The sequence below is a fragment of the Sarcophilus harrisii genome, chromosome 2 (genome assembly GCF_902635505.1).
Source record: "Sarcophilus harrisii chromosome 2, mSarHar1.11, whole genome shotgun sequence".
NCBI classification, from domain to species: Eukaryota; Metazoa; Chordata; class Mammalia; order Dasyuromorphia; family Dasyuridae; genus Sarcophilus; species Sarcophilus harrisii.
In genome coordinates, this window is record NC_045427.1 from 356828955 (window position 1) to 356973133 (window position 144179).

Below are 144179 nucleotides of genomic sequence, written 5' to 3' on the forward strand. Positions count from 1 at the left end.
GACATTTCTACCTCCACAATACTGTATTTGTCTCCTATATAGTTCAAGCCATATTACCTACACTTTTGCAACAACATCCTAATTGCTCTCAATGCTTTTCCAATATAACCTTCACACAACTGTTAAAATAATTTTCCTATAATTAAGATGTGACCAATGAAGTCCTCTGGTCAGTAAATTCTAATGATCTTTATTGCTTCTAGGATTGTTTTAACTCTTCTGCTCAGTTTATAAAGCCAATCAGAATCTGATTCTAAACTACTAGTTCTTTTCCTCTCCATAATGGATATGGTCCAGCCAAAGTGGCCTTAATATCTAGCATTTATATAGGACCTTAAATGCTTTACAAATATTAACTCATTTTATCCTCACAACCACTTTGGGAGCCAGGAACTATTATTCTCAGTGTACTGATAAGAAACTGTGAATAGTATAAGAAGCTATGTGACTTCTTCAAGGTCACAGTCTCTTGAAGACAAATATGGACCCAGGCCTTCCTTACTGCAGCTTCAGCACTCTATCCACTATACCACCTTGGTATTCTTACTGCCTCTTTATCTTCATAGTGATGTTTGGAATGCATTCCAACCTCACCTCTGCCTCTCAGGGAAACATTTCCTTCCTTCAAAATATTGCTTGATGGTTAAAAGATATGAACAGACTATTTTCAGATGAAGAAATTAAAACAATTTCTAATCATATGAGAAGGTATTCTCACTATTGATCAGAGAAATGCAAGATTGACTAAGATGACAGGAAAATAATAATGTTGAAGGGGATGTGGGGAAACTGACACTAATATATTGTTGGTGAAGTTGTGAACTGATCCAGCCATTGTGGAGAGCGATTTGGAACTATGTTCAAAAAGTTATCAAATTGTGTATACTCTTTGATCCAGCAGTGTTACTACTGGGCTTATATCCCAAAGAGTTATTAAAGGAAGGAAAGGGACACACATGTGCAAAAATGTTTGTAGCAGCCCTTTTTGTAGTGGCCAGAAACTGGAAACTGAGTGGATGCTCATCAGCTGGGAAATGACTGAATAAACTATGGTATATGAATGTTATGGAATATTATTGTTCTTTAAGAAACGACCAGGAGGATTTCAGAGAGGCCTGCAGAGACTTACATGAACTGATCCTGAGTGAAATGAGCAGAACCAAGAGATTATACACGGCAACATCAATATTATACCACTATCAATTCTGATGAATGTAACTCTTTCCAACAATGAGATGATTGATGCCAATTCCAATGATCTTGTGATGAAGAGAGCCATCTACACCCACAGAGGGGACACATATCATCCAGAGTGGAAACTGAATGAGGATCATAACATTCTCACTCTTTTTGTTGTTTGCTTGCATTTTGTTTTCTTACTCGTTTATTTTTTTTTTTTGATCCAATTTTTCTTGTGCATCAAGAGAATTATATGATTGGATTTAACATATATTTTAACATGTTTAACATATAATGGATTGCTTGCCACCTAGGGGAGGGGATGGGAGAAAAGAAGAGAAAATCTAAAACACAAGATTATGCAAGGGTCAATGTTGTCAAATTATCCATGTATATGTCAATTCTTCTATAAATGTAACTTGTATTTGTGCATGCATGTACATGTTGTATAGGTTGCATCTCATGGCTAAACACAGTATATGGCTTTAGTAATCAGTATTTGTTGATATTTGTTATAGCAGTTTACAGAATTGCTTGCATTATTCTCACTTAGCAAATGAGGAAACTGTTTAATATCTTCTTATTCAGAGTTCTATCATACCATACTGAAGGAATACAGAGTTTTGCAGGCATTCGGGGAAAGAGGGGCTTAATATGGTTTGCATTATATTTCCTCTAGGGCTACTCTCCCAACTTTCTCTCATATGGTACTTGTAATTTGGGGTAGTCCTTGGAGAGAAACTGCTACTTCAGGTTCTAGGAGTAATCCTATGGTGGCTATTACTACTATTATAGCTCTCTATATATGCTATTCAATAACAATCAACTAGGAGGCTTAATTCCTAAAAAGACATTTACTAGGACGATATTATTAGGACAGCTGGCAGAAAGCCCCTTCTTTCCCCAAATCCCTTTTATAAACACACAGAATATCTGTTGTTTAAAATGTGTTGGACTCAACCTGAAAGTCCTAAGATCCTCGCAAGAGAACAATTTTCTCTCTCTTGTATTGACTAAAAGCCAATAAATCAGGAAGCAAGGTTGGAAGACAAAAAGTTTAATTACTATCAGTTGATGGACAGTGGCTGCCAGAGGGTAATGGTGCCTAAACAAAGGAAGACATACATACATAAGGTTCTCTGAAGCCTTAGGATCCTATTACAACAGCAAAAGGAACCTCTCAAGTAAAGCTGCTCAATTACTTTCCTTTCTTGAGAGATTGAGTATATCCAGTGATGGGGGGGAAATGTTGATTTGGGGATTATGTTAACTATATGAATTTGTAATTTCCAATGGGATGATGAGATTAATTCTGAGGTTAGTTTTAGAATATCCTGGTGGTGAGGGAAATATCTAAAATAATGGAGGCCTCCTTCAAGAAAGACTCGATAAGGCCCAGTCTGTGGGCTTCCGTTTCCTTGATTTTTAAGGTTAAGACGTTTCCCTGAAACTCCTATTTCACCTCAAGACATACATAGTAAAAGTGGGCTCAAACTTGAGTAAAATGGTAGAAACACAGTGGTAGAATACATAAGTTGAAATAAATTTCAACTCCTGATTGTGAAACTCCTGGTATTGGAAGTTCTTTCTTCAGACAATCCTTGTATGGTACATCTTCTGGTAAAACTCTATGCTAGGTGGCCACTCACTTGAGGTTCTCAAAAGTCCCTAAACTTCTTGGGTCCGTACTTGGCACTTACTCTGCAGCTACTTTCTTCAGATGACGGTTTCTTTACATCTGTGTCTATTCTTGGCTTCTGCCCCAAGATAGATTAATTATTTTTCAATATTTGCCATCTTTCTCCTAAGACATTGTAATAACCTCTAAATTAGCCTCCCAGTTTCCAGATTTTCTTTTCTTCAACCTATCCTCCATTAACGTCAGATTTAATATTTCTAAAGCACAAATCTGATCATTCTCAAGCATCTTCTCTGGCTCCCTATGGTCTTTAAGATAAAACACAAAGTTCTCCACTTGGCATTTAAAATTTCTTAAGAGCACAGCTCGAGCTTATCTCCCCAAACATTTCCCACCACTTTTCTTCATTCATTCTTTATTCTAACCAAACTGGCTGCTATACCCCAAACTCAGCATTCCATCTCTCACTCTAGTATATTAGCACAGCCTGTTCTCCCATGGATGGAATGCAATTTTTCATCTGTGCCTTTTAAAGTCCTTCATTTTTTCTTCAAGAAGTTTCATGTACTTCCTCCCAACAGAAGCCATTTCTGATCCCCCATAGTGTTTGTTCCCTCCTCAAATTACCCCGTATTCACATAATGCAAATAAGGTAAGCTCTTACATTTGTTTTTATATTCCTATACCTAGCACAATGACTGTCACAAAATTGATATTGGAACTGAACTGAAGAAGGGTTCAGTTTGTTTGTTTTTGGTGGAGGAAGAGAAGAGAGGAATTGTAAGAAATGGATGGGCATTTTGTTTCTACAGTTATGAAAATTAAATTGGAGAAATGAAAATGAAAATTAGAAAACAAACTCTACAAGGGACATCAAAGAATAATCAGGGGTGAAGGTTTTAGATTTGGACAGGAACTCCCTGGACTTTGCCCTTCTCTTCCTCTGGTTATCTTCCCTCAAAAGAATGGGGGCAGGGACTATGTGATAAAGCAGGGGAGTTTCCTTCTTGGACTGGGAAGAATTGAGAGAGTAAAGATGTAACCAACAGCAAAAGCACAAAGAACCAAAGAAAGAACTGCTCTAATTTCATTTTGCTTAAAATTGGGTATGTTACATACCTTATAAGGGAGAATAAAAACATGAAAAGGATTCTGAAGAAATAGAGCTAACTAAACCACATATAAAGGCTTGACCAGGGGCTCTATAAGTGTGTTCCCATTCTACAGAATTGGAATATATCCATTCTTGCAAGAATGAATTCATTCAAAAGGCCAGAAAGAAATACAGACAGGGAATCTAATATATACTTAAGAGGAAAAGCATACTAAGATTTGCAGCTTCATGCTCAATCCCTTTTTTCAACTGTCAACTATATGGAAGTGCTCATTTTATGTGGTGTTTAGGTTTAGGATTTAAAAAAATTTTTTTTTTTTTTTTTTTAAATAGCAACCTGACAGAGAAGAGAGGATCTGGAAACAAGTATGAGTAAAAAGAAAAGATGAGAAAAATTAAAGTGATCTAATTGACAGTAATGTGTGTAATGTAAACACTAAGTGATGCAGGCAACAAAAGTTGGAGTTCAGTCATGTAAAGAATTCACAATGGCCATTCTCTCTGGCAAAAGGTAGATTTCTTTAGAGAAGTTTCAGACAAAATGAAGGGATACAATAGACACCAGGAATGGAGTCTATTGAGTGGGAAAGCATAGAAAAGGGTTTTACCAGGAGAAAGGAAAATACCCCGTGACATTGGGGTATGCCCTTATTTGGCCGGCTAAATTTTGAAAGGGACTCGGCACCCCAGAAGAGTTAGTTATCTGTAAGGAGAAGTGGGGTTAGGAAGCTTAGTAGAGTTAGGAGAGATACCAAGTGGCAAGGAGGAAAGGAAAAGACACAATGAGGCAGAGTGCTCTGGTAAACTGACTCAAAGGCAGGCAGCAGCCATGGGATGATCCATTAAGTAGATTTTAATAGGGAAAATTTAACTTCAGGGACATGACTGGGAATTCTGACAGGGCATGGCAAGGTGAGATAGCTCAAGACCTCTAGAGGGTAAATCTCAGAGGTTTGACAAGATTAGAATTTCCAACTGTATGGCCTCCCCAGAGGGTAGGATCATTGGCGCTAAACTGATCTTTCTCCCAGCTTAATTCAGGGATCAGTTCTATAGTTTCAGTCCAACATACCATTCAGGACTTCATCAACAGGACTGGGTGGGGATGAGACAGAAAACCAAAGATTATTTCTTAGCTTTTGCATATGGATTCTGGGTGTTGATGCTATTCACTTGGACAAAGATGTATAGAATTCTCACAGATTTTGGTCTTTTTTTTTTTTTTTTTTTTTTTTTTACTCTTGGCTGATGACCTGATCCCGATTCCTCTTTGCTGCCTTGCATGTTTTAGTAGGGGAAGGAAAAAGAGAAATAGAAAAAGGGGAAAGAGAAAAGGGATGGGTTTTGAATCATTTGAGCTCAATTTCCGGTTATCTAACTGTATCTTGACTCCTTATCCAAAAGGTTATATATAATGAAAGATTGTAGTCACCTCTGCCTCATTTTTCTTCCAATCTGTCAGCCATAGTTTCTGTGGTTTCTGTCATTGACCACTAAAGTAGTAATTATTAAAACTTTTAAGTGATTTTGAAGAACTAATTAAAGCCATGCACTTTGCAAGTGGAAAAAGTGAGCTCCAGAGATGTCCAGAGAGCTCAAGAGAGCTCCATTGTTCATAGGGAAAGTAATATTGGAAACCAAAGTGTCTTAACTCAGTCCAGTTAATATCTTTTACATCATACTATGCTGCTTCATAGCTCTCTGTAATCTGTTAGTATATATTACGAGGAAAAACTATATGTAACTTTTAGCAAATAAAATAATCTCACAGTTGCCTGAGAAAGATTAGGTTACTTTATACTCCCTCACACAACTGGCATAAGGTCCAAATTAGAACTTGTGGGAGAAGATAGTTCGGGAGATGAAGGGGAGGCCTGCAAGAAATGTAGTAATAGGGCAGAGAACACTTTAAAGTTTCCAAGAGATGTAAATATTTATCATGACTGTTAAGAAGGGAGACTTCATCATCCCTCTTTAAAAAATCGTGGGGGAAAAAAGTAGGAATTTTTTAGGAGTCAAGCATGGACAAACCATGATACACTAATTTCATGTTCATTTCTGAAAAGATTACTCAATAGCCAGCTTTGGGAAATGCCAGCGACACAGTATTGCCAAATTTCAGCAAGTTATTTGAAAAGAGTTTCTCATGATATCCTGGAGGATATAGATGAAAAAATTATAAATCCAAATATCCACATAAAAATTTCTTGACAGAGTTGTCCAAAATGTAATGGGATATCATAAAAGTTTAAGTTTGTCACTGGAAATGTTCAAAACCCCTCAAAACAAATCAAAACCCAAAATACCTGAATGATTTCTTGATTAAGGATATTTTAGAAAGTGAAAGGCTAACGTTGGCCCTCCCCAGTAGAATAAGGCAACAGTTCAGGCTCCTCCCTTCTAATCATGTGTTTTTTGAACAACAGTATTAACGTTTAAATATGTTGTAATATTAGCATTTATTGTTTTTATTAAAGGCCAGGCAACGTGCTAAGCATGAGAGGTATAAAATAAAAAATATGACCAAGGAACTCACAGCTTAAGGGTAAAGTCCATTAATCAAAGGAAAAATAATGGTAATTAACTTCAATATCTTCAAGATAAAAGGAAATTAAGAGTCAGGTCTCACTATTAGCCATAAAACCCCCAAATTACTCAGATTTAATTCAACATTAATCCCCACTTCATCTCCCATTTCATATATATTACTGGTCTTATACCTCAATGAGATCAAAGGTATACAAAAAGGCTCTGTACATGAATATTTGTTGTACTTTTTGTGGAAACAAAATTCAGTAAATGACCATTCATTGGAAAACAGCTAACCACATTGTGGTGCATGAATACAGGAATAAAAAACAATGACTGACCTAAACACAAGCAGAGTTATATCAACTGATACACAGCAAATAAAGCAGATTAAGAATCATATCATGTTAGGTCCAAGTTGCAAACGTTTTTGTCATAAGGCAGAGTTAAATGTGATAGAAAAGGAAAGGAAATGTACATAAGGCATCAATAAAATATTTAAACTGCTGCTGCTGTCGTGATCTTCAAGCATGACAAAGTTCTAAGCTTGCCTCCAGAAAGCTAAGTCAGGATTAGATTCATAACACCAATGCCTAGTTAAGAAATGAACTTTGTTCAGAGTGATATATTCTACATTTGTCTTCTATCTTGTATGCTATCCATTTCCATATTCTCTTCTTGACATACATAAAATCTTTAACATAAAAACAATGCTTATTAAGCTTTATCAGTTTCAGAAAAAAATTTAATTTTTTAAATTTAAGTTTTTCTTAATGTTATTTAGTTTTTAATTTTAACCTATTCATCATGTTTGAATTTCTGGATGAAAGTTTCTCAGGACCAATGATTTGGAAACTGAAAGTTGTCTTGTTTGGTCACCTTATCTTCATTATACTTTTTCTTGTGGAGTCATGTGAAAACTGTTACATATACATCAAAAACTTGTTCTTGAGACTTTCTTAAGTCTAGGATCATAGAGGCCTTTTTGTCATTAAGCAAAATTTAATGAAAGTTTTTATAAAGCTGGATATTCCAACAGAATTTTAATAAGAAACATTAGTATTGCAAAAACAAATAATTAACTTTCCCAATTTTCTATGAATTTGTGGCATTTTATTTCTTAAGTATTAAAGCTTAAACTACACTAAAAGTTTTGGGACATCCTGTATGTGTGTGACTATTTACCATATGTATGCATCTGATTAGAGTTGCATTTCTTATTTTATTATAACATTTTCAAATACATTGCTACCACAGCACTAATAAAGCCTTCTGATTCACATTTGAATTTACCTGGTTGCCTAGAGCACAAATGGGAAGGTATCCACATCTCATTAGCCCAGTGATCATAACATTATAATGGGGACCTTTGGTGGTTGACCACCAATGCAAGAAATGATTTGGGCTGACATTATCTTTATAGATACTGCTTCCTCTGATGAGATTGTAAAAAAGTCAGAAAAACAAAGGCAGATCACTGTAACTCTAAACCTTATTTATTCTTTCTTGCTGTTATTAAACACTTCCACCTGTAGTAAATCTGATTGTTTTTTCTTTTTCTAACCCTGGAAAAAAGAAAAACAGATACCTAGACTAATACACATTTCTTTAAACAGCCACAACCTAACTCATATCAGCATGTGGGTCGCCCAAGGAAATTGATTAATTTCAAAATGCTACAATAGATCTTTCTTATCCATCTGAAATATGGGACTATTATAGACAAATCCAAAGCAAATGACCATGTCCAAACCCACATTTCACAGTATTATTAATATTTTGACTGAAAAGCTAAAAAAAAAAAAAAAAAAAAGTGAAGTCCCTTATGAACAATCTTAATACCATTTTAAGAGTTATGACATTTGTTGACTGTTCAATTAGCTCTTCATGAAATTGAATGTAAGGGAAACATGGTTGAGTCTGAAAAGGGCAATGGATAAAGAGAGATTCTCTCTTTCTGCTCAAGTAAATTTGCACTAAAGAAACTTCAGAAATAAAATGTGTATAGAGATAGAGCCCAAACATATTTGATTTCTTTATCTCAGGAAGGGATTAAGAATGAAGAAAAGAGGATTCAATAAAAGGTTTGTTAACTATTGAGGTAAAAAAAAAAAAGGGGGAGGAAGAGAAGGGATGAGGAAGGAGAGACACTGCTAATTTCCAGAGATGACATTTTTGAAAAACTAGCTTCCTGTGAATACTAACTCCAAATCTAGAAACAGAAAACACCAGTTTAGAACATTTCACTGTGGAGGGGAAAGGTGTTTTTACTCCATGTTTTATTACATCCATGGCTTGAAAAGGTTTTATTTGATATCAGCAAACATTGCAAATCATAGAAAAAACGGAATTATGCAGAATTTCACATGAATCTTCCAATCTCCACAATAATTTCATTTACAATAAAATGATAATCAGAAAAACAAGTTACCTTTTACCTTTCAATGGCTTAGCAAGTTTATAATGCTATGAACATTCACCACAATAAATGTGCTGAATAATAATTAAAAAAAAAATAAAACAGGCCCAAGAGACATTAAAATATTACTTACAACAGCATTATTACAACATACTTTCTTTAAAATTCCAACATGTAATTTATCACTTCAAAAGCTATACAGCATTTCCATTATATTTGCAAACTTAACCTTATACATCTTTTAAAATCTTGAAAAACTTTTTAAGCTGTCTAAAAGCACTTAACAAAATTGATAAAATCTACATAATGGAATAATACTATACAATCCAGTATAAATTTTCATCTTCAGAGAATATGACTGTAAACACTCATTATTATACAACATGCATAGACTATACTGACCTTCCTTCTTCTGAACTGTTACTGCAATTGTGCTTCACGATCAACAGAAAAAGCTCCACAAATCCAGGGAGTGGCTGAAAGATTGTAGGCAATTAGGCCCCTGCATTAGATCATCAGCATCAGACTAGCTAAAAACTACCTCAAGTCAATAAACAGGGATTAATTTTGTTTTAAAAGCTTGAATCCTAGGTCATTTGTCAATAGACTTAACAAGGGGAAACTGAGAGGCTCTTACTTCTGGTGGGCGCCATATGTAGGGCCTTGGCTCAACTGAGGAGTCCATGGCTGCTCTGGGCTTATCTAGCAATGGCCCAGTGAGCTGTAATGCACTGTTTGGCTCATATTTGGTGTGCAATTATACCAACAGTATATCAGATATTTAGAAAGACAAATAAAGGGCACAGTTTAAATTTAAAGTGACAATGAGTATATTTAAGTGGTATAGGTATGTTTAAGAGAACTTTTTAAAGGACATTTTAAAAACTAGTTTGAACACCATGGTAAAACTTTTAAAACCCAATGACTTTCTGTAGATTAGAGGCTTATGTGACCATTAAGGGATCCTCTGTGTTGAAAACTTTTACAAATAACTTATCACGAAATCAATATCTTTATTGGTATGAACTTATTGAGACACAACACAGTGGTTGTGCTACATATACTACCTATGGCTCCTGTGGACCAGAGCATATACTGTAAATGTCCATAACTGCTCAACTATTAAGCACAACTGAGGCATAGTCATTTCCTTGGTTAAGAGAGCTATATTACAAAATTGATCACTGTGTTTCAGAAACAGTTAACACAATATTCAAGTAACGAGGTGTTTAAATGGTTAAGTGGAAAAAAAATTTACCTAGTACTTTACATACCTATGAAAAATTAAATAAAACAAAACGTAATTTTCTTATGCATATGTAATACACTTTATATCTCTGAGGGATTCTAAACTAAAAGTTAAACTATTATTTGCTTTAATGATACTATATTTTGCACAATAACTTATAATTAAGAGAAATAAATTCCCATTTCCACAAAAATTTATAATTATGACATTCACATTGATAATTTTTAAGAAAACAAAATTTAAGTGAACATTACATCTTCTGCAGTTATCATTGCAGACTTTCACATGTCTGAATGCCACCATTTGATGCATATAATTCTTGATCCATTAAAATGGGTCTTAATATAAATAAGACCGAACTGCTTAGCTTTTAAAGCTAAGTGATTTCTTACATTTAAAACATCATTGCAAAGACAGTGTAATGAAAATCAAAGGTAAAAATACAGTGCTATCTTATGTATATGGCTACAATGGCAGCAGTCAAGCAAAGATGGGTCACTTATTTTTTCCTTTTTTTCTATCAAATGAAAATTATATGCTATTTATTATACTTTAGGGAGTGTGCCAAAACATACCTGCTAGGAAACATGAATGGTAGCTTGATGGGACTGGAGCCTAATTCACTAAAGGTAAGACCTGGTGGTATTAACCTGTTTGCCATTCTAAATTAACAGGCAATAGCAGCTGGCTTCCAAAGCACTGCCATAAAGGACTATTTTTTATTCAGAGTATCTGTGATAGGAAAAATGAGCTTTTTGGCAAAGCCAAGGGGACTCCTGCAGCAATAGTTGCTGATGTGCTGCCATTAGCATAGAGAAAGCATGTATGGTTGCTTTGGAAAGACGTGCAAAATTGTCCCTTAATTCTTCTTCCCTACACTATCCCTTGCCAATTCCCCAAGTCAGCAGCAGGCTATTTTTTAAAAAAGATGATTATTCTATGGTTGATGATTCCCACTGTCATCATGCAAGAGCAACCCAATTGCTGCCCTCTAATCTTTCCTCCTCTGATTTCCTCAATAGCTTCCACTAAGTAACACAGACCTTGTTTAGGTGCAAAAAGGAAAAGAAAACATTCTCTTCCAACTTCTGTACTTGAGTAAACTTTCTCGAAAAGCATTTTCTAAGAAATTTACAGTTCCCAAATGACCCTCTTCTTAAGCAGAGGATCAACTAGCTTAAAAAGCAAGGTACACAGAGGGACTTAAAACACATGACCAATTTTAATTGCATATTTTAGGTTCTTAAAAGAATATTGTACCTTAAAGCATCTGGCAAGCATTTTTTGTTTTTGGTATTGAAAACAAAAACTAGAAATCAAAATTGATGATACTAGGAAAAAGTTAATTATATATAGTTTGAATTTAACAAGGATCTGAATCTGTGGCTTGCTAAGTTTGCTCTTCCTTCACCTTTCCATACACAAGGTCTGGTTAAAAGATAATCTCTTCTCCAAAGTTTTGGTAAGAAAATGTTTTAGCAGTCCAGCCAAAAGGCATTATCCTACTACCTTGGAATATCTTTCTTATTAGTCTTCTTTGATCAAAAAAGTGACCAACCATTTCTACACCCTACTCTCTGACCCATGTATATTTTATCTCATGTTGGTGCATAGGTACACAAAAGGGGGTCTGATTGAGAAGCAAGTTATACAAAGAAGAAAGGGAAGTGCAGTGAGCTTTCACCAAGTAATCACCAGTCATTCAACTACTCATAAATAAGGAAAAGTTCTAAACCTATGCTCCTGTCAGGATCTATGGCAAGCACACTCATACTTGCCACCCCTCATATAAATATAAATCATCTTTGGCAAGCAGCAAGCTTTAAGGAAAAGAAGATGACATTGAAGCATAATGGTGATATGGATGCCAAATGTAAAAGGCACCAATTCCAAATGGATGAGCACCAGATAAAAGTTGTTTGGATTCAATCTCTAGGGAGTGCTGAGTAGAATGTAGGGAAAGGTGTGCCTGACCAGGATTACAATGCAAAATGATGAGTGTGGTGGCACGTGACTTAACCAAACTTTGAAACTACAGTAATACAAGTTAGTGAGTTTTCCACCGAGACAGATTATTAGGGGTTGGCTTAAAGAGACACCTGCCATTAAACCATTATGGTCTAATAATTACAAACCATCATTACGACCTAAGTTGAGGAGACCATGAATGGCATTAGAATGCCAAGCACTAAAAAGTCACGATGCAGTTTACAAACATAGACTATGTTTTCAGAGAAAGCATGATGTCTCAGGGGGTGGTCAGTCAACTCAAAAAATGAATAGGAGGCTCTTCCTGGAAAGCTAAGAGTGTCACTATTATAATTACAATACGCACAAAGCAAAGATTACAGGCAATACAAAGACCTTCTGAGCTGACTCTTTTCCCCCATCCACTCCCTGCCGATTACTGTGAGACTATTGAGAGAGTAGCTCCTACTTATGGAGACAGTTCAAAAATAAGCCCATAAGCTATGTGGGATGTGGTGATTCTCCCCAGCATTCAGGCAGGTACCGATGAAATGAAAAGCATACTGGGAAGTGGAGGCAATGCAGAGGAATGAGCAAAGAATTAAGGCAGTTGCAGCACAGGACTGGAAGTGTTTGCCTTTTTTGGTAATAGCTGCTTGTCCACATAGGTATGATGCAGATGGCTGTCTGAGGTTCGGTAATACCTGATATCTTGAATAACAGTAGTTAACGCAAATTATTCTAAGCTACTCAAGTCTTTCATGAAGCGGATGCATATCTGACATCAAGAACAGAAGTAGCCTGTAGAGGAAGAGAAAAATTACATATTAGACAAAATAACTACAAGTGGGCATCAACGGAAGAGAAACAGTACAGCAGAAAGAGTGGTAGACTAAGGCAGGAAATCAAGGTGTCCAGCTCACTATGTGAGCTTTGACACTAGCAATAAAGCTAATAAGAGCTAAAACATACAGCACGACTTTAAGACTTACAAAGTACTTTACATACATTTACTTGATTTTATTATAACAACTTTGTGAAATAGGTGCTACATTACTGATAACAAAACTGGGGCTAAAAGAGTTTTAGCAATTTGTTCATGGGTCATACAATTAGTAATATCTGAATAATATGGGAAAGATACTTTAAAGAAACCATTGGCTTATAAATTCTGATCTACTTCAAATTACAACTTAAAGTAATGAACTTTTTCTAGTTAAGTTAAATTGATTATTATAAAAAAGTTACAGAATCTGCACTGCATATTATTTACACAAAAGTGACCAGAAATTGATTGGAGGGTGCATATGTGAGAATATTTTTCTATAGTATGAACAAGATATAAAATTACTGATACATCTAATTCACAAGGTAAGGAGTAAAGTACTTTCCAATTCTTAAAATACCACAAAAATGCAAGATGCTTTTAGTTTCATTGTAACCGAAGGATAAAAATATTTCTATTTTCAAATTCACAAAGAAATTAGAAATTGACTTGAACAGGTTACCAAAGAAAAGAGCCAGATTTTAGTCTGTAGACTTACTTCTTCCTCTTCTTCAGGTATTTTAATGGGATTATCTGGGGACTTTATGGGTTTCTGTGTACTGGTTCCATTGGTTTCTTCTTTGCCATGTTCTGCTTCCCATTCCTGTAAGACTTCATCTATGTTGAAGCGGCGTCGGTAATTTACAAAAAAGTTTTTCACTTGTACCACTGATTTGTTTCCAATAACATCTGAGATCGCCTGAAAATCTCGGCCATATTTCCTGATTGCTAAAGAATTACAGAAGTCCCTTTAGTGCCAAAGAAAAATAATATTCCATCTCCTACTCACTCCCAACAGAGAATGTGTAATACTAAAAGAAAACCCTTACAAAAAAATGGAGAAAATTGTTTCCTCCATTTTATTTACTTTGCATATAATTGTATAGGACCGACTAAAATGTGCCACTTGGAGTCTTTAAGACTAGACTATGGCAAGTTCTAAGAATTGGAAATAACTTTGAATATGGAGCTGGATTATTGTCACTCAAGAATAATTCGAAATAAGTTCAGACAGGATCATAAACAGAGAATTGGTAACCAAGTGACAATTTCTTCTACAACAACCAACAGAAGAAAGATTATGACTTGATTCAATGTAATGAGCGCCCACATTGATGAAAGCACAAATTCCTTTGGTGCTAAAACATCATTAGATGAAAATTTGAAAGATAATGGGGCTACCAAATACTCTACACTGGTTACAAAAATCAGAAAGTGCCAGATTTATAAATTAGAGCACAATATGGAATTATATCAACTAGGAGAATGACTTTCATACTATCTAATCATAAGATAACTGAAGTCTAACAGAAGACTATCAGAAGGGCTTAAATTTGGCAAATCTTTATTAATTAAGCACTTACAAAAAATATGAGGTGTACGGGGGAAAAACACCCAAAATAGCTTGTGTCCACAAGAAGCTTATTAAAATTACTAAGTATGAGTTGTGGTAAAACACAAAATATGTACAGATAAATAGAAACAATTTTGGAGGAGTATAGGGATTGTCAAAAACATGGTTATAAAAACCTGAGAAATGAAAAAATGGTAATTAAATGGAGACAATGAACAGATTTCCCCAGAAGTTTAGCAATTAAAGAGCTAATTGCCTGAGGGGATGTCAGGGTGAGGGGAGAAAGGGAGAAATTCCCAGAAAGACTCACAGACGGGAATAAGGATGGGCTTTTGCAAGGAAAAGAGCTACTTTTCCTTCAATGAAAGAACTACAATTTTCTTAATAAAGTAGGAAGTTCTAAGCTGAAAGGGCTTAAGAAAAGAGGAAGTAGGACACATTATAGAATCAATATCAAAACAAAATATTAATGGCAAAAGGACAAGAAAGAGTATACAGTTGAACTGATCAACTCATAAAAAATACAGTGCCCAGACTACTAGTAGATTATAGCAATTAAAAAAAAAACATGCCTGGTATAGAAATAATGAAACTTCAAAGAAAAGAACAGCGAATGTTGATGGCAGAAAGAGGGCTATCAGGTGGCATCAAAGAAAAGAGACTATTTTAAAGCTTTGCTACTTACTATCCCTGTGAACTTAAGCAAAATAACTGCTTTGGGCATTAGTTTCCTGATTTGTAAATTGAAGTAGTTGCCTTGAGGGTTTAGATCCATTCTAGGGGCAGCTAGGTGGCAGTGGATAGAGCACCTGCCCTGAAGTCAGGAGGACCTGAGTTCAAATTTGACCACAAGACACTTACTTAACACTTCCTAACTGTGTGACCCTGGGCAAGTCACTTAACCCCAATTGCCTCAGCAAAAAAAGTTAAAAAGAAAATTTAATAATAATAATAATAATAAAAAAAGATCCATTTCAGTTCTGTAGTTATGATTATATGATATTATCAACTCAGCATATTGGAGAGTTGGGCAGGGGGGAGGGGAGAGAGAAGAGTGTGTCTGTTGGAAGGACTCATGAAAAGCCCACACTGTACTAAAGAGGCCTGTCAGGGATGGAGTATATTCTGGAGAGAGACACAATTCTATGAATTAAGCTAAAGACAGGTAGGAAGATACTTACTCAACATACAAGAATCTCAAATTTAATCTCAATTCAATAGATTCAGGAAATCAGTCATGATGTAGGATCTATTTTCTTTTTGGATTTCATCACCAAAAACCCACAAGGAAACAAAAAGTTCTAATACCCATACAGTCAGACTAATGTTATTAAAGTCAACTTTTTATACATTGCAAAGCAAAAGGAAGAAATGTAACTTCCTTCATACCTTGTACAGCAAGAAGCTGTTCTTCTGTGGTCCAACGTGCATTAAACTTCTGAATAACCTAAATTTCATCAGAATAAACTATTATTAGCCCATTTATACTTGGAACTTTGTAAGAGAGGAACTGTTTTCATTTTCCTATTAATGAATAGAAAAGACAAAAATCCTAAAATATTGAAATTTTACTTATCCCTCCCTTACCCCCAAAAAGCTGATGGCCAGGAATAATAGATTAAATACTTTACACATTAAGAATCACAAGGTTATTGAGAAAAAGGGGACTGTAATGATGGTTTTACCTCTGGAAGTCTATATTGTTCTATTCCACCATCAAGTTTTTCTTTGAGAGCGCTGTTTGTCTGTTTAATATTCTGAATCTGAAAGTAGAGGAAAAAACTTTTTTTTAAATGAATAAAAATCCTATGATAGTTCACATTTGTATCAACACTAGATACTTAGATACTAGTACTAGATGCTTAGTGTTTCCTCATAATATTACAAATTAGAAAATGTATATAGCATAGATAAACTGAAGCTTGGCATTATTAAATAACTTGATCCAATTCTTCTAACTCTGGTACTCTTCCTTTTATACATTATTTTTAAAATAAAGGCTAATAAAAAAGCTATCTGCACATAGGTATAACATTTTAATCAATTTGCATGTATAAAGACATAGACGAAATCTATGAAAATTGCAGATGACATGAAATTAGATTCTGTAAGCTGACAATGAAAAATAGTCAATATTCAAAAAGATCTTAACTGATTAGCAGTTTGACAAATAAGTTTCTGAAAGACTTTCATTTAAGCTTGATTTAAGGAAAAATCTTCCTAAGAACAAATCAAAGATTAAATGGTCTTTCTAAAAGGTGGTAGAGTCATTATTGTGTTATAAGAAATTATAAGCAGGATGATTTCAGAAAAATTTGGAAAGACTTATCCAAACTCATACAAAGTGAAGTGAACCAAATCAGAAGAACTTTAGTCACAGTAATAGCAATATGGACAATGAAGAACTCTACATGATTTAACTATTCTCAACAAAACAATAAAATTTTAAATAAAAATCTTAAAAGGTAGTGGATTCCTACTCTTTGGCAACCTTCAAGCAAAAATATTTCTGAGTAGTTTCCTTGTCAGATTTGTATCAGATTAAATGGCCATTACAGAGATCATTTTCATTGCTAAGTATCTATGCAAGATACTTTCAATAAAAGAGCCAAATACTGATTGATGGACTGTTGTGCTATGAAGGCCAGCTGTTTCAAATTTAAATTTGGAGTTACAGAAGAAAATTGTGCTGTTCATATCCTTTCAACACAAAATTCTCCTGCTAAGCACAAGCAAGTCAAAGAAAGAGCAAAGGCTCTTTAGAGTAGTGGAAATAGAATCAAGAAAACTTCCTGAATTCAAATCTGGTGATAGGTGATAAGAGGGAAGAAGGGAAGGAGAGAGAGAGAGAGAGAAACTTACTAGTTATATGACCCCAGGCAAGTCACTTAATCTGTTTGCCTCAATTTCCTCCTCTGTTAAAATAACTGGAGAAGAAAATGGCAAACCACTCCAATAATTTTCCAAGAAAACCCAAATGGAGTCACAAAGAGTTGGACACAACTGAAAATGATTGAACAACAAATTATGATATCACAAAGCAATGCTGAATATCATGATACAATAAGAAAGTATATACAGAATTTTAAAAACATGGGAAAATTTGTATGGCAAGATGTAGAAAAATAGCAGAGCCAAGAAAAAAAAAAATGCATGGCTACAAAGTAAATGAAAACCACTAAAAGTTCAATTCTGAGTAACTGAAAGATTAATGGAAGTTCTAGGAACAAGATATTTTTCCATTCTCATAGTGGATTGAGGGTCTATTAGGATAGAATATTGTATAGATTTCTAGACAAGGTTATCATAAATTATAGGAGTTCAATCTAGGTAGAGGGGAAATGATAAGGAAACAAAATTTGAAAGGGACACAAAAATGTCAATTTTGTTACTACAAGGTTAAATTTAATGTTTTTAGAAAATGATATGAATAAAAATTTATTTTTTCACATGTAATTAGCCTTTGTTCTTCCAGTCATAATCTTAACACCTTATTACATACAGCAAGGTGCCCCAGCCTTTTCCTAAGGAATACCTTGTTACCTCCTGGAAAGGTTTTCATAATAATTACATAATAATACTAGCCATACTTCCTGCTGGATAAAGCAAAAAAGAGCATCTGTGACCAGCTGGGGAGGTTTCATACAGTATGGCAGTATGTTAGTCACATGACATTTATATACAATTAAAAAAATATATTGTTATGGCATAACTATTTCATCCTTTGGAGATGGAATACACATCCTTTAAATGAAAACTATTTAACTATGTACTTTACATCTATTCAACAAATATGTATTATTGTGTAAAATGCACCCTAGGTCCTACATATATAAAAATTTAAAAAATGAAACAGCCTTTCATGAAGAAATTTAGGACATGAAAGAGAAAATACAAAAAGACAAGAGGAGAGGAACCATTTGAAGGCCAAGAAATTGATGATGACATATAATGAAACATATGCCAACTTAAGAGAAGCAGGAAAGATGAATAGAATGTTATATACATTGTCAGTTGTGATCACTGTACTGGATATATATTGCTTAATTAAATTATTTTATTAGAAGGAAGCATTTCAAGGGGTGTGGATAATGGAACTATTTTGTGAATGTAATAAGAAAAAACATTAATAAAACTTATTTTTAGAACAGCAGTCAAAAGTTTAGGAAAATAAAGGTTTCTGTCTTTTCAAGAAAAAGTGTTGGTCAACAGTGTCAAAAACATCAAAAGTCAAAGATGATGAGAACTTTAAAAAAAAGTAAGCATCACTATATTTAGTAGTTGGATTATTAACTTTTTATAGAACAGCTTCAAAAGGATACTAAAATGTGAAGTCAGAATGCAAAGATTCAAGAAGTAAATAGGAATTAAGTGAGTTTTATTATTGTGAAACATTCTAATACAAGAGTTCTTAAATTGAGGTCATGAACTTGGTTTTTTAAAAAATATGAATATAGTATTTCAATCCAATTGAAATATTTCCTTTATAATCCTAAATATTTTATTTTATGCACTTAAAATAGAAGGCGGTCCAAAGACTTCACCAGATGATCCATGATATAAAAAGGGTAAAAATCTCTTTTTGAAAGATAATTCAATGTTCAAATGGGACTGTACAAGGGTGAGGCATATTTGGAGTAAACGAGGCTTTACTTATCTTTTATGCTTTAAACAGACCAAGGATAGGTCAAAAAAGATTTCCTTTACTTAATCTCAGTATAAAGAATTGGCCTACTCTGAAATAACAAATTTTCCCTCCTATTTTTGTGAAACAGCATGATTTCAATGTTAAGATAGTCAGCCTTTTTTTTTTTTTTTTTTTTAAAACATTTAGGTAAAATAGCACCTTGCTCTTAGGAAAGGGAAAAGAAAGTCTTCCCAAGAATGATTACTTTTCAGAGCCTTGACAATGGAAAATCCCTTCTGAAACCTATTAATATTACCTAACCCTCAATTTCCTGCTTTATAAAGTAGGGATAATATTTTTATAACCAATCTCAAAGGTTTGTTATAAAGATCGAATAATATGGTATATAATGCTTTGTAATAACAAAGTATTGTTACATACAAATAAAAGTTGACATAATTGGCATAAGAGAAAGTGATTGGTAAAACATAAATTGATATGGTTAATTTTATTATATTCGACTAAGATTTTATCTTGGAGTACAAAATACTGTCACAGTTTCCCCTTCAATTATCCTCACAAAACCTTGAAGATAGGAAGCATTCCCTAATCCCAATTCTTTAGGTGGTGCAGTGGATAGAGCACTAGCCCTGAAATCAGGAGGACCTGAGTTGAAGTCTGACCTCAGACACTTAACATTTCGTGTGTGTGTGTGTGTGTGTGACAGAGTAAGACAGAGAGAGAGACAAAGAGACAGACAGACAGAGAAAGAAACAGAAATCCCCTTCCCTTCAGGCAACTGGAGTTAAGTGACTTGCCCATTTGAACTCAGGTCCTTCTGACTTCAGGGTTGGTGCTCTATCAATCAATGGCCTTTAATATTCCTGATCATCCTCTGCTACTTTTTCTGCTATCCACCACGACTCCTCAGTCTCTAACAGTATCCTGAGTCATCTTCCCCACCCCCATTATTTCAGTTGTTGATCCTATCAGTTCCCATAGTTTCAATTATCTCTATACAGATGATTCTCAGAGATTTACTTGTCCAACTCTAAACTTTCTTCCAAACTCCATTGTCACATCTCAATCTTTTCCATAAACACATTACACTTAACATGTCCAAAACATTTCTCCCCAAACCTTTACTTCTTCCTAACTTCCTTTTACTGTTGAGGATACTATTATCCTCCCAAGCCATTCACACTCGTAAATTGGGTAGAATGTTTGTATCCTTAACCCTCAATCAGTGGTCAAGTTCCATTATTTCTACCTTCATAAAATCTCATGTATGCCATTTCTCCTGACATTACAATCACCCTAGTACAGGTCCAGATCACCTTTTGCCTGGTCTACTGGAATAGTCTTCTAGGTAGTCTCCTTGCCTTAAGTCTTGGCCCACTCTATCTTTTACTTAGCTGTCAAATTAAGGTCACATGCGGGTCTGACCATATCATATCTCTATGCAATAAACTCATTTTGGTTTATTATTTCCAGTATATTTTTAAAATCCTGATTTTAAAGCCTTTCATTTAACCTGGCCCCTTCCTATACCTTTCCAATCTTCTTATATCTCACACCCATCTTCATGTACCTGCAATCCAGTGACACTAGCATTCTTACTGTTTCTCACACATGGCATTTCATTTTCCTGTTCCTTACATTTCATGAACTATTCTACATATGTGGAATGTTCTTTCTCCACATCCCTACCCTCCTAGCTTTCTTGGTTTTCTCTACCTATCTTTTGCAAGAAGCCTTTTCCAGGCCTCCTCAATCTGAGTGCTTTCTTTTGAAAATTATTCTCAATTTATACTGTCTATATCTTGTTTATACATCACTGTTTGATGTTTTCCCCAAAAAACTGAATTCAATAATGATAAATGTTGAAGGGGAAAAGTAGGACACTAATGCATTGTTAGCTGAATTGTGAAGTGATCCAAATATTCTGAAGAGCAATTTGGAACCATGCCCAAAAGGCTATAAAACTGTACACACCCTTTGATCCAGCAGTGTCTTTATTGGGTCTGTATCTCAAAGAGATCATAGAAGTGGGAAAGGACCCAAATATGCAAAAATTTTTGCACTGGCAAGGAAGTAGAAATTAAGTGGATGCGCATTAGTTGGGGAATGGCTAAATAAGCTATGGTACATAAATCTAATGGAATATTATTGTTCTATAAGAAATGATTTCACCAGAAAAGCCTGGAAAGACATACATAAACTGATGCTAGGTGAAGTGAGCAGGACCAAAAGAACATTGTACACAGTAATAATATTATGTGATGAGCAACTGTGATGGACAAAGGCTCTTTTCAACAATGAGGTTGATCCAAGACAATTCCAATTGACTTGTGAAGGAAAGTGCCAGCCACATCCTGAGAAACAACTATGGAATCTGAATGTGGATCAAACCCCAGTATTTTGACCTTTTTTGTATTGTTGTTTGCTTGTTTTTTCCCCCTTTTGATCTGTATTTTCTTGTGTAGCATGATGAATATGGAAATATGCTTAAAGGAATTACACATGTTTAACTTATATTGGAGTGCTTGCTGTCTTGGGGAGGGAGGGAGAGAAGGAGTTCTGCAAAGGTGATTACAAAGAGTGCTTAGCACAGTGCCTGGAACAAACCAGGCACTTAAATACTGGTTGATGGATTAGGAGTTTCTTATGCCACTGAAATCATAGGTCTGATTAAAAACCAAAAGTCCTAGGTGTTTCTTCAGTACTACAGGGGAGGTACCTGTCGTTTGATTGAAACCAATTCCATGTCCAGTTGTCTTAGCACTGTGGTAGCAGCAGTAGCATTGGCAGAAACTGCCTCCACATCTTCTTGAGAAAGAAACATTCCCTTAGGAGGTTTCCTCTTGGCCCTATTTTTAGCTTGTGTACTATGCTTTTCTTTTTTGATTTGAGGAATTGTCTCTGTTGGTGGTACCTGCAAAATAAATATTTGATAAATGACTCATGCTTAGAGAAATTTTTGCTTTTAAAACAAAACTGAAAGAAATCATTGTTCTAACAAAATAACAAACAGCTCTCTTTCATATATAGTGCTAAATATACTATCAAATACATGCTACATAATAATTTTATCAACAGATTTTAACATTAACTGGTTCAAAGTAATAGTCACCAAATGACTAAATATTTCAAAGTTGATTCCTGTTTTTTTTTTAAAAAACAGAAGATTCATTACTTCAGTTTGATTACTGCATCAACTAGGATGTTAAGACTCTTGAATAATTCCAGCAAATATGGGGGAAACCTCAGCATACTTCTAATGAGCTTTGCTACTCTATGATGTCTTTTTGTCCCCCCTTTAAAGAACATGGACCCATTTTATGCAGAAAGCTTTGTGGTCAAAGACAAACATAATGGCCACACATAGTGAACATTGACAAATGTTTTGATTTCTTTTTGATATATTCTTATACATTTCATAGAATAAGAATATATCAAAAAGAAGTCAAAAATTTTTTATCAACTTATGTTCACAATAATTTATCTGAAAATTACATTTAATTTCAGATACAACTGGTATTATTTTTTCATAATTTAATTTTAACCCACTAAAATGCATTTTCAATGGTTGTTATAAAATAAAATTTCAAAGTAAACCAATAATAATGCTTAGTTCTCAATATATTGTGATTTGATATCCTAGCAAGAAAAAGCAGAATTTGGCTAATAAAAAGATTTAATGAGTTTTTAATTCATTATATGTCTCACTTTTCAAGTTCTTTTTATTATTGTTAAGTCTATTATATTAACATTTAAGGGCATATATAAAATATTAGTAAAACATAACATTCATTATAATTAAGATTTAGGACTTTGTTAATAAAATAATTTTTAGATGTTTAAAAATTATCACTTGAAATTAAAACAAAAATCAAATAGCTAGAAAAAAACAATAGTGGGGATCACTTCTGAAACAAAGATTCTTAGAAACACTTCATAGAATTATTTGGTTCCTTGAAGGAAATTAATAATTAATAATATAATAATTAATAACTTAGCGTCCAGTAGAACATCTGGCACTACTTATATTTATAAGACATGGGGAATTTTTTTTTTTTTAAGGGAAAGGGTAGCACCTAATTTTCATGTAAAAATAATGCTATTTATCAAGCCAAACCCTTTTCATGTTCCCCTTTTCTCCTCAAGAGTGCTAGTTAAGAATGAGAATGTGACAGAGAAGAAATTGCTCCAAAAAGAAATCAAATGAGGAATCTTATCTTTATTGGCACCAGTTAAGTCAAATGGTTTAAAGATGTGGATTTATAACATGATGCTACTAGAGAAAAATCTTTAATTACCTTTAACTATGCAATATGAAAGAAAAAAAAAATGTCCACATTTATCTTTTCTTCCTTGAACAAAACTGGAAATACTATTGCTGTATCTAAACAATAACAATTTTCTGTGACAGGTGTGCTTTTACTAGTAAAAACCTTCCAACAAATTAGGGAAAAGATACCTCCTTTTTGCTTTCCTTGTTTTGATCAACCTCAATGTCAATTGGGTTATTTCCATTTGTTTCTTCCAGTTCATCCTCACTGGAAGACAAAAGTAAGTTACTGAAAAATTACTTTGTGGTGATTCTACATATACACACATATAAGTTAACTTGGGTTTGGTATACATTTTAAACTTCTAAGAAAGAAATGACATTTAAACCCCATACTATTTCTGGACTGCATTATTTCATCTATTACAAAAACAAGTGTGATTTATTTGATACCTCTCACCAAAACAGCAACTGAATAAACCATCAGTTAAGTATTTATATATTAAACGTCTATTCTGTATCCACCTCAGTGCTGAGTGCTAGGAATATAAGTACACAGAATGAAATTATTCCTACTTACAGAGTGCTTACATTCTAACAGAAGAGAACAAGTACATAAATTAATGTAAAGAGGGGAGTGAATCCCAGGCACATAGGATGATTGGGACAAAGGTTATGAGCAAGGATCTGGAGCTTTATGTCTTGAGGCCACTTGGTTAAGTCAAAGGCTGTGAGATGAGGAATAATGCCCAATGAAGCTAGAAAGATAAGTTGGGGCCATATTGTGTATGGTTTTAAAGGCAAAGTAAGTTGAAATTTGATGTCTGAGGGAACAGGAAGTCACAAAAATTGACTGGATAGCAATCTCCTTACGTTAGAGATGTACTAAAGGAATTAATTCAGCAGTAGTATGTAGGTTGGGCTGGACTGGAAAGGAATTGAAAGCAGGAAAATCAATCAGGATGCTGCTACAACAATATGGGAAAGAGATGATAAGGACCTGAACTAAGGTGGAAGTTGTGTAAGTGGAGAGAAGGGGTTAAAAGCTTTAGAAGCTAGCAGTGACAAATGATGGAGCAAATGGTTGGATGTGGGGTAAGGATGAGTAAGGATTAATATGAATATTGGGAACCCAGGTGACTAGAAAAATGGTGGCACCTTCAACAGAAATGGGAAATAACAACTCAATTTACTTCTCGGTTGTGAGGGGTTTTTTTGCTGGAAAGAAAGAATAAGACAAAAATGAAAACCATAATAAGGAGTTGATACCCAAAATAAATAACAGCATATAATTACCCTTTATGAGCTTAAGTTACCAATTCAGTACCCAAATTAAGATACTGGAAGATGTGATTTTTTTGGTATTTCAAATGTAGAAAGCTGGAAAGGTAGAACTGGAGTAGAAAAATATCCTGATTATCCAAAAAAAAAAAAAAAAAAAAAAAAGGGGGGGGGGGGGGGGAAGAGGAAAAACTCTCTCTGGAAGAAAATGAAAATCTACTAGTGGGTCTTAGATTCCTGGCAAAATTTTAGTTTATTATTACAGAAATGGTTAATGAAACAAGATTATGTGATGATGAACTGTGATGAACTTGACTTTTTTCAACAACAAGGTGATCCAAAATAATTGTAGCAGACTTGTGAAAGTATCAGCCACATGCAGAGAGAGAACTTATGGAGACTGAATGTGGATCAAAGCATAGTATTTGCACCTTTCTGTTTTACTTGCTGCTTGTTTTTCTTTTTCATTTGTTTCCCTCTTTTTATCTGATTTTTCTTGTGCAGCATGATGAATATGGAAATATGTTTAGAAGAATTGCACATATTTAAGCCATATCAGATTGAATGTTTTTTTTTTTTTTTTATATTGTTTTCCATGATTTTTTTTTGGGGGGGGGGGGTAGGGAAAAAATCTGGCACACAAGGTTTTGTCAAGGTGAGTGTTGAAAACTATCTTTGTATAGAAAATGAACACAGAGAACAGTGTGGGCTTATTGAAGAACAGGAAGTGCCAGACTATTTCCTTTTTTGAGAAGGTTAAAAAATTGAATTATTAGGAAAATATTGTAGATAACAATTACCTAGACTTTAGCAAGCCATTTGATAAAGAAAGGTTGGACAGAACATAGTATAATAGATGGATTTGGAACTGGTTGCATAGCCTGAGCCAAAGTAGTTATTACTAGTTCCATATTTATGTGAAAAGAAATCATAATAAGAGTTCCCTTGGGAACTGCACTTAGCCTTGTTCTGTTTAATATTGTTTTCCATGATTTTAATAAAGGGAAGGATGGAACTTTAAAGATGACACAAAACAAAGAGGGACAGATAACATGCTAAAAAGACCAGGATTTCAATATATCATACTTTCCTAGATGTAGAGCTAAAAGGAATTTCTCCTTCTAATTTAATTTTGCAGATGAAGAAACTGAAAACAAGAAAGGTTAAATGATTTGTCCAAGGGAGAGATTTGAATTCATGATGTCTTCCAACTCCCCAGAAAGCATTTTTTCCCCTTTCTTTACAAAAAAAACTGGTTTAAAATGAAATTTAATAGGAATAAAGGCAAAATCTTATGTTCTGGTCGAAAAACCTGATTTCACAAGTAAAAGAGAAATCATGGTTAGCCAGACAAAATTAAACAAATCAGCAGTTTTATCTGAAAAAATTTTGTGGATCATAACTTCTATGAATCTATAATGTGAAATGACATTCAAAATACAAATGAGATGTCTTGTAGTGTATCAAAGGAAGAAATAAGGAAGCAACTGATCCACCATCCCCTGCTTGTTCCAGTCATACTACATCTAGAATACTGCATTAAGCTGACTGAAAAGGTGAAAAGCACCAGGAAAATAAAAGACCCCAAAAGCCCAAGCCACATTATCATCAAATGAAAGAACTGGGAATATCTGGTTTGAAGAGAACATGGATTGGAAGAGTTTGAAAAGTTCAAGGTGGATAACTCTCTTTAAGAACTTTAAAGGCATAAAATTGAAGGGCAATCAGACTATACTTTTGAATCTAAAGAGAGAACTAGAAGTAACAGATCTGAAAAATAACAAACGCTACTCAAGTAGAATAAGCTGCACTGATCTATTTTTAATATTTTGACAACTGATTCCATATGGGTCATTTAAGCTTATGAAACCATCCCATTTCAACCTAAAAATTATATTATTATTTTAATTATTCACTAAATTAAAAAAGAGGAATATATTGGCAAAATGAAGAAAACATCTACTTATTAATTGCAATGTTTCTGTTTAACTACTATTCTAGCAGGAAATAACTGGGGAAACTACAAGCAATTTTCGCATTTTTACCTCTACATGCTCTCATTAATTCTAGTGACTAATCAAAATTGCCCAAGTTAGTGAAAAGAAAAATGTAATAATGCATTATTACCTTTCCTCCCGTTCTCTCTTCTGTTTCCGAGCATGACGATCCATCACACTGGTTTTGGTTCTTGTCTTCTTCCAAGAATAGTAAAATTTCACTAGACTTGCTATAGACTTATCAGGAAGCTTAAAAAAAAAAAAAAGAAGAAAGAAAAAATGTATTCTAATAAAACTTTATTGTATAAACTACAATTTGAATTTAAATAATGTAAGTTATTATCCAAATTCAAATACAAAGTAAGTGGAGCTTTTTTTCTTAGTGCAAATAAAATTTTAACAGCCTACTCCATAACCAAAATTACCATAAATTCTGATTCTACAGGGCATAGTTCTAGTGAGCTAAGTGGCAAAAGTCATCAGAAATAATAGAACTATTATATGTTTAAGCAATATAACAAAGTTTTTTGTTTTTTTTAATTGTTGATACCTTGTTTTGACCAGTAATATCTGAAGATAACTCTCCCTACCATCAGAACTGAACTTTCCTCACAACAAACAGTTCAGCAGAAGCACATGTAACAGTAACTTCATCTAAAGATAATATGCACATCTATTGTAAAACTCATATATTCCCTATGTTCCTACCATAGTCCTTCATTTATTTTTAAGCCTTATATTTAAAAAAAAAATCTTCAAAAATTTCTTAAGACAAGATTTCAATTAACCATCTTTGTATAAGTGACTAAAAAAATTATAAATACCCTTTTCTGAATACTATACACAATCAAACCAGCATACCTGTACCAAGACAATGTACTGGATAACGTCCTTCCATATTTTTTTAATCTACTTACCATTTGTTGAATTCTATGAAATGTTTTCCCATGAAAACTAAAGGCCTGTTCAAATAGAACTTTATCTTCCACAGTCCACTCATCTGGAAATGGGGTAAAGTTGGGTAGATCAGCCAAGGATTTTTCAATATTGTGCTTATGCCAAAAAAGCATCCCAAGAGCCTAAAATATACATATAATACACATAAAAACTTTTATATGCAACACTATAATCTTAGATCAAACAACCTCAAAAACGTATGTAATGTTATGAATAGAGGTAAAGAGCAAATACAATGCTACTGGACTCTAAAAGGTTTTTTGGTTATGACTGTTAAGAATATTACAGATGAAAATCCTTGAAAAGATAAGGGTCCTCAGACTCCCTTTCAACTTTTCAATTCTATAATCCCACAAAAAAAAAAAATTATGTATAAGTGATAAGATATAGATTAAAATGAAAAGCTGAGAACACTTGACTTTTTTCCCTTGCAAAATGAATATCAACTGGGGAAAAAAAGGGAATCAGTCTGATTTAATCAGAAATATTTGTTGTAAGGGAAGGATGCAAGAGAGTGGTGTTGATCCAGATCACCCAAATACAACACAGGGAGTCTATCAAATTGAAAATGGGGAGGGCTAAGCCATCCAAACATAATAGATATTTATGGGCCAGGTGAATGAGAATCCATTAAAAATTTCTGATTTTATAACTAGATAAATTTGATTTTTTTCTTCAACTTGTATATTTTTAATTCTTTCTCTTTGACTTTAATAAATGACATAAAAACCCATCCCATCCTCTTCCTTGAACTGCTTCAGATAAAGAAATGGTGATTAGGATCCACACCAGAAATGCTATCTTTCCCCCTCTTTCCTAATCCTAGCAATAAGAATGTTGTACCTCTTCCTACCCACCTGATAAGTACCCTTGGGATTTACTGAACTATTCACAAATGAAAAGAACTTCTTGGTAAGGAAGTAATTTATCCTCATCAATGTCAATTTTTAAGTTAAGAATAGATGAATAATTCTTATAATTTGTAGAAATATTTACAGATGAAGAAAGAGGCTACATTAGTTACTAGTTCACATTTCTACAATATTTTAAAAATATTTATAAACCATTTTTCTCCCTATATTCACCAGGTGGGGTAGGTAATCTCATTTTATAGGAAGGTGATTTCTAAGATCCCTTCAGAACTTAAGGACAAGGCAGTAAAAGGGGAGAAAGGAGCAAGGAGGGAGAGACTAACTTATATGAGCAATGGTGTTAAGTAAAAAAGCATTTTCAGTAAGATAATTATATTATACTACTAAAAGAAAACCCTTTTTAACAGTTTACAGAACCCCACTTAATGACAAAAAAAAAAAAAAAAAAAATCACTTTAATACCTGCTCCATATTGTATCCATGCTTCTCTTTGGCAATGGCAATATATTCATCTACTGAAAAACACACACACACACACACAAAAAAAAGATTATTATTTTGTTCAAGAGTTCTGTAGTGTCCCTTGATGCATTGTTGCTAGAGTTGTGAACGGATCCAACCATTCTGGAGAACGGTTTGGAACTATGCTCAGAAAGTTATCAAACTGTGCATACCCTTTGATCCAGCAGTGTTTCTACTGGGCTTATATCCCAAAGAAATCCTAAAGAAGGAAAAGGGACCTGTTATGTGCAAGAATGTTTGTGGCAAGTCTCTTTGCAGTGGCCAGAAACTGGAAACTGAGTGGATGCCCATCAATTGGAGAATGGCTGAATAAATTGTGGTATATGAATGTTATGGAATATTATTGTTCTGTAAGAAATGACCAGCAGGATGATTTCAGAAAGCCTGGGGAGACTTACATGAACTGATGCTAAGTGAAATAAGCAGAACCAGGAGATCATTATACACTTCAACAACAATACTGTATGAAGATGTATTCCGATGGAAGTGGATATCTTCAACAGTGAGAAGATCTTATTCAGTTCCAATTGATCAACAAGGAACAGAACCAGCTGCACCCAGCGAAAGAACACTGGGAAATGAATGTGGACTACTTGCATTTTTGTTTTTCTTCCCAGGTTATTTTTACCTTCTGAATCCATTTTTTCTTGTGCAACAAGAAAACTGTATGGATGTGTACACATATATTGTATTTAAGATATACTTAGCATGTTTGAGGCAGCCTGCCATCTAGGGGAGGGGGTGGAGGGAAGGAAGGGAAAAGTTGGAACAGAAGTGATTGCAAGGGACAATGTTGAAAAATTACCTATGCATATGTTCTGTCAATAAAAAGTTATTTAAAAAAAAGGGGGGTGGGGTGGGAGGGAGTGCTGTAGTGTCCCTAGGGAAAAACTTCTTAATTTGGCATTTAAAGGGAGAATAAACATTTATTAAGTACATATTCTGTGTAAATAAGAACTATGCTAAATGCTTTACAATCATTCAATCATTTGGCTACTGCTTACCTTATCTGACTTATACCTCTACCTAAATGATATTTCCCAAACTCAGCATATAAATCTATTGCCTTTCATAGGCAAGCTTCCTTCAGAGTTTATTGGGTACCACCTCTTCAGAAAAGCCTTTTCTGATTCTCCTCACTCCTTCCTCAAATTTTCTTGTGTTTATTTATCTTAAATCAGTCAACAAAGTCTTCTACCTTGGAGTAAGTTCATTGGGGACAAGGTCTCTTTTTTTTTTTTTTTTTTTTTTTTTAAATTTCCCCTACTGGCTTTGTATCCCTAGCACCTAACAGAGTTCTTGTTCATAGAAAGTACTGAATGTTTGTGAAGTTGAATTAAATACAATGCCCCTGATAATGAAATGTAATAAAAGAATTAGACATCATTCAATAAAATATTTTTGTGAGCATCTATGTTTAAGACCCAAATTTAGTGATATGTAGAATGAGGACAGAGTATTGATTAGGGCAAATAGCTATTCTGAACAATAAAAAATGGATTGGGAAAGATTCAAAGTATTCAATAATAGAACTTCATAAATTATATTGAAAGGTTTTCTATTGCTAGAAACAGTAGAGACTATATTCTCTCCAAGTATTTTTTAGCCCTCTACTAAAGTCTTACTCTGATGCCTCACTATAGCATGCAGACAACCCTAGATTATTTTTTTAAGCTTTCTATTTTCAAAATATATGCAAGATAATTTTTGAATACTGACCCTTGCATAGCCTTGTGTTTCAGATTTTCCCCTCTTTCCCCTCACCTCCTTCCCTAGATGGCAAGCAATCCAATATATGTTATATGTGTTAAAATGTATGTTAAATCAAATATGTGTAAACATATTTATACAATTCTCTCATTGCACAAGAAAAATCAGATCAAAAAGGAAAGAAAATGAATAAGAAAACAAAATGCAAGCAAATAACAACAAAAAGAAAGAGAATGTTATGTTATGATCCACACTCAGTTCTCACAGTCCTCTCTCTGGGTGGCTCTCTTCATCACAAGATCACTGTAATGAGGAGAACCCCTGAAACTTTCTCTCTGACTTTGGGGGGGAACGCTTGAGTCCTTTAGAAGCTCTCCCCGAGAGACCCACCCCAGGGAATCAATATAAAGTAGTTTCATTCAGTTATTTGGGTGGGACTAGTTGAATCTAGGACCACTCCTACTTAACCCAACCTGGAGATTTTTATCCAACTCTATTGAGTCGGAGATTAGTTCAGGGACACTCACTCAAATAGAAAATTTCTATTCAATTCCAAAAATAACTCCCCCTCTTCCCCCCCACCCCCACCCCCCAGCCTCTAGCCAAAATTTCAATTATAAAAAGAGGCAACTCGGGGCTCATTCTTTGCAGAGAGGGCAAAAATAGGAATCATGCCAGGCCAAGAGACCTCCCCTTGGTCCCTAGCTCCCTATGATGGACTCTCTGCCCGCTGAAAAAACATTCAGCGTTAACCTCTGTCTCTCTCACACATTTCCCTAACACGACCTTACTTCTTTTACCTCTCTATCAGGATTTCTCTGCTAGATTTTTACTTCTCTGTTGGGACCTGGCCACTAAGCAAGTCAGCCTGCAAAAGCTGAGTTCCTAATGCAAATAAACTTCTTGGGTTTGTAAATTCATTTATGAAGAACCTACACTGACCAGAAAGGGGTTCCCACAACTCCCTGCCCTGTGCCTGAACTTCATCATTTGGAACTGGCATCAATCATTTCATTGTGGGAAAGAGTCACAACCATCAGAATTGACTGATGTATAATATTGCAGGAGATTCAATGATCTCCTGGTTCTGCTCATTTCACTTAGCATTAGTTCATGTAAGTCTCTCCAGGGCTCTTTGAAATCAGCCTGCTGGTCGTTTCTTATAGAACAATAGTATCCCATAACATTCATGTACCACAATTTATTCAGCCATTCTCCAACTAATGGGCATCTTTTCAGTTTCCAGTTCCTTGCTATTACAAAAAAGGGCTGCCACAAACATTCTTGCACATATAGGTCCCTTTCCCTCCTCTTTGGGATATAATCCCAATAGAAACACTGCTGAATCAAAGGGTATGCACAGTTTGATAACTTTTTGAGCATAGTTCCAAACTGATCTACAAAATGCCTGGATCCATTCAGTTCCACCAACAAGATATTAGCTTTCCCAGATCCCCCCAACATTCATCATTATCTTTTCCTGTCATCTTAGCCAATCTGAGAGATGTCTAGTGGTGTTTCAGAGTTGTCTTAATTTGCATTTCTCTGATCAGTAGTGATTTGGAGCACCTTTTCATATGACTAGAAATGGACAATCCCAGATTTTAAAAGGATATGCCATAAAAGCCCAAGTTCTGGCATATTCCACCAAACTGTAAAGGTTTTGAGATTAGTACCAGTGACAGACTGCATATGTTGCTCAAGGACTATCCTTCCTATAATTCTGAAAGAAAAGTAACCAAAACATTGGCAATTAGGTGATCAATTTTTCAGAAACTCACAAAGATTTTCTAGACTAAGGTAAGAAGAGACAGAAATCTACATTTGTTGGAAAATATACCCACATTTGGATATATTGAAATTACTTCACAGGGATAGTATATCAACAAAGACTTAAGTATTAATGTATACTGTTATCATACAGAAAAAATCGAGGGAAGAAAAAGAAACAAGTATAAGTCTTGAAATAAACATTAGTTTCTATTTAGAACAGTCAATTCTATATCTTTAATATCTCCAAATGAACTATGGTCACTTAATCTAGAACAGAAAACAGCATTAAGTCAAATGTTCAGAACTCACTTAATTATCCTGAAATTAGTTATTTAAGTGAACCAATCTGTTGTAATAAAGATTTTTAATGACCAGAGATGAAATACAAATGATCCAGGACAAGTCTTAGTCAAGTAAGAAAAATGTAAATTAGAAAACACTATGCAATCTGGTTATTTAATACATAATGGTTGTGTTCTACAAATTCCTATTCTTCTATACTAAGAAGGGAGGTCACAGTGGGTAGCAACTATGTCATTTAGCATAATAACCCTCACAGCTGTAAGCAATACTTTATATGTAGCTCTAGTATTTAAGTGTTTGGGGCCTTATTGTGTTTTAATTTATCTGTAAATTGGTTATTCAGAAGTCAGAACGCATTTTCCATAAAATAAGGTTAATTCAGTATAGTAGCTAAAATAAAGGACTAAAGTAATTTCTATAGGCCTTAGCTATATGGATGAATCTGTAATCTCAAGGTAAGTAATCCTTCCAAATGATGAAAACCTTATATAATCTTTATTCCTTTTCACTTTGTACAGTTCTTGCTCAAATGATCATATATACGTGAAATACTATGTAGAACATGTGGAATACTTCCACAGAGGTATTCAATGTCCTGAAGGTTTCTTCTAGATCTCTGGGCATTATATGCCAACCAATGACGCAGAAATAGCATTCACAAAATATCTTCTTTTCTAATTATCTCTTTCCTCTGATACTATGATGAGTAAAAGCCTTTTTATCATTCTGGTACATCTCACCTCAGGATTATATTACTGAAATAGTTTGTGAGTGGATCTGACTACCTTGAATCTCACCCCATTCCAATCCACCCTCCAACTCTGCCATTTAAATGATATGATCATGTGAGATGCCTTCTATGCAAACCAAAGTGGCTTCCTATTGCCTCTGGGGACTAAATGCAAAATCCTCTATAGGGAATTCAAAATCCTTCATAATGTAGCCTCTTCCTACCTTTGCAGTCTTCTCATATCATATTCCCCATACTGTTAGGTAAAGTATTTCCTTTTGTTCTCCGTTATAATTTAAATTGTTTAAACTTCTTTAGGAAATGAAAATTGTCTGTTTCAATCTGTTCCTTTACAGGGCAGTAAAGTAGCTCAGATTGAAATTATCTTAATTATAAACAAAAACGAAGCTCTGCTCTGCTCTAAGAACTTTGATGGTTGGATTAGTCACTGATAGCCAATCTAGCAAAAAGTCTCACATCAGCAGTTACTTACTTCCCAGCTTTTAAAATATAATAATAAATTTGATATTCAGGTGATGTTATTTATTTATTTTTAAACTACTCCCCCATTCAGTTACATGTCAAGAAAAATTTTAGCACTCATATTTATAAGATTTTGAGTTCCAAATTTTTCTCCCTTCCTGAAGATGGTAAGCAGTTTGATATAGTTTACATATGTACTTTAATTTAATTTAAGCATATTTCCATATTAGTCACAGTTGTGAAAGAAGAAATATATCAAAAGAAAAAAAAAACAAGAAAGATTAATGGGAGAAAAATTTGTTTCAATTTGCAATCAAGAATCCATCAGTTAGGGGGAGCTAGATGGGGCAGTAGATAGAGCACCAATCCTGAAGTCAGGAGAACCTGAGCTCAAATCTGGCCTCAGTCACTTAACACTTCCTCGCTATGTGTCCCTGGGCAAGTCACTTAACCCCATTGTCTCAGAAAAAAAAAAAAAAGAAAAGAAAAAGAATCCTTTAGTTAAAATTATCTGGTTACAGCATTTTCCTTTGTGAGTCCCTCACATGCCTGTCTTGAATCATTATGTTGCTGAGAAGAACTTGGTCAATCACAATTGATCATGATACAATGTTGCTGATATACGATATTTTCCTGATTCTGGTGATTTTACTTTCATCAGTTCATACAATTCTTTTCAGGTTTTTCTGATATCTGCCTATTCATTATTTCTTATTGTACAACAGTATTCCATTACATTCATATGCCACAGCTTGTTTAGTCATTCTCCAAGTACATCCCATCAATTTCCAATATTTGCCACCATAAAAAGAAGTGCTATAAATATTTTTGCACATGTAGATCCTTTTCTCTTTTTTATGATCTCTTTGAGATACATACTAAATAGTATTATTGCTGAATCAAAAGGTATGCATAATTTGTTTACCTGTTGAGTATCATTCCAAATTGCTCTCCAGAGAGGTTGGATCAGTTCACAACCTCACCAACAATGCATTAGTGTCCCAATTTTCCCACATCCTTTCCAACATTTATATCACTTTCCTTTTTTTGTCATATTGGCCAATATGGTAGGTACAGAGTTGGCTTATATTCTTATAAATTTGACTAAGTTATCGATTTGAGATATGAGGCCTTTCTCAGAGATTCTTGAAAAGATTTGTTTCTCAGGTTTTTTGCTTTTCTTCTAATGTCGGTTGTATTGGTTTGGTTTGTTCAAAAGCTTTTTAAATTTGATAATCAAAATTATCTATTTTGCATTTTATAGTATTCTCTATCTTTTGTTTGACCATTCCTTGCTCTTCTAATTTGATTATGGCATCACACTTTATATCTAAATTATGTGCCCATTTTGATCTAATTTTGGTATTCAGTGTGAGATGTTGATTTATACCCAGTTTGTGCTCTATAGTTTTCTATTTTCCCAGCAATTTTTATCAAATAGTGAGTTCTTATGCCAAAAACTGGAGTTTGTGATGTTACTTATATCAGACTTTTCTCCTCTTCCAAAAACTTTTTTATATTCAAGTTTACAAAAATAAAGTATGAACATTTCTGTAAACAATGACCAGAAAACAGTGGACCTTGGGGCAGAGTTAAACTTTTAAAAATTAGCAAATAATAAAAATAAAAAGAGCCTTGACCATAGAAAGCTAATATGGGGGAAGGGAAGATCAGAACACAAATGCCCAAGAGGACAGCAATGACAAAATGCCTACATGTTAAGCCTCAAAGAGGAATATGAATTGGTCTCTAGCTCAAAAGGTTCTCTTGGAAGAACTCAAAAAGGATTTTAAAAATCAAGTTAGAAGAGGAGGAAAATTGGGAAAAGAAATGAGAGCTAAGCAGGAGAATTATTAAAAAAAATCAAGAGTTTGGAAAAGGCAGCACAAAAATTGACTGATTATAAAAAGATTAAAAATTAATTTACAGATTATAAAAGATTTGGAGCAATGGGAGAGGAGAAATGAACTAAAGAAAACAATTTCTTTAAAAGTAGAACTGACCAAATGGAAAAGGAAGTTAACAAGTTAACTGAAGAAAATAACTCACTAAAAATTAGAAGTGATCAGGAATGATAATGAAACATTAAGAATTAATTACACTTTTTTTTTAAATGAAAAAAATAGAAGAAAATATAAAATACCTCAATGGAAAAACAACCAACCTAGAAAAGAGATCCAGTAGAGAATTTAAAAATTATTAGACTACCTAAAAGTCATCAAAAAAAGAACTTGGACAACATCTTTCAAGAAATCTTCAAGGAAAACTATTCTGATGTTCTAGAACCAGAAGATAAAATAGTCATTCAAAGAATTCACCAATCATCTCCTGAAAGAGACTTGAAAATGAAAACTCCAAGAACACTGTACCTAAATTCCAGAATTATCAGGTCAAGGAGAAAATAGGTGCAAGCAGCCAAAAACTGTTAAAATATAGAGGAGCCACAATCAGGTTTATGCCAGGGCTTAGCAGCTTCCCCAGTAGCACCTAGAATATAATGGCAAAGGAGCTTGACCAAAAATCAACTACCCAGCAAAAGTGAACATATTCTTTCAGAAGATGCACATTCAAGGAAATTGGAGATTTTCAATAATTTCTGATCAAAAGACTGGAACTGAATAGAAAATGTGATTTTCAAATACAAGATTCAAGAAAAGCATAAAAAGTAAACCGGGGGAAAAAAAAAAAAAGCTCAAAGAGGGAATGATATCCATACTTTGGTGTATATAGAAATTTATCTTACCCTATAGGGAAATAGGAAAGCTCATTAATACATAAAAGAACCATCTCCCATATCTTCTATCTAATTAGAATCCATCCTACCCTGGATGGTAGAGGTTAAACAAGGGCCTGCAATGTGTCAGACTCTATGCTAAATAGTAAGAACATAAAGGCAAAAGACATTCCTGTCTTTAGGAAATTCAGGATTATTGGGCAGATAACATGCAAACAAATGTGTACAAACAACTTATATACAGAACTGAAAATAATTAACATATGAAAAACACTTGAACAAAGAGATATAAGTGAAAGCTTCCAAAAGAAGGTTGAATTTTAGTTGAGATTTAAAAGAAAGCCAATTATACAAAGAAGTGGAGATAAGGAGGGAGAACATTCCAAGACCAGAAGGGACACATAGTGTTATTTTCCCCATATCAGTATATAAACAATCCATTCATTAGTTCTTTATGATAGCTAGCTTATGTTTATCTTTTTATGTTTTTTATTTCAAAGTTTCTATCTGACTCTGATCTTTTAATTGAGAGTGTCTAAAAATCCTCTACTTCAATAAAAGTCCAGAGTTTTCATGAGATAATACTTAAGTTTTTCTTGGATGTAACCTTTATCTTCTGACTTCTTGAATACCGTACTCTTTAATTAAACTTTAAATGATAGAACTGCAAGCTCCACAACTTTGGTCAGGGATTCCTGTACAAGTTATTAGTCTGCAGGCTTTTGAACAGTTTAGAAGTTGGAACCAAGACCCATTCCCTCCTACGGTTAGCACCACACAGTTACCACTTGCTTGTAAACTTGTTCAGTACCCAGCCAATTTCTCAAAAAAAGAGTGTAGAGAAAGGAATGTTTAATTCTTTATCATAAGGAATGGCTCCCTGCCTGAGGAGGAATATAAGTATATTCAGTTGTAATATGAAGAACTGAATCACATTACCTGTAAGGTAGTTTGCAACTTAAAATTTGTGGGGGGGTTTAACTCTTTGATTTGACTGCCCAAGGAAAAACTGAATGTCATTTTTTCCCACTTAAATAAAACTTTTGTGTGTCTTATGATTTCATTAGTAGAAAAAAAAGTTACAAATTAATATAATGTTCCATTCATCATGTCAATGTGAAGAAGGGACCCCCAAAACTCTAAAAAGTACTTGAAGGAGAAAATCTCCTTCAACTCTGCCTCAGTGAGGGACCCCACTTGAGGGAAAGCAAACAAGACAGTTTCATTCTCTTATCTAGCAAAAAGAATTCCAATCCTTTGGAATTGAAGAAACTCATTGAATTCCAGCTCAAGCTGAAACCCAGCTAGGAGATGAACCAACTTGGGACTCCACCCACAAGTTCCCTTCAGCTTGTAGCCAAAGCTCCTGTCATAAAAGAGGCAAACTAAAAACCCTCTCTTTGCAGAGGTTCCAAACATGCCATGCTAGGCTATGCCAAAGGCCTCTGCCCACTGGATAATATTTTTTTTCAGTGACACCCTCTCTTTATTCTCACCTATTTCCCTAACGAAACTTTATGTCTCTCTGTCAGGATTTCTAACTTTACTTTCTCAATCTAGGTTTTTCAGGTCTGTAAATTCCTTTACAGAGAATCCCTGCCCTTGCACGGGAGTCAAATCACTCCATTTGATTCCCTGAACCCCGAACCTGCCACTAGACCTTATCTCATTTAACTCCCTGACCACCAGAAACCCAAATCTCATTTTGGTTCCCTAAATCTAGACCTCATCATTTGGTTCCCTACTAAAGGGAACCCCAAAACCTAAACCTCATCAAATGGACAAACAAGGTTCTCACATTTCTAGTATCTAACATCTAAGTGAATGTTTATAGAAGATCTAAAAACCATGATTCTTTAAGAGCTTTTGTTTCTTTTTATGCCACTATCACTGTAAGAAATAAAAAGTTTTCAAAGACTAACACAGTGGTTCTCAATCCAGGGCATCCTGAGGAATCTCTGAAATCCTTCCAGAGAGTCTACAAATTCATAATTGGTTTTTATTTTTAATGTGATTAATATCTATAACTATAACCCACATAAACAAAAACTCTTTGGACAGATCCTCAATCATTTTTAATAGGATAAAGCTATTGAGAACAAAAGTTTGAGGACCACTGGACTAACATTTCATGGTGGTGTTTTTTTCCCTCCCATGAGTTTCCAGTCAAAGAATTTTTCATCAAGATGATAGCCTTCTGGTAATGAGCTTCTCTATACTTAAGCTGTTTCTTAGAAAGTAGTTTGTTAAATGGACCATCTTAGAAGTTCTATTAAAACGGGGTTAAATGTCTTTTGTGATCTGACCTGGCAAACTAACCAACAAAGAAAAATGCCTCATAAGCAAACAAATAGGGAGCAACTATTATCTACCCCATTCTATCATATTCCTAGTAGTAGCAACCAGAAGGATAGTGAGAAAGTAACACCATTAAATGGGATCTTCTCTATATCTCATTCCCACCATACCAGCCATCAAACACATGAAGTAAAAAATGGCAAGATAAGAAACAAGGTAATTGACATGGTTCTTTATCCCCCCTCCCCCCCAAGGATGTAATATGCAAGGTGACTATACATATATTTAGAATATTTCTAAGTTAAAGGACCTATTTTTTTTCTTTATCTTAATCTCTTACCTCACACCATAGGTAGTTCTTCAGTATACAAAGAACTTTATTTATAAGAGCTCTATAAAGTAGCTATTACAAATAGTGTTATCGCCATTTTAGCAAAAATGAAGCTATGGTTAGGTTTTGTGTTTTATTCATGGTTAATATAGCTAATAATAAAGACCAGAAAGAGTGAGGTCTTGACTTCAGGTATTCTGACATTTAGTTCAGTGATCTTTAAATTACTCAATAACATCTGCAAAGCAGTTTACTGTTCTATGAAAATGTATTTTAACTATATTATGGCTAATTCTGTTAAACTCTTAATAAAGCAAAACCCTAATAAAGCTAGTAGATTAAAATGACCTCAAGAAAAAAACACTGCTATCCTCCAAAAAATTAGTAATAAAGGCTCTTCTAACTAGCGGGAACCAACCACATGGGATAACCTGTCTCTATTATTTTACTTAATAATGGTAGTATTATCATATTAAAAATTCTGAAATGGAAGGAATCTTAGTCTAATCCATATTTCTTTAAATGGAATCGTTTTTTGTATGTGCCATGGGAGTGTTTGGCAGTCTATGAAGCCTGTGGATTACTTCCCCAAATAATGTTTTTTAAATGCATAAAACTGAAAATAAAGATGCAACTTTCCTATGCAAGTTGTTGGACCCCAAGTAAAGAGCTTTCACTCTATAAAATTACTGGCAAGTTAGAGAAATTTCTGTCTCTACAAATAACAGGAAATGAGAAATCACTACTCCCTGAGGCAGCCTATTCATTTTTCTACTTTAACAACACCAGAGACAGCTAGATGGCTAAGGAGCACAGGCCCTTGAAGTCGGGAAGACTTCAGTTCAAATCCAGCCTCAGACACTTACTGTGTGACCCTAGTTATGTCATTTAACCCTAATTGCCTCAAAAACAAGAACCCCCCCCAAACCCAATAGCACTAACATGGCATTTACTATGTGCCAGACATTGTGCGAAGTACTTTACAAATATAATCTCATTTAGAAGACACTAAAAATAAAACTACAATACAAGATCAGTTAATTGATTATAATTCAGAATTTCATCTATCCAATCACTAAGGATTTTGAATGTCCATTATGTAACTTGTGAATTTAGGATATAAAAGAAATAATTATTTGCCAGCAAAAGAACTTTAAAAAGATTATTTATTGTTAATGGAAAGGCAAAACATATCAAATTTGAGGATCATAAAAAAGTAAAAATGTCAGATCTCAGTTTCTTCACCTGTATAATGAACTGGGCTACATTCTATATGCCTTTCTGCATTTGCACTGGCTGTACTCCTTCCTCACTATTATTCGCAGGAATTCTTAATTTTCTTAAAAGTCTTCAAGCACCACCTCTTGAATGAAGCTTTGTCCAGTTCCACTAATTGCTACTCTTCCAAGGTCACCTTTTCCTCTATTTTGTATTATACTACATATACCCAAGTATGTGCATCTTATTAATCTGTTAAATGCTACATCTTTGAGGGCAATGTTAAACTAATTGCTTTTTGTCTGTGTCCTTCCAGAGCACAGTAGGGGCTTAATAAAAGTTTATGAATTGAACATCTAAGGTCAAATATTTAATGAGTTACAAAATTAAATTAAAACCCAAATCATCTGGATTTTTTTATGGCTCTCTTTCTCCTAAAACAATATCTTAAGTTCTAGAACAAGTCTTCACTAGCAGAAAAATTAGAAGAATGACAGACTGGCTTGGATGGGATGAAGAGACTATTGAAAAATAAAGCTGATATGCTATTTTGAAGGTAGAGTCTTCTAAGATTATCTTGTTTGCTAAATTAACTTTTGTATCTGATAGAACAAATCAGCACTAAAAAGCTTATGGTAATACTGCCATTATTAAGTAGAATAATAAAGACAGTTGGTAATTGAAATGAGAAAAAAGGAAGAAATCCCCCCCCCCCCCCAAAACCTTAACTCACCCTCTTGCCTATTTGCTCCAGGCATTCAAAAACATTGTGATTCCGCATATTCTATGTGGTGCAACAAGAAGACACAATAGGGTGAGTTAAGGACACAGCTACCCTTTTAATGAAGCCTATTTAATGTATGGGCCATTTGCAGTAGCATTAGGTACTGCAAGGAAATCTGGCACAGATTTCTTTTCAAAATGAAATCTTGAGCATACCCAACACAAATAAACAATCAAATAAATAAACTCACGGATAAATTAATAAATGAATGAATGAATAAAAATCTAGACTGTGATTGCAAATGAATACATGGCTGACATTTTTATGATTAAAGTAAGCAAAGAGGTATTGCAGCAAGCGAAAGGATAATTAGCAAAGCTATTTTAGTAAAGCAACACTGCCATCTGGTGACTACAAAGCATTAATACAAGCAACATTTCTACCCAATGAGAAAACCTTAAGGGGAAGTTTGAAGGGTAATAGTAATAATAAAAACTGAAATTTAGCGATATAAGATTTGAAAAATATTTTATATACATTATCCTATGTGGGCCTTATAACAAGCCTATTAAGTAAGACTACAATCATTATTATGCCTGTTTTGTGATATTATACAAGAAGACCAAATTAAGTCAGTCATCCAAAGGCAACATTAAAAAAAAAAGAGCATTTAAAAATTTTTATTTATATATTATAACATATATGCATATAAATATATTTTTATGTAAAAAATATATTTTTTTTATCATTAAAGATTCAGATGAAAATTTACAAGGTTCTTTTGATTTTTGAGTTCTTAAAAGTGAGGCTTTCCCTTTATATTCTTCAGAAGTCCAAGATTAAAAAAGAGCTCAAAATTTAAATATAAGCAGTTTGATCCAAGCAAATCTGTCCTTTTATTTCAAGTTATTTGAAACAGTCACAAGTTCTCTTAACTCCTCTAGAGCCAAGTTTCTCTTCATCTACAACGTTGGGAAGGAGGCAGGAATGACAGAAACACTTTATAACTAATGCCCCCATTTTCTGCCAATATTCATTCTGTAGAGCCACTCTACATTGACATGTGTTTGGATGACTTGGCAGATATCATTTTGGGAATGATAGAAAAATGTGGGATCCTGAGGCAGGTCAAGGAAAAAGAGATACATTCACTATCTGACATCATGAGAAGACAATGATATTTCTGTCATATGATTTGAGATCAGGTCTCTTCTAAGCCTAAATCTATAATGTGTTTATTAACTTCATGAGTAAAAACTAGAATTCAGAACAAAAACTTTTTCTTTGCAAAGCAGAATTTAAGTTCTATTGTAACACATTTTATTTTTTAGATAGCTAGTGGAATAGTTTTTAGACTGAACACATATGTGTTGGTATGACAAATCAAAGGGCATATGATCAAATTATGGTTATTTAGTGATTGCTCTAAGGGCAGGAATGGAATCCTGTAGATTATTCTGATTTATTTCCTTCTAGAAAAGCTTGTTTTGAGGATTGAATAAGAAAGTATGAAATAATTTCTTGAGTTCGTATTGTGCGTCATAGCCAATGGATTCTCATAAGGGTTTTGAACAAGAAAGGGACATAAAGATCCTTTTGCATTAGGAGGATAATTCTGGCTGAAATGTACTAGATAGGTGGAGGTAATAGGACTTTGGACTAGAGTAAAGTGTTTAGGAAGAAAATAGTTTAAGTTATTAAGAAAATTTAAAGGGGGAGGGGGGGGGGGGGCGAGAGGGTTTGGAGTTGAGAAGAACAAGAGAATGATTTTAATCTTTCCTAGGGAGTAGAACCCAGATGGGGAAAGAAAGGAAGGAGCTGACCAAAGCTCTCCCAAATTCTCCTTTAAAAAATTTGTGGTTTTTGTGTCTCAACATGAATTCTGAAACGGCAGAACCCAAAAAAGGTCAGGGTGAAGCAATTTTCTAATCAAACACAAATTAGAAGGTCAGTAGCTAATATCTGCTGCACCAGGATGAGATAGAATTGAATGCAGTCTAGCCCACAGGCTAAGCCCCAATAACCAGAAGCAGACCTTGGGGTCGGTCAACTGAATAAGCAGTGGTGGCAGCAGCTACTGGAGCTCTTCATCTGCACTGAGCAGAAATAAGGGACCCTTTGCTGGAATCCGCTGTACTGTCCATAAACAGATCTGGGTAGCACTTTTGGGTGTCCAACCTCAGGGCAAGATGAAATATTAGCACACCAAAACTTGTAGCTGCAGGGATCTTGGAAACAGTTCCAGGGTGGAAAAGTTTGTGGTTGCTGAAACACTACAGTACAGGCCATGAGAGTAGTAAACACATCTTTCCTTAGATCATACCACAATGAAAGAACTAAAACTTGTAGTTGTTTAGAACTAGCTCTGACAGGAGCAGCAAAAAAGGCCTGAAGCTTAGGGCAGTGCCCCTTCCACCTCTGGAGCAAAACCTTATTTTAACAAGAAATAGGATGGAAAAATGAACAAACAATAACAGTAACAATAACAAAGAAGAACCACTCTAACAGTAAAGATCAAAAGACATACTCAGAAAACAACAAAGTCAAAATGTTACACGTAAAGGCATAAAGAAAAATGTGAATTGCCCCCCCCCCCCCAAAAAAATTTCTGGAAGAGCTCAAGAAGAATGGTAAGGGAAAAAAAATCAAAGAGGTAGAGGAAAATTTGAGGAAAAAAATGAGACCCCAGAATTATGGGGAGAAAAAAGTCAAAAGAGGCACACAAAAATACTGAAGAAAATAATTCTTTAAAAATTGAATAGGCCAAATAGTAAAAGAGGCACAAAAATCCATTTAAAAGATGAACTCCTTAAAAAGCAGAATTGGTCAAATGGAAAAGGAGGTACAAAAGCACACTGAAGAAAATTTCCTAAAAATGAGAATTGAGTAAGTGGAAGCTAATGATCTCAAAAGAACTCAACAATACAAGTATCATGGAGCCATAGTTAGCAGATTCTACATGAAAGGATTTCATGGATTGGATTTGAAACTTCAGAGGGCAAAGAAGTTGGAATTAGAATCACCAAAAAAAAAAACAAAAAACTGAATAACATGTTCAGGAGAAATAAATGGACATTCTTACACCTGATACCAAAATAAGGTCCAAATGGTTCATGATTTAGACCTAAGGAGTGATACTATAAACAAATTAGGAGAGTAAGGGATAATTTGCCTGTCATTGTTTGGGGAAAGGGGGAATTTATAACCAAACAAAAAATAGAGAACATTATGAAATACAAAATAAATAATTTTGATTACATTAAATTAAAAGGTCTTGTACAAACAACCAACGCACCGAAGATTAGAAGGACAACAGAAAGTTTATTTTTATAGCAAGTGGTTTTTTTGACAAAGATCTTATTTCTTAAATATATAGAGAACTAAGTCAAATTTCTAAGAATACATTCCCCAATTGATAGTCAAAGAATATGAATAATTTTCAGATAAAGAAATTAAAGCCAAATATTACCATATGAAAAAATGCTCTAAATCACTATTTAATAGATTAGATACAAATCAGAGAGATACAAAGTAAGACAACTGAGGTACTAATTTATACTACTCAAATTAGCCAAGTTGACAGGGATAGATGATAAATGCTGGAAAGAATGTGGGGAAAACTGGAGCACTAATATTATCTTTCCATGTAGAAATGTAAAAAGTTTAACCTTATTGAATTTTATGCATTCTCTTTCTTGTTTACCCTTTTTTGTGCTTCTCTTGAGTCTTGTATTTGATATTCATCAGGAATGCTTTCAAGCCTTTCATTTCACTGAATGTCTATTTTTAAAAATTTAGTTTCTCCTCCCCCCCATTTAATAGTATTGATTTTTTCCCAATAACACGTAACAATAGTTTTCAATGTTCATTTCTGTAAGATTTTGGATTCCAATTTTTTGGGTGTGGGTGTGAGTTGAATTTAATGAAATGCTACCAAAAAAAAAAAAAATTAAGAATAAACTGGGAGAAGTAGAATGTAGTAAAAATTATCTCACATAAAAAGTGCGAATGAGGAGCAGCTAGGTAGCTCAGTGGATAAAGCACCAGCCCTGAAGTCTAGAGGACCCGAGTTCAAATCTGGTCTCAGCTGTGTGACCCTGGGCAAGTGACTTATAACCTCAATTGCCTGAAGAAAAGAAAAAGAAAAAGAAAAGAAAAGAAAAAAAGCAAATGAGCTTTTATAGTGGAGGGAAAGATGAGAGGTATGGGGGAGGGGAAGGAGAAGAACTACTTGAATTTTAATCATACGAGAATTGGCTCAAAGAGGGAGTAACACATTCAGTTGGGTATAAAAATGTATAGTACACACAAGACAGTAGGAGAAGAAGGGGAGACAGTAGTCAGAAGTAAAATATTTTTGAGGATGGAAAGATTGAAAGGAGAGAGAAAATAGCATAAATAGGAGGAAACCTGTAGGGAAATACACAATAATCAGAACTGATTGATTTCAGGGATAAAAGGCCTCATCTCTCAAATTTATAAAAATAAGAGCTATTTCCCAACCGACAAATGACCAAAGACTAAGAATAGGCAGTTTTCAGATGAAGTTATCAAAGCAATATATAGTCATATGAAAAAACATTCTCTAAATAACTACTGATTAGAGAATGCAAATTAAAACAATTCTGAGCTACTACTACACCCATCAAATTGGCCAATGTGACAGAAAAGGAAAATGACAAATATTGGAGGCAATGTGGAAAAATTGAGACACTAATGTATTACTGGAATTCTAAACTGATTCAACCATTCTGGAGAGCAATTTGGAACTACACCCAAAGGGCTATAAAATCATACATACCCTTTGATCCAGCAATACCATTATTAGGTCTGTATCCCCAAAAGGAAAAGGGCCTATATGTACAGAAATATTTATAATAAGTCTTTTTGTGGAGGCAAAGAATTGGAAATTAAAGGGATGATGTCCATCAATTACAGAATGGCTGACCAAATTATGGCATATGATTATGATGGAATGTTATTATTGTATAAGAAATGATGAGCAGAATAGTCTCAGAAAAACCTGGAAAGACTGACATGAGCTAATGAAAACTGTAATGAGTAGAAACAAAAGAAAACTGTACAAAGTAACAATAATATTGTATGATGATCAACTGAATGATTTAGCTGTTCTTGAAAATACAATGATCCAAGATAATTTCAAAAGACTCATGATGGAAAATGTTATCCATCTCCAGAGAAAGAACTGGTGGAATCTGACTACAGATAAAAGCATTTTAAAAAACTTTCTTTTTGGGGGGAGGGAGGGAACAGGTCCTATGTTTTCTTTCACTACCTAATATGGAAATATGTTTTGCATGACTGGACATATATAATCCATATGAAATTGCTTGCCTTCTCAATAAGAAGGGAAATTTGGAAAAGAGTGTGAATTTAGAACTTAAGGGTTAGATAATTAGTTCATTTGTAGGCAGTAATAAGTTTGTGATAAAATAAGACATCCAGATGAAAATACAAAATGGAAATTCATGGGACAGCTAGTTAGTGTAGTGAATAGAGCACCAACCCTTAAGTTAGGAGGACCTGAATTCAAATGTGACCTCAGATACTTAACACTTCCTGGTTGTATGACCCTGGGCAAGTCATTTAACCCCAATTGCCTCAGGGAAAAAAAAAGGTAATTCATTTGAGCAACTTGAAGGGACTATATAATGAGATGTTTAAATTCTAGAAGTTTATATTCTTCTCTGGAGAGAAGTAAAGGCAGAATGGGGAAATAAAGTCCTGACTAAATCAACAAATATTTCTTAAGTGTCTATTACAAACTATATACATACATATTGCTAAGGACACAAGTACAAACTGTTAATAATCTCAACACATTTAATGTACATTCTTTGAGGGCAAAGAACAAGATTCAGTAGGCATGAAGGGTAAGGTTAAGAATTTATATCAGTTTTGGCAAATCAAAACTATACCAACTTTTCAACTTATCATATGGACTAAAAATTAAACACATTAAGTTTACAAGAAGAATTGGGACATACCCTTCCACAGATATCTCAACCACCAAAATGCCAGAATTTGACACAGTACCTTTTTAGCTAGGAACATACTACTCATAACTGCAACAAGGCAGAGTTTCAGACACCTCCCAGGACACAGGAGCATAGCATTGAGGATAGTTCCAAAATCTTTTAGAGTCCACTTTCAACCTTCTTATCACTGCCTTATACTTAGAATGCAATTCCTCTGCCTTAATTCATTCCCCATGGGGAATACCCTTACTCCCACTCACCAGCCCTATCCCTATGAAACTAAATTAAAATTGATTTAAAAAAAAAAATCCTCCTCTCCAAATCTAGCTATCTATCTCCCTTCATTCTCAAAGAGCTCAACCCTTCCTTATATAATACAACAACACTGTGTCTTCTAGAATATCTGCTCTAAAACTAATATATTTCATCTCTTCTTCCAGTCTCTGGCATTCAGTGAAACATGATGCCCTTTTAATAACATTTATCCCTGTCCACTCTTTCTATTACTGGCTATTCATTACCAGCTTCCCACTCAAGGTGGGAAGGTGGAATATCCCTTGATCTCTCCATTGCCAATCACAGGCATTAGTGCTAAGCAATTTCTTCCTTTGAGTTTCATGCAATCAAAATTCTAGCTACTTTTTTTCACTTCTTTCTGTTCTCTTTAAATAACTACTCAACAGTATGTAGTATGCCTTACCTATCTCCCCTCCCCACTTTCCAGTTCTGGAACCATGAAGCAAAATAAAATAAACACTATCATTGTTCTTAAATAGACTGTATCAATCCACTTTCCTAGTATTGCCCAAAGTTATTCCTTGGTGTCCCACCTAATCTGAATATAAATTCATTGAGTGTAGGGACTAACTTTTTTTTTTTTTTTTTTTAATTTAAATCTCATGTGCTACGTATGGGGAGTGCCTAGATCTCAATAAGCACTTAATAGGTAGTGGCAGGGTTAAAGTTTTAGAATCAAGAACACCCAAATTTGAATTCTGACTCAGACACTGTTCTGCATTTCAGTTTCCTCATCTGTAAAATGGAGAGCCTATCTTCCAGAGTTCTTCTGGAGATCAAAGAGGATTACACATAAAGCACTTTGAAAATCTTAAGGGGCTATTATAAATGCCAGTTATTAATATCATAAATAACTGCTGACTGCTACAGTGCCTGGTACATTATCAACTTATTCCATATACCCAATCATTTATAATGTGTCTTTCTCTAAATCTTTGGCACCAAACCCTTTTTTCTCTACTAATCTAGCCTCTACCTTCCTTCATGCCCTTTCCTTCTCTCCCATTCCAATTCATGTTTCACATACCTGCTGAAATGATTTTCTTAAAGCAAAATATGACCATGTCACTCCCTGTATTTGATAAACTCAAATTTTTACCTCTAGAATCAAATATAAGCAACAATGTCATTTAAAAACCCTTCACAATTTGCTATCTTTCCAGTCTTACTACAGTACTTCTTTTTACCATGTCCACTTTCACACAAACCCATATTTTGTGTACTCAGTAATCTTACAGTGACTATACCCTGTAACTTGAGTTTCTATTCTAACTTCTGACTTCTGGCTTTAATTCAGATACAGCTCAACAATTTGGAACTATGCTCAAAGGGCTATAAAACTGTGCATACTCTTTGACAGGGGTTCTCAAACTTTTTAAATAGGGGGCCAGTTCACTGTCCCTCAGACTATTGGAGGGCCAGACTATAGTAAAAACAAAAACTTTGTTTTGTGGGCCTTTAAATAAAAAAATTTCATAGTCCTGGGGGAGGGGAATAAATGTCCTCAGCTGCTGCATCTGGCCCGCTGGCCGTAGTCTGAGGACCCTTGCTCTTTGATCTAGCAGTGTTTTTACTGAGTCTGTATCCCAAAGATATTTTAATAGAGGGAAAAGGATCCACATGTGTAAAAATTTTTGTAGCACCCCTTTTTGTAATGCAAGGGACTGGAAATTGAGTGGCTTTCCATCAGTTATGGTATATGAATGTAATGAAATATTACTGTTCTACAAGAAACGATGAGCAGACTGATTTCAGAAAAACCTGGAAAGACTCACATGAAGTGATGCTGAGTGAAGTGAGCAGAACCAAAACAACATTTTACTTAGTAATAATAAGATTATATGATAATCAATGATCAACTGTGATAGTCTCTCAGCAATTCAATAATCAAAGGCAATTCCAATAGACTTTTGAAGCAAAGTGCCAACTACATCCAGAGAGAAAACTATGGAGACTGAATATGAACTAAAAAGCATAGTATTTTTATCTTTTTGTTTGTTTTTCTTTGTGTGGATTTTCCCCTCTTTTGATCTGATTTTCTTGTACAATGTAACAAATGTGGAAATATATTTAGAAGAATTGCACACACTTAAACTGTATCAGATTGCCTGTTGTTTTGGAAAGGGAGAAAAATTTGGAACACAAGATTTTGCAGAGGTAAATGTTGAAAACTGTGCATTTATTTGGAAAAAAAAAAAAAAAAAGATTCAGTTTAAGCACTGCCTCATGGAGAAGGCCTTTTTAAATTCCTCTCCACGCTAGCAGCTTCCCCTCTAAGGCTACATACTACTTTCTTTCTACTCTGCATTTTGTACATAATTATGTAGATTTATGTTGTCTGTTGCCTCATCCCCTTTAAAATATAAGTTATTTGACAGCAATGATTATTTTTGCTTTCTTTTAAAATTTCTATTCTTTGTCTGGCACATAATAAGTGATAAATAAATGTATGTTGCTAAGAGTATCATGCCACACATCTTCTATACTAGAATATGCTAGTATGGCCCACCTTGGACTATTTTTTTTCAGTCAACAAAAATTCTCCCTCATCCCAACTAAGAAAGAAAAACAAAATCTGTTATAAATACACATAATCTAGAATTCTCTTATTGCCTCACATTGGTTATGGCCAAAAAAACAAACAAACAAAAAAATCTTGCTACTAAATATAGGTGACCTAATATCTCTGGGCCTTTTTCTTCATAAAGAACCATGAGGGAGTAATACTACTTGAATCTATGACTAAATGATAAATCATTTCCATAGTACTTGACAACTTTCCTATAGTATTTTCTCTACAGAATTAAGAAGACATATTATAAATAAAAGTTACCCTCATTTTTTCAGATGAGAAAACAAGGCTTCATAAAGGTGAAATAACATGTATAAGGGTAACATCACGATTTGATCAAGATGTAATAAGACCAACTCACTAAGTTTAGGACTCTTTCCATCTTTAATATATTAATATTCTATTGAGGAAAAATATCAATACAAAAAAATTACAAAGTAGATGCAAAGTAATTTCTGGATGAAAGAAAAGGGGAATCAAGAAAATATTCATGTAGGATAAGATAGCACTGAATTGAGTTGTAAAGAAAGCCATGGTTTCTTTGAGGAATTAATGAGGAGAGAATGCACCCCAGGTACTTTGGGACATTTTGTGTAAAGTTAAAGACAAAAAATGAAATGACATGGGTCATGTCATTTCATGACATGGGAAATGACAAGTGGCTGAAAGGAAGAACTTGAGAAAAATTGCCTGAAGCCAGACTATGAAGAACTTTTGAAAAACAGAGGAGTTTGTATTTTACCCTAGAGGCAAAAGAGAGCCTTTGGAATTTTTAAAGCAGGAAGTATGATGGGAATATGGAGAACAGTCTGTTCCAATGGTGTTAACTTCCCCATATTTTATAACCAATGGCAAATAATTTAATGACTGCTGCTTTACACTATACTTTGAGATTGGGAAATGGTATTCTTCCTTCATCCTCACCTTTTCATCATTTCCCATTATATTCTAGATTTCTTATTTATCCAAATGAATTGTGTTCTACAATGCATCCTTTATTAATTTGATTAAATTTACGTATATTCCCTTTCTCTGGAGGTGAATAGCATATTTCATTTGCAAATACTTTTGTATTTGTGATTTACTACTATGTTGATCAGAGAGTTCCAAAGTCTTTCAAAGTTCTTTATCATGTTATCATTGTTAAAAAAAAAACAAAAAACAAAAAAAAAACCCTATTTCTAGCTCTATTCACTTTGTTCATTCTCCATCTGAACAATCATAAAGATCCTCCTCTGAAACTATTTCCTTTTTTCTTATGGCACATTACTGCATTACATTCATATAACATGATTTGTTTAGCCATTCATTTCCCAGTAAGAAAACACTTGCCCTTAATTTTCAATTTTTGACTAACACACAAAAAAGAGCGGCTATAAACATTTCTGTACACATACATCCTTTACCTCTCCTATTCTTTTGTGGGCATGAGAGTACTGATGGTATAGGTGGATCCAAGGCAACTTTCTGGGCATAGTTCCAAATTGCTCTCCATAATACCTAGACCAATTAATCTACAACTCTACCACACTTCACCAATAGTACACTCATCTATTTTCCCAATTTTACCACATTTGCCAGTCTGACAAGAAGCAGTGGAACCTCACAATTAACTTCAATTTGTATTTCTTTAATTATTAATGATTTAGAACATTTTTTTCATATGATTATTGTTAGCTTGGATTTCTATCTTTGAAAAGTGCCTGTTCACATCCTTTGACCATTTATATATTCAGAAATTGCTGTTGAGTATTTTAAATTTGAATCCATTTCTTATATCTTGAATATATAAACTTTATCAGAAATATTTGTTGTTATAAAGATTGTTCCTATTTATTTCCTTTCTAAATTTAACTACATTAGATTTGTTTGTACAAAAACTTCTTAAATTTTAGATCTATCCTTGGTTAAATTATGAACTCAACTATCCACAGTTCCAAGAGATAATTTGCTTAATGCTCTAATTTGCTTGTGACAGGACTTTTTACCAAAATTTCATTACTCCATATTGTAATGTGTTCTATAGCTCCATAAAATATTCTTTGGATGGTTTGATAAGCACAGAATAAATTTGGGTGATAATGATTTTTATTGTATTTGCTCAAGAATACCCAATAATGATTAATGCTTCAAAAAGAGGTATTTTTAAATTTTTTTATACAGTTAGAACAAAGGCAATTGATTTTGATTTCCTTCTCTCAAAAGTCATCTGCATTTAAAACAAAACTTTCAGCAATCTTTAATACAAAGCTTTTACTCTAATGTATATTTACAGTTTTTAAGTGGTCATTCTACAAAGGGTCATTTGCAGAATACAGGTTTAAAAGAACTATAATTCATGTGTTGCTAAATCTACTTATTACTAATGAAAATTACAAAACCACAACCAACTTTGCTAACATCAAAGACCCACTCATCAAAGAATATTGGTGCTAGCAGGGTGAATCATCTAGTTCAAACTCTCATATTTGAAAAATATGGCCTCCCTGGAGGCCAGGAAGGTAACATAGCAAGTCAGTGAAAATCCAGGATTACAACCCAGACTCAATGACTTCTGCTCAGTAAAACATACTTCACATTTCTTCAAATCCGCTTTGGATAGCACTGATGTGTGTATTTTTTAATATGTCCTTTCATAGGTTACTATCTTAAAATAATTTTTAATCCAAGTAGTTAATCCCAAAGTTGTTAGGTGAGCTTTATTTGTATATTTCCCAATAATCCAATATTGTATTTAGCTGTTGCATGTTATCCTGTGCAATTTTTATTCAATTTTCTAGGTAAAATTTTCAGGATGCCAATGTCCTCAGGCTCAGTCTCCTCTTAGAAGATTTCTTGTCCAGTCAGATATCTTCATAATTTCTTCTTCTTCATTTCATTTCTTTTACTTTTAACACCAAGTCTTCAAAAGTATATTGAAACTTTCTCACTGTCCTTTTTATTATCTATAATTTTGATTCTTTTGAGTTCAACTAAAGTTCAGGTAAAAGAAACTATCTTCCTGTCTTCCAATCTATTTAAACTACATCAACAGTATTAAACTCTACTCTAAATATCACAATTCATAAAGGACACTGACAAATTGGAACACATCCATCGGAAGGATCGAAGATGAAAAATAGAACTACATCATCTAATTAACAGTTATCTTCAAGAAACTTCAAATATTATCAAGAGCGAATTAATTTGGGCTGCTAGGGAAAAATTAAATGCATAAGTACATATCATAAAGAGAAAATTTTCAAGTCACTCTTAGAAAGTTCTTTTGTATATTACAACTACTCACAATATTTACTGAGTAATCTTGTGAAATAGTGAGGTAGCTATCACAAAAGTATTCAAGAGAAGGCAAAACCACTGATTCTAGGAATTGGGTAGGAAATTAGACTAGCTTGATTTCTAAGTTCCCTTTCCAAAATAATTCCATATTTCTACATGGTCATTATATTCATATTTCTTTTTTTGGTCCACATTGTGATTTCATTGTAGTAGGGAATATCTGGTGATGAACAGCCTATCAAAGCAGCAACTATTTTTTCTTAAGAGTTAATCAGGATGTATCTGAAGGACTTGAACCCAGGTGTTTCTGAATATGAAAAAGCTCATCACCACCCTATTTCTCAAATTTGTAGTAATAATAATAATAATAATATAGTGAGAGCAAAGGGTAAAATACTCTTAAAAGATGAGAACAGTTGAAAGGCTGAGCTTAAGATGACTGCTTAAATTGGATTTGATACAGATTCCATCTTTCTGACATATCCACTCTTAATGATGGTTTAGAGAATTGTATTTTTTTATTACAAATAAAACCAAACATGGAAGGAACAAAGAAAATGCGAAGAAAAATATTTATAGATAGTTTCACAGATAAAGGTCTCAGATCTTAAACATATATAGAACTTTCTTAAATTTATAAGAATACGAGCCATTCTTCAATTGATAAATGATCAAAGAACATGAACATGCAGTTTCTAGATGAAGAAATGATTTCTTCAAAGCTAGTCACATAAAAAATGCTTTACAGCATTATTTATTGGAGAAATTCAAATTAAAATAACTTTGAAATATCATGTCACACCTAGCAGGTTGACTAGAAGGGGGAAATGACAAGTGTTGGAGGAGGTTATGGAAAAATTGAGATGCTAATACATTGTTGGTAAAACCAAAAAACTAGTCTAATCATACTGGAAAATAATCTGAAATTATGCCCAATTATCACAAGAGGATCTGTTTCCTAAAGTGATCAAGAGAAAAGGACCTATATGTTCTCAAAAATTTACAGCAGCTTTCTTTTATGAAAATTGAGCAGATGCTCATAAATTGGAAAAAAATTAAATAAACTGTGGTATATGGTTATAATACTACTCTGCTATTAAGAAATGACACTGGTTTTAGAAAAACATGGAAAGACTTGCATGAAATAATGGAAATTTAAATGAGAAGAACCAAGAAAATATTGTATATACAGCAATATGGTTCAAAGAGTGTAAAAAATGTAATTTAAAAGATTAATTTAGAAAGAGAGGATTATATTTTTGCAAATAATTATTCAAAGGAAAAAGGCTTATTTTTTACTTGGGAGAAAACAAAGATTTTGAGAATGACAAAATTCATCTTTAAGATTAGTTCATGGTATGTATGTGCACACATGTTTAGAGGGATGTGTTTGGGGGGAAAGAAGGGAAAGGAGAAGAGCATCAGGGTGGAAAGAGATCAGAAATGCTAAAAAGCTACATAAGCATTAAAAATTATTAACAGCTGGAGTACCAAAAGAGGAAAAAACAACAAAGTATCTAAAGATACAAATACAATTTTAAAACCAGACATAAATAAATTATAATTTTTTTTAAGAGTTCATTGTAATTAAATAGTCTTGCCTTTCTGGTTTTGAATTCTTAGCAACAGAAAACTCATTTTCTACAACATGCATTTGCCATTGTAATTCTTCCTATTACATTCCAAGGTTTTTCAAATTTTGGCACCTTAAAAATATCCTTAAAGTTCCAGCTGGATTAGTTACTGTATTGCAGTGCTCCCTCCCTGCCCGAGCCTCTAATCCTGCCTCAGCAATGTTATTTTTGTGTCAGCTGCTACAGCACTTTTGGGGAAAAAATGGATGATTATGAAAGCTCATGGTACAAAATTTTCAAAGGTTTGTGCTTAGATCACTAAAGACCTTTTTTGTGATGGCTGGCTGCCTAGCAGTATAAAAATTCTACACACAAATCCATGTATTCATTAGATTTGCATACATATAAAGAAAAATAAAACTAAAATAAGCACTTTTGGTTGAAAAAGGGCAAAAAAAAAAAAAAAAAAAGGTAGAAAATTTAATTGTTTTTAAAACTTACATTTTGCCTCTGATAGATTCTGATTAGGTGACCATACCAGCATGCCAAGATTTTCTCTTTCCTGAGAGCGTCTTGAAATTTTTGCTTGGGGGGGAAAAAACAAACCAGAAACAGTAAGTTACACATTTTCTTGTTTTAAGAGATACAAAAAACAAAACCAAATACTGTTTGTGTGTGTAAATCATAGCATGTTATGACAAGATTATTCATCCTTATCTCAACTTTACTTTGATACTATGTGACAAAGAAAATTCATCCATCAGCATGCAAACCAAATGCTTTTTAAAATATGGAAATACTTCTACTGGTGTATTTTTAAAATTGATTTTTTTTATTTATCTTTCCTTAAGAAAGTCACAAAAGGTAAGGAAACCATTATTTCAAGTCAGAACAACTTACAGCTTTACGATCATGGGAATCTTTGAGAAAAAAAGTGCCCAAACAAAAATTAATGTCCATGTCAATTATCTAGCTATACTCTTCACTAATATATTAAAGAACTAATTTTTTTTAAAGTAGTGACCAGAACACTTTGAATAATACAATGATTTTACCACTGTTCTCAAATTATTGTACCATTATCTAAGAATTGGAAGCCCCGAGTAAGATGAGTGAAAATAGCAAGCTGAGTTTGCACATACAGGTTGACAAATTGCTGACAAAGACAATGATATATAGCCCATAGAACCCTGAATACTATACTAACCCTATACTACCTAAGGTATAACACTACTTCCCACCCCCAAAAACCATTTAGAAAATAGATTTTTATAAAGTTGTATTAGCATTTAGATTTTTAAGAATCAATCAAGAAGCAGATACAGTAAGAGAACACTAGATTCAGAATTACTATATGGGGAATTCTGCTATAACACAACATTATCTGTTCATAAAAAATCACTGGGCTATGCAAAATTGAGTAATCAAAACCACAGGGCTTATGGGGGAAATGAAATGGGAACATAATATTCAAAATTCACTGCCAGGGGAGCAGCTGTAGAATTTTGGGGTCACAAACACTAGTCTCTGCCCTATGAAGGACATTAAAGTTATCAGACTGGATGGGATCAGCTTCAAACCTGGAAACTGGAGATTATCTTCCGTGAGGTGGACCAGCAGACCATCCCCCTCCTCCATCACCACATGAAGTTCTAAGCCCATTTCCACTAGAGTACTACATTGCAACTATGGATGGAGACATCTGGGCTTTAACTTGGCAGATGACTGGGGTCAAAGAGCCTAAGTAAAAATCAGTCTGTTCTGGGAGAGGCATGTTGGGGGTCTCCCCGTCTTGTCTTCCCTTATGGTTCTACCTCTCAAAGCCCCCACCTCTCACTCTTCCTAGTACTTCCCTAATAACTCTCACCTCATTATAGGTGAAAGAGGATGACTATTTGCACTTGTCCCCAAATAGGAGTCAGATATTTCCTCTTCCCAAAGGCCCCACTCCACTATGGTGTGATGACGAAATCCAAAAAAGCAAGGCAAAATTCACATTATTCTCAAGGAAATAAAAGTTCTGGGGGAAAGATAAGTAACTTAGAAGATAAAGTGATAAAAGTAACACATTCTCTGAAAATTAGACTAAACTGAACAGAAATCAGTCTTCCAATGAGAAAATAAGAAATATTAGAAAAAAATTGAGAAATCTGATTTTTAAAAAAAATTAGAAGGAAATCTACCTAATATTTAAAACAAAACAAAACAACAACCAAAAAAAAAAAAAAAAAAAAAAAAAAACCTGACCTGGAAGAAGAAATATCATTAGACTCCCTGAAAACTATAAAAGAGGAAAAGGCCTAGACACAATATTTTAAGAATTCATATGACAACTACTCAGATCTAGTAAAATGAAAAGGAACACTAAAAAGAGAAATAAAACTACCTCAAAAGGAACCCCTTTCCCCCACAAAGGTTCAAGAATAGTATAGCCAAAATCCAGAGCATATATTTTCAAAGAGAAAAATACTATAAGCACCTGGAAAGAAACAATTCAAGTCCCGAGAAATTATATTTATAATCACACAAGACCCAATAGTTATAACTATAAAAGAGATTTGGAATACAATATTCCAAAAGGCAAAAGAATTAGACTTGTAACCAGGGATAACTTATTTTACAAAAGTGAGTACAATCCCTGAAAGGGGGAAATACTTTAAAAATATTTCTGAATGGGAACTTTGAAAAATAAGCATAAGAAACTCTAGAAATTTATTTCAGCAATTATTAGAAACCATATGATTTCTCATAATTGGAATGTCTGAAAAGATTATACAAAGAATGAAAGCAGTAGATATTATGAAAAGGATTCAATACAAGATCAAGTTAAAGCCAGGATTGGAAAATCGATTTCTTGACTCCTAAACCAAAAAATTAAAATGTGTTCCTGAGCAAAGTTGCTTTTTTGGTAAGATTTCTTAAGAGTTGAATTAGATTGCTAAATTCTCTTGAGGACTTAAGCCCATTATGAGATAGTCTCTTTCTCTCCCACATTGTACCTTCCTTCTAATGGGACCATTATCTTTATTCTAGCTAACTCTGGCCAGTCTAACCTTCCAGACAATGGCTCTCTCCCACCTCATGGAGTATTTTCTTTCTCCTGGTTAATTCTGAGTTCCCCTGGGGGAACTTGTCTTTTTCCTTAATCTAACCATATGCTCTCCCAATTCTATTTCATATTTGCCATTCCTGGGGTCTATTGTATCCTTCATTTTGTCTATAATCCTTCTTTTAAAAATAAATCTGCTTTTTGTCAAAAAAAAAAAATGTATAACTACATTAAAGTTAAAAAAAAAAAAAAAAAAAAAAAAAAAAAAAGCTTTTTTCCCCCTAGCAGGCTTCTTAACAGCTATTATCCCTTTTTAAATAAGTGATGATGATTAACAGTATGACTTAGTCTTAAGGGAAGACAAACAAAGGCAAAGATAAATCTGCAGTTCATTAATATATCGTAGTTATGTTAAGTCTTTCTTCCAATTGCAGAAGTTATGGACCCTGGCAGGTCACTTTCAGGAAAAGATTAATACAAAAGAACCACTTGCTATTTGAAAGGAAGGAAAATAGGAACAGAGAGCAGCAGGAAAAGCAGTCAAATCTATCTTCTTCAAGCCTTGTCCAGGCTTCTTCCTTATATCTTACTCTCCAAAGCTTATAGAGCTTTTGGAGTCAGTTCACCTCTAACCTTGTAGAGATTGAGTATGATAGAAGCTTCTTTATTTTCCCTCCTCATTTAAGCCAAAACCTCTTTTCCTTTTAAAGAAAAACAAAAACAAAACAAATTTCCATCATATTCAAATCATCTCCCTATATAATAAGATCATAGGTTTAGAGCTGAAAGAAGGTAGAGGTAATCTAGTCAACAGACCCAGACCTCTTGGAAAAGATCTCTAATCCCTAAAGGGACACTATTAGATGAAGAGAGAAAAGTCTTGGTGAAATAAAGGACAACTTTTAAAGTATTCTAATTAACATGGCATGATTTTTTAATAAATGGACAGTAAGTCTGATAAAATAATGAACTATACCAAAACAGACCGGGACTTAAATGATCATATTATCTTATCATTCCCATTCTTTCTCTCCTAACTTTTCCCCTCCCCCAGTGAATTTACTAGGATTGGAGAAAAAGTATGAGTATAGTTATTGCCACTTTCTTCATTCTATAATACAGGTTTCTGGCATTATATGATAATGCAGTGCTCTCAAAATGTGATCTAAGAACTGACCCCACCAAGATCTGTTCAAAGAAGCCTATGTGGCAAAAATGGCTACACTATTTCCATAATGATACTAATACATCTTAATATCTAATATAATAAACATTTTAATATCTAATACAGTAAATTTCTATAGTAAGATAAGTTGAGAACTTATTTTTAATGTCTTAAAATTTTTCCATGATTACTAAGAAATTTTTGATTTTAAAATATTGCAAAAAGAGGAAAGGTGAGACGTTATTACATTAAGTATTCTCCCTCTCTAGATTTTTGTGACACTATTGTCTCCTGATTCTTCTCATACTGGTTTGGACTCTCAGTCTTCATTGCTAAATAATCATCCTTGTCCCACCTCTTTACTCACAGCTATAGGGTACTCTTTTTTTTTATACAAACTATCATTGCTCTCATCAGCTCCCATAAGTTCAGCTACAACCTCTATGCAGACAGCCACCAGATCTATAAATTTAGTCTGTCCCACCATCACCAAATGCATTTTGGACATTTCCAATTGGATGTTCCAAAAACAAAACTTATTTTTCAACCACTCAGATTTGCATTTAAAATCCCCTATCTCTATGAAGGAAACTACCATTCATCCTTTCATGACACAAATTTAAAATCTCATAGATCCCCTCTACTAGATATTTAATCAAAATAGAACAATTTATACGGTAACAACAATATTGTAAAAGACAATTTTGATAGACTGATCATCTTTGAAACTCATCACAAAAGATTCATGATGAAGCAAGCTATCTGGGAGTGATGAAGCCAAAAATCTAAGTTGAGAGTTGTCAATTTGGGAATTAATTTTGACATTAATGTTTATAACCCAAATTTTGTTTTTCTTGCTTTTCTAATTGGGAATGAAGAAAGTAGAAGGGAAAGAAGATTATATATATTCATTTGGGGGGAGTGGGGAGTGGGGAGAAAATTTTTTAAAATAACCCTGGAAAGCAAAACTAGAAGAACAATTTGCTAAGTGACAACATGATAGAAAAGAATTTTGTGCCACCTTCAGAACTTCAAAAGACTGATGATAAAGTTTATCTTCTACCCATTTGCAGAGATGAAGTGGACTAGAAGTAACAGAACTAGATTTGAATTCAGACATGACCAATGTATTGATTTAACTCCCTTTACTCTGCTCCTCTCATATAAAGAGGGCTTTTATGAAGATAGGGATAGGAGGTGGGTTAGTTAGTATAAATGAACATTTTAAAAAATTCAATATAATATTTAAATGCACAAAAGAAAAAAGTGAAAATACTACAAATACAATTTTGTTACTCCTTTATTTTTTATCTGTATTTCTTTAAATAAAAATGTCTAAGAAACAAGTTCAATTTTCCTCCCTGTTCTTTGTGTTAACATTTTTAAAAACAATCTAGGTTTTCACACAGAAAGAAAATAAGTATAAGAAGGTCTATTGACTCCCAGTTGCCTCTAGTTTCAAATACAAGCTTTCTAGTTTAGCTTTAGAGTATCTTTCACAATCTAGTTCAGAACTATATCTACAGGTTTATTTTATGTTACTTTTCCACCCAAAGTGGTCTGCTTACTGTTCTCCAAAAAGCAACATCCCATGTCCCATATCTCTAGGCCTTCATAGAAAGTTATTCCTACAGTCTTAAAATGCAATCCTTGAACTATGCCTCAGACTTCCTTGCTTACTTTAAATGCCACAGGAAGCCTATCTGGATTCCTCCTGCTAGGGGCCTCCATAGGAAATTACATTGTAGATATTTTATACTTAAATTTTCCACGCACAAATTGTTCCCCCAATTTGAATGTAACTTTCTTGAGAGTTTATATTAGTTTCACAATATTTATTACTATGCCTGGCAAGTATTAGAAGCTTCAAATGCTTGTTGAATGAAAATTACTGGAAAATTTCAGACTTCTATAGTGGAGCTCATAGCTACTTCTCAGTGGAAAGGATCAAGAATGAGTAGCTTTAAAAATTAATTCCAACTTAAGATCCAAATCTTATGTTACCTCATGTTGAAAAGGAGGTTAAAATTCTAAAGATAACCTTTATAAATGATACCAAAAACCATAGATTTTTTTTTCTTTTTGCTGAGGTAATTGGGGTTAAGTAACTTGCCCAGGGTCACACAGTTGCACCCCTAGAAAGTGTTAAGTGTCTTAGGCCAGATTTGAACTCGGGTCCTCCTGACTTCAGGGCTGGTGTTCCACCTAGCTGCCCCCCAAAACCACAGATTTTTAAGAGAAAAGTATTTCTGCTTTGGCTTTAGAAAATGCTCTACTGAATCTGATCATAGATTGGATATATTTAACATATATTGGATTGCTTGCCATCTAGGGGAGGGAGTGTGAAAAAGGGAAGGAAAAATTTTGAACACAAGATTTTCTAAGAGGGAATGTTGAAAATTATCCATGTATACATTTTGAAAATAAAAAACTTCAATTTGAAAAAAAAATGCTCTAGCATCTACGTTTGTAAATTATCTTGATGCAAATTATTTGTCTCACTTTCCAAGTTATTAATAAAATTTTTGCAAAAGAAAAAAGTAATTAGGATTGATGAAAAACCAGACCTGTCATGATCTAGGCATAAAGAATGAGATCACAAATAAATTAGAAGAACATAGGATAGTTTACCTCTCAGATCTGTGGAAGAGGAAGGAATTTATGACCAAAGAAGAACTAGAGAGCACTATTGACTACAAAATTGAAAATTTTGATTATATCAAATTGAAAAGTTTTTGTACAAATAAAACTAACACAGGCAAGATTAGAAGGGAAACAATAAACTGGAAAAACATTTTTACACTCAAAGGTTCTGATAAAGGACTCATTTCCAAAATATATAGAGAATTGACTCTAATTTATAAGAAATCAAGCCATTCTCCAATTGATAAATGGTCAAAGGATATGAACAGACAATTTTCAGATGATGAAATTAAAACTATTACTACTCATATGAAAGAGTGTTCCAAATCACTATTGATCAGAGAAATGCAAATTAAGACAACTCTGAGATACCACCTGTCAGATTGGCCAGACTGACAGAGAAAGACAATGCAGAATGTTGGAGGGGATGTGGGAAAACAGGGACACTGATACATTGTTGGTGGAATTGTGAATACATCCAGCCATTCTGGAGAGCAATTTGGAACTATGCCCAAAAAGTTATCAAACTGTGCATACCCTTTGATGCAGCAGTGTCTCTACTGGGCTTATATCCCAAAGAGATACTAAAAAAGGGAAAGAGATCTGTATGTGCCAAAATGTTTGTGGCAGCCCTGTTTGTAGTGGCCAGAAGTTGGAAAATGAATGGATGCCCATCAATTGGAGAATGGTTGAGTAAATTGTGGTATATGAATGTTATGGAATATTATTGTTCTGTAAGAAATGACCAGCAGGACGAATACAGAGAGGATTGGCAAGACCTACATGAACTGATGCTGAGTGAAATGAGCAGAACCAGGAAATCATTATATACCTCAACAACGATACTGTATGAGGATGTATTCTGATGGAAGTGGATTTCTTCAACAAAGACAAGATCTAACTTAGTTTCAATTGATCAAGGATGGACAGAAGCAGCTACACCCAAAGAAAGAACTAGGAAATGAATGTAAACTGCTTGCATTTTTGTTCTTCTTCCCGGGTTATTTATACCTTCTAAATCCAATTCTCCCTGAGCAACAAGAGAACTGTTTGGTTCTGCACACATATATTGTATCCAAGATCTACTGTAATCTATTTAACATGTATAGGACTGCTTGCCATCTGGGGGAGAGGGTGGAGGGAGGGAGGGGAAAAATCGGAACAGAAGTGAGTGCAAGGGATAATGTTGTAAAAAATTACCCTGGCATGGGTTCTGTCAATAAAAAGTTATTAAAAAAAAAAAAAAAAACCAGACCTGACTCCCTCTATGCCCTCTCACCAAAAACAAAAACAAAACTCCTACACATATTCTTTTGATATACACTGAAAACTTCTGAAACAAGACACAGACCAAAAGTACTAAAATCTATCTCTGGATTAAGACAACCCAAATATATATACTCTTAACAGTTTTGTACAAAGAAAAATATTTATTTATACTCACTATAAAATGATGTGTTGGCATCTCTTAAATTTGACATTTTTTACCTTTTTATTTTATCATAAATGTCTACAACACCCCCCCCCCCCAAGTGAGTTTCAAACTAAATTCTGGCTGCAGTGTGAATTTAGTGGGGGGGAGGGGGGTTGTTTGTTTTTTGAAGACTTGATGTACATATGGGAAAGAGATTTCATTTGACATTACAATAAAAGAGCCTGGTGACTCCTCTCTCCCCAGAAAATACCCTGTCACATTTGACATGAAGAGTCCTAGAAATGGGGGGAAAAAATCAATCATTTATAATTGTGACTAGAAATAACAGTGTTGCTCACAATTTTTAAAAGATATATAAGGATGACAATCTAGGAGATAAGTTTTATTTTTTTTTTTTTTTTTTATTTAATAGCCTTTAATTTACAGGATATATACATGGGTAACTTTACAGCATTAACAATTGCCAAACCTCTTGTTCCAATTTTTCACCTCTTACCCCCCCCACCCCCTCCCCTAAATGGCAGGATGACCAGTAGATGTTAAATATATTAAAATATAACTTAGATACACAATAAGTATACATGACCAAAACATTATTTTGCTGTACAAAAAGAATCAGACTCTGAATTATTGTACAATTAGCTTGTGAAGGAAATCAAAGATGCAGGTGTGCATAAATATAGGGACTGGGAATTCAATGTAATGGTTTTTAGTCATCTCCCAGAGTTCTTTTTCTGGGTATAGTTAGTTCAGTTCATTACTGCTCCATTAGAAATGATTTGGTTGATCTTGTTGCTGAGGATGGCCTGATCCATCAGGACTAGTCATCATCTAGTATTGTTGTTGAAGTATATAATGATCGGAGATAAGTTTTATAATCATTCAAAGGTTCTAACTTGGTTCACAAAACAAACAAAAATCCATGTTTGTAGGAAATGGGCTCAAATTTAGTCCATATAGTGTTTCTATCAAGTACATATCCTATTTATGGTCTCAATCTGTAAATGTAAAAAATCTGGGAGAACTAGAAATAGACTAAACTTTCCTGATAACATCCCAAAAGGATAAAAATGAAAAAGTATTGTTTCAGTACCCTCAACATAATTATTCAAAAGGCTTATCAACTAGGTAATAAATTTTAGTTATATAAAGTCTTTCATCTTTAACAGCACTTTGTAACATTAACTAATTAATATACAATATCTGTGTCAAATGCATTACGGTGCTCTCATTCTTAGATGGAAAAAAGCTCCTTTACAAAATTTGAAAATTTTGCTCTAATCCTAAATGATTCAATCATAAACAAAGGTCGGAAGTCGGAATAAAGGATTTCATTAACATGAAACAATGTGAAATCTAGCCAGAAGAGTAAAAACAGAACAGAAAACAGTCTTAAGACTAGATAAAATCTCATATTTCTATGCCACTTGACTCATTTCTACTTAGTGTGATAAAGAATAGTTCTTAATAATATATCTTTTTTTTTTATTAAAATTTTTTATTTTCAAAACATATGTATGGATAATTTTGCAACATTGGCCCTTACAAATCCTTGTGTTCCAAATTTTCCCTCCTTCTCTCTCCAGATGGCAAATAATCCAATATATGTTATATATCATTTAAATTTCTGGAACCTCAGTTTCCTTTTCTGTTAAATGAGAAGTTATCAGCTATATGTGTATGACCCATGATCACTAAGGTCAAACTCCCTAAAATTTAACCAGAGTAGGATTCTTTGTCATCTAAGATAACCAGGTCTATATAATTTGATAAATTCTGCAAAAGCTTAGACTTCATTGCCATTGCCTTTTAAAACCCAAGATTTTTTGACATCACACAGGGCCATCTATTTTTGTAAAAAGATCACAAAATACTGTGTGTATATATAGGATCAAAATGTTTATTTACAAAAATCCCTCGAAATTATCACTATGCAAAAAAAAAAGACTAAGTCAATAAGCATACTGATAAATACTGACATATGAGACTTGAGTGCCTAACACACTTCAGGCAAATAATTCAGGTAAAAATTATTTGCTCATTCAACATAAATTTAACTAACAAAAAGGAAGACATTTTAAAAACTGAAATTGTAGGATTAGACTGAACAATGTATATATTTGCAATGTTAATTTTCTTTAATTATAAAAAAAAATCTTTTTTCTCAAATGCGAACAGGTATCATCAACCCCACTGGTGCCTTCCCCTCTTTCTTAAAGTAGCTATTTAGAAAAAGACTTTTCCAAGAATGATAATAAATAAAAAATTGTCCCCATTCTGATACTTGTCTATATAGCAGGTGAGTCTTAGATATATATTAGCTCAGTTGGTTAGAATTTGGTACTAATGAGGCTGGGGTCACCCGAGTGACCCATGTGAATTCCTATGTGAATTAGCTTAATTTTGGTCCTCTGGCCAAACACTCATTCAGTACAGATCCAACACCAGCACTAGAAAAATAATTCAAATAATTCAAAACTCACAAAAAAGTGGCAGAGAGTATCTGGGAACCCAATATATTTGTATTAAACACACAAGAAAGATAGTGTAGTGCAGAGGAGCAGCCTGAGTCAGAAAAGTCACTTCATTTTTCAATTACATAATTATCAATATGCATTGGTTTAAGGAACTTATTTTTCTCTGAAAGTTCTTGCCAAAAGTTTCCTGTGCCAATGAAATCAAACAGCCATTTAATTTTTTTTTTTTTTTTTTTTTTTTTTTTATTTAATAGCCTTTAACTTACAGGATATATACATGGGTAACTTCACAGCATCAACAATTGCCAAACCCCTCGCTCCAATTTTTCACCTCTTACCCCCCCCCACCCCCTCCCCCAAATGGCAGGATGACCAGCAGATGTCAAACATATCAAAATATAACTCAGATACACAATAAGTATACATGACCAAAACATTATTTTGCTGTACAAAAAGAATCAGACTCTGAATTATTGTACAATTAGCTTGTGAAGGAAATCAAAGATGCAGGTGTGCATAAATATAGGGACTGGGAATTCAATGTAATGGTTTTTAGTCATCTCCCAGAGTTCTTTTTCTGGGTATAGTTAGTTCAGTTCATTACTGCTCCATTAGAAATGATTTGGTTGATCTTGTTGCTGAGGATGGCCTGATCCATCAGGACTAGTCATCATCTAGTATTGTTGTTGAAGTATATAATGATCTCCTGGTCCTGCTCATTTCACTCAGCATCAGTTCGTGTAAGTCTCTCCAGGCCTTTCTGAAATCATCCTGTTGGTCATTTCTTACAGAACAGTAATATTCCATAATTTTCATATACCACAATTTATTCAGCCATTCTCCAACTGATGGACATCCATTCAGTTTCCACAAACAGCCATTTAAAAAAAAAAACTTTTTTTTCTAAAAAATACTTTTAGAAGAGAATCAGTCTTTTCAGAGTGACCTCAAAAGCCATCTAATTCAACTTGAACCTGAACAAATGGTCACAAAATCTTTGCTTGAAAAAAAAAATCATTCCACCTGCCATTTCTAAATCCTTGGTGTTGGGGTTCAACAAGGGAGACCCCAAAAATGTTGGGAGTTCCAGACCAGCATAATGAAGTATCTCAAAAAAATTTGCAGAATTGGACCCATTTCCACGTCAAGGGACAAAGTTTATTATAATTGTAACATCAATTTAAGCTGATTACCCAAAAAAATTTTATGGCTAATTTTATGGCTTATTAGAGAGGGAATCAAAGAATGGTCTGGTTCTGACTCTGGATGCAGGTGCAGTATCCATAATTCTCTGGGCAGAGTTGGGAAGTGGGCAGAAGAGGAGAGAGGGAGCCTTTTGGAAGTATATTTTTAAGCCTGAAATGCCAATTTTGTTCTATGTCTGTGTCAACTTTAAGCATCTCATTATTCTTGCTCATTAGTCTCAGGAACTTTGTTATCACTGACCAACAGGCAACTGTTACTTGACAGCCATCAATATTTGCAGCATTAGTATCCTGGTCATATAGAGCAAACTGGGGCCAGATAGTTGAAGGGAATAGAAATATGGCATTTCCAACTACATCACTCCCAAGGCCAGGTGGTCTCAGGGTTATTGCCATACCTTCCATAGGAGCTGAGCCACTTCACTGGTATCTGCACTTGAACCACCGTCCTCATTTTCCTGGAGGATCTTTGTCAGAACCTTTGATTCTCCTCCAGAAAACATGCAAGGTTCTAATAGGTGAACAAGTCTCTGCCTCATTTGAGGGACAGTATCCAAATTCTCTTTTATGTTCTGGTTTCCCCAATTAAAATTTAAGCTCCTTGAGAGCAGGGCATCTGCCTTTTTTCAGTTTGTAATCCCTTGACTTAGCACAGTACCTGACACATAACTATCCCTCCACTCTATCAGTTGGTTCCTTCTCTTAGAATCTTCAAAGGATCCATATCTCCCCAATTATTTTAAACATAATAAAACTTTTATTAGACCTTATTTTATCTCTCCTATAACAACTGTAGTATATTTTTTTCGTCCTTTTCACAACCAAACTCCTTGGGGGAAAAAATGTATTTACACTCACTGCCTCCAACTTATTCTTTTATCAACTTTTTGTACTCTTAATTCTCTGCATCACTCAAATGAAACCACTTTCTTGAAAATTATCCATACATTTACACATTGCTGGTGGAATTGTGAACTGATCCAATCATTCTGGAAAGCAATTTGACACTATGAAAACTGTGCATATCTTTGGTCCAGCAATAGCACTATAAGCATCCCAAAGAGATCAATGAAAAAGAAAAAGAACTTATGTGCACAAAAATATTTATAGCAGCTCTTTTTGTGGTGACAAAGTGGAAATAGAGAAGATCACCTATAAATTGGTGAATGGTTGAACAAAGTTTGCTATATTATTGTGATGAATAATTTGTGATATAAGAAATAATACGCAAGATGTTTTTAGAAAAACTTAAGACTTATATGAACTGACGCAAAATGAAGTGAGTAGGACCAGATCATTGTACACAGTACAGAAATATAAAATATTTCAACTGTGGATTGACTTAGCTACTACTCTGATCAGTACAACCATCCAAAACAATTCTGAAGCACTTATAATGAAAAAATGCTGTCCTATAGAATATTATTGTTCTCTAGGAAATGAACAAAGTGAAATATACTTTATAAAGTAATAGTAATGTTCTGGAATTAACAGCTGTAAATGACTTTCCCCCCTTCTGGAGCATCAAATGCCTTCAGATTTAGACCCATAGTCTATTTTACAAATGGTCCTCAAAGCATCAATTCCTACAAAAAGGTCTTTTGGATTCAAGGGAAGAAAATCTCTTTCTCAGTTCATATGTCATTGTTTTCCATGCTGGGGAATTCATAATTACATCTCCTTTTCCTGCTTCCTAGAATGTATGCTTCCTATTCATATAAGCCCTTCCTTACCAAGACTTTGGAGAGTCAAAAAGACAGTCTTATTCTCTTTACACCTTTTCTATGGACAAGTAGGTTCATGCAAATTGCACTGAGATGTCTCTTAAGTTTTCCTTTTTAAAATATTTTTGTTTTAATATTGTTATTTTCCCAGTTATATGTAAAGATAATTTTCAACATTCATTTTTGTAAGATTTTGAGTTCCAAACCTAAGGGTTTTAGGTAATCACCAGCCAGCTCTATTTGAGTCCACAAGGTGTTGCAGCTGCCAAAAAAGCTAATAGAATCTCCAAGTGCAATAAGAGAGATACTGTATCCAGAAGGTAGAATATAATGGTCTCACTGTATTTGTTCTGGCTGGGTCACATTTGACATTGTGTTTCCTGTAGGGAACTACATTTTAAAAGGGATTTTGACAAGTTGGATCATGTGTCCAGACAGATAAATGATGAACAATCTGCAAATGATGTTACCCAAGTTGAAGGCATCAGAAAGGCTTATCTTGGGATATAAAGGAAAATGTGGAGATTGGGGGTCATCACCTGGCATTTTAAAAGCATTTTATGGTTTTCAAAGTGCCAGTCTTCACAGCAGAAACAGCTATTGCCATTTTACAGATGAGGAAACTAAGTCTCAAAAAGGTTAAGTGACATGCTGCAAAGTTTCAGAGACAGAATGGAAACCTAGATCATTCTGACTACACCATACTTTGGACAACTATGTGAAAGGCTATCATGTGGAAGATCAATTCTGAGTAGCTTTAGATAGATGAGCAGAAAAGCCAAAGCTCAGGAATGCTGGGGCTACCTCAAACCAGCCAATTGATAAATGCTGTGTGAGACCAATTACACCCCAGGAATCAATAAATGTTATCAACCAGGACGACTTCCTATTGTTTTATTGTCTTGCCTGACAAGAAAGTGATGGAGAAAATGTGAATGTTCATTTCCCTGAAAATTGAGGCCTGCATACATTTTTAAAAAGAATAGACTGTTAAACATTTCTAATTGCACCACTGAGTAAAGGGTCCATCTAATATGGAGGACAGCTGGATTCATATAAGAACGATTATTTTATCTCTTAAAGCTTTATAAAAATGAAATGGACTCTAGGCAGCGATTTCCCCATTTCTGATAATATTCAACTAGATGACTGATGTCAGGGATATCATAGATTGAATCGCATATTGGATAAGCTGCTGAAAGAATTCTTCTGAGTCTTCTTGAATGTTTTTTCCTTCAATATATTTCTTAATTTTCTTCATTTAACATTTTTACCTGTTCATTCTGAACAGTCAATCAATATTCAATTTACCATGTACTGGCAACATGGTTAAGATCATTCCACCATAATTATGATTCTGAAACAAATGTCCTGTTCAATCTCCCCCCTCACCCCCAAGAAAAGATTGAGTTCCTAATTTTTTTCCCTCCCTTCATCCTTCACCTAAGACAGCAAGCTATGTAATATAGGTTATTCATGTTTCTGTATGAGACATGTTGGGAAAGAAAAATATAGAAAAGGGACAGCTAGGTGGCACAGTGGATAGAGCACCAGCCTCGAAGTCAGAAGGACTCAAAGTTCAAATCTGGCTTCAGACACAACACCTCCTAGCTGTGTGACCTGAGCAAGTCACTGCACCCCAATTGCCTTAGCAAAAACAAAACAAAACCTAGGGGGAAAAGGTGGGGGGAATCAGGAGAAAGAAAAAAAAATAACAAAGCAAAACAAAACAAAAAGGTGAAAATAATATGCCTCAATCCATATTTTTTCATCTGGATGCACATGGCATTTTCCATTCAAGTCTATTGGAATTGTCTTGGATTAATGTATTGCCAAAAAGAGCCAAGTCTATCACAGTTGATCCATCACACAATATTGCTGTTACTGTTACATGTTCTGGTTCTGCTCATTTCACCCAGCATCAGTTCCTATAAATTTTTCCAGGTTTTCTGAAATCAGCCTGCTCATCATTTCTTTACAGAACAATAATATTCCATTACTTTCATATAGCATAACTTATTCAGCCATTCCCCAATTGCTAGGCATCCAGTAAATCTCCAACTCCTTGCCACTACAAAAAGAACTGCTACAAAGTGGACACACGGACAAACTCTGATTTCTTTAGGCTACAAACCAGTAGTGACACTGCTAGATCAAGGGGCAAGAACAATTTTACAGCTCTTTAGGCATAGTTCCAAAATGCTCAAGAATGGTTGGATCAGTTCACAATTACACCAACAAAGCATTAGTATTCCAATTTTCCTACATCCCCTCCAACATTTATCATATTTATCATTTATCATTCTTTTCGTGTCATCTTAGCCAATCTAAAGGTGAGGTGGTACCTCAGAGTTGTTTTAATGTGTATTTTTTTTTAAGTGATTTAGAGCAATTTTTAAATATAACTATACATGGCTTTTAATTTCTTCATCTGAAATTTGTCTGTTTATATCCTTTAACCATTTATCAACTGCCCCCCCAAATCTTAAATTTAACATGTACAAAACTGAAATCATCTTTCTCCCTCCTCTTCTTCCAAACTTCCCTATTTTTTTTAAAGATACAACCATGATTGATTGGTTGATTCCAAGTTAACATGGACTCAGGACATTTTCCCATTTAACACCTATTCTTTGGACCTAGTCATTCAACCAGTTTCAAAAACACCAATGCTATCACCTAATCTACATGTCTCCAGCTTACCTACAAGAAATATGAAACCTTTGTCAAATTCTGAGCTAAAATTATATGTCAATTATATCTGGAGTACCCTAGTGAACTTCCAGTCCTTTCAATCATGTAAATCAAAGGAAAAAGTCAAATTTAGTATGAACTTTTTTTTAAAATAATATTTTATTTCTCCAAAATTACATTAAAACAAAACAATTAATATTCATTTTGTTTTTTGATTTTCAAATTCTCTCCCTCCCCTGCCACCTCTCTGAGACAGCAAATTAACATGCATGACCATATAAAACATATTTGCATATTAGTCATTCTGTGAAAGAAAATAGGAAGAAAAAAAAGGGAAAAAGGGAAGGAGAGAGGAGGTAAGAAAAAAAAATAAAGAAAAAAGGTTTCACTGTGCATTGAGACTCCATTCATTCTCTAGAGGGAAAAGTATTTTTCACCTTATATACTTTAAGAATTGTCTTGGATCATTGTCTTGATCAGTACATCAAAATTTTCATAGTTGATCACTGTTACAATATTACTGTTACTGCGTACAACTGAATATTTATTCTATTGCTAAAAAGAACTAATTCATTCACAGGTGTTTATCATATAATATTGCTGTTACTACTGTATATAATCTTCTCCTGGTTCTGCTCACTTTACTTTGTTATCACTACATTAAAGTATTTTCAGGTTTTTCTGAAATCATCATTTCTTTCTTTTTTCTGACTTAATATTTTATCTTGTTTCAATTACATGTAAAGACAGTTCTCAACATTTTTAAGAACACTGAGTTCCAAATTCTTCTCCTTCCCAAGACAGCAATCCAATATAGGTTACATATGACAGTCATGTTAAAAGTATTTCTACCTTAAGTTATGCTGTCAGAATGATCAGAACAAGAAGGAAAAACCATCCTGCTCATCATTTCTTATATCACACTAGTATTCTACAACAATTATATACCACAACTTATTTCCATAACTCCATCAAGAGTGCTTAGTGTTCAAATTTTCCCACATTCTCTCCAACATTGATCATTTTCCTTTTCTGTCATATTTGCCAATCTGGGAGGTGTGAGGTGTTACTTTAGAATTGTTTTAATTTGCATTTTTCTAATCAATAGTGATTTAGAGCAAAGCTTTTTTAAAAAATTCAATAATATTTTATTTTTCTCCAATTACATGTAAAGATAGTTTTCAGCATCCACTTTTGTAAGATTTTGAGTTCTTAGTTTTTTCTCCTTCCTTTCCCCCTCCACAAGAGAGCAATCCAATATAGGTTATACATGTAGAATCATTTTAAACGTGTTTCCATACAAATCATGTTAGGAAAAAAAATCAGAATAAAAGGGAAAAACCGTGAGAAAGAAAGAAATGAAACAAAAGAAAACAAAAATATGAAAATAATATGCTTCAATCCACATTCAGTGTCCAAAGTTCTTCCTCTGGAAGTGGATGGGCATTTTCCATCCAAAGTTTATTAGACTTGTCTTAGATCACTGCATTACTGAAAGGGGCTATGTCTGTCATAACTGCTTATCACATAATCTTGCTGTGTACAATGTCCTCCTGATTCTACTCAGTTCACTCATAATTAGTTCACATAGGTTTTTCCAGGCTTTTCTGAAATCAGCATGCTCATCAATTCAATAATATTCCTATTGTTCTGTAAGAAATGACCAGCAGGATGATTTCAGAAAGGCCTGGAGACTTACATGAACTGATGCTGAGTGAAAAGAGCAGATCATTATATACTTCAACAATAATACTATATGACCACCAATTCTGATGGACCTGGCCATTCTCAGCAATGAGATGAACCAAATCAGTTCCAATGGAGCAGTAATGAACTGAACCAGCTACACCCAGCGAAAGAACTCTGGAAGATGACTAAAAACCATTACATTGAATTCCCAATCCCTATATTTTTGCCCGCCTGCATTTTTTATTTCCTTCACAGGCTAATTGTACAATATTTCAGAGTCTGATTCTTTTTGTACAGCAAAATAACGGTTTGGTCATGTATACTTATTGTGTATCTAATTTATATTTTAATATATTTAACATCCACTGGTCATCCTGCCATGTAGGGGAGGGAGTGGGGGGAAGGAGGGGAAAAATTGGAACAAGAGGTTTGGCAATTGTCAATGCTGTGAAGTTACCCGTACATATAACCTGTAAATAAAAGGCTATTAAAAAAAAAAAAAGAACAATAATATTCTATTACATTCACATATAATTTATTCAGCCATTCCCCAACTGATGGGCATCCACCCTTAGTTGAATGTGAGGGTCACAAAATGATTATCAGTAAATGTTTGATTCATATCCCTATTTTATATACCCGTATACCAAAGTTGTATAACAATTTCTCAGATGAAAAGTAATCCTAAGTAAAAAATTTGGAATAATAGTACCTATTTCCACAGGATTGTTATGATAATCAAATGAGATAATATATGTAAAGCAAACTTACAACCTAAAAAGACTATAATTATATAGCTAAAAATGTTTTTCTTTCCCTCCTTAATTTTCCTCATCAGCCATAGCTTATTTTTCTGAATTTTAGTCTCTCCCTCTCCCCATGTGTGTGTGTGTGTGTGTGTGTGTGTGTATAAGTATACTTATACACTTACAAGTATAAGAAAATCTGAGAGCATGAAATGCAACCAAACAATAAACTATGCAAACTATCAATTGATAATCACTAATAAGCAAAAAATGAAATCTTTAAAAAACATAATGTACTAGCAGTCTGAGTTGGCTTGAGATGTCCTAAATAAGAAGTGTTTATGAACACAAAACAAATTTTTATTTAAACTTAGAAAGTATTTTCCTCAGATACCTATGAAATAAATCTTGTAAGTTTTTATACACAATGAAATTGAGGCACTAAGAAGTTAGGTGACTTGCATAAGTCACCTACTGGTGAGCCAGTAAGTGTTAAAACCAGGATGTAAAACTGTAGGGGATTGATTCTGAGAACTCTTTCCTTTATAGTACAGTCTACACTATACCATACCTATACCATAGTCCTATACTATACCAGTGAAACAGAAAAATGAATGCTAAGCTGGTGATGCAGACACTATTATTAGTACATATCTTTTATAGCTGCTCTTAGAACTGTTATTACACCAAATAATAATCCTATTTACTATTACTGATAGAGAAAAATTACAAATTTTACACATTTTAAGCAAGTGTTCACTTATTTTAATTAGTAAAATATCTATAAATTCATTTTTTCCCAATAAGTCAGCTGTATGTTCTGTTCTCATTCATGAGTTAAAAAAAATTTCAAAGAAGACCTCATAAATCTATCTTTTCACTACCATTTCAGTGGTACTAGCTTTTACTGATGCTCATTTAGAAATACTTTCTCATTAATTTTTTTTAAAAAGATTCTATCTAGTTTCAAGTGAATTTTTCTATAGTACACAAACAATAGGAGTTTGGGGAGGAGGGAGGAAAAGATGAACAGCATTAACAGGAGAAGATCCAATACTGTATTTTAATTCTCTTTTACTTTTCTATCCTAGATTACTTTGAATGGAGACACATTAGCTTTTGTTGTAGGTGGGAAAAAGTTTGTCAATAAACATTTATTAAGTATCAGGCACTGTGCTAAGGAAGCCAAGGAAATCTCCATTCTCAAGGAACTAGGAAAGAGTCTAATGGGAGAGACAAGCAAAGAAAGCATACAAGTTATACACTTGGATAAATAGGAAACAGAAGGAACCAAAGGGAGGAAATCCTTCATGGTTGGGAAGGGTTTAGTTGAGATTTAAGGAAGCTAGGAGGCAGAGGTGAGGAGGCAACAGATAGAGGGGGAAAAGGGAGGGGCAAGAATGACAATCAGAGAAAAGTCAGTGTTGAGAATTGGAATGTCTTTTTCAAGGAATAGACAAGAGGAAGTCAGTATCACTGGATAAAAGTATATGGTGAAGAGTCAATTGTGAAGTCTGAGGAAAATAGAGACAGCACTGTAAATATAGGTAGAAATAAACCCAGAGAGGGAGACAAGAAATAAAAATAATTTATCAGTGATGAAAAAAATAACTCTAGGCTACACTTCAGTTTAAGGTAAGTCAAATTTTTGAGATAAGAACCTTGCTAGTTACTGGTCCATTTTTAAGACTGAAAAGGCAGAAGAGGTTATACGGGGCTTTTTATGCTAAATTTTTTTTAGTTTTGATCCTAATGGATAGAGGGATCCACTAAATTATTATTATAAATTATTGCATAGGAAAGATAGGGTGCCATGGTCAGACCTGCACTTTGAGAAAATCACTTTGATGGTTAAATGGGAGGATGGACTGGGCACAGAGACCTGGGGCAGGGAGACCCAATATCAAATGGTAGGAAGCATTCTTCTATACAATTATATTTCACTTAAGCCTGCTATGGGATTATGGTGAAGCATTAAACTTTTTAGAAAAGATCTATTATCAAATCCCATACCCCTCCTCCTTATCCCCAACATTTACTAATAAGCATATGACCTTTACAATTTCCTCAATAGTAAAAATACCTACAGTATTATCAGAGGGGTTAGAAGGTTCAAGTAAAATAATGTTTGTAAAGTCTTTTAACCATAAGTTATCATTAAAAGTATAGCATTAAGTCATCATTCATACTGGTTTTAATCAATAAACCTCTTACTCATACATAATATTTGTGTATATATAAATATTTATAATAATACAATAATTCTGCTCATTTACTTGTCAAGAAACAATGAATGTTATTAGGATATAATATGTAGCCAGTTTATCACAATATACTCATAAGCAAAGATTCAGGATTATCAGTTCTAAATAGTAAAATACCATATTTTTGTTCAATAAATCAATTTCATCTTGTTTTGCTCCATCCAGAAATAAATAAAATTACAAAGCAAAAGACTTCCTAAATCAATCTCTTCCCTCCCATTTCACTATATTAGTGATTCTAGGCTTTTCTAAAATCAGCCTGCTCATCATTTCTTATAGAAAATAATATTACATTATATACTATAACTTATTCGGCCATTCCCCAACAGATGGGTATGCACTCAATTTCCAATTCCTTGCCACTACAAAAAGGACTGCTACAAACATTTTTGCACATGTGAGTTCTTTCCCCTCATATTTTATGAGTATTGACACTGCTGGATGAAAGAATAGGCACAATTTTATAGGCCTTTGGGCATAGTTCCAAATTGTTTTCCAGAATGGTTGGATTTCACAACTCCACCAACAATGCACCAGTTTTCCCACATCCCCTTCCAACATTTATCATTTTCTTTTCCTGTCATTTTAGCCAATCTGAGAGGTATGAAGTGATGCCAGTCTGATCCCCATTTGAAAAAACTTTCTCAATAAATTTTTTTGAAAAGTTCATATTTAATTTCATGAGCATGTTTTATGGTACATAAATAATTCAAGGTTCTGGCTTTAATTGGTCAGTGAACTATTACAGCACAACCACATTTTTTACTGTGAAGGAGAATCTATCAGCATCCCTTTCACCCAAAAAGGAATCAAGTAAATTCCATCAACAAAAATAAAAGAGAAAATTACTACTCACAAGGACTTTATCTTAAAAATTAAGATTCACTGCAAACTGCAAATTAGTTATTTTGGCTTCTCCCTGTTTTCTTGGGTATATTTCTACCTTGACCTTAACAATGCTGACTATACTTCCCACAGACTACTTAACTGCTTCCCTATTATACTGCTTTGAAATACTGAAAAATAACTGTAGTATGATAGCTGATATTACATCAACTTTAAAGGTTACAAAACCCATTACCTCGTTGAGGCACAACAACCCTAAGGGTAGGTAGTTTAGAAATTGACTATTCCCATTTTAGAGATAAGAAAAGACCCACTGAAGTTAAATGCTTTAGCCCATTACCACACACTTGGTCCTAAATCTAAAATATGTATTTTTATTTGAATATGACTTCTTTTTTTTTTTTTTTAATAGCCTTTTATTTACAGGATATATGCATGGGTAACTTTACAGCATTAACAATTGCCAAACCTCTCGTTCCATTTTTTCACCTCTTACCCCCCACCCCCTCCCCCAGATGGCAGGATGACCAGTAGATGTTAAGTACATTAAAATATAAATTAGATACACAATAAGTATACATGACCAAAACGTTATTTTGCTTTACAAAAAGAATCAGACTCTGAAATATTGTACAATTAGCTTGTGAACAAAATCAAAAATGCATGTGGGCATAAATATAGGGATTGGGAATTCAATGTAATGGTTTTTAGTCATCTCCCAGAGTTCTTTTTCTGGGCATAGCTGGTTCAGTTCATTACTGCTCCATTGGAAATGATTTGGTTGATCTCGTTGCTGAGGATGGCCTGGTCCATCAGAACTGGTCATCACATAGTATTGTTGTTGAATTATATAATGATCTCCTGGTCCTGCTCATTTCACTCAGCATCAGTTCATGTAAGTCTCTCCAGGCCTTTCTGAAATCATCCTGTTGGTCATTTCTTACAGAACAGTAATTGAATATGACTTCTTAATGTCAAGACATTCTGTCAACTATACCCATTTAAAAATTAATTTCTTTGTTGAATGGAGTTTGTTTTTAATCTCGATTCATCTCCTCCTACAAGTGAAGAAGACTGATGAAACACACAACTGAGCTATATCATCCGAAAAGCATTTAAGGGTGAAACTGGAGAAGGATATTCAGCAGATGAAAAATGTGTAAAAAATTTGTTAACTTTTCTCCATCAGGGACAGTATGTAAGGCTGTCATTATTTGATCTATTATCAATTCAAATATGCTGAATGAAGAAATAAAAACAAGAGCAGATGTAAAGGATAAAATAAAATAAAAATCCTTGGCAATTACCTTAACTAACAAAAATTAATATCAATCTTACCTTGCCATCTTTACCCACTTAACCAAAACATCATACACACACAGGGGTATGTGCTCATTTTCTTTCCTTTCCTAACATTATGCCTTACTTCCAAAATATCTTTAGGCTCATCCCCAATTGCCAAAAGGCCACCCAGCCTTCAAGGCTCACTTTTTTTTTTTTTTAAATAGCCTTTTATATATGTATGGGTAATTTTACAGCATTCACAATTGCCAAACCTCTCGTTCCAATTTTTCCCCTCCTTCCCCCACCCCCTCCCCCAGATGGCTGGATGACCAGTAGATGTTAAATATATTAAAATATAAATTAGATACACAATAAGTATATGTGACCAAATAAAGGCTCATTTCAGAGCAATCTCTATCTTCTATGAATTCTCAAAATGTTTTACATCTTAGAGCAACTTTCACATTTGCACATTACACATGTCTGTGTATATATAATTTATAATTAGTTCAAATGTAGACTGCTCTAAAAAGGTTATATACTAAAGCTCAAAGAGATTAAAGAGGGAAAGTTCCACATTACAAAAATATTTATAACAGCTCTTTCTTTTGTGGCAAAGAACTGATTCCTCATTAACTGAAGAATAGCTGAATAAATCATGGCACATGAATGTAATGGAATACATTCTGCCATAAGAAATGAGAGAGATGGTTTCAGGGAAACTTAGGAAGACTTGTATAAAGTGAGCAGAAAAAATAAGGTTTCTATAAACAACAATGACCAACTATGATCCCAGAAGAACAATGTTGAGGCAAGCCTCCTTATAGTATAGGGGTATAGTAAGGTAGTATAGTAAGGGGTATAGTATAGGGTATAGTGAGGTACTGTGGGAAAAGTACTATCAGGATCAGAGAAAATGGGTTCAAGTCACTAAATTCCCTGGATCTCAATTTTCTCATCTGTAATGAAAACTAGATTGTCTACAAGGTCCTTTCTCCTCCAAATCTATACTCCTTGTACCTTATAGGTACTTGATAAATTATTTTTAAGTTAGATGGATATATAGGGAAGGATATAAAAATTAGGATTATAACTCATAAGAAAGAATTCGGTTCATTAAGTAGTTATTAAGAACAATAAAACTAGGGAAACAAGGATCATTGGAAACAATTCCTTCACTACTGGAAAGAAACATGTACACCTAAAGAAAATATAAAAAATACAAAGTAAATTAACATTTCTGGGAAGAGGCGGAAGAAAAGATCTCATGAAATTAAGCACCTGATTTGAACTTTGAAAGGAGCAAGACATTCCAAAAGGCAGAAGTGAAAAAATATAAAATTAAAAAATTCCAGACATGAATGACAGTCTACAAAGTCAAAGCTGGAAAGTGGAAAGCCAAGTAGAGATAACTGCAATTAATTGAATTTGGCTAGAATACAATGCTTGTGAATGAGAGTGCATAAGATAAAGAGCAATACCAAAACAGCCTGGAAATAAAGGTTGAAGGTGTACTGCAATGAGGCTAAAGGCAATAGGGAGCTTTTTTGGGAGAATTCATGACCAAAGAATAACATATCCACATTTTAGGTTCCTAGAAACATTATAGGACCATGGATTTAGAGTTGGGAAAGATTTCAGAGAACATTCAGGTTCAACTTCACATTTTACTGATGAGGAAAATTAGACATGGAAAATTTAAATCCAGAATCACATATCTACTCCATGTCTGAGATGGGACTTGAACCCAAGGTTTCCTAGCCTGAATCCAGCCCTCCCGGCTTTTAGGCAGTTATGTGGTACAGTGGAAAGAGTGCTAAGATAGAAACCAGAAAATGAATCTTCCTGAATTCAACTCTGGCTTTAGACACTAGCAGTATGACTCTGGGTTAGTTTATTTGCCTCAATTTCCTCATCTGTAAAATGAGCTGGAAAAGAAAAATAGTAAACCACTTCAGGATCTATGCCAAGAAAACCCCAAATCGAGTCACAAAGAGACAGACACGATTGAAAAAAATGACTGAACTGAAGCAGTTTTGTGGAAGATAGATTAGAGGGGGAGGAACCTTGAGGCAGAGAAATCAATTAATGCAATAGTCCAAATTAAAGGTTGCTCCAGTTTCATATATTAAAAAAGCAAATCCTAAGTATTCCTCAACTAAGTATAAAAAGAAGGGAGCCTATGTGTTGTTGAAAAGTTACTTCTTGTCAGGTTAGATACCCTCCAATTCTAAACTCGATCCTATCATTTTTAGTTATCAGTGATGGTCACCTATATTTTTAAGTAGAAAAGGCAATGTCTCACAGAAATCCTAGACTAAAAGGTTTCCTCTTGTTTGTTGTTTTGAAGAATACTAGTCAAAATTCAGAAATTGCTCCCAATCCAACAACTCCCTTCATGTGTTCTTTTACTAAGCCATTTATAAGTCCACTTCAAAACTTTCCCCCCATGCTATCCATTCCAAAATAACTCAGTTTTCCAATGATCATCTCATAAGCACATGGAAAGTGGGTGTGGGTGGGAGGGACATGAGGGAGAATGACATCCACAAGGACAAATATATTAGAAGGGGAAAAGAGGCAATGTTGTATAGGTCACTTAGGCTCTCTGGATCTGTTTCTTCTTTGGGGAAATAAAAACTAAAGCTATCCAAGTGATCCGATCATCTATTTCCAGCTCAAGTTATCCACCAGGTCCTTACAATCAAAGAGAAAATTCAGTAAATGGCAAAGTTCTCTATTCCCTTATTATTTAAAATGAAGTTAAAAAAGATACAGGATCCTGGGGTTCTGAGTAAAAAAGGGTGGTACAGTGGAAACTGGTCCTGGACATTACTGCTCTGTTCATAGCACAAAGAAACCAGGATATCAAGCTAAGATACTTCCATATATCCAGTTTAAAATTTCAATGCTCCTTCCTTATGGTAAAGGAAAAACAGATCTGGGAGATAAGGAGGCTCTTAGTGTTTTTGGAGGCTCTTATTTCTTCTATCACCATTTCAGGAGGGGTAATGTTTCCCTATTGAGTCTTTCAATAGGACTGCATGACCTGAGTGAAATACAATGAGAGAAAATGTTTAGCAATCAGCTATTTCCCTTACTTTCCCCAGAAACTTACTGAAGAAATTATGAAGTCTGTGATTCTGTGAATTATGATTCTTTTATCTTCAACTTATTTTTAGCTTCTACTACTAATCAGTATTATTACAATAAAGTAGACATCCCCCAACCTCCCTAGTTAAGTGGGCCCTACAGTCCTGATGATTAACAGGTGCTAAGTAGGAAGGAAAACAGGGACAAAGAAGTTTGCTCATGAGCAACTACCATCCTCTTAGCCTTTTATTTGAAGTGCCAATGAACTGCAGTATCAGCAGTATGTCAACTCCCAGTAACAGGTAGCTGTTAAAGCAATGATAATGAACATGTTGCCTTAACTCAAGAACTTAGTGGGGATAGAAGCAACACACTGGCCACCACTTATATAAGAGATATTAGTGACAAGATCTGATGGAAGAGCTGAACTTGAAGTCAGATGATGTGTTCAAGTTTTATCTCTATCTTTCTTGAGCCTTGGCTTACTCATATGTAAAATGAACAAAAACATTTATTGTAAGGAAAATATTTTATAAATCTTTGTAAAATGTTATGCAAGTATTAGTTATCAATGCAGCTAAACCAGATTCTTTAGTACAGAAAATCTGTACTAAACAATATTCTCAGGAAGGATCCTCAAAATTCTATCAGAAAGTTGTGAATAAAGTTGCAATCCAATTAGATATTGTAAGACATGAAATGGAAGACTGGATATATCAAATAACTGTCTGAAATTTCATTTGAATCTTCTCTTTATAGAGACTCTTCAACCTTGTCCAACTGTCCTATAGGCTTTTTTCTTTTTTTCTGACCTCCTCCTCTTGCTTCTTTCTTAATCATTACTAGTCTGACTGTCAAACTCAAAATCCAACTAAAATTATGCTTTCCAAAGTTAGAAATTACTCAACTGACAAAACATTTTACTGTCAAGGCCTTTTATCAAGTGCCTCTCCGGCACTTTAAGATGTTCATTTCTTTCTGCTCTCTAGATTTTCATCAACATTGCTCTCTCCTAGTTCCTTTCCTACCTATCTGACCATATTTTCTCCTTTGCTGCATCTTCATCCAGATCATGTCCTACCCATGAGTGTTTCCTATAATTTTGCTCTGCTATCTTCTGTCTGTATACCTCTCAGTAATCTCATCAGCTCCCATGGGTTCAATTATCATTTCTATGCCAATGATTCCCAGATGTATATGTCCATACCTAGTCTCTTCCCTGACAATGGCCTTTTGGATATCACCATCAGAATGACCCATATGTATATCGTAAAAATCAGCTGTCTAAAACAGAACTTATCTCTCCATTATCACGCAAGGGAAAAACCTACCTATTCCTGCAAGTGTATATAAATTCTAAGTGTTTGTCATTTATCATGCCAAATGAAGGGAGGGAAGAATTAGGGGGAAAAAGAGGGAGAAAGGGTAATAGGGCACAGTAAGGCAGCTAGATGACACAGCAGATAAGAGTGCTAGATCTAGAATCAGGAAGATTTGAGTTCAAATCTGACCTTAGACACTTATTAGCTGTGTGACTCCAGCCAAGTCACTTCACGTTCTCTCCATTTGCCTTAAGCACTGAAGAAGGAAATGGCAAATCAATGCAGTCATTGCCAAAAAAAAAAAAAAAAAAAAAACAAATAGCATCACAGAGAAGCAGACACAACTAAAAGAGGATGGAGAACACCACCAGAAGCAGTCTGTTTGGATGTAAACTTGCTACTGACATTCTATCAGAACTATGTCTATATATGTGTATGCAACATAAATATAAAGTGAATAAATACATAAAGAACAGAGAGTCCAGGTTGGCTGGATTGCAGGAATTTAGTGTCCAATGAGACTGAAAAGACAGGTTGGAGCCAGATTGTATATAGCTCTTTAAAAGCTAACTGGAACCTTAAATATGTATTCTTGTTGCTATTTTTTAAATTCTAGAGGAATGGGAAGTCTCTAGAGTTGACTGAATGGGCTTAGGAAGTGATTGGCACTAGAGCAAGAACAAAAGTGGCTCAGAGACATACATATGCTTTATAGTGCATAATATAAAAGCCAATTTCCTAAAGGTAGGATATTCATGTCCTTGTAAAAGACCCTTCCAGATTTCTGTCCCAAATTTCAGTCACATTGTCCTAGAAACAATAGAAAGAGATATAGCCACATGAAATACAAGTTTTTCTCTCAAATTTCCAAAGAATTGAAAAGTTTAGCTATACAAAACCTGTTTATGTTGCTTGTTCTATATATACCATTTAGTTTCCTGTACTATCAATTATCCTGCAGGGTTCATTCACAATATGGAATGTGAACATTTGGTAACTATACATATAACATATACATATACATAACAGATATTCTATAACTAATAGGTTCATAGATATAGAACTGGAAGGGAACTCAAAAACCTTCAATCCCCCCTCTCACTTGACAAATGAGGAAACTGAGACCAAAGAAATCAAGCACCTGGCTCAATATAACATAGGCAATAAAAGTAACTGATGATATATAAGCATAAGCAACTATCTCTGGAAAGATGAGTTTGTACCCACCTTACCAGTCAAAGACCAGGAAGGTTCTATTAAAATCAATCTGTAATAGACTAAAGTACTTTAGAAGTCATCATTTCAGGCTTCCTTGTAACTTGTTCACATTCCTCCCTTTCATGTTAACTATTTTACTGTCAAAACAAACCATCAGTCCTTCCCTGTATTCATCCTGCTCTATTCCCTACCTGGCTTACATGTACACACCCTTTCCAGACTCAAAAATAAACCCTATTCAGATTTCACCTCCTAAAATCCTTTTCTGGACCCAATTTGGGAGTTACTTCCCCTAAGAAGCCTTCCTAGATTCCTTTGATTAAAACTGAACTCTCTCTCTACCAATCTCATCACCCTTTGAGTCTGTGTATATACTTAATCGCATTATAACTTATTTTAACATAAAATATAAGCCTGGAAGGCCCTTCAAAATACCTTAAATGTACTCTCTCCTCACCTCCAGCTTTGTTCGAATACCACTTTATGCATTAATCCTTTTCTGATCTTTCCAACTGCAATTTCCCTAAATTACCTTGTGTTTATTTTGTTTCTATTTAGCATACACACACACACGTGATATATATATACACATACATATATGTTGTCTCCTCCAGCTGGACTTTAAGCTACTTGAGAACAAAGATTGTTTCATTTTTATCTTTTTTATTAATGCTAGGTGTTTTACTAAAATTATTCCATCTCCCTATGAGGACAGGAACTACAGTTTTTTCTCATCCCTCAAAACCCCAGCAATTAACTATAGGGTGAGTGCTTACTGTCCAAATTCAAATGAACCAGTTCAGAAACTGATTAAAAGAAACTAAAGAGATTCAGATGGTTCTTGGGCTCAGGAGCAACTGAGTGGATCAGATGTCTAGACCTGAGCTTAAAAGGATGAAGGGCTAGGTTTCAGGAACACTACTGATAATTTAATTCTACTCGGTGTAGAACTTCAATTAACATATTCATCCAATCCCTCCTACTCTGACATTTCATACAATTTCACAATTGTAATTTGGAATCTACTCCATTTTTTAAAAAATCCATATCCATGCAAAGATTTATCTTCCTCCTCAAAACAATTTTTTTTAAAGAATCCAAACACTTTTTAAATAAGACTTTAATACGCATACTGAGCTAGATCTGCCTAGCAACAAGTTATAAACTCGTGTCATCCTACTTGTGTTCCCATGGCTACTGTCATGAACAGTACTGTGGCAACTGTATAAATCGAGAAAAAGATCCCAAGAGAATCATATTTGAGACTCAGTTACAAAACAATATCAAAAAGATAGGAATGCCTGTCTGGTACATTTTCCATTAAAGTCTATCTCTCCATTTCTTAAAAAGCACCTAAGCATCTTCATTAAAAACTTCCCCACAAATCTCTAAAGAAATAATTGCCAACAAAGGTTTCGGCAGAATATTACATATCATCTGAAAATGCTTTTTGGTTTGCTTTTTTCCAAATCGGTACTCAATCTCCTGCACTTTCTGATGGAGAAACCATCAAACTGGTTTGAAAATTGGAAGACCAATTCTCATTTTTAAATAGTCAAGGAAGAAACTAAGTCTTTTTTGTTGTTGTGGTTCATTAAAAACCAAATCTAGTGATTTTTGGCATTGACATTTGTGTATAGGAAAATCATGATTTGTACTCCAAAAGAGGACAAATAGTTGTTTTTAAATAAACGTTATACTCCAACTGTAAAGAAGAAAAACTGGTGAGATTCTTAACCAGAGAAGATAAGCCAAGTTTCTTCCATCATATTTCCTTTCCAAATAAGGCCACTATTCCCACATTCAAATTTCTCTAATAAAAAAAAAATATATAACAAAAAGAAAAATATATCAAAAACTTCCAAATATCATAAAGAATATGATCCTTGGTTATTCTTCAAGCAATAAATATTAACACTCTAGGTTATAGATAATTATAATATACACAGCACATCTGATTAGCATTAATGTTGAAAATCCTGCCACTAAAAGGTCATTACTATTGGTCTCATATGACATATTTATAATGTGAGATTACTCGTTTAAAATTTATTTATACTTGTAAGGCATATATTTGGGTAGTGCAATGAGTAGAATGTTGAGTCTGTAGTTAGGAAGACCTGAGTTCAAATCCAGCCTCAGACTTACTCATCAACTATATGACCCTATGAAAATCACTTAACCTCTGTCTCTGGATGCTGCGAGGATAAAATAATAACTGTAGAGTACTTAGAATGGTACCTGGCACATAATAAGCAATATATAAATGTTAGCTGTCATTATCATTATTGTTGTTGTTATTCTTTCTAATTTTGCCTTGGCAATCTTCTCAAAAATTATTTGTGGTACACTGGTTCCACTGAGCATTGTCATAGAAGTTTCATTGTAGTTTAAGTCACCTAAAGCAATGCTCATCATTCAATAGGATCAGTTTGATTTAAAAAAAAAAAAATATATATATATATATATATATATTATGGAGTAAAGACAAATCATAGTTAGTAATATGTAAAAAAATTTATTATGAATTGTCAAGAAAACTACTATTTCAATATGAACAAAAGTAATGATTATCTATAAACCCATAAACTTGCCAATTTAAATGTATATTAAATTTCATATAGCAGTAAGAAAGCTGCAGTTTGTATCACATTTTTTACCATTTTCTTCAATGTTTTCAATGTTATTAAATATTTAATGGAACCTAATTTCAAGCCTTCCTAATGAAAAGATTTGAACTCAGTGGAAATACAAAGACAATAAACCTAGAAAGGTAGGTACATTTAAGCAAATAGAAGGGAGTTGAGGCTGATGAAGGATTTACATTCTAATAGGAAAAAAGAAGCAAGTGTCCCTTCAATACATTTATGCCTCCCTAATGCAGCTTTGGTGGAGCTGTGAACTAATGCAACCATTCCGGAGAGCAATTTGGAACTGTATTCAAAAGATTATCTATCAAACTGTGCATACCCTTTGCTCCAGCAAAATCAACACTAGATCTGTATCCCCAAAAGCAAAAGGGCCTGTACATATGTACAGAAATATTTATAGCAACTTTTAATAAAGGCAAAGAAATTGGAAGTAGGGTAAGATGATGTCCAACAACTGGGGAATGGCTGAACAAGTTCATTGTAATGAAATACTGTGTAATAAAAAAATAATGAGGATGACTTCAAAAAACCTCCAAACATTTATATGAACTGATACAACATGAAGTGAGAAAAACTAGAAGAACATGGTAAATAGTAATAGCAATATTGTAAGGATAATCAACTATGAATGACTTAGCTATTCTCAACAATATAATGATCCAAGAAAATTCCATATAATTCATGATGTAAAATGCTATTCACTTCTAGAAAAAGAATTGATGGACTGATTGCAAAATGAAGCATACTGTTTTTCACTTTCTTTATTTCATGGTTTCTTGGGATGGGGAGTGAGAGGGAAGACAACTGTGCTTTCTTTCACATGACTAATATGGAAATATGTTTTGCACAATTGTACATGTATACCTATATCAAATTGCTTACCATTTCCAGGTGGAGGGTAAAAGAGGGAGGGAGTCTGAAACTAAAATTTTTTTATAAGATGAATATTAAAAATTGTCTACATGTAATTGAGGAGAGAAGTGAAATATTATTCAAAAAATAAAAATGAAATTATTCTCATCCCAAATATAAATATATATATATATATGCCTTCAAAAGTCATAGAGGAAGTAAAATAAAACAAAAGCTAAGAGACATGGGTATGGTCTGTTTTGAAATTCATAAAAAACAAAAAGAGGGGAAAAAAGAAATAGACAAAGTAAAATGAGGTCAGGTTGGTGTCGAGCTAAACTAAACAGATAGGTGGCACAGAGTGAGGGTTTAATAAATAAAGTATAGAGAAGGAAACAAAACAAACTTTAACTTTATTAAATAGACCATAGTAGGGAAAAGGACTAAAATAGAGGAGGAGGAAAAATAAGAATTAGTGATCAAAAGAGCAACAAAGAAAGAGAAGAGGTCAGTGGAATGGAAGTAAAACTGTAGATCACTTCAAGATACTCCCACACGACCACTGTCTTCTTTGTAAAAGAGGGGTAAATAGAAAAACAGAATAACAGATAGGAAAACGGGGGAACTTACAATGAACAATCATATTAGTAAATGCAAATGAAATGATATGAACTCACTTATAAAAAAAAAGAATCAGACAGAATGGATTAAAAAGCAAAGCCTAGCAATATGCTGCTTACAAGAAACAAACTCAGAACAAAGATTCAAGGACTTAAAATGAGAATGAAGCTTAATTTATTATTCTTGTTAAATTCACAAAAAAAAAAATAGCAATTACTTTTTAGACAAGGCAACAAAAGGAAAAAAAGGCATGGTTAACATATAAATAAGAAAACATTATTACACTTAAAAATCACTTTTTTGTTGTTATCTCTTCCCAGACCCCTTTTGGGGTTTTCTTGGTGAAGAAAGTGGAGTGGTTTGCTATTTCCTTTTCCATAAAAGCACCATAAAAAATGAAATAGTATCAGTTTTTCATAGGGACTAAATGTCATATATAAAGGAAAAGTTAATTGAAAGTAGAAATAGAATGCAAAACTATATGATTTGGGAACTTTAATGTGCTTCTTTCAAAATTACTAACAGATAACAAAAAGATTAACAAAAAATATGGGGAGATTCATATGCATTAATGTAAAGTGTTATTAACAGAACCTGCTGAACAACTTAAAATACAATAACAATATTGTAAATACAAACAACTTTGAAAGATGTAAGAACTCTGATCAATTCAAAGATGAACAAGTCTTTTTTTATTATAGCTTTTTATTGACAAAACTATCATATACATGGGTAATTTTTCAACATTGACCCTTGCAAAAACTTCTGTTCCAATTTTTCCCCTCCTTCCCTCCACCCCCTTCCCTAGAGGCAGGTAGTCCCATATATGTTAAAAGTCTATGTTAAATACAATATATATACACATATTTATACAGTTATCTTGCTGCACAGATAACTGTATAAATATGTGTATATATATTGTATTTATACAATATATTGCTGCACAAGAAAAATTGGATTTAGAAAGAAAATAAAAATAACCTGGGAGGAAAAACAAAAATGCAAGCTAACAACAACAGAAAGAGTGCAAATGTTATGTTGTGGTACACACTCATTTCCCAGTGTTCTTTTGCTGGGTGTAGCTGGTTCTGTTCATCACTAATCAACTGGAACTGATTTGGATCCTTTCATTGCCAAAGAAAGCCACTTCCATCAGAATTGATCCTCTTATAGTATTGTTGTTGAAGTGTATAATGATTTCCTGGTTCTGTCATTTCACTCAGCATCAGTTCATGTAAGTCTCTCCAAGCCTCTTTATATTCATCCTGCTGGTCATTTCTTACAGAACAATAATATTCTATAATATTCATATACCACAATTTATTCAGCCATTCTCAAATTGATGGGCATCCATTCAATTTCCAGTTTCTAGCCATTACAAAAAGGGCTGCCACAAACATTTTTTGCACATATAGGTCCCTTTCCCTTCTTTAATATCTCTTTGGTATTTAAGCCCAGTAGGGTCAAAGGATATGCACAGTTTGACAGCTTTTTGAGTATAATTCCAAATTGCTCTCCAGAATGGTTAGATCTGTTCCCAACTCCACCAGCAATGCATCAGTGTCCCAGTTTTCCCACATCCCCTCCAACATTCAAAAAACCAACAATTCTAAAACACTCATGATAAAATACACCATCCATCTCCTCAACAGAGCGATAATGAGATTCAGAATGCAGTTTGAGAATTTTTTTGGACATGATCAATTAATGATATTAGTTATGCATAACTTTTTAATCTTTGCAAAATGGATTTTGTTATTTTCTTCTGTATTAATGGAGAAGAAAAAGTGGGAGAGAGATTAAGTTGGATTTTTGCTCATTAAAATTTTTTTTAAACAACTAAGAATTTTAGAAAAGTTAATATGATACCTCTCTGGCACTTCCTGAATGTACCTATTTCTCTGATATATGTCCTTAACTAAAATTTACTATGGGTAGAATTTTAAAACTTCATTAATAAAGAAAATCAGAAATATTGGACATATCTAATAAGAATAATGATTATAATCATAATAATAATCAAGAGTAATTATTATAATAATTAACAAAGGACTTTGAAAAAAAGGCAAGTTTTTAGAGATGTGCCAAACATAGAACAGTTTTTGTCACTTAATATTTAAGTTCTTTGTCCAACAACTTAGATGTTTAAATTTATGAATTACTGGACTTTTATGCTCATTTGCTTCTATGTTGTATATATGACTCAATCAATCAATCAATATTCCATTGATCAACCACTCAATTTCTTATCTAGCTCTGCATTATTTTAATAATTATTATTTTGTAGTATAGTTTGAGATCTGGAATTATTAAACACCTTTCACATTTTTTTTTCATGAACTTCCTTGACAGTCTTGACTTTAAGTCCATATACAGAAATTACTTGAGATCTGCTCTCTGTAAAACATGCAGTTCAAAGCATTGGCTTACCTTCTCCCTTTAACAATGAATAAAAAACATGCTCAACATAAATCTTGATGAATACATGTAACAGAACAAGGCATCACAACTATGCTATTTACAACTCTTGTTATGATAAATATATTGTTATTGTCAGTTATTGCTATTCATAACTTTTATAATAAGCACATCGTTATTTGTTACTTCATGTCAAACTGAAATGTCCAAGTTTGATCTATACATTAACCCTGGAATGTGCATAGTGCCACCTGGAGGTATCTAGTGATAATGCAACATTAGCTTGAGTATATAAACTCTGGCTCTCTGTTTTAATAAAACAAAAATTAATTTCCACGTGGCTCATGAATATTAAATTCATGATCAGACTCTCAATATTCATTGGAGCTGGACTCCAACACAAGAGTAATTAATATTCCCCCAGTTATCTGTATGTCTTTTTTTGTGTGAAGAGTGTTTCAAAATTGTTCATGTAGGTTCTAGAGATATATTAGCAAGTAATTTTAACTATTTTATCCCCTCTATAGTTATTTTAAATGGAATGTCTATCATTTCCTGCTTGGTTTATTGACAAAGAGAAATGCTAGTGACTGGTGCAGCTTTATGTTATATCCTTCAACTTGCTAACGTTGTTGGTTTTTTCTTGTTTCTTTGTTACAGGTAGCATTTCTAGTACAATATGGGATAATAATAGTGACAACAGACATTCTTGCTTCACTTACTCCTGATCCAGGAAGGTTTCTTTATCCCTCTTACAAATGACGACTGGTCTTAGTTTTAGATAAACGCTACTTATTATTTTAAGAAAACATCTATTTCTATGCTTTCTAATGTTTTTATATTTGTCAAAAGTGTTTCCTGTATCTATTCATAGAAACATGATTTTTGTTGGTTTTGTTATCAGTAATCAATTATCCTTATAGTTTTCCTAATACTGAATCAATCTGCATTCCTGGTATAAAACTGGCCTAGTCATATTATATGACATTTGTGAAAGACTGCTAAAATCTCTTTGCCAGATTTAATTTTAAAAGTTTACATCAATATTCATTAGGAGAATTAACCTAGACTTTTATTCCTATGTTTTGTCTTTCTAGGGTCTTCGGAGTATACTGTGTCATCTGCAGAAAGTGACAGCTTTGTTTCCTTGTTGCCTATGCTTATTCCTCTAATTTCTTTTTCTTTTCTATAGCTAGTATTTCTAGTATAATATTTTAATAATGATGGTTATAATGGATATCTTTTAAAATTTTGATGTTTCTTTTCCCTTTTTTTGTATCTCTTTTCAACCCTTTCTTAGAACAAATTACTACAATCTAGCATAGCAATTTGACATTAGTTATGAGTCAAAATGTTTTATCTCAAGAAGTGTTTATTCTGGATGGCTTGACTCCCCAAATAAGGAAGAAAAGGAAAGGACAGAGAAATAGCAAGTAGTTAAATGAGAAGGAAAGCTCTATAGGGCACACTAAAAGAAATCCTTCAACTCTTGATGTAAGATGAAACTTTATCCTAGAGCCAATTTTTCACCTCTCAAATTAACTTTTCTATTCAGTGGTAACAAAAACATCACTTGTGCTCTTCTATCTTCAAGTTTCTTGACCAAGACTTTTCATTTCTGCAACATTTTTAGGTTTCTCTGACACTATTATTTGTGTCTATGACAATCACCAGAAGTCTGTAATAATTACCCCTTTTCATAATTCTTGGGAGGTTATGTTATGTCTTTTTATACTTGGCCCAGGAAGATAAAGATTTCATCAAACCCACTTAATCTCTCTGAATCTCAGCTTTTTCATCTGTGAAATTAAGGGGTTGGACATGGATCTGTGCAGTGGACTTATGCACTACATAAATAGACAACAATATGAAACCTTCTGGGATATTTTTCTCACAGAATATTCATATAGCATTTCTTACAAGCCAGGGAATGTGCTAAATGGTTTTTACAAAATTGGTCCTCACCACAATCCTGTGAGGTTGATGCTATTATTATCCCCATTTTACAGATGAGGAAATTGAGAAAGAAAGCAGTTAAGTGACTTATTCAAAGTTATATAGCTAGTGAGTGTCTGAGGCTGGATATACTTGTACCAATAAGTGACAGATGTAACAGTAACATTAAGACAGCAATCTGTCTAAAGATCATTTGTATGTGAATTCCATCAAGAAAATTAAGTATGACAATAAATGACATCTATTTCTCTATGTTACTTTAATGTTTGAAAGGATTTTCCAAAGTTTACAAAATACATTATCTCACTGACCTTCACAAAAACCCATGAGGTAAGTGCTACTAGTAATTCCATTTTGTAGGCAATAAAACTGAAGCTTAAGGTGTTTAAGTGATTTGCCCATGGTCACACAAGAAGCAGCTAGTAATAATGTTTAGAGAGTTGGGTTTGAATCACCATGATCTAGTTCAAATCCAGGCTGACTTCTACTGTTTTGCAGTATTCAGCAATATAAAAATCTCTCCAGACCAATTATGTCTTATTCTTAATAACCCCCAAAGAAGGTCTATTATATATGGAACGTTTGTGTTAGATTTCTTAGGAATTACTAATCTAAAAAGATTAGGGTATGATTATTACTTAGAAGGAAACCACTAACCTATTAAATGTGATTCATGGAAAATGAAAAATAATTTAACAAATGTGTTTTAAATTTTAAAGTACAAATACTTGTGTAAAAAATTTACATATACATTTAAATAACTGTACCAAAAAATTATAAAATCATAAATATTTCCACTGATTATAAGTATAACAATTCAAGTTGAAATCAGAAAATAACCTCTAAAGTTATGCATAACTCAAAATGCTTTTTCAGAAGCAACCTGTAATGTTTCACCTTTTTCTAACCATAAAAACAAAGTGGAGAGCTATGAGTAGGGAAGAGACAATTAGATAGCATGCTAGCATTCTGATTAAACTATTTGTAGACTAGTGAGCAAATGTGTAAAAATAAAAATATAATCTGCAATTGGATAATTCACAAATCATCAAAATGAAATTCAAAATATCATTTGAATGAGTAACCCCACCAAGAAACAAAGACATTCTCCCATGCTTTGAATAGAAATTAATAAAATACTAGAAAGACCCCAATTTGCCCTAGGAAATATCTAACACACACACACGTGAAGACTTTCTATCTATAGTACATTCTCTTCTCAACAATGAACTTATCTCCATACCCACTTCATTAATTGAAGCATGCATGTATTGAGGCCAACTATGGCATGTAATGTGTACCAGATACAGGGGAAGATGCAATGTTTACTTTTATATTTCAGTCTATGCATTATAACCATATACATTGCTACTGAAATGTATTCATCTTGATTGAAGTGACAATAGAAGTACTGATGAAAATAAAATTGTGAATTTTTAATATATTATCTTTATAAAACCATGTGCACTTTAAAATTTTTTAATTCAGTTTACAGATGATAAAGGAATCTACATAGATATGATAGAAGCAACCTGGTAGATATTATTTAGAAACACATTTCTTAAAATATAGGACAACTACATTATAACAGTACACAATGTGTTCTGCTCCTGTTACAAATTTTTTAGAAAGCTAATGTAAAACAAAAAGAATTATGTACATGAAGAACAGAATTTAAGTTCTTTATCCATCCAAAAAGAAAATTCCCTGTGGATCACCACAAAGACACACCACATGGAAATTCAGATATAAAGGTACAGATTAAACTTTGTTCACTAATAAAACTGAGTCCATTAGAGAAAAATAAAATTGAAGTCAACAATTCAATTAGTCAAGAGGAAGCATGGGGAAAAAACACTGTACCTGAAGTTAAAAGAATGATCAAATGTGACTTCTGCCACAGAGGTGGCCCTGGGTTAATTCTAATTTTGTTTCAATTTTTTCAATGAAATTACCTGTACTATACACTTCACAGAATTAAAAACAAAGTGCTTTGTTGTAAAATAACATATAAATGGAATCTATTTATAAGTTCAGAATCTGGATATAGAACTGGATAATAATATAAAGAGCTGAAAAGGAAAAAAACTTTGGGATCTTCTAGTCCAAACATTTATAGATGAGGTAACTGCCAACCAAAGAAGTTAATTTATTGAACACAGTATGTAATAAGTGGCAGAACAGAGCTTGGAACAAAGGTCCTCTAAACTATAAATCTAATACTCTTTCAACTGCATCATGATAATATTGATGGTAGTTATACAGAAATGTACCATACTACACTTAAATTACTTAAGAACTTTTATCATTTATATTCTAAACACAATATAAATTTGTTTTATCATACCAGCAACCTAAATTTTAAGTCTCAAAAGGTTGTCATAGGAAAATTACTTTGTGAAATGTTACATAAAACGTAAAGCATTATATAAAAATAAAACTTATGATATAAAATATTTAAATAATATTTGACTTATTAATATTTATAATACTTGATTTGCTTAAATTATAATATATTTATATTTATAAATATTTATTTAAATATTATTTTAAAATTTATACACATATTACAAACCATTTTAAAATAACTAGTTTTCAGTGAAAAAGTTCAATCCTCACAATACTATATTTAACACCATTTATTAAATTCTATATTTAATACCATTTAACTTAACCATCAACAACAGTATTAAAAACGCCCCCCCCCCAAAAAAAAGTAGAGGTGATGAGGAAAGTTAAGGATTCTATCTCTCTTTGCACTTTCAAATGGTTTCTTATAGACTTTTTTGATGAACATCCTATTACATTAGTGTCAAGAAACTGTTAGAGAATGGCTGAATAAGTTATGGCATATGAATGTTATACAATATTATTCTATAAGAAACAATCAGCAGGATGACATGAGAGTGGCCTAGAGAGACTTACATGATCTGATGCTAAGTGAAATGAGTAGAAGCAGATCATTGCACAAAATGATTATAGAATGATCAATTTTGATGAACCTGGCTCTTTTCAATAGATGATTGAAGCCAGTTGCAATCAATGATCTTATGATGAAAATCATCTACAACCAGAGAGAAGACTGCGAGAACAAAATGTGGATCACAATATAACATTTTCACTCTTTTTGTTTTTATTTGCTTGTATTTTTGTTTTCTTTCATTTTTTTCCCTTTTTGATCCAATTTTTCTTGTCCAGCACAATAATTGTATAAATATGTATATATCTATTGGATTTAACATTTTTTTTTAAACTTGTTTAACATATATTGATTGCTTGCCATCTGGGGGAAGGAAGTGGGGGGAAGAAGGAGAAAAATATTGGAATGCAGGGTTTTGAAGGGGTCAGTGTTAAAAAAATTTTCCATGTATGTTTTGAAAAGCAAAAGCTTTAATTAAAAAAAAAAATCTACATTAGAGAAAAAAGCACACACCCTAACCTCTGATCTATTACAAGAAAACATGAAAATACTGCACATCAAGGAATAAGGGCTCACTCTAAAAATCACACCGTACATGAGGCATAATTCCAGAGCCAATTAAAAAAAACAATTAATTGAAAATCCACTTTTTGATTATTCTTTTTAAGTCCAACTCCCCTAGACAATTCCACAAAATAAAAGATACAATACATTTTAAAAAAAGATTCTGAATAAAAAGCTCAAGCTACAAGTGAAAGCTGTAGAAATTTTCTTACTGTATTATTGTAGGTCATCAACTCAGGAAGGCAAAACAAGGACACAAGTTTTTAACTACTTAAATTATTTAGGTTTTTGTTTTTAAATCTTAACAATCACAAATGTTAATGATAAAAGTTCATAAAAATTCAAGGCAAGTTAACTAGACCAAATATGTTTGAATACTTTAAAAAATATGTTCTAAAAGTCAGAACCATTAAGGCACCATTCATGGGCAATTATCTCCTGTTTTATTTTTTCAGGGACCTGAAAACTAAATTCCTTTCTGGAATATATTCAAATAGTCATAGGTCATAGTTTCGGTTTCCATTCTCTTCAAACCCACTCAGGAAAACTATACTCAATCAGGCCAAGAAGCTCTCACTTCTTCCAGTAATTTGTAAACACTACTTTTAAAGCTAAACTTTAGGTTTAAGCTGAGGGAAATTAGGGTTATCTGACTTACTGCAGTGCAATCAAGTGACCATACTAGAATTCAGTTCAATAAAAGGCAGGCAAAATTAGATATTTGCCCATGAATTTAAACACATCTTATGGTATTAATGAAACTTAAAGCCATCAACTCATATATCATGTCTCTCTAGACAGTTATATGAACTTGCAGGAATTTGATTCACTAAACTTCCAGGAGCAAAACACAGGGATTTCACTTATTCCCGATATAAATTCATAGTCATGCCTCAGCTCACAAATCAGGTAACTCCTCAATAAAAATTTTAAAAAGTTAAGACTTCTCTACGTCAACCAGAACAGGTAAACCTTCTCCAATAGCTGCTTTTTTTATCTACGAGTCTAGTCTTTGAATTGCAGGCAAAAGAATAGCTATAGAAACTCTTGTGGATATATGAATGAAATGGAGAAGGGAAAAAGAGAAGAGAATACTTTGTGTTACTGGAAAAACTAAAATTTCCTGAATATTACACCTCACCTTGTAGTTTTACAAATTTTTTCATCATTACAAAATCTTACATTTCAAGGAGGATGAGACAACAGATGACTAGCTAGAGGAGTGAGGCAATTATCATCCATGAAATTAAAAGGTTATAAAATAATGAGTCAGTTTTAATGAACTAGGTTTTCTTTTTTTATTCCTTGTTATAAGGAATGTTATAAGGAATTCATTCATGAAGAGGGGAAATTTAGAGGACATAAAAACCAAAAAGTAACATTTAAAAAGAGAGAGGTAGGCCACTGCTTATTGGGTAAATTTTCAATGAAGGATTTATAGGGAAATATGGATAAAACTTTCACAAAATGAGAAAACATGGAAGGACTATATCTTGTCAACTGGCTACATAAATTGTTGAAAAAGAATCAAAAGTTTAATCAGAATAACAACAACAGAGACCTCTTAATGTCATTCTATGACAATGGCTATGTTAATAAAACTATATTATTTTATGAAAAATAAAGGAGTTAAGATAGCAGGAAGTACAGCCTGTTCCCCCAATACTACTCCTCCATAAAGATCTAGAAAATGTACCAACTCCTAATCAAAAAATTCAAGAAAAATCAAAGTGAATCATACTTCCAAGCGTCAGTCAGCATGTGGACACTGGAAATTGTCTAGCCGAGAATGTTATTCAAAGAGCATTCCAGGTTGCAGAAGCTGAAAGAGAACTAAGACTATGTACTAGAGGTGCCAGATACATACATGGAGTCTCTAACCTAAAGAAAGGTGCAGAAATGGATGCCCAAGTTAGTTCTATTGTTCATTGCTTACAAACAAGTCAAAATTCCAAGGCAGACTGAAAAAGGAATCAAATAATTAGAATCTCAAAACAATTAGTGGGAGAGTGGGGCGGGGAATGGGAAGGAAGGGGTCCTAGCATTACCACATCTCAAGCAGTAATCACCAAAACAATTTAATACTGGGTTAAGAAATTGAAAGGTTAATCAGTAAAATAGATTAGGGATAAATCCAAAGATACAAACTGTTAGATAAGCAAGAGCTTATTATTCAACAAAAACTACTGAGAAAACTAGAAAGGACTATGGCAGAAACATTTCAGACCATATATACCAAATATGAGCTCCAAATGGGTATATGACTTAGACATCAAGGAGAACATGAACAAATCAGAGAAGCAAGGAAGAAATTATCTGTTAAATTTATGGATAGAGTTCATGGCCAAATAAGAGGGTCACAGAAGATAAAATGGACAATTTTGTTTATACTAAAATTTAAAACATTTTTATACAAAAGCAATACAGCCAAAATCAGAAGCAAAGGAGGTAAATAGGGGGAAATTTTTTGCACTGTTTTTGTGAAAAAATCTGTCTCATTTCTAAGATATACAAGAAATTCATTCAAAATTTTCAGTATAAGAGCCATTCTCCAAATAATAATCAAAGAATATGTATGAACCACTGTGACAGTTTATTTTACTTGACTCTTCAATTTTTGTAACTGGGATTTTGTTTTTCCTACTTTCCCAAACTTCTGCAATTGGGGATGGAATGAGGAAGAAGAGACAAAGAAGATCTTAAAAAAAAATTTAAAAAGGAAGAAAAATAACTTTAAATAAATGTGTCCCCTTTGTGGATACAGTGACACACATACATAGTAACAGCAAGATTATAAAATGATCGACTATGATAGACAGTGATCCAAGACAATTCCAATAGCCTTGGAATGGAAAATGTCATCTACATCCAGAAAGAGAAGTGAATGAAGATCAAAGCATACTATTTTCATCTTTTTTATTTGTTTAGTTTATATTTCTGATAGCTTTTCCTTTTTGTTCTAAATTTTCTTCCATAATATGAAAATGTTTAGAATGATTGTACATAGCTAACCTATATCAGATTGCTTGCTGTCTCGGAGTGGGGAGTATTAAGGGAAAAAGGGGGGAGGAAAATTGGAACTCAAAAGACTTACAAAAGTGTATGTTGATAACTATTTTTACATATAATTGGATAAATAAAATACTAAGGGGGAGGGGGAGATTTTCAAAGCAGGATTCTTGATCCTGCCTGAAAAAAGGATTAACTATATCATTATTTTTGGCAACCTAGAGTCAGACAATATCACATTTAACCAGAAGAGGGGGATCATTCACCTCAGGACCTTTTAGTCTAAAACCAAGGGTAAATTGTGAGTATTGACTATTTCAATTTAACATATAACAGGAAAGCAAGTCACTCTTAGCTTCTTGCTTCAAAAAATGGACTACTTTATTATATTCCTTCTTTCCTACTAGTGAAAGGACAAATGAAGGTGGCTCCAGAGCAATTTTTGTCAACCTTAGAGTTCCAGCTACTAATTTTATACTTACAGCCATATGGACACAAATGAGATAGATAAACAATTAGAATTGTATGCTATGTACTGCACTGCTTTCCTCAGTGTCTTTTTGTTTGGTTCTTTTCCAAAATATGCTGGGTTGACAAATAAAAAGAAAGTAAAGTGTTTCCCTCATAACAATGTTAGTAAATCAGCATATCCTTGGGTCTTTGGGGCTTTCTAATAGCAGTAACACTGATGCTTAAGTCAACTTTAAACTGATAACACAAAATAACAAAGTGATTTATAAGTTAGGTCTGCCTATAATCAATGTTTCTTCTCTGCAAGACTGACCAAACCTATGACCCTGGTTTCGTCAGTATCCTACTCCTTTTTAAATTTATTTATTTTGCTGAGGCAATTGGAGTTAAGTGACTCATCCAGGGTCACACAACTAGGACATGTTAAGTGTCTGAGACCACATTTGAAGTCCTTCGGACTTCAGGACTGGTGCGCTATCCACTGCACCACTAGCTGCCCCAGTATCCTACTCTAAAGAAAATATTCTTACAAACATAATCTTTTATATTTTGCTTTGCTTTCGAATAAAAAATGATTTTTTTTCTTGCACATTCCAATCATGGGGGGTGGGGAAGGGGATAAAGATGATACTCTTGCAACAAATAATAGTCAAACAAAATAAATTCCAAAATTCTGATCATACACAAACACTGTTTTATTTTGTACTCTGAATCTATCACCTGTTGGGAAGTATGATAACATATTTCATTATTATTCTTATGCAGTCACAGTTGGTGATCAGAGTTCTCAAATCTTTGAAAATTATTTGTTTTTACATGTTATTATTTAAAATGTTTTTGTTCCACTCAGTTCATCCTGTATCAGCTCATAAAAGTCTTTCCCAGGTTTCAGTGAAACTATCCCTGGCACATTAAAATAATATTCTGAAGAAAGTTTAAAATAAAAACTGGGGGAAAGAGTATCTGAGTCACGAATTTACAAAGTCATATATACATACATATACAAATATATGTACATATATATATAGAAAATTCTTTTGAATTATCCATATTCAAAACTAAAACAAAAAAAATGACATAGCTATACTAATGATAATTGTCATTACAGGGAAGCAATACGGCAAAAATATCCTTAGTTGAGTCTTCTCTCCTACTTAAAGCAAAAAGGTCTTTTTAAAAAAACCCTGAAAAAATATGCGATTGAATCCTGATAAAATATGGTTTCATGTCTCAGGTAAACATTCTCAACATTGTAATATATTCTCAACAAACTGTGGTAGAAAAAGCAGATATTATTAACAAAATAGCAGAGCTGTTCTCCCAAAGTTAAGGAAACATGCCTCAATAATGCTTTAAACCTTACAATCTAGCAGCCAACAATGAGAAGATACCCCAACAGTCCTTTGAGTATCACCAATCTCTTATTTGAGTAAATTCTGATGAAGTAATTAAGGAACACATAAGTTTCTTGTAAATGAGGAAATATACATTTGCAGACAATAAAACTCTCCTTCAATAAAAAAAAATCATATTTTGAAACAAATTCAAATCTTATAATTTTCTCAGCTAATTTTAAGTAACTTCCCCTCTAAGGAATTTCAGTTGTAAAGAAAAAAAAATTTTAAGCTTTCTCTCAAGATATGGAATAATGAAACTTTTATTAGCCAACTCCTAGTAGCTAATCAGAATCCTTAGATAACAATGAGCAACTAGACTACTTTTTAGGGAAAAGAACCAAAAGTTTAAAATAAAATCAGGATTTATCCAGAAACAAAACCAACAACCTTTGCAGGATGGTAAATGATTGACCTTGATCCTCTATCTAGTACTACAACATTGACCATAGTGAACATCTGGAAAAAGTACAAGAACAAAGAAACCTGGTTTGGCCCTCAATTTTTCCACAAATTCACACGGTGTGACCTTAATCAAGCCTCTACTAAGAAGCTTCAGAGGTCTCATCTGTAAAACATAGGGAGAAGAGCTGAAATAAGTGCTTACCAACTTCACTGCATTGCATTCTTGCTAAAGAAACTAAGTTAGGCCATGATGGGCTAAGCTTATGACATAGTCCAGAAGCTAGACAGGTAAACAGCTAGACAGGTAAAACAGTCATTGATCAGCAGAAGTAATTTAGTCCCATAGTCAGAAGACTTGAAAGTCCTAACTTTGTCATGCAGTGCAGAACTTTAATTAAATCCTCTTTCATATCTTTGTTTCAGTAGATGGTTCTAGGATAGAAAATGTAGCCCATTGCTTCCCCCTCCATATGCTACCTCTGAATCCTATAGGGTTCCCGCATCTGGAAAATTATCTGTAAGATAATGCCTTTCAATGCCACAACCTGGTGTGTAAGTACAAGTAACAGGGATTTGTGATTTCTGTAGCATAATAGATAGCTGGTTTTGGAAACAAGTAGGTTCAAGCTCCAAATCTGAAAAATCAATCTATTACTGCTTTCAGCAGCAGGACTATTAATTGCAGATAAGTAAATAGGATAAAAGCTTGAAAATAGAGATCTAGAGATGAGTGAGAATTCACTAAGATTCTGATACCAAAATTCAGTTATATTCCATAGAAAAACAAAACAAGAACAGAAAATAAAACTTTTCATTTTTCAATGAATGTTGAAGCAAATTGTTCCCTACCCTGCTGTTGGGCACCTTGGAAAGAATCCTGGATTCGGCACCAAAAGACCCAGGTTAATGCCAGCCCTATCATTATCTTCCTATGTGACTGTGGGCAAGGCACTTGACCTCTTCTCAGCATCTTATACTATACATCCTCTTACCAGATAATCAAGAGTAGCTATTTAGCAAAATGTCAGGGTACACTGCTATGTCCAACACCACTCTGCAACACCCACGTTAGCTGAGGTCTTAAGAGTACCATTCTTTTTAATAAGAGTCTTTCTCTTTAATAAGATGCTTTGTCTGAAGTATTATCACCTTAGATCAATTATCCAATATTCATTTTTTTAAAAGTCAAAAGTAGTCGAATGTCAAGTCAAGATCCAGAAATTAACACCCTACATGCAATCATTCAAAAGTTAGAATATTCCCAACACCACAGAAAGAAACACAGTAGCAAAATACCTGTAGCTGCAGAACTAGGGAAGCTAGGGAAACAAACACACAGGAAGCCTTCAAGGAGCTTACATTCCACTAGAAAGATACAATATGTACACTAACAAATACAAAGTATTTACAAATTAATACAGTTATTTCCAAAGGGAGAGCATAACAATGATGGGAGAAACGGGGAGAAAGAAAAAGGAAGGGAAAAAAGGCCTCATGTTGGCATCTGAGCTCTGTTCTTTTTTAAGGCAACTGAATTCTGTGAGGAAGAAATGAAGAGAAATACATTCCAAGTTTGGAGAAGAAATATTGTGTTTGGTGAAAAGATAGTGGCCAGTCTGACTAAAATAGACAAATAAATGAATGCATAAAGAGAGTCAAAGTATCTTCCATAATTGCTGTTGTCATTCTGTTGCTTCAGTCATCTCTAACTCTTTGTATTTGGAGCTTTCTCATGAAGGATACTATAGCGATTTGCCATCACTCTTTAATTCATTTTACAGTTGAGAAAAGGGAGGCAAACAAGATTAAATGATTTGTCCAGGGCCATACAGGTAGTTAAGTAGCTGTGGTCAGATTTGAACTGAGTTACTCCTGAAACCAGATTATACTCTTATCTCCTAAGTCATCTAGCTGCCCAATCTATAACTGTTATTGAAGACTTAAGTATTAATTTAAGAGTAGAACCAAAAGAACATTGTACACAACAACAAGATTATATGATGATCAATTCTGATGGTGTGGCTCTTTTCAAAAATGAGGTGACTTAGGCCAATTCCAATGGACTTGGGGTGGGGAAAGAGCCATCTGCGTCCAGAAAGAACTATGGGGAATTATTTTGTGCAGCATAATAATTGTGGAAATTAAGTACAGAAGAATTGTACATGTTTAACATATATTGGATTATTTACTGACTAGGAGAGAGAGTGAGGGGAAAGAAAAATTAGGAAAACAAGATTTTGCAAGAGTGGTGTTAAAAATTATCTTTGCATGTATTTTGAAAATAAATTGTTCTTTTTAAAGCATCAACTTAATATCCTCAAAATCAATTCCCCTTAGGACCCAGTTCTTCTGTAGCTAAGTCATACTGATCTCTGGAAGGTTATTACAAGGCATTATTGGCAAGAGAAAGGGAAAGGGTACAAAGAACAACCTTCTGAGTATCACTTCTTGAAATAGACTTCAGGTTCTCAGTTGACATATTTAAAAATAATATTTTCTTCATAAACTCTTTAACCAAAGTTCATCTGGGAGGAAAGACCCTCAGGGTTTCTGGCCAAAGTAGAAATGACTGATGTTTACATTCATTGCGAGTCAATCAGGACCCAATTAATGACCAAATGGGTCACCTTTAAAGTGATTCCTAAGGAGATTCTTTGTGTCTCAATTACTACCTTTTCCCTGAGTGCAGACTCAATCAAATTGAAGCTTGCTGAAGACCTTAGCTTAAAAAGGCCAAGGTCTATGTCTAGGGCCATCTCCAGTTGTCCTGATATATATTTGGCCATTGGATCCAGATGGTTCTGGAGGGGAAAGTGAAGCAGGTGACCTTGGGAGAGCCTTCCTTCACTTAAATTCAATTCACTTGCATGTTATAGCATCACCTTCCTGATGTCATGGTCCTCTTCTAAAATGAAGGCCAAACAAGACAACCAAAAAATGTTAATGGAACTGGTAAGGGAAAAAAAAAACCTCATTTTTATTGGTATCTAACTTTTTTTCAAAATTAAAAATTAAATTGTAACTAAGTCTCTTTAAAATTCCCCAAATTTGTACTGTTTTTTTTTTAATCTCTTCATAACTCTCAACAAACTTCCTAATTGGTCCAATGTGATAAAATAGAAAAAATGCTAGGTTTAGAGTCACAAGGTCTTGGAGTCGAATACTGATTCTACCATTTAAGCAAGCCACTTAAGCTGTTTGGGATTGTTTCCTCAAATTTAAAATGAGGAGATAGAGGCAATGATCCTTTATTAAGATCCCTTCAAGCTCTAAGTCTATGAACTATATAATGTGGCTTTAATCAGTTCAAAGGAGAAACTGTAAAATAAAGACCTCTGATAATTAAACATAAATAAAATACTCAAACTTTAAGGATCACAGAGTAAAAACCTCATTAATTCAGAAACTTATATTATTTAGAAATTCCTATGACCCATGAATAGGATTTAGATATTTGGAGATTTACTTTTTTAAAAACATCTTTTCTATTTTTGTTCGCAATAAAATAAGGTTCTCTTAAGCAAATTCATAATGTACTTATCTATTCAGCAAAACAGACCTTTAACATGATAAACATGCCTATGTCAGATTGTATGTAGTTAAATATACTAGAAAATAGAAGAAATTGTTCAAACTTCATTTATTTAGACTTACTCATTTGAATCAATCAGTGAGGTTTTACACTAATTTATTCTTCTAAGAATGGTATTTTATTTTTACTAAGAAATCAACTAAATTTGCTTGAGCTAATAATAGTAAATGTAAAATGAATTCACTTGTACAATGTATTTAAGTTAAGCTTTGGATTTCCTATACTACTTAATATAACTTAAATCCTTCAGTCTCAGATAGAGGTAGTCCTTGTTGCCATATGAACCTTTGATCTCATTCCCTCACCACATCTATAGCAAATTGTTCCCACTCTTCAACCTCTATCTGGTTCCTTTACTAAGTCTACAAAGATGTCTATACCTCCCTCATCCTTTTAAAAAAAAAAAAACCAACTACCACCACCCTCACTTGGTCCCAACAACCTGGCTATCATATTATCATATCATAAAAGACAATTGCTTATTTCTAGATCATCTGTAAAAATTGAACAGGGATAAAGAAAGTTCTATACACGTGTTTTTTAAAAAATCAACTTGATAAAACACATGATAGGGAAGATATGGCTAGGTATGTCTTGTGAAAAAGAACAGAAGGGTTAAGTGGATTGCAAACTCAAAGGATGCAAACTTATAAGTGACAGTCAATAAATACTGTCAGCTCTAAGGGGAAAAAAAACTAATGCTATCCTAGACTGTATTGAAAGGTATAGTGTCCAGTATGAAGAAACTAACACATTACATTCCACATTGGTCAGACTATATAACTAATCCATTTGATTCTGGGAGCCACATTTGGAAAAGATAAATTGGAGTATGTACAAAACACAGAAGGGTAAGGGGACTAGAGAATATGCCAACATTAGAAGTAAAGAATTTTAGGTCTATAGAAGAGACAACTTGATGATGGTAGAGAGCATGACTGTAACATTAAAATGTTCAAAGATCTCTCCTATAGAAAAGGAATTAAACTCATTCCGCTTTTCTCCAGAAAGCAGAACTTGAAATGATGAAGCTGCAGAGATGCAGATCCAGATTCAAATTTAGAAACAAATTTTTTAACCAAAACATTTCAAAAAATGGAAAAGACTGCCTCAGGAAGTAATAGGATTTCCTCTCACTGGGAATCTCAAACAGAAGACCAACTATTTGTTAGAAGGATGATCATATTTTTGGTCAAGTACAGGTTAGATTACCTGCATATATATAACCTCTTTGAACTGTTAAAAAACAAACCAAAAAACAGTCTGTGGAAAACCTATTTTATTAAATGGTAACATTAGTAGTTCTGAAAAACAAATTAAACTGCCCTAATAAACACTGGCCAGGAGGCAAAGCACCAAACTCAACTTTCAACTCTATTCTTTCCCAGGTCTATTCTTTTCACTCCTACATTACACTCTCTTCCTAATAGGAAAACTTCAATGTATCAATTCAACTCTACAGTAACTCTGCCTAATAATCCTTGACCCCTCATTATTATCAGTCCTTGCAAGCTCCAACCCTGGATTGCTTCCACTATCCCACTCCTTTACTCCTATGTACTTTTGCTGAACAGAACTACAAGAAAGTGATGGGGATGTATTACAAATATATTATCTAATCTCAACTAGGACCTTACTGAAGCAAGAAAAACATTTTATTTCTATCTGATTCACTGTCCACTCTCTGAAACTTTTCTTCTTTCTTCAAGCCTCCTGCTGTACCTCTCTCCCCTTAGTACCTTCTCAGCCTAGAATTTCACATCACAAATAACAAGAATTTTGAAACCATTCCCAAGAATTTCTTCTTCCCCATTCATTTTTCTCCATCCCCTTCAATCTCAGATAAAGAAGTGGTCCTTCTTACCATGGCAAATCCCTTTATATGCATCTTTGATCCCATTCCTTACTCTTACTATCCTTCCCACTCTTATCTTCAACCTCTATCTACTGATTCCTTTACTGAAGTCTACAAAGATGTCTATACCTCCCTCATCCTTAAAAAAAAAAAAAAAACAACAACCATCACCCTCACTTGGTCCCAACAACCTGGCTATCATATTTTTCCTTCCTCTCCATCTCTTCTAAATGCTCTACCTTCTCTTAAATCACCTATGATCTCTTAATTGTCAAATTTAATGGCCTTTTACCAATCCCGATTCTTTCTGACTTTTCTGTAGTATATTGATCACTTTCTGAACACATCTTTTTTTGGGTTTTCTTGTCATGTTTCTCTCAGCTGTCCAACTGACTCTAAGTCTCATTTACTAGCCCTTTCTTTATGCCACACACCCATGATCCCTCAAGATCCTATTCTAATCCCTCTTCTCTTTTCATTCTCTCCTTTCAGTTCCCATGGGTTCAATTATCATCTCTATGTAGATAATTACCACTTCTACAGAGGTATCACAAATCTATCTCCACAAGTAAAAGTTAAGTATCTCTAAGTACTTTTTCAACATTTTGAACAGGATGTCTAATAGGCAACTCAAAACTTAGCACCTCAAATCAGTACATTCAAAATAGAATTCATCATCTTTCCTCTTAACTTCTACTTCCAAACTTCCCAAACACTGCCTAGGAGGGGCTATGAGACATAGTAAATAGAGCCAAGAATTTGGAACCATTAACACTTGAATTCAAATCCAATCTCAGGTACTATGTAAGTGACTCTGGGGAATGTTGTTACTCAGCCATTTTCAGTGGTGTCCAACTCTTTGTGACCCCATCTAGAGTTTTCTTGTCAATGATATTGCAGTGGTTTTCCATTTCCTTCAGCAGTTCATTTTACAGATGAGGAAACTGGGGCAAACAGGATTAAATGATTTGCCCAGGGTTACACAGTAAGCCTGAAGCTGGACTTGAACTGGGAAGATGAGTCTTCCTCCAGGCCCAATATGTTATCCATTGTACCACCTAGCTGTCTTCTATATGCCTCAGTTTCCTCATCTGTAAAACCTCCCAGGTTTGTGATGAGGATTAAATGAGATAATATTTGAAAAAAACAATTAGCATAGTACTGGAACATAGTAGATGCCTAAAATTAAAATTTCATTATCACAGTTGTGGGTGTCATCATCCTTCACACTATCACTTTGGCCCAAAAATTCACTCCACATATCCAAAGTGTTATCAAATCCTACTTCTACCTTCACAATCTCTCACTTATGCAACCACAACTCTAGTTCAGGACCCCATCACTTCTCACCTGAAATACTGAAAGAGCCTGGACTCCTGGCTTCAAATTTCCTTTCACTTTAATCTAGCTTCTGCTTAGCTACTAAGATGATTTTTCGTGTCTGACCATGTCATTACACCTATAAAAATACCAGTAGTTCTCTATTATCTCTAGGACTAAATAAAAAAAAAAAAAAATCTTGTTTGGTTTTTAGAATTCTCCATAATCTGGCCCAGTCTTCTCACACTACTCCCCTCTACATACTCTACTGGTCTACTTTGAAGTACTTCTTTTTCCCAACTCTATCTCTCATTTCCATCTCTATCTCCCTATCTAATAAAGGTTCCCTACTCAGTCAATAAACATTTATTAAGCACCAACTATGTGTCAGGCACTGTACTTATCACTGTAAAAGACAGTCTCTGCTCTCAAACTCAATCTAATTTAGAAGACAACATGAAGTTATACAAAAAAGTTATACATAGGATATATAAACAGTATACATGTGTGTGCGTGTATATATATATATATATATATATATGAATGAATGAACAGGATAAACATAATCAACAGAAGAAAGGCACTGGAGAGTCAGGAAAAGCTTCCCATAAAGGTAGACTTTAGCTAAGACTTAAGGGAAACCAGGGAAGCAAGGAGACAAGAATGAAAGAAAAACATTTCACTGACTGGTCAATGAAAATACAGAGGAGCTGGGAGATGAGTGTTTTCTTAGAAAAGTAAAAAGGATAGTGTCACTGGACTGAAAAATAAATGCAGGGAAAGTGGGTATTACAGTCGACTAGTAAGAGGGCAGGTTATCAAAAGCTTTGAATGCTGAGCATAATATATATTTTGTAATGTAAAAATACTTTGTATTTTTATTCTGGGAATAATATGGAGTCTCTAGAATTTACTGAGTAAGGTAATGACATATCCAGACCTGCTCTTTGGGAAGACCACTTTTACTACTAAGTGGAGGATGGGAATGCCCTTCTTCCACAACTCTGCTTCTTAATTTCCTTCAATACTGATTTCAAATTGTATCTTCCACATAGGCTATTTCCCTCATCTCCCTTTCTGGGTTACCTTCTCTCTACTCTGTCGATATAACTTGTATATATCTAGTTATGTGCTGTCTCCCACATTAGAAAGAAGGGACAGGTTTTTGGGGGTTTTTTGCCTTTATTTGTAAGTACAAAACTTAGCTCACTGCCTGACACATAGCAAGGACTTAATAAAATACTTATTGACTAACATCCCTGAAATACATACCACTGGAAGATTTAAAAAAAAAAAAAAAAAAAAAAAAAGGTAAGAGAATTTGATAGCTTTACTGGACTACAGAATAGCAAAGATCAAAGACTTTAATACATTACTATTAAATATACTAATAAAATTACAGGAGTTTTCACATTTACACATGAGAAACCACATTAACTCTCAAAATAATAGCCATGACTTGGAAATATAGTGATTAATTAATAAACAGATTGGATGGAACAAATCAAGCACTGGACGATAAAACTCAAGATAATATAGCTAAAATATATTTAAGGAGAATAGTCAAAGATAAAAATTTAAAGAAACTCATACAAGACAGCATAAAAAGCATCACTGGAGTCCATGTGATCCAAATTCAGAAGACAACCCCTTTCTTCAAATAACAAGTCTAATCTATTCAGTGAAAGATTCGTTTTATTATACTACACTTTCAAATTTCATATTTTTTTTTATTCTGAATGCTAAAACCTTTCTTTCCAAGGTAAACAGACAGTAATTAAAATGACTTTATAACTGATTTTTTCAAATAGTACTCCATTAATCTAGCTTAGCACTTAATTAAAATTTTAAGTAAATCAACATTGTTATTTACACAATTTCTTGAGAGGATGATTGTATGCCCCAAATGATCTATGATCTATAAAAAAAAAAAGGGGGGGGGGGGAGAGGCCAAGAGAGGTTAGTCTTATCTCAACTTAATAATTTAAGTTATATAGTGCCATTAAAAACCTTAATGGAAAAACTATACTGTAGATAATAATAAGTGTCTAAAAATTACTGTTCTAGCCCGTTATCCCTGTATCCTTTACTACCCTACATACCCCCAAACACATTACACTTAAAAAGTAACACTTATTAAATCCAATTTTCACTTACTGATATCTAGTAGGGAAGCTACAGAAGAGTACCAACGCCAAAAAGTTAAGTAGAAAAAGCATTAAGGAGTGTGAATAATCTTAAAATGAATAAACTTCCCTTAAGAGTAGTTTCCAATTTCTATACATAACTGATATCTAGTAGGGAAGCTACAGAAGAGTACCAACGCCAAAAAGTTAAGTAGAAAAAGCATTAAGGAGTTTGAATAATCTTAAAATGAATAAACTTCCCTTAAGAGTAGTTTCCAATTTCTATACATAACTAATCTAAAAGAAAGGAAATAGTTTAAGAGTGAATTTAAGTTTCCAAAATTAATTTATTTCCTTCCCCTCTATCCCAATTATATGTTTTTGAATTTTCATAAGTATAGAATACTAGGCAAGAGAATCATTAGTTGTGAAATTACAGTAAGGCCAAACACAACCCTTAATTTAGACCAACACCAACTTTCTGAAAGTCACTATTTTCGATTAGTAACGTATTAACTCAAATTTTTCATTTTTGTTCAAAAATTGCATTCAGAAATGTTTACACAAAACAAGAGACAAATTATTCTATTTACCTGAACAAGAGCATCTACAATGTTTTACTTTTACTTTATCAACAAGGGGCTTATAATAAGCCCACACCAAGTAAATACTTATTTACTTGAAAAGTGTTTTAGGCAACTAAAATATATTACATATACTCTTCCATTGGAGAATATACAGGTCAAATTCTCAAACTGCTAATAATGCAATCAAATATGAAATGATAAAGTCAGACCAGATATATTCAGCTAAAAAGCAAAAATTTTATATCTTATTTAGCTCCCAAAGCATCTGCCACATTTTCTTGAGGCCCATTTAAAACATTTAAGTAAAAGGCTTCAAATAAATGTAACTAAAATGTATCAAATTAAGCCAACATAGTTACAACTTATTAAAACTAGAAGATTTGAGAAGATGATTAAAAAAAATAGACAATATTTTGTGGATACTTGGTGACAAGCTTTATTTTAATATGCAAAAGAAATGATGAGCTTGACCTACAAACTGAAGAAAGGGTCAACTGTAACCAAAAAACAATATGCCTCCCCTGGTGGCTGACTAAGGAATGGAGAAGTCATGGGTAAGAATGGGGGAGGGAGGAGGAAGGAAGGGAGAAGGTAGAGGAGAGAAGAGGAGAGAGGAAGCATAGCTTCCTACATCTGGTCTGTCATTCAAACAAATGAAAAGTGACTATAAAAATGGGAGAGGAACTCTCAAAATTCAGATAATAAAAATTATTACAAAGTAACATGGAGGGCGTTTTTTAAAAGCACAAGTCTTTATGTACTGACATTTACACAGATTAAAATGCTTATTTTCAATCTTAAAAAAGATTGTTAGAAATTATTAAAATTTACAAGGAAAGATAAAATTGCAAGAAAAAAGTGCACAACCAAAGTATAGGTAAGCAGGACAATGTCATCTCCACTAACTGACTTCAAATATCAAATCACAATAGGTACTAAAACCTTCACAAAAAAGTAAGAATTCTACCTATTTCCATCACTGTTTATATACTGTAGAAAAGAAGTTATGCATTATTCAAAGTTTGAGCCAAGAATGAATTAACTCCAGGTTTAAAAACCCTAGCCAGTAAGGATGTTTGACTAAGGGGTCAAGTTTTATTTTTTTAAATACAAATTTCTTCCTTTTAAAAATCCTATTTACCAACATGTCATGTAAACTGACAAGCCGAGATCCCAATATTAAAATTTAAATAAAATTCTTTTGTCTGCATGTAAATTTGTTACTATATCACTTTAAATTATTTTGCATATAACAGCCAAGCAGGCAATGTTTCTAAAATGTTCTGTTCTTGTTTGGGGGGGGAAGGGGGGATGGATTTGGGGCTGGTTGTTTTTAGATTAATGTATTCTATAAGACAAGACTTTTGATTATTTTATTTTCAAAACTTGTTTTTTACCAACATTTACCAACACCGCAAAGGGGGAAAAAAACCCATTTACAAAGAAGTCTCAAAAAAGAAAGAAAAAGCAACCTGCTATATGAGATTCTCTCCTGGCTATATAAGCTTTTCTTCTTTTTCCTGCAAAGCGCCCTCTGGAAAACCCAATTCTCTCATAAACTGAAACAATATGTATTTTGTCCTTATTCCATCCATCCTTGACGTTTCAAAATCAGGGATAAAGAGGAAAGCAAGAGCTCAGGAGTCCAGAAAAAAAGAGAATCTTGAGCAATAATTGATTGGGTAGGGGTGTCTATTTTATGTGGTCAGTGAAATTTCATCAAGTCCATTTAGCTTGCTAGATGCTACTTCACCACCACTACCATAATCACTGTGAATGTGAAACTAACCACACCTGAGCCAGAATGGAGCCAATACAATTGTTTCCACTACTACATCCCCGCTATAAATACATTCCCAGCACTCCGGAGGATAGATATCAAATCGTAAGTTACAATGGTATTTCGTGAAGGAGAAATCATCTCTTTTTATAAGTCTGGAGGCACGTTGGCAGAACACGTTCCCCCTCCCCCCCTTGCTGTTCTTCCCTTGGACAGCAGGGCGAACACACACAAAAAGAAAGTTGTTGATTTGATCTCCACTCCCTACCCAAATGCCCTCATACTCCTTAAAATCCACATGAATCCTACGTTTTCCTGTAAGATTTTTCCCCCCTAAGAAATGAAAAGGGTGGGGTACCTGTCCCTCAAATATAAGCCACCTGGAAGGCTTGAGTGCAACAACCAAGGACATACACACAGCCAAGTCCCCCAGCACTGTCTCTAACCAGTTTGAGGCTACCTACCCCATCAGTTTCAAGCTCTACATATCATCCTCTCATACCCAAGCAGGGGCAACGGTCATCCGAAGTCAGGAGGACAACCCCCCACCCCACCCCCAAGGGTGTCAAACTCACCAGGATCAAAATCAGGCACGACTGCCTGGTACTGGGGTCCGACTCTCATGCCACCTCCTCCTGCGAAGAAAGAGGAGAGCGGGAGGGAAGTCAGTGAAGGCTCCGGGCAGAGTTTGGGAGCTGGGCAAGAGGGGACGACGGGGACGCCCGGGCGGAAGGGGGAGGGGAGTGGAAGCAGGGTAGCCTCGGCTCGAGTTTGAGGCTATCACCTACCATGCTCTTCATCACTCGAGGAGCCCGAGCTCGCTTCCTCCCAGGAGTTGGTGCTATTTCCATTGGGCGCCGCGGCGGCGGCCGCTGCCAAACTTTTATTATGGCCATTATTGGCGGAGCCGGAGGCAGCCGAGGCGGAGGCTGCAGCGGAGGAGGCAGAGGCGGCCGAGGCCGAGGCTGAGGCTGAGGCGGCGGCAGCGGCGGCTGCGGAGGCGGAGGAGGAAGAGGAGGAGGAGGCAGTAGTGGTGGTGGTGGTGGTGGCGGCGTTGGCGGCGTTGGAGGCGGCGGAGGCCGAGGCAGCGGCATTATTCCTCCCCCTCCTCTTCCCCAGCACCTCCGGGCCCTTCTCCACCATGGCTGGCATCGGAGGGGACGGCGGGGCGCGGGGAGGAGGGAGCAAAGTGGGGCTGAGGAGCGAGGCGGAGGGTAGGCTCGCCGCGAGGGCGCAGGGAGGGGGGCGCGCCCGCCGAGGGGACCGGGAGCCCGGGGCTCCGGGGGACGACAGTTGGAACCGGGGCTACTCGAAGGGAGAAAGGGCTGAGGGAGAGACTTGTGACGGCAGCCGGGAACGCGGAGCTGCTTCAACGCCCCAGCTCGAAGCCAAGCGCAACTTTCGCTCTCATCGCCGCCCGCCCGCACTTCACTGGCTCAACTACTCTGGGAGCAGGGAGTCGGGGGGAGGGGGGAGGAGAGAGGGCAGGGAGGGGAGGAGGAGCAAGGAGGGAGCTCAGCCGAACCCAGCCGGCCGGAGGAAGGCCCCGCCCCGCTCCTTGCCTCTCATTGGTCCTTTTGGGATTTTGGAAGAGCCACAGTCACGTTGGTTGGCTAGGATACCCCGTCCGTCAAAAGAAAGCTGAGTGCGGAAGGGAGGGGGAAAGAGTAGGGGGCGGGCCCGGCGCTTCCGTTGCTCGAGTTCGGTTGACGCGTATAGCCCGCTGTACGTGGTTGGGGGTTTGCAATCTCTACGCCCCATGATCCCTCTCTCTAGTCTAGGCAATGGAGAAGACTTAGACTATCTACCCCCAACGGCCCTTCCCTATAATACCCGTCAGCCAACACCTTCATCTGAAATTCCCCCAAGGATTCCACCGAAACGCTAACCACACATTTTAAAAATATATATATTAAAAAAAAAAAAAAAAAAAAAAGCTGTTAAAGCCGGACTACTTTTTCTCCTCCCCCTTTCAGCGGAAGGTTACATCACAGTTTGAATGGAGACCATACAAAGAAGAGAAACTAATTGGAAGAAACTAATTGCACCAATCTCCCTCCTTCCACTCCTATATATTCTCCAAAGATTGGGGAGGTGGAGAACCAGAGGAAACAGTTCTTCTGAGATTGGGTCTATTCCCAGTAGAGTATACAAAGTCCCACCACCACCCCCTTGGGTGAAAAAAAAAAAAAAAAAAAAAAAAAAAAAGGAAAGTGGGAGTTGGGGGGGAAAGTCATCTGAATTGCTGGAGTTACCCAAATTATTGTGTGTGCTGCGGCCAGAGGGAAAGAAGAGGAGGAGCTTCCCGCTGCGGAGGGCCATCTCCCCTCTCCCTGTTCTCCCTACGGACCGAACCCCGCCTCCAAAGGGAGCAGGCAAGGTCCCAGCCACTTTACGAGGTTCGACCTTAGATAACTGAAAGATTTTTATTTCCAGTTTGAACAGCCATAGCTCTGTGAGGGATAATATGCACATCTCTAACACATTCACCTTCTCGGGTCTAGAGTTGCAGAGTTTCCAGTCAAATTGTCTCTTTGTAACTAGGTGCGGGCTGGTCCGGGTCATGATAATTGTAAAAATTCCGCTGGGACTGCACCTTATCACATTATTATGCATCCTCCCAAATTGTCCGTCATTCTCGGTCTGCGCTTCCTCTGTCCCTATCTCTCCCCCTAAGCCAGAAAGAGCTAGGGCAGAGTAGGGGATGGAAGAAGAGGGCTGCTGATAAAGAGTGATAGTGCTGCTGGGTTTTGAGGTTGAATCTTCCTCCTTGTCCCCCTTTCCCCAGCACTGGGTTCTCAGATATTTAATTTCTCGACTGTAACTGAAAGACATTCCCGAATGCTCCGAGAGAGTTACACTTAATGAAAATGGCCGGGATGTTAGAAAAAAGGATAAAGAAAAAAAAATTGACACCCAAATCCCTTTGTTATGTGGGTCAACTTCCTCCAAAGACAAAGTCCACTTTTTCAACACTGAAAGCACCCCAATCTTCTCAATTAGTCCACTAGTTTCCACCCTTGAGTCTCCTATGAAGAACTTGCCTTTTCAATTCCAGGTAGAATTAGTTTTTCGTTGCTTTTGCTTTATCTCCTCTGGCTCAATCTGGAGCTGAAGAAATTCATGTGGATGGCTGAACAGTGATGTGAGAAATTCACAAGTTCAAAGACTTAAAGGGACAAAATCCACTGGGGCTATTTTGGAGTCTAAAGATCTATCGGGTAACTATCTAGAAAACATTGTTTAGCCAAACATCAAATGTTTTCTAAATAAAATATCGTCAATGGATCATTGGGAAGGATTTTCAATAATTAATTTTTTTAAATCATTAGAAAAATAACATCTTTTCAAAACCAAAGCTTAATGTGTGTAAAATTTACACCAGTACAAGCATATAAATAACTACAGAATGTTGCATTTCATTATTTTAAAAACTAACCAGAAATTTAAATTCGGTTTTTAATATTAATACCACATGAACATTCATTTTGTTGATTTAACCACATAACTTCTGCTTGAATGAGCTTACATTGATATAATGTAATTACATTGATACTGATATACCTATTTTAGGAATATTTGACCCATTAATTTCATATTGTTAATAGAGTAAGAATTATACAATTGTTTTCTTAAAGAATGTAGACTGTTCAGATCAGAGAACTGTTTTCATGAAGCTCACCAAATGTTTACAGCATTAAAATTTTTTCAAACTTGATAAAATGTGTATTTTTTTTAAAGAGGCACCTACAGTGATGGGAAAATACTGGATATGGAGTCAGAGGATCTAGATTTCCATATGGTTCTGGTTTCTCTGGTTTTCAACATTCTTATACCTAAAATTAAGAAGTTGGACTAGATACTCTATTATATATATTAATTAATTGATATATTAATTATATTTATAATTATAATTATAATACATAATTATATAATATATTAATTAATATATATACAATAGAGTATCTAGTATGTCCTTTCCAGTTCTAAATTATGTGATCTTACGTGCCTTTATAGTTAAAAAAACAAAAACAAAAAACCTTATCTTTCTGTTAATTCATAGATAAAGTGAGTACTTTATGTAGGGATATGCTTATAAGGCATTTTGCAATTTTTCTTTTTCTCAAATTTTAATATAAATTTTAATAGCTATAAAAAAAAATCAAATCTGGGATGGGGCATTGATATGGTCAACTCACATCAAATGCCAAATTTTATGAGTATGCCAGGAGATCAGTTTATGCCTGACCTTAACTTCCCCTAAAAATTCTGGAAATGGCCAAGGGCCCTTTAAGTGGATAAAAAACCAGAATTTCTTTGAAACACTTTATAACTGCTAATCATTCATTTGTTTGGAGTCACTATCCTAGGGGATGAGCTCTCAGTAACTAGAAGCTGCTCCTAAGATGAAAATTAAGATTCAAAAAGACATATTCTTTTTTTTTTTTTTTTAATTTTTATTTAATAGCCTTTTATTTACAGGATATATACATGGGTAACTTTACAGCATTAACAATTGCCAAACCTCTTGTTCCAATTTTTCACCTCTTACCCCCCCACCCCCTCCCCTAGATGGCAGGATGACCAGTAGATGTTAAATATATTAAAATATAACTTAGATACACAATAAGTATACATGACCAAAACGTCATTTTGCTGTACAAAAAGAATCAGACTCTGAAATATTGTACAATTAGCTTGTGAAGGAAATCAAAAATGCAGGTGTGCATAAAAAGACATATTCTTATTGGAAAAACCAACCTATTTCCATCTTCATTAAGGATCTGGATTTTGTTGTTGTTAACCTTAAGGAGAGACTGTAGCAGTATCTACAGTGTCTGCCTCAAAGATATGTGGGAGTTGTATATGTTCACATGGTAGGAAAGGGGTTGGAAATTGGTGGACTAGCTTATTTAGAAGATTGGGGTGTTTTTTTCCCCTTTCTGAGCACATTAGAAATCAGACTTGACCATGAATTTCCCTGAGCCAAATGATGGAAAGAGGCAGGGAAATAGAAACACAGATGCCTTGAGAAGGCAATTTAGGACCATGATCAATGCAATAACCAGCCATTTTGCCAAAAAAATAGATGATGAAGCTTGCTACTATCTACCACCTGATAAAGGTAATGGACTCAAGATATACAGTTTAGAAATGAACAATGCAGAAATTTGTCTTGCTTGACCATGGTTACAAGAATTTTGCATTTTTTCCCCAATATGAGTATTTGTGAGGAGAAATGGGGAAGTAAAGGAGGGAATGGTGGTAGTATTGCTAACAACAAAAAATCATGATTGAATATGTTTTGTTAAATGACAAGAGGCTGGGTTTGCAAACCATTTTACATGGGTTAACTCATTTGTTCCTAACAACAATCCTATGAGGTAGATTCCATCATTATCCTCATTTTACAGGAAAGAAAAAAAACCAGAAGAGAGAACAAAGAGAAACACACACAAGCAAGACAGTTTTGAAGGCTATAAGTCAAATTTATTATATACTTTTAAAAAACAAGCAATACATAATACATTCTCCGTTTCATGTAGAATCCTCTTCTTATGATCTACTTTGGGAAATGATCCCTTATTTTGATGCTTTAGGAAAAAAAAAACTTAAAAACTAGAAAAGAGAGTACTTGAATATTTAATTTCCAAACATTTGCTCCTCAGTAAAGAAGGGACCAAAATGAAGGGGAATGCCAGCCTTGGAAATGATTCTTCAAGTAACCGAAATTTGATAGTTTATGGTTCTAGCCAAGGAATAAGGAATTACTTGAATATTGTGCCTCTAAGAGAATTGCCCATAAGGCTCAGAAAAATGAAGAAGCAGCCAAGGATCAAAATTATGGCAGAAAGGCTATTACCTTGAGTTATTTAGAGAAAGTCCATTAGAAACAAGATTGTCTAGCAGCTCATTTCTAGAGGAGACAAAGCCTTCAGAAGGTCTGTGAGGAATTTAAAAGACCAGACCCAACCGCGAACTCAAATTGTATTGGTTGCTTTTAGGCTCCTTCAAGTAAGTCTTTGCCTTTTGTGCATTTTCTATAGAGGTAAAATAAACATTTTCTATACCTGCTATCATTGAAACTTTAAGCTATAGGTACTTTTACCCCACCTTCTTTGAGATTTAGATTAAAGTATTTGGTGATTTTCCTAAATTAAGATCTGGACATGGGCATAACAAGTCAAAGAAGATCATATTTTAGGGTCACCTTCCAAGATTAAACCCAGTCCCTGTAAACTCAAATTTTAGGGGAAGGGGGGTATTTCACATACAAATCAAGACATAAATTATTGTTCCAAATTCTTAGTCCAATTTTAAAAAGGCAGAGCCAAAAGTATTAATTAGTAAAGAAAATACTTTTGTTTTTATAACTCATCTTTTTTGTAAAAAATTTAGATTCTTCACTCTAAAAGAAAAAATAACTAATATGATTAGATAACTGGGTCACTCAGTGGATATAGCAGTGGACCTGGAGTCAGGAAGATCCAAATTCAAATCCAACCCCAGACATTTAGGATGTGGCCCTGGGCAAATCATTTACTTTCTGTTTGCATTTATCCATTGGAAAAAGAAATAGTAAACTACTCCAGTATCTTTACCAAGAAAACATCATGGGGCCATCTAGATGGTGCAGTGGGTAGAGTGATGTCCCTGAAGTCAGGAGGACCTGATTTCAGGTCCTCAGACCTGACAGCCTCAGACACTTAATACCTCCTAGCTGTGTGACCCTGAGCAAGTCACTTAACTCCAATTGTCTCAGGAAAAAAAAAGAAAAAGAAAACATCATTGACAATTTAGCTAATGGGATCACAAAGAATTGGACTTACTGAACAACTAGTATGACATATAAACAATAATAAGACATTTATCATGCTATTTGCATAGGCAAAATTATTTTCATCCTATTTTCCACATATCAGTTATTATGATTCATAGAATCATAGTTAGAAAGGCATATAGTGCCTACACATATAGAGATTAATAAGCAATCTCTATAATAACTGACTGGTCATCAGTTTTCCACTGGAAGACCTCCAATAATGAATCAATCAAGTATTTTAAGAATTATGCCAAATACTGGCCTCAAGAAGCTCAAGAATATGGAGGAGACAATAAATTAGAGATAATCTCAGAAGAACAAAGAATAAGGAAGACTGAGAAAAGCTTCTTGTAGAAAGTGAATATTTAGTGGAGATTTGAATAAAGGATTTAAAGAAAAAATTATTATGTACCAAAATTACTCTGCAGCTTTATTATTTTTGTTGTTGTTAAGTCCTGTTTGACCTTCATGACCCCATATGGAGTTTTTGAGGCAAATATTTTGCAATGGTTTGTCATTTTTTTTCTTCAATTCATTTTAAAGGCAAATGGGGTTACTTGCCAAGGTCACACAGCTAATAAGTATCAAAGGCTGATTAGAATTCAGGAAGATGAGTCTTCCTTATTCCAGGACCAGCATTTTATCCACAATGCCACAATTCCTAAATCTGTTCCTCTACAAATCCCACTGACTTCTAGCTCTGCCTCCTGAAACCAAGCAGAGCAAGTCTTGGGATCAAACAAGATTTGTTCACTGAATGGTTGGGAAGACTTCCAAGCACTGAAAAACTACAGTAAGGTTTGTCAGAGACTGAAAAGCTGAGGAAAATTTGACTAAATGATAAACAGCATAGTGTAAGAAAAGATTTGGAAGGTAGGATTGTTAAGGCTGCTAAATTGGGGGAAGTCTTGGTGGTACTATTGTTATCCATTGATCTCTAACAGGACCAATGACATGAGAATGATATCTTTACTTGCTCTTGCATTGGATTTAAGTAAGAACTGGCAAAATCATTAACTTCACTCCTCCAGAATCATCAAAATCTAGTGGCTTGCCACAAAAGTAAAGAGGATTGGTGTTGCAAGATACAGTGAATGACTCTGACCTTTCAAAATTAAGTTTTTTCCCCAGGTCATGAGATGCACAAGTCTTCAACAGTAAATAACCATTGCTAATCGCTGTTTCCAACTCTATTCCTCCCAAGGACTTCCTGCCACGTCTAGTAGTCTGAGCCTACTCTAGCATTAAAGTCACCCAGAATTATAAGTTTGTCCTCTTTTGGTACATTGATGATAAGGGTCTCTAGGTTTTCATAAAATTTTCCTGTGACCTCATCAGGGTTTGTCATGATGGGAACATAGGCAGTGATAATGGTGGCATGGTGTTTTTCTGCAAGTGGCAATTGCATTATCATGAGCCTGTCATTCACTTTTTTTGGAAGACATGTGAGTTTATTTATTAGATTAGTTTTGATTATAAAGCCTACTCCAACTTCATGGTGCTCCCTTTCACTTCGACTACTCCAGAAAAACATATATCTGACTCTTACTTCTTAATTTGCCAGCTTTGTTTCAGTCAAGGTTGGTATTTGGCAGTATACTTTCTAGGGATATCCACATTGATAATGAGATTGACACATGCATTACCAGAGCCAGCTCAGTGTTTGGGAGGCTCCAAACAAAAGTGTGAGAGAAGAGTGGTATTAGACTGACTATCAAACTAAATATTCATGGAGCTATTGTGCTGACCTGATCACTGTATACCTGTGAAACCTGGACAGTATACCAGCACTATGCCAGGAAACTGAATTGTCTTAGGAAGTCTGAAGATCACCTGACAGGATAAGATACCAGACACTGAGGTCCTTTCTTGAATTAACCATTCCAACTCTGCTGCAGAGAGCACAACTCTCTGTGGCGTTAGCCATATTTTTGAATGCCAAATGTATGCTTGACAAAAAAAATTGTTTTATGGAGAACTCACACAGGGTAAGCTCTCAGAAGGTGGTAAGAAAAAGCTGTATAAGGACATTCTCAAGGTATCTTTTAATAACTTTAGAATCGATTGTATGACACCAGAAACACTGGAACAGGACCTAGCAGTATGGAATACCCTCATCATAGAAAGGTACTGTGCTCTATGAGCAAAGCAGAATTGAATTTAGCCCAAAGGAAATGCAAGATGTGCAAAATTAGAGAAGCTACCCCAAATGTTCATATGGACTATTTGTGTCCAACCTGTGGCACACCATTGCAAGCTCATATTGATGTCTGATCAGCCACAGTTGGACACACTGTAACTTGACTCTAATATAGTGATGTCATTTTGGTCTTCTTCAAGAACTAAGAACAACAGGCAACCATCTTTCTTAGGTCTCAGATTGTCTAAGGCAATATCCATTCTATGAACAAGGAACAAGTTAAAAATTAAGATGGCCTAATTTGGTTCAGAAGATAAAAACGATTGCTATTTGCGCTCATTTTAAGCCATCAAAAACTAAACAATGAGCCACAGAAGATTAGGTTGGTTGATTATTGACTAAAGTAGCTCCACTTAAAACACATGGATTTTTTTCTTTTTTTTTTAAGCATAATATTCTATTTTTTCTTTTTCTTTTTTTTAAAATTATAGCTTTTTTATTTTCAATATATATACATGTATAATTTTTGACATTCATCCTTACAAAACCCTGTATTCTAATTTTTTCCCACCCTTCCCCCTTTCCCCAAGCAATTCCTCTAATTCCTCTTTCATGGATTTTTTTAAAAGCCTATTTTTTTTCAGAGCTATATTTCATGAAATAAAAAAAAAAAATGAAAACTGCCCAAAAAGTAAGTTATCTCAGCTTTTGGGAGGAAAATAGAGGAGGAGCAGAAAGCAGAAGGAGGAGGAGGGGAAGGAGGAGGAGAAATAGCATTCCCTAACTTCTGCTCAAATTGGCAGCTTGAGTTTCCAGAGAGCAACTACTATTACTCTCAGATAACATGATAAAGACAGTTAATACAAAGCTTTGTCCTAAGAACCTGGTCTACTCATTTGTGAGAAGTCTTGAACACCATGCTAAAGAGTTTGAATTTTAGTATGGAAGAAACTAGGTACTGATCAACATCTAATATCCCATACCAAGATGGGTTCATGATTTAGATATAAAGGATGATACTATAAGCAAATTAAGAAAGAAAGGGATAGTCTTTTTCTCAGATCTGTGGAAAAAGGAGAAATGCCCAAAGAAGAACTAGAAAACATTATGAAATGTAAAATGGATAATTTTGTTAACAATAAATTTAAAAGGTTTTGCACACTCAAAACCAATGCAGCAAGATTAGAAGAGAAATAGAAAACTGGGAAACCATTTTTACAACCAGTGTTTCTGATAAAAGCCTTATTTCTAAAATATATAGAAAACTGAGTCAAATGTGTAAAAATACAAGTCATTCCCCAATTGATAAATGGTCAAAGAATATGAACAGACAATTTTCAAATAAAAAAAATACTATTTTTAGTATATGAAAAGATGCTCTAAATCACCATTGATTAGAGAAATAAAAATTTGAGATAACTGATATACTATTTTACACCTCTCAGATTGGCTAAGATGGCAAGGAAAGAAAATGAAAAAAGTTGGAGGGGATGAAAGAAAACTGGGACCCTAATTCATAATACAAATACAATATAATTGTTGGTGGAGTTGTGAATTGATCAAACCATTCTGGAGATCGATTTTGAACTATACCCTAAGGACTATAAAACTGTGTGTATCCTTTGATCCAGGATATTACTGGGTTTGGAAGCCAAGGTGATCATAAAAGAGAGAAAAGAACCCACATATGCAAAAATATTTGTAGCATCCCTTTTTGTAGTGGCAAGGCACTGGAAATTGATTGAATGTCCATCAGTTGGAGAATAGCTGAGTAAGTTATGGTATATGAATGTTATGGAATATTACTGTTCTATAAAGAATTGATGAACTCATTGATTTCAGAAAAATCTGGAAAGATTTATTTGCTGAATGAAGTGAGCAGAACCAAGAGAAAATTGTACAAAATCATCACAAGATTATGTGATGATCAAATGTGATGGATTTGTTTTTTCTTAACAATATGGTAATTCAAGGCAATCCCAATAGGTTTAGGATGGAAGCTGCCATCTGCATCCAGAGAGAACTATGGAGTTTGAATATGGATTGAAGCATAGTATTTTCACCTTTGTGGGTTTTTTTCTCATGATTTTTCCCCTACTGGAGAGATTTTTTTTTTTGTGTGTAATATAACAAATAAGGGAATATGTTTACAAGAATTGCACATATTTAGCCTATATCAGATTACTTGTCTTGATGAGGGAGAAGGTAAGGAAGGGAGAGAGAAAAATTTGAAACAAAGTTTTACAAAAATGATTGTTGAAATTGCTCTTCACATGTATTTGGAAAAATGAAACAGTTGAAAATTTTTAAAAATTAAAAAATAAATAAGAGTTTGAATTTTGATTAGGAAACAAAGGGCAAGTTTTGAACAGAAAAACATGATCATGATCTATACTCCAGGAAGGCTAATGTGCCAACCATGCAGGACTTCCTCCATCTCATGTCAAACTTTCAAACTCTACTGCACAGAGTGCAATTCCAATGGGCTAGCCACATAGTTTGAATCTTAAACTTATATTTACCTAACAGACTATTTTACAGAGAATTCACACAAGGCAAGTGCTCATTTAGTGGTCAGAAAGAAGCAATCTAAGGACACTCGCAAATTTTCCTGAAGAATTTTGGTGTTGATTGTAAGACATGGGAGACACTGATACAGACCATCCAGCATGGAGTACCCCTAACAAAGAAGGTGCTATGCTCTAGGAGCAAAGCAGAATTGCAGTAATCAAAAAGTAACATGAGGTACACAAATTTTGAGACATCTTCCTTCTAAAAGATCATACAAGCCATTTATGTCTGATTGATGGTAGAACCTCCAAAACTCATATTGGTCAAATCAGACACAGCTAGCCACACTGTATATTGAGCCTGACATGTTATTGTTTTGGTCCTTTCCAAGCATGAAGGTCAAACAACAATAAATCTTAACCTCTACCTAGTGTAAGGATTCTATATCACTACCTTAAGAATTAAATGAAGTTTAAAATGTCTAAGCAAAATGGTTTATAATACTTTATGAGGCCTGAATATCTTTGATTGGGTCAGTAAAGGACTAGTGTGATTATCTAATCAAAAAAACTGATCATGATCAGCTAACGGCTTTCCATAATGGGAGAATTTTAGCAATTGGTCCAGCAGCAAACTAGAAAAGCACTGAGAGCCTGCTGGCTTGGAACTTCCTTAAAGAGGATATGAAAGTAAAAAAGAGTAAATCCAAAGGAACTGTTGTACTCCATCCTCTCCCTGGTTGACTATGTCATGAACCAATAGTAAATACTGCATCTAAGAGAGAGCTGAGAGAACACTCTGAGGACAAAAATGTAAAATGAAGTGGTAGTACTATGTGACCTCTGAGAATCCTTTAATCCTGTGATGCTATGGTTAAATGTTTAACAACCAGTTCTCTGGGGGAAGAGGGATATATTCACAACTTTCTTATAAGTTTAGTCTGTATTATTCATATTTTCTCCATCATTTTCTTAAGTCTCAACGAGAGATATGCAAAATCCAAAGTGCCCTCTGTTTTTGTAAGACCTTTGAACTAAAAATGGCTTTTATATTTTAAAATAAAATTTTTTGTGTTTAAAAATGGAACATATTTAACTTATATCAGATTGTTTGCCTACTTGGGAAGGGGGAAGGAGAGGGAGAAAGAAAAATTTAGAACACAAAGTTTTACAAAAACGTATGTCAGAAACTATCTTTACATGCATTTGAAAAAATAAAATACTATTTTAAAAATGGAAAACCCTTTCCTAACTTATAGCTAAGTTTGGCCTTTGGACCATAGTTTGCTAACCCTACCCTTTCAGACAATCAATAAAATAACAAATCAAGTCATGATTTGTAGCCTTTGCTGATTTCCAAATGTTCTCATGAGCTCACTCCAGCATATCCTTACAATAGGTCTATGATTTTATGATTCTAGATTCTACACCAATAATAGGCAGCTTTAAAATTCTGTAAGATCATCAACTCTCAGAGTCCCAAAGAGAGATCTGACAGGGATCTTATAAAGAGTCAATTTTATGAATGAGTGATACAGTGGATAGAGCATATTAGCCTTGAAATAAAGAGGACCCAGGTTCAAATCTGGTCTCAGACTTTTACCATCTGTGGGAACCTAGTCAAATCACTTAGCCCTGTTTGTTTGTTTTTTCATCTGTAAAGTGAGGAAATGGCAAACCACTACAGTATCTTTGCCAACAAAATCCAAAATTGTGTCACAGAAGATTGGACCTGACTGAAACAACTTGACAACAACAACAACAACAACAACAAAAAATACTTCCAATAACGAGAAGCTAAAAGTTTAACTTTGGACACAGGTGCTAAATTTGAATTCACTTTCCCCAGAGAATTTTATATATCCAAGAGGAGAATGTGTCCCTTAATTTTGGGAAATGATTGATTCTATAACGACTGTATTTGTTGTATCCTCTAAGTAAAGGCCCTCTTTAATAGCTAATTGTATCTGGCTGATAATGAATGGGATAAAAATTAGAGAGGAACTCATTAGCAACAGTACTAGAAAGCCAAGGGATTCTGCCTTCCCCAGGTTGTTCACAGAACTCTAAGGAGAGTAATAGTATGTTCATTAAGATAAAGATTAATGTCTCTAGATAAGGAATGCTATATTTGTATATCTAATGTAAAATCACTTTGGTCATACTGAATAATTTTTAGATACATTGGTATAGTTTCTTTGTTAGTAATATATTTAATATTTTTACATTAATATTTATGAATGACACTATCCTGTGATTTATTGTTTTATCCCTCCTTGCTTTGTGAATCAGGACAGTGTTGTTCTTATTGAAGAAGTCTGCCAGAGTGTCTTCTTTTTTGATTTTTGAAAAAGAATTATGTGCCATCGAGATTACTTGTACTTTAAGTATTGAATAAAATTCTTATGAAACCATTTGGTCCTAAAGTCAATTTCTTTCTCTCTAAGTAATTTCATTTATGAGCTTACTCAATTTTTCTATCTGAGATCAGATTATTCAGAGTATCCAAATTTGTTCATTTTTTAATTTTTCTAATTATTCATCCATTTCTCTTAAGTTTTTAGCTTTTTGTCACATAATATAATAGTCATTTCTAATAATCTTTATTATTTGTCAACTTGTTTTTTCAGTTCTTTTAAATTTTTTGTTTTCCTTTTTTAAAAAAAGTCAAATTAGCTAATGATTTTTAAATTTTTGAATGTATTAAACCCAAACACTTTGGTTATTCCATTTTAAAATGTTTTGATATTATTTATTTGTAATTTAATTCTCAAAAATCTTTGATGCTTTATTTTGGATTATTATTTTAATGGTTTTATTTTTTTTAGTTGTACCCTCAATTCATTGTCTTTTATAAGCTGTCAGAAATATATACTTTCCTGAAAAGACTGCCTTCATAATATAAAATAGATTTCATATGTTGTCTCATGTTTATTATTCTTTTTAATATTTTTTTTAGTTTCTGCTATTCAAATTTTGACTTACTAATTATTTAAGATGTCAGCTTTTTTATGTTTTATTGTTGCCTTTTAAAAAATATCTTTCTCCTCTAAACTGCCACCACTGAATCTTTTCTTGTATCAAAGAAAAACATTTAATAAAAACCAATTGACTCAACAATTGCATTTGACACATTCTACCTCATAATCTGCACCTCTCTACTGAGGGGAGAAAGATATGTTTATTTGTCAGTTCTCTAGGTCAAAGATTGTTACAATTTATCAGAGTTCAACTATTTTCTAGTGTTATTCTTTATATAATTGTGGCCATTGTATATAATTTTATCATGCTTCTGTTCCCTCTGCTTTGTATCAATTTATGAATCACTGTTTTCCTGAATTCCTCATACTTCTTGCTTATTATGATAGAATATTTCTTATCCTGCCCCAATCTCTCTACTGGCCTCCAATCTTGCATCTCCAACTGCCTTTCAGGCATCTCAAACTGTATATCTAGTAGTATCTTAAATTCATTATGTCTAAAATAAAACTTATCTTTATCCCTAAATGATCAACCCTCCCCCGCACCTTCCCTACTACTGTAGAAGACATTATCTTCCTCCCCATCTTTCACCCCCCATATCCAAATTGTTGCCAAGACCTGCTGATTTCACCTTTGCAGCATCTCTCAAATTAGCAACAATTTTATTGTATTTAAAAATGCAAATCCTCTTCTCTCTTCTGACACTGCTCTTACTCTAATGCTGATGATTGCACTAGATTGTTGCATGCCTGGATTGTTGCAATAGCCTGCTGGTGAGTGTATCTGCCTCAAATCTCACTTTACTCCAATCCATTCTCCATCTATTCACCAAAGTGATTTTCCTAAAATGTTGGTTGTCTTATCACCCCCATCCAAAAGCTCTGTAATACCTCTAGAATCAAATACAAAATACTCTGTTTGGCATTCAAAGCCCTTCTTAACCTATCTCCTCCTACCTTTCCATTCTTCTTATACTTTATCTGGAAACATGTACTCCTACAATCCAGTGACACTAGCCTTCTGACTGTTCCATTAACAAGACTCTCCAACTCTTGACACCAGGTGTTTCCTCGGGCCATTTCCCCCCACTATCACCATCCCCCATTCCAGGAATACTCTCTCTCCTTCACTTTGCTATTGACCTCCCTGCCGTCCTTTAAGTCCAAAGTAAAATTCCACCTTCTACAGGAAAACTTCCCTTATCCTCTTAATTTAGTACTTTCCTTCTTTTAATTATTTCCTACATATAACTTGTTTTTTTTATAGATTTGTTTGTACAATGTCTCCTCCATTAGATTATAAGCTTCCAATTGAGTAGATTCCCAATCAAAAGAGCAACAATAAGATTATGTGATCAACCATGATGGACTTGGCTCTTTTCAATAATGAGTGATTAAAAGCAATTTCCAAGATGGAAAGAACCATCCACATTCAGAGAGACAACTATGGATACTGAATATAAATTAAAGCATAGTATTTTCACTTTATTTTTGTTGTTGTTGTTTGTTGGCTTTTTTTCCTGTATTTTTTTTTCTTTCACATTTTGATCTGATTTTTCTTGCACAGCATGATAAATATAGAAATATGTTTAGAAGAATTACATATTTAACCCATGTTGGTTTGCTTTCTGGATATGGAAAGAGGTGAGAGGGACTTAGAAAGAAAAATTTGAAATGCAAGGTTTTGCAGAGATGAGTGTTAAAAAACACTCCTTGCATGTATTTGATAAAATAAAAAGCTATTAAAATGGGGGAAGGGAAAGATTATAAGCTTCTTAAAGATAAAAATTGTCTTTTGCCAATTTTTTGTATTTCCAGTGCTTAGCATAGTGTCTGGCATATTTTTGTTGTTGTCATTCAGTCATTTTCAGTCATGTCCAATTCTTTGTCACTCCATTTGGGGTTTTCTTGGCAAAGAAAACTGCAGTTTTCTGCAGTGGTTTGTCATTTCCTTTTTCAGCTCATGAGAAAACTGAGACAAACATGGTTAAGTGACTTGCCCCATGTCACACAATTAGTAAGTGTCTGAGGTCAGATTTGAATGCAAAGAAATGTATCTTCTTGACTCCAAGTATACACTTGATCTACTCTGTCACCTAACTGCCCAGTTGGCACATAATAGGTCCTTAATAAATGTTTACTGATTGATCGATTGATTACATTCTTAAATTTTCTTCAACCATTCTTCAAGACTAAGGGCTCATTTTGCTTACTCTAATACCACTAAGAGTTCAATTTATTAAATTCTGTTTAATTTATCATATTCTGATATAAGCATATTAAAGTCACCTAAAATTACTATCTAGAGCTTTTTCATTTCAGGTAGCTTCCCTTTTAAGATCCATTTGGTGCATTATATTTAATATTGATATTGTTTCATTATTGTGCCTTTAATTGTAAGGTATTCCATAATCCTCCATATTTTAAAAGCTTCTCTCAATTTTATACATATTGCTATTATTTTATATGAAATCATGATTGAAACTCCTGCTTTTTTTTTTTTTTTTTTTTTTAGCTCAACTGTAATGTGGAAGCACTCTTTTTACTGGACTTTAGGTTCAGAATTTTAAAAATAATTTTTTTAAAAGAGAAAAAGCATAGTCTTATTCCTTGTATGCTCATACCTTCTATCCATATCACACATAAAGTTTGTCTTACATTATAAATTTGGTCTTAATCATATACCCTTTATGAATTTTATTTATTTTATACTGCCATATATTCTCAATCTTTTTAGGTAATTTTCTTATTCAACTTGCTGGAATATAGTATTCATACTTTTTTGTAATATGTGAACATTTTAAGAGATCAATATTAATTATTATACTATCTTAAGAATCTCTTATGCTATAGAATGCTACTTTTTGTATTTTTAAGTTCAACACCTTTCTGCCAAGAGGTGAATGGCATATTTCATCTTCATTATTGAGGTATTGGCTTATTATTGGGTTGATAAGAGTTCTAAAGTCTTTTCTCTATAATGTTATCATTGTATAAATTATTCTCCTTAGGTCTCACTTCCCTGTACATTAGTTCATATCTGGTTTTCTTTGAAACAATACACTTCAGCATTTTAAATGGCACAATAATATTCATATGGCAATTTTTTTTTAGCCATTCCCCAATATAAGGACACTTCCTTAGTTTTCAATTTTGAGCTACCATGGTAAAGAGCTACTATAAACAATTTTGTACATGTATATCCTTTTCCTCTTTGATTTCTTTGAGGAATAGACCTAGTAATGGTATAACTAGGTCAAAGGATATGCACAGTTTTGTAACTTTCTAAGCATAGTGCCAAATTTCTTTGCAAAATGAAAGTGGTCCATTTACAGTTTCAGGAACAGTGCATTAGTATACCTGTTTTCCAGAAGTCCTTGCAACATGTCATTTGCTCTTTTATCATCTTCACTAGGTATTGTTTTAGTTTGTATTTCTGTAATTATTAATGATGGAGGGCTTTTTAGAAAATAATATTGTTGGTAGCTTGTTGGAATATACAGGACAGCTGTTGGAATACATGGGAGCCAGCTGACAGTGGTTGCTGGAGATTCAACCCAGAATGGATCTCTTCATGTGAGAGGATAACACAAGGAGACTGAGAGGCAGTTGCTGTTCTCTGACCTCTCTGATTGAGAGACCATTGTTTGTCTGACCTCTCCCCTCTTCCCTCTGCCTCCAATTTATTTCATTCCCAGTCCACAGCACCTGTGTCAGCAAAGGCTGCCTTGCAACTCCTTCAGATGCTATGATCCACAACTGTAGAGGCTCTTGGAGAATTGACCTGTCCCTTAACAGTAGCTTAGACTTCCTCTTTTAAAAACTACCTGTTCAAAAGATAAGGATAAATATTAGAGGGGATGTGGGAAAAAAATGGAACACTAATTCATTGTTGGTGGAGTTGTAACTGATTCAACCATTCTGGAGAACAATTTTGAACTATGTCCAAAGGGTTATCAAACTGTGCATACCCTTTAGTCCAGCAGTGTCTCTTTTGGGCATGTATCCCAAAGAGATCATAAAAAAGGAAAAGAGATCGACATGTGCAAAAATGTTTGTGGTAGCCCTTTTTGTAGTGATAAGAAACTAGAAAATGAATAGATGTGCTTCAGCCAGAGAATGGTTGGATAAGTTATGGTATATGAATGCTATGGAATATTATTGTTCTATAAGAAATGATCAGCAAGATGATTTCAGAAAAGCCTGAAGAGATTTACATGAACTGATGCTAAGTGAAGTGAGTTCAACCAAGAGAACACTGTACACAGCAACAATAAAATTATGTGATGATCAATTCTGATGGATGTGGTTCTTTTTAACAATGAGGTGATTCAGGCCCATTCCAATAGACTTGTGAGAGAAAGAGCTATCTGTATCCAGAAAGAGAACTATGGGGACTGAATGTGGATCACAACATAATATTTTCACTTTTTTGTTGCTGTTTGCTTGCTTTTTGTTTTCTTTCTCATTTCTTCCCCTTTTTTTATTAGATTTTTCTTGTGCAGCATGATAATTGTGGAACTAAGTATAGAAGAATTATATATGTTTAACATATTTTAGATTATTTGCTGGCTAGGGAAGGGAGTAAAGGGAAATAGAAAAAATTTAGAACACAAGGTTTTTCAAGGGTGAATGCTGAAAACTATCTTTGTATATATTTTGAAAATAAAAGGCTATTATTTTTTTAAAAATAGTCTTAAAAGGAAAAAACCTGCCTGTTCACATCCTTTGACTATTTATCTATTTGGTTATTTACGTATTTATTATATATCTATTTGGGAGATAGCTCTCAGTCTTATAAGTTTGAATTCATGCCTTTTCTATCTTAGATATGAGAGCTTTATTAGAGAAATTTGGTGCAAAGATTTTCCCCTAATTATTTATTTCTTTTCTACTTTTAATTGCATTAAATTTTTGTGGGGAGGGGAATACTTTTTAAATTTTATATCATCAAAATTATCCATTTTATCTTGTGTAATCCTCTATTATTTGTTTAGCTGTGAATTTTCTCCTTATACCTTATTCCCCAACATGTAGTCTTCAATCCAGTGACAATGGCCTCCTGTTGCATCTTTTGGCTCTAAGGCATTCTTTCTAGTTGCCCTCATGCCTGCAATGCTCTCCTTCCTCTGCTGCAACTACTGACTTCCCTGGCTTCCTTTAAATCCCAAATAAAATTTCATCTCTACAGGAAATTTTTTTCTTAATTTTAATGCTTTTGCTTCCCTAATTCACTAACATTATAAGTATGTAACTTGTTTTGTATATATTCATTTGCATGTTGCCATGTCCATTAGATTGTAAGTACCTTGAGGGTAGGGATGAATTTGCCTCTTTTTATATCCCCAGCACTTATTGATTCCTTATGTAAAAAATCAACCCTGCATTCCTGGTATAAATGTAACTTAGTATCAGTGCATAATCTTTCCAATATATTGTCATAGCCTTCCTACTAATATTTCATTTGGAAATTTTGTATCAATGTTCATTAAGGATGTTGGTCTCTAGTTTTTTTCCTCTGCTTTTTTCTTATTAGTTTAGGGATCAAGACCATATTTATATTTCAGAAAGATATTGCAAGGGTGCATTCTTATTATTGCAAAGAATTTGTGATTGTATTGGAATTAATTATTCTTTGAATGTTTGATAGAATTCACTTGGAAATTAATCTGGTCCTGGAATTTTTTTTTTTTGGAAATTCATCTATGACAAATTCAATTTCTTTTTTCTGATATCAGATTAATATACTTCTTTTGTTAGTCTGAGTATTTTCTATTTTATAATTATTTATCTCCCTTTCCTCTAAAAATACTTGCAAAAAATACTAAATAAAGAAATGAAATTTTTAAAAAGTTGAGTAGTTCTCTGAAGATATTCAACATTTTCTGGAAATAATGATCCCTAAAAGATGTCACATTTATCATGGGGGTAGGGAGATGGGTTGTAATGCTAAAATAGGAAGTTAAAAGATAATTGGAATAACAGGCAAGTTTGATCTTGGAGTATAGAATGAAGTAGGCAGAGACTAATAGAATTTTTTCAAGCTAGTTCTCTTTTCATAGCAAATATTTCTTTTCAACAATCCCCCCCCCAAAAAAAACCCTAAATGTGTATATCATCAGATAGTTAATAAAAGAAATCAGATTGATTATAAACTATTTTTCAACCAAACCTAGATAAGCTCTATAGTCAGCTAAAACAAGACCTAGTGCTGACTGTGACTCAGATCATTATCACAAAATTCAAACTTAAATTGAAAAAAGTAAAAGAAAACATCAGACTGTATAGGTATAACCTAAATAACATCGCTTTTGAATATGAAGTAAAAATGATGAATAGATTTAAGTAATTAGATCTGGTAGATAATGTGCCTGAAGGACTGTGGTTAGAGGTTTATAACATGATATAGAAAGCAGCAACAAAAATTATTCCAAAGAAAAAGAAGAGCAAGAAAGAGAAAGGGAAAGGAGATAGGGAAAGAGACACCCAAGTGAATGGAAAATTCCAAAGAATAGCAAGGAAAGATAACAAGGTTTTCTTAAATGAGCAATATAAAGAAATAGAAGAAAACAATAGAATAGGAAAAAGAAGAGATTTCTTTAAGAAAATTAGAAATATCAAGGGAAAGTTTCATATAAAAATGGGGGTAATAAAAGACAAAAATGGTGGGGACTTAACAGTAGAAAAATAAAAAGAGGTGGCAAGGATATACAGAAGAACTATACAAGAAAGATCTTAACATCACCAATAACCAGAGTGGCACCATGGATCTAGAGTCATATATCCTGGAGAATGAAATCAAGTAGGTCTTAGGAAGCATTACTAACAATAAGGCTAGTGTAGGTAATGGAATTACAGCTGAACTATTTAAAACCCTAAAAGAAGATGCTATTAAAGTGCTGCATTCAATCTGCCTACAACTTTGCAAAACTCAACGAAAAGCATTTATGTCCCAATCCTAAAGAAGGGAAATACCACAAAATGTTCAAATGACTAAACAAGTACATTCAATTCATCTGCCAGCAAGGTTATGCTTAAGATTCTTTTTTTTTTTTTAATAACATTTTCCCAATTACACATTCATTTTAAAAGTTTTGAGTTCCAGATTCTCTCCCTTCATCCTTTCCCTCTCTCCTCTTCTAGACAATAATTTTATATATGTTAAAGAATCATAGAAAACATACTAGTCATGTTATAAAAGAAAACTATATCATCCCACCAATCCTGCACCATCCTCCTTCCCCTCTACTCATGCATACACACACACACACACACACACACACACACACACACACAGTGAAAAATAGTATGCTTCAATCTGCATTCAAAAACCATTGGTTCTTTCTCTAGAGGTAGATAGCATTTTTTCATCATAGTACTTTGGGATTTTCTTGGATCAGTGTATTGCTGAACTATAGCTAAGCTATGTATAATTAAGCATATTATAATATTACTGTTACTGTGTACAATGTTCTCTTGGTTTTGCTCACTTTACTTTGCATCAGTTCATGAAAATCTTTCTAGGTTTTTCTGAAGCATGCCCACCCTTTTTTTTTTTTAATAGTATTTTATTTTTCTAAATAATGTAAAGATAATTTTCAACATTCATTTTTGTAAAACTTTGTGTTCTTAATTTTTCTCCCTTCTTCCCTTACCTCTCTTCTCCCCAAGACAGCAAAAAATCTGGTAGAGGATAAATATGTGCTATCCATTTGAACATATTTCCATTTTTTTCATGTTGTACAAGAAAAATCACATCAAAAAAGATAATCAGATCAGGAAACAAGAAAAAAGTGAAAATACTATTCTTTGATCCACATTCAGTCTCCATAGTTTTCTCTCTAGATGTGATTAGCATTTTTCATTTCAAGTCTATTGGAACTGTTTTGAATTATTGCATTGCTAAGAGTCAACACATCAGAATTGATCATCACATAATCTTGTGACTGTGTACAATGTTCTCTTGGTTCTGCTCACTTCACTCAGCAACAATTCATGCAGGTATTTCCAAGATTTTCCAAAATCAGCTTGCATATCATTTTTTATAGAGCAATAATATTCTATTACTTTCATATACCATAACTTTCCCCAAATGATAGGCATCCCCTCAAATTCCATTTCCTTGCCATTTCAAAAAGGCGTCCATCATTTCTTACTTATAAATTTAAGATTATGAAAGTTAGGCTTCACCAATATCTAAACCAAAAATTTCTAGAAGTACAAGATGGTTTCCAAAGAGGCAGAGGAACTGGAAGCCAAATTGCCAACATTTGCTAGATTATAGGGAAAGTAAGCTAGTTCCAGAAAAGCATCTACTTCTGCTTCAGACTATGTGGGTCATAACAAAATCTTTGAAGTCCTCAAAGAAATGGGAGTGACAGATTATCTTACTTGTCTCCTGAGGAATCTATATACAGGCCAAGAAACAACAATTAGAACCAAACATGGAAAAACTAATTGCTTCAAGATTGGAAAAAGGAGAATAACAAGCTTGTATATTGTCACCTTGCTTATTTAACTTGTATACAGAGTACATCGTGAAATGTCAAATCAAATGAATCAAAAGCTGAAATTAATGTTGCTAAGAGAAATATCAACAGTCTCAACTATACAGAAGATACCATTCTGAAGGCAGAAAATAAAGAATTAAGAAATCCCTTGCTGAGGGTAAAAGAAGAGAGAATAAAAACTGACTTGAAACATTGCATTAAAAAAAAAAAAAACCCTATGATATTAACAACTGGTCTCATCACTTCTTGGCAAATGGAAAAAAAAAAGAAATGAAAACAGTACCAGATTTTACAGTCTTAGACTTAAAATTCATTGTAAACATGACTATGCCTATGAAATTAAAAGATGCTTGCTCATTGGAAGGAAAGCTATGGCAAATCTTCACAGTATATTTTTAAAAATTTTTAATTGTAATAAGTTTATTTATTTTTTAATACCCATTGCTTTATGAATCATATTGGGAGAGACAAATCAGATCAAAATGGAAAAATTCCAGAAGAGATAAAACACACACACACACACACAGAGAGAGAGAGAGAGAGAAAAGAAGTGAATATAGCATGTGTTGATTTATATTCAGTCTCCTTAGTTCTTTTTCTGAATGCAGATGGTATTTCCTGTCCAAAGTCTATTGAGATTGCTTTGGATCACTGAATCACTGAAAAGAATCAAGCCTTTCATAGTTAATCATTGCACATTCTTGCTGTTATAGTATACAATATATTCCTGGTTCTGCTTGTTTCATTCAGCAGTTCATGTAAACTTTTCCAGGCCTTTCTATAATCAGCTTCTTCACCAATTTTTTTTTATAAAACAATAATATTCCATTACCTTCATGTACCAAAACTTGTCCATCCATTCCCCAATTATTCTCAGAATATTAAAAAAGCAAAGATCTCACCTTGATGACAAAAATTGATATAGTCAAAACTATGTTTTTTCCAGTACTAATGTATGGCTATAAGAGACTATGAGGAAAACTGAGCATTGCAGAATCAATGATTTTTGAGTTATAGTGCTGGAGAAGACTTTTGTGAGTTCTTTGGCCAGCAAGAAGATCAAATTAGTCAATACTTAAAACAAATTAATTCAAGCTATTGATTGAAAGATTAAATACCAAAGATGAAGTCTAAATATTTTAGCCACATTATGAAAAAACAAGATTTATTGGGAAAGACCCTGATGTTGGGAAAGATTGAATACAAAATGAAAAGGGGACAGTAGAAAATGAGATGGATAGAAAGTATCATAAGAGCAATTGAAATTGCTTGGTCTTGATCTTGGACAGATTTCAGGATATGGTGGATGGTAGAAGGGGCTGATATGTTGTGGTCCATGGGGTCACAAAGAGTCAGATACAATTGATGAATGAATAACTTCTCTTTCCTCTAAGTTATCAGTTTTGTTAGCATTTTATTAGGCAAAAATAGTTTCTGATTATTTTTTAAATTTCCTCTTCAATTATTATGAGTTGTCTTTTTTTCACTTTTGATATAAAAATTTTGGTTTCCTTCTCTCTTTTTAAAAAATCAATTGCAATAAGTTTATCTTCTTTGTTTTTTAAACATCTTTTGGTTTTACTGACTAATCAAAAGATCTTTTCCTTTTAATTTTATTAACCTTTTTTTAAAATTTTGTAATTTCCAATTTGTTTAGTTAGGGTTGCTTTTTGTTTTGTTTTGTTTTGTTAAGTTGTTGGTTTTTTATTTCATGACCCATTCGCTGATTTGTTCTCTTTCTTTTGCTTATGAAATTGTTTAAAGATAGAAATTTTCCTTACAAAACTGCTTTAGCTATACAGCATAAGTTTAGTATGTTATATTTTTGTTGTCTTTTTCTTGGGTAAAATTTTCTATTATTAATATAATTTATTTTTTGAACTACCAGGTCTTATTTTGTTAGTTTCTATTATTTTTTTAATTCTTTCTTTAAAGATTCTATATTTATTGCATTGAGTTCAGTAAAGAACATACAACATTTTTGCTTTCTAATATTTTTTCATGAGAAATTTGTGCTTCCATACATGACTAATTTTTATAATGGAACCACATACTAATGAGAATTATAGAAATTCCTTTCTAAGAGAACTTGTTTTCAATCTTAAAGATGCCAGACCTTTAATTATATCTTTTTGTAATTTTAAAACACTCTGGCTGTTTTCTATTTTAGAGATGTAGTTGTACTCTTGAGTTCTGTAGATTCTAATTTATTTTCTTTTACTCTGTAATATTTATTTGCTATATTTAGGCCTCTTTTTCTATTTACACTCTCATTCAATCTTTCTGTTAGTTTTCCCCTAAGATTTTTCCTATAAAAGGTGCTTTCTCTTTCCTACATTTCTTTTTTGTTGTTGCTCTTTAGATTGGTGCTTTTATCAGTTTTGAAGTAATCAGTGAATAATGGGATTATTCATGACCATTCCATTCTGGCCAGATTTCTATCATTTCTTTACTTTCCAAATTCCCTAAACCCCAAAACCATATTACAGTGCCTCTTTTCATATATTGGGCACTTGACTGACGTATGATAAATGGAATAAGTGTTCCTATTCTTCAGTTATTAAAATGGGTAGAATCAACATTCTTTTATTTTGAATACCCGGAGATAATTACTTTCAATAGTTTATTAAATCAATAGCTTTGGATGAAATAGGCTTTTAAAAATTGCTTATTATCCCAGTCTTCATCAGAATTTAAAACTGAAAAAAAAAAATCCGAGGACTACCAAAATGAAATAAGCCTCTTCTCCAAGGTCATCATTCTGAATACCTTTTTTGTCACCAAGTTTAGATGGCTTCATAAAGGTGAGTTGGCTAAACATTGTGACACATGCCAACATCATTTAAGCACAAAAACAGTTATACCCAACATATATTTCACAATCTTATATAAGAATTGATGAGTGAAAGTAAATAGCAATATATTCCCAATGATGATTTTCACATAAGATGCAGTGTAAAAGCATCATCAAGGATATGGGATGAGATTGATTAGGAAAGGAAATGAGTCCGTCATATAAAGATATCAGGGATAATAGATGCAAAGGCCAATTGCCAATAAATGGCATTTTAAAAGAAACAGAAGAAAAACAAGAAAATATGAAGGGGATACAATCTATGGCAGGTAAATCAAATGCTACTATTTATGGGATCATAAATCATTTGGAGTATAGAATGATGAGAAGCAGCAATTAAGAGGTGTCATGGTATTTACATATACTTTGGTTGGTTTCATTGGGCCTGCTCATGACAGGGCATGTTTCTATACTAGATATCTAATAATTTTCAATTCTTCTAGTAACTGGTTCACCTAAAGCTATTGGCTAGAGTACTGCTATGCTTTTTGAAAAGGAACCAGAACATTTACCCTAGAATTAGTAGGGGAACTTTCCAGTAATATTCTCTTAAAGTCTTGGCTATAAAACTTGCCATCTTTCAAAGCAACATGATCTCAGTTCCAAATGCTAGGCTTTCTCACTCTTTGACTTTCCATATCTAGAAGGTTCAAGAAGCATTATCCTTGAATTCCCTTTTCAAGCTATGTGAAACCAAATGCCCATTACAGCTATGTGCCTTTGCCACAGGGCATATTATCAATGGTAAGGAATGGGGGAAGATGAGAGAAATTCATTTTCCTCTATGTAAAAACGAGAAAATAAGCATAAATCCTCAATAGATCATTCCTTCTTTGAAAGCTAATTCTCAAACTAAGATTCTCAGACTAGGTATAATTTCCTTTTAAGAGGTCATTAGGGACAAGGTTGATGCTAAGCTAACTAATTATGAGAAATTCTCTGACTCTCATCAATTGCCTTCTTCAGATAACCAATGTCTTATAATATTATCAGGTTATTTAGAAAACTCCTTTATGAAATATATAGAGAATTGACTCAGATTTATACGAATTCAAGCCAGTCTCCAATTGATAAATGGTCAAAGGATATGAACAATTTTCAGATGAAGAAATTAAAATTATTTCTAATCATATGATGTGCTCTAAATCATTATTTATCAGAAAAATGTAAATTAAGACAACTGAGATACTACTACATACCTATCAGATTGGCTAAGATAACAGGAAAAGACAAGGATGAATACTGAAGGGGATGTGGGAAAACTGGGACACTAATACATTATTGGTAGAGTTGTGAATAGATCTAGTCATTCTAGAGAGCAATTTGGAAGTATGTTCAAAAAGTTATCAAACTGTACATATCCTTTGACCCAACAGTGTTTATATTGGGCCTATATGCCAAGAGATCTTAAAGAAGGGAAAGGGACCCACATGTGCAAAAATGTTTGTGGCAGCCTTCTTTGTAGTGGCAAGAAAGTGAAAACTGAATGGATGCCCATTAGTTGGAGAATAGCTGAATAAGTTATGATATATGAGTGTTATGGAATATTATTGTTCTATAAGAAATGATCAGGAGGATGATTTTAGAAAGGCCTGGAGAGACTTATATGAACTGATGCTAAGTGAAATGAGCAGAACCAGGAGATTATTGAACATGGCAACATCAGTATTATATTCTGATGAACATGGCTCTTTCCAACAATGAGATGACTAATGCCAGTTCCAATGATCTTGTAATGAAGAGAGCCATCTACACCCAGAGAGGAGACTGTAGGAATTGAATGTGGATCACAAGATAACATTCTCACTCTTTTTATTGTTGTTCACTTGCATTTTGTTTTCTTACTCATTTATTTTCTTTTTTTGAGCTGATTTCTCTTGTGCAGCAAGAGAATTGTATAAATATGTTTATACATAATGATTTAACATATATTTTAACATGTTTAACATACATTGAATCATTTGCCATCTAGGGGAGGAGGTGGAGGAAGGAGGAGAAAATCTGAAACACAAAGCTATGCAAGGGTCAATGTTATCAAATTATCTGTGCATTTGTTTTAAAAATAAAAAAAGCTTTATTTAAAAAGGGGGGGGAAGAAAACTTGTTTATGGTGTTATGTTTTTTAAACAATCAGGTTGTTTAGGAAAACTCTCCAATTTGATCAGAGACTACGCTGATCTATCTTCTCTGCAACCATCATTAAGAAATAAATTCTAATGTGTTTCCTTTTTTCTATGAAAACTTAGTATCAAATATGTTACATTTTATTTCATTTTTTCATCAATATGAATATAATGCCTATAAGATACTTATATTCAAAACAAAGGCTATTAAAAAAGACAATATTAGTGAACCATTCTAAACTACCTGAAGAAAAAAGCTTACCTATATATGGGTATATTTAATACATAATGGAATAACTTGTTTAAAGATTATACTGTTAAATGTATTGATCAACCTGCCATCGGGGGGAGGGGATGGGGGGAAGGAGGGGAAAAATTGGAACAAAAGGTTTGGCAATTGTCAATGCTGTAAAATTACCCATGCATATAACTTGTAAATAAAAAGCTATAATAATAATTTAAAAAAAAAGATTATACTGTTAATACCAAGGTAAGGTCAAAATGAGTTCATGATTTAGACATAAAGAGTGATATTATAAGCAAATTAGAAAAACATAGGATAGTTTACCTCTCAGATCTGTGGAGAAGGAAGGATTTTGTGGCCTCCCCTCCACAAAAAAAAAAAAAAAAAAAAAAAAAAACCAAAAACAAAACCTAGAACTCATAATTGAACACAAAATAGATCATTTTGATTATACTGTTAAAAAGTTTTTGAAACTTTTGAAAACTAATGCAGACAAGATCAGAAGGGAAGCAATAAATTGGGAAAACATTTTTACATTTAAGGGTTCTGATAAAAACCTCATTTCTAAAAATATATAGAGAATTAATTCAAATTTTTAAGAATTCAAGCCATTCTCCAATTGATAAATGGTCAAAGCATATGAACAGACAATTTTCAGATGAAGAAATTAAAACCATTTCTAGTCATATGAAAAGATGCTCTAAATCACTATTGATCAGAGAAATGTAAATTAAGACAGCTCTGAGATACTACTATACACCTCTCAGATTGACTAAGATGAGAGAAAAAGATAATGATGAATGTTGGAGGGGATATGGGAAAACTGGGACACTAATTCATTGTTAGTGGAACTGTGAACAGATCCAGCCATTCTGGAGAGCAATTTGGAACTATGTTCAAGAAGTTATCAAACTAGGCATACCCTTTGATCCAGCAGTTGTTTCTACTGGGCTTGTATACCTAAGAGATCTTAAAGGAGGGAAAAGAACTCTTCTATGCCAAAATGTTTGTGTCAGCCCTTTTTGTAATTGCTAGAAACTGAAAACTGGGAACTGAGTGGATGCCCATCAGTTGGAGAATGGCTGAATAAGTTATGGTATATGAATGTTATGGAATATTATTTTTCTATAAGAAATAATCAGGAGGATGATTTTAGAGAAGCCTGAAGAAACTTACACATGAACTGATGCTAAACGAAATGAGCAGAACCAGGAGATCATTGTATATAGCAACATCAATATTATATGACAATCAATTTTGATGAACATGACTCTTTCTGACAATGAGATGATTGATGTCAGTTCAAATGATCTTGTGATGAAGAGAGCTATCTACACCCAGAGAGAGAACTGTAGGAAGTGAATGTGGATCACAACATAACATTCTCACCCACCTGCATTTTGTTTTCTCATTCATTTACTTTCCTTTTTGATCTGATTTTTCTTGTGCACCAAGAGAATTGTATAAATATATTCACACATACTGGATTTAATATATATATTTTAATATGTATAACATATATTGGCTTGACATGTAGGGAAGAGGGTGGGGGAAGGAGGGGAAATCTGAAACACAAGGTTATACAAGGGTCAATGTTGAAAAATTATCTGTGCATATGTTTTGAAAATAAAAAGCTTTTAAAAAAGATTATATTGTTAATATTGCATTCCCTAGATATAATACATTTCCAATAAAAAATAAATTGTATTTATAAAGCAAATATACCTAATTTTATTTCATCCTCACAAAATTATCTTACATAAGTAATTATCTTAGTAAGTAAATAGTATCTTCCTTTTATGATTAATGAAACTTAGCCTTAGAGGACTTCTAGTTTGTCTTGGGCTAGTAAATGGTAAAGCTGAGATATGAATTGGAATCCAAGTCCTTTCTCCTATTATTTCCTTTTTTTTTTTTTTTTTTTTGCTGAGGCAATTGGGGTTAAGTGACTTGCCCAGGGTCACACAGCTAGGAAGTGTTGTATCTGAGGTCATATTTGAACTCAGGTCATCCTGACTTCAGGACTGGTGCTCTATCCACTGCACCACCTACCTGCTCCTCTTCTATTACTTCTTAAAGACTAATAACAAATTTTCTATTGTAGTTATATGTAAGTATAGATTTTGTTTTCCCTACTCAATTGTGAGCTCATTGAGGTCAGGGACCGTATATATTCATCTTTGTATTGCTATCAACAATGAATACTTAAATAGTAGCAAAATATTTATGAAATTGAATTGACATAAGATTTATACTTTTTTTCCATGATAAGTATACATATAGATTTTCATCTAGTTCAAGAGTTTGTAACCTTTTGGTCAGGGATCTCTTTGGCAATCTGATGAAAGCCACATACCCCTTCTCAAGATGTTTTTAAACACATAAAATAAAATTCATGGGATTACTAAGGAAACCAAGAATGATGAAGTAGAGTTATCAAAACATTAAAAACAAAAGCAAATTCATGGGCCCTAGGTTAGGAACCTGCAGATATAACAGGACCTGTTTCTAAGACTTGTCTCTGTCTTCTCTCCTAACGACTCTTTAACTTGTGAGAGATGGGCCTGTTGGTTACTAATGATCACCCAAGGCCAATGCCTCTGCTGTGTTGCTTACAATTAATCAGCCTCCCCTTCGGAATATGTACACATATACACACATACAACCTATGTCTTTAAACCATTCCAAGTATCTGTTTGGCCCAGAGCTAATTTCACTACCTTTTGAATGCTTAGATATCCTGTTGCACTATAAAATGTAAGATACAATCTATCCAACAGTCAACCCTGCCTATGGACTCTAAGAGTCTAGATATTATAATCTCTCACAGGGCAGGAACTGTATCTGCTTATATAATACCCTTAACGCAGTACCTAAAACTATGATATGCAATGCAGTGATAATATCTGAATCTGTACATAGCAGATAGGAACAGAAACCTCTCCTATCTATTTATTTCCCTTTTCCTGTCGCTTTGTTAGAAAGGGGAAAAGAGAAACATACTCAGAATAGCTTCAGAACATAAAGAAGGTAATAGACTGTGTTTCCTGGAATTATGTGTGCTCAAAATTCATGGCAGATAGGCAGGTAGAAAAGAAAAGGCAGCATCCATACAAAACTGGGAGCTGGCTCTGAAAATGACCAGTTTGGTTAAAAAAAAAAAAATTCACCTAATGGCAGGAAGACTAAAAAATGGCTGCCAGATGAAACTGGTTTGTGATCTGAGCTGGGATACTGATGCTGACTTCACAGAAATTTCCAACCTGTCATTCTAACTACAAGCCTAAACTTGTTCTATTAGAATTGGAAGTGTTTAGAAATGATTAAGTACCCAAACTTTTTGGGAGTAAAGGAATATGATGGTACTCACTAGGAATTGGGGCTATAATTACTTTCTATTGTTTTATTCTTCATATATGTTATACATGAGAGTTCTTATATTTCAATGCCACCTGGAGAGACGTATGCTAGTGTATGAATCAACTGAATACTCTAGAAGTGAACAAACTAGAGAAATTTTTGAGGACAAAGGAAGAGGCAAAATGAACCAA

General features: G+C 34.0%; 1 protein-coding gene across 1 annotated transcript; it reads right to left on the reverse strand.

Annotated features, from left to right (window-relative positions):
- Positions 1–5135: 5135 nt before the first annotated feature.
- Positions 5136–113676, reverse strand: RCOR1 (REST corepressor 1). The gene is made up of 12 exons (XM_031953213.1): positions 113232–113676; positions 113019–113078; positions 55570–55653; positions 28984–29036; positions 27610–27771; positions 26823–26941; positions 23604–23682; positions 21864–22058; positions 16182–16259; positions 15886–15943; positions 13642–13871; positions 5136–12898 (listed from the first exon to the last, which is right to left on the reverse strand). Exons 1-12 carry the CDS (start codon positions 113593–113595, stop codon positions 12857–12859), a joined length of 1524 nt encoding a protein of 507 aa, XP_031809073.1. The 5' UTR covers positions 113596–113676; the 3' UTR covers positions 5136–12856.
- Positions 113677–144179: the final 30503 nt, after the last annotated feature.

What these genes read in the sequence shown, in the direction of transcription:
- RCOR1 (XM_031953213.1), bottom strand. Translation starts at nt 113,595, where the DNA reads ATGCCAGCCATGGTGGAGAAGGGCCCGGAGGTGCTGGGGAAGAGGAGG. An exon ending in AAGAGAGAACGGGAGGAAAG is followed by an intron (nt 23,683 to 26,822) that starts GTAATAATGCAT and finishes TTTGTCTTCCAG; the next exon opens with TGAGGATGAACTGGAAGAAA. An exon ending in TGGTTTCAATCAAACGACAG is followed by an intron (nt 16,260 to 21,863) that starts GTACCTCCCCTG and finishes CTCTACTTTCAG; the next exon opens with ATTCAGAATATTAAACAGAC.